At 38.5% G+C, this 125,568-nt stretch overlaps 1 protein-coding gene across 2 annotated transcripts; it reads left to right on the top strand.

Annotated features, from left to right (window-relative positions):
• The first annotated feature begins 50,212 nt into the window (after positions 1–50,212).
• FAM102B (family with sequence similarity 102 member B) lies at positions 50,213–125,213 on the top strand. Of its 2 annotated transcripts, none has more exons than XM_037826489.1 (11): positions 50,213–50,750; positions 71,374–71,494; positions 78,906–78,935; positions 88,925–89,041; positions 91,714–91,760; positions 101,197–101,300; positions 105,130–105,225; positions 105,360–105,549; positions 105,656–105,783; positions 106,588–106,657; positions 108,028–110,344. In XM_037826489.1, the coding sequence occupies exons 1-11, from the start codon at positions 50,611–50,613 to the stop codon at positions 108,182–108,184; spliced, it is 1,200 nt and encodes a 399-aa protein (XP_037682417.1). In that variant the 5' UTR covers positions 50,213–50,610; the 3' UTR covers positions 108,185–110,344. The 2 variants fall into 2 exon arrangements, with proteins under 2 accessions (XP_037682417.1, XP_037682418.1); XM_037826490.1 differs by lacking the exon at positions 108,028–110,344 and adding an exon at positions 121,160–125,213 and having other exon boundaries at positions 50,217–50,750.
• Positions 125,214–125,568: the final 355 nt, after the last annotated feature.

Here is a 125,568-nt window from a genome sequence, read left to right as displayed (position 1 = left end):
ATCACTACCTTGCATATCCTTTTACTTCCTTGCTCTCTCTTTCTTTGCCTTATTCATTTGGCAAAATGACAAACTTGAATAAATCCAACTTTCCATCTTCTCTGCAATGTCCCCCCTGTGTCTGACTGCGGTTATATATGCTCTTCTACCACTGCAACTGAAAACAACTGTGAATTCTGTTGAGCTTATGAATATGAAGTGGAAAGATGAAGGGGCTGACCCAACAGCTTCCATTTCTTCAGTGAAGAATGAGTCACTGTGGTGAAAACAAGGATGTGAAAATGTGAGGAAGAGGAGCTCAGAAAGAGAGGATATGAGAATCAGAATTTTGAGGAGATTGGAGAAGGCATGGAGTAGTTATTGTGGAGAGGAGTAAGGCTTTGTTACAAGAGAATGCTAGTAAAGTTTGGGGGCAATTTTCAGTACCAACTTTTGGTCATGAATGTTGTGTTGGTTTGGCTATATTATGTCCCGCAGATAGAGCCATGTTCTTTGATGCAGTCTTGTGAGGGCAGACATATTAGTGCTGATTAGGTTGGAACCTTTGGATTAGGTTGTTTCCATGGAGATGTGACCCACCCAACTGTGAGTGACACCTTTGGTTAGTGTGTGACCTCTGATTGAATGTTTCCATGGAAGTGTGGCCCCACCCATTCAGCATGGGCCTTGATTAGTTCACTGAAGCCTTATAAAAGCTCAGACAGAAAGAGCTTAGCTAGCTACAGTTGAGAGACACATTTTGAAGACAGCCATTGGAAGCCAACTCAGACACTTTGGAGAATGCCATTTTGAAATGCAACCTGGGAGCAAGCAGACACCAGCCATGTGCCTGCTCAGCTAACAAAGGTTTTCTGGATGCCAATGGCCTTTCTCCAGTGAAGTTATCCTATTGTTGATGCCTTACCTTGGACACTTTATGGCCTTAAGACTGTAACTTTGTAACCAAATAAACCCCCTTTATAAAAGCCAATCCATTTCTGGTATTTTGCATAATGTCATTTCTGGTATATAGCATAATGGCAGCATTAGCAAACCAGCACAAATATATAGACTATCAATTTGTGAAAACTACTGTACCACATGTAACCTAGAATTGGGCACACCAAACTCATATAATTGTAATTGGCCCAAACTAGTACCTGGCACCTTCTATCAGAACTACAATAGAACAGCCTCCACTCTGCTAATGGAGCTTATTCAAGTCTACTCTCCCAAAGGCTTTGAACATAAATAGTCTACTTAGTAAAGACAGCTTATGCATGATGGAGCAACAAGACAGAAGGACCCAGGACCCTGATGACTGTGAAGACTTCATGTTGACTCTCCGTGTTTATGTGAGAGAAAAACTTGAGCCTTAAGTCACCATTATTTCAGGTTGTTGTCACACACAGATGAACCTAATTCTAACTAATATAAATCCCCTATACCAGTTTGCTAATGCTGCCATTATGCAAAATACCAGTAATGGATTGGCTTTTATAAAGGGGGGTTGTTTGGTTACAAATTTACAGTCCAAAGGCCATAAAAGTATCGAAATTAAGGCATCAACGCAAGTATACCTTCACTGGAGAAAGGCCATTGGCATCCGGAAAACCTCTGTTAGCTGGGAAGGCACGTGGCTGGCTTCTGCTTGCTCTCAGGTTGCGTTTCAAAACGGCATTTTCCAAAATGTCTCTGGGCTTAGCTTCTCGGGGCAAACTCTGGGCTAGTATCTCCAAAGCATCAGCAAGTCTTCTTTTGACAACAGTCTCCAAAATGCCTCTCTCAGTTGCAGCAAGTGTCTGGGCCTGTGTGGCTCTTTTTTAAGTACTCCAGTAAACTAATCAAGACCCACTAATGGGCGGGGCCATACCTCCATGGAAATAAGCTAATCAAAGGTGTAACCCACAGCTGGGTGGGTCACGTCTCCAGGAAAACAAACTAATCCAAAGATTCCACAAGATTGGATTAAAAGATCCTGGCTTTTTCTTCCAATTAATAACACACAACTCACCAGAATGACAAAAAAAAAAAAAAAAGTCCATGTTAAAAACACTATCAAAATGACAGTGAGAGTAGGGTTTTCAACTGTTAATTATGTTGAAAGCAATATAACTTTAGCATTTTATACAAAAGTGCTACGTTGGAAATAGCTATTTTATTTATTTTATATAAACCCACACAGTAATGAAAGTTATGAAATAATTTTATAACATATGGATAAGTTAATACCACAATAATTGTACAAATTGTGTCAACATTTCATTTATCTAATATTTACTGAGTGTATATACTATGCTAAGCAGTTCACTGGCTGCTAGGGATATGAAGACAAACCAAAGTCTCCAACTTCCATTGAGGAATTCTGTACTCTGTACTAATGATACAAAGAGACATAAACAGATAAACTTCCAATCTTCTTATTTTCAATATTATTTTTATTCATAAATAGATTTTGCAAATTTAGCAAATGAACAAAAAATATTATTTTAGTCTTTTGAAAAGGCAAATGTAATTAGCCTCCCCCTTTGGGGGAGGGAAGCTAAATGTAATTTGGCTCACTGATCAGTAGAGGGTGTTAGAACATCAGAATGACAACAAGAATGCCTTTGAGGACCATGTTTTAGGTATTTTCTATAAGTATAACTCATTTGAATTAATATTTTTCCCCAAACACATTGATATATTTAGCTATGGATATGCAATTTATGTAAACCTATTCTGAATAAAATACATTCATGATTTGGACAAGTATAATGAAAATATAATTTTTCACACTTTCCTCTTTTTTCATTCTTTTTTACATTTTTTTCCTCCATGTCCAACAATATCATGAAAGTTGATCAACAAAGGAAATTCATTGCATCAGGTTTTTTTCTCATAAGTATTACAGATATGATGTCTCTGTCCTATCAGCATCTTTCCAACAGCAGTCAACTTAACGAAACCCAATGTGATGGGCACACTGAGAAGAAGAATGATAAAATCTTTACAGTATCCATGGGGAACAACTCTTTGAAACATGCAATTTGATCCCCCTTGTTTATATCAGTTTCTTGGCTATAATTCATAGATGTAATCAACACATGCAAGAAAGCCACCTAACACAATTGCAGACAGGATTGTGGGGAGATAGAATAAAATGCTCCAGGATTCAGTCCTTCCACCAGAACAACTATTAAACAGGCAAGATCTGTCTGAAACAACTATGCACAGCATCCAGGGAAGAGCAGGAGGAAGAGGCTAATAAATTATGGAAAAGACTAGTAAATTGCTCTCTCTGGGCAGCAGGTACTGGCACCCATCCCCTATCCTCATAGCATGCCACCTTGACATATAGCCCCTGGAGAGCTCATTGGTGACAGAAAGGAATGAAAAAATCCTGCTCCCTAAGGCTAGGCATAGGCACAGGCAATCACTGATCATGGCTTTTGATTAGCCACTTCAGATCGCTGGGGACTGGGCTCTGAGGAGGCCATTGTTCCGGCCCATCTGGACAACACAGCAGCAGAGGAAGCATAAAGATGTCATATTCCCTCAGGACTTCAGGGAGCAGTCAGATGAAGGGCTGCATTTCCTGGGCAGGTCAAGAAAGCCCAGCTTTGGGGAGCATGGAAGAAGCTCCTGGCACCATTCCCTATCCCCTCCCCAAGGCAATTTGGAACTGGTCTGCACTCCCTTCATGGGCCCCTGGCTCTGTTTTGGCTGTGAAAGACTGACTTGGGAAATTCCTCTCTTGCATCCTGCTTCCTCCAAAACCTGCTCTTTAGATGAACACAGCTTGAGACAATAAAAGGAATATAAGAAACTGCATATGCTGAGAGCCTGGGGCAAAGATGTGACTGCTTTAAACAATCTGGAGAGGGAGGTCAGTCTCCAGGGAAATAGGGCTTTCAAACTCTTGTAAACAGGGGAACTCAAAAACAACTAACAAGCACAAGCACAGGACAAGACACAGTCCCAGAAAAGACAGAGTCCTGCACTCTGCGTTCACCTCGGGCAGACCTTTTTGAGAGGAGGACTGTGCTGGTTTGGAGGTATTATGTCCCCTAAAATGCCAGGTTCTTTAATGCAATCTTGTGGGGGCAGACGTATTAGTGTTGATTAGGGTGGAATCCTTTGATTGAGTGTTTCCATGAAGATGTGACTCAATCAACTGTGGGCGAGCCCCTTGATTGGATAATTTCAATGGAGGTGTTACCCCACCCATTCAGGGTGGGTTTCAATTGAGTCACAGGAGTCCTATAAAAGTGTTCACAGACAGAAGGAGATGCTACAGCCAAGAAGAAAATTTTGAAGAATGCACAGGAGCTGAGAGTGGAGCTGGAACACAACCCAGGATTAGCAGATGCCAGCCATGTGCCTGCCCAACTAACAGAGGTTTCTGGATGCCAATGGCCTTTCTCCAGTGAAGGTACCATATTGTTGTTGCCTTACCTTGCACACTTTATGGTCTTAAGACTGTAACTTTATAACCCAATAATCCCCCTTTATAGAAGCCAATCCATTTCTGGTGTTTTGCCAAACAGCAGCATTAGCAAACCAGAACAAGGACTAACACTCAAGAAAATCTCTGTCTTATCACCAGCTGTTTACAAAATCAAGAAACAGACATCTGAAGGAATAAATCCCAGAGTTAACATTTGTTAATATTAAAATGTACAGTGTGGATGGAGATCTAAGATGGAGGCATAGAGAGGAGTGGAAGCTAGTTAGTCTCCCTGGAGCAACTAATAAACAACCAGGAACAACTAGTAAATACTCTGGAATAACTGCGGGGGGACAAATGTGACCATCCATTCATCATACACCAACCTGAATTGGGAGGAATGCCCAAGATTGCAGCATAAAATCTGTAAGTAAAAACTGTGGAACCAAGCCGGGAGCCTCCTCCCCCCATGGCCCAAGCTGCAAAGCCTCATGGAGCTGGAGAGCAGCTCTCTCCAAGAAAGTGAATATAGCTCAGCTGAGCTCCAACAGGGGTTTTAATTAACAAGTGTGGACTGCTCCAAGCATGAACTGCTTGATGCAAGCTATGAATCCCCAACAAGCAGACAGAGGCTTTGGGTGAAGACTGACCTTGGAGAGCTGGAGGGTGGCCATGGACTGGCCCTGAAGGGGGCTTTCTGTTCCTGTTTCAGCTCAGTGGAGAAAGCCTCAGCCATTTTCAGTTCCCATTGCTGAAACTGACCCTTGACCCAGACAAGGGTGGAGATAGCACAGGCAAAGAGAGCCCATTCAAATGCTAATGACCTCTCCCTAGGGCGTCTATCTTCCCTAAGAGAAAAGGGGTGGGGCCCAGCTCTACTACCCACCTTCCATTCAGAACCAAGCCCCAGAGCCTGGAGGAAAACAGCCATGGGGCACACCTCCTTACACCAGTCTGGAGTTACAGGCTGACAGGCACCACCTGCTGGGAAGAAAAGCACAGTGACCTGAGGCCTCATAGGTTGTTCCAATTTTCTAAGACACACCCTCAGGGAAACCAGATACTGAATAGTTCTTCCTTCTGGGACCAGAGCCTATTTTGGTCTGGGAAAACCTGATTGGGGTAACCAAGGAAACGAGCCTAGACAACAGGAAACTACAACCTACACTAAGAAAAATGAAGTTATGGCCCAGTCAAAGGAACAAACTTACACTTCAACTGAGATACAGGAATTTAAACAACTAATACTAAGTCAACTCAAAAAGTTTAGGGAAGATATGGTGAAAGAGATGAACCATATAATGAAAACACTGGGCGTACATAAAATAGAAATTGGAAGTTCAAAAAACCAACTGACAGAATCTATGGAAATGAAAGGCACAACACAAAGATGAAAGACACAATGGAATCATACAACAGCAGATCTCAAGAGGCAGAAGAAAACACTCAGGAACTGGAGAACAAGGCACCTGAAAGCCTACACACAAAAGAACAGATAGAGAAAAGAATGGAAAAATATGAGCAACATCTCCGGGAACTTAAGAACAAAATGAAATGCAGGAATGTACATGTCATTGGTGTCCAAGAAGAAGAGAAGGGAAAAGGGGCAGAAGCAATAATAGAGGAAATAACCAATGAAAATTTCCCATCTCTTAGGAAAGATATAAAATTATGGATCCAAGAAGCACAGCATACCCCAAACAGAATAGATCTGAATAGGCCTACGCCAAGACACTTAATAATCAGATTATCAAACATCAAAGACAAAGAGAGAATCCTGAAAGCAGCAAGAGAAAAGCAATCCATCACATATAAAGGAAGCTTGATAAGACTATGTATGGATTTCTCAATAGAAACCATGGAGGCAAGAAGGAAGTGGGGTGATATATTTAAGATACTGAAAGAGAAAAACCACCAACCAAGAATCCTATATCCGGCAAAACTGTCCTTGAAATATGAAGGAGAGCTTAAAATATTCTCTGACAAACAGAAATGACAGCCTTTTCATTTCTGATTTTCATTATCTGTATTCTCCCTCTTTTTTTGTCAGTCTAGTTAAGGGCTTGCCAATTTTATTGATCTTTTCAAAGAACAAAATTTTACTTTTGTTGATTCTCTGTATTGTTTTTGTTTCTTATTCCATTTATCTCCACTCTAATCTTTGTTATTTCCTTCATTCTGTTTTCTTTGAGTTTAGTTTGCTCTTCTTTGTCTATGTCTTCCAGTTTGGAAATTAGTTCTCTGATTTGAAATCTTTCTTCCTTTATAATGTAAGTATTTCCCTTACAGCACTGCCTTCACTGCATCCCTTAAGTTTTGGTAGGTTGTGCCTTCATTTTCATTCTATTCAAGATATTTCCTAATTTGACTTCAATTTCCTCTTTAACCCATTGGTTGTTAAAGAGTATGTTGTTTAATTTCCATGTATTTGTGAATTTTCCATTTTCCCCTCTGTTACTGATTTCTAGCTTCATTCAGTTTCGGTCAGAGAATATACACTGTATGATTTCAATATTTTTTAATTTATTGAAACTTGTTTTGTGACCCAACATATGGTCTATCCTGGGGAATGATCCATGTGCACTTGAGAAGAAGGTGTATTCTGGTTTTGTTGGGTGCAGTGTTCTGTATATGTCTGTTAGGTCTAGTTGGTTTAGTGCCTCATTCACATCCTGTATTTCCTTATTGATCTACTCACTAGATGTGCTATCCTTTATTGAGAATGGTGCATTAAAGTCTCCTTCTATTAGTGTAGAGCTAATATAGAGCTGTCAATTTCTCCTTTCAAATCTGTCAGTATTTCTTCATATATTTTGGGGCTCTGTTGTTAGATGCATACATATTTATAATTGTCAGCCATTCCAACATGTTTGGTATTGGCAAACCCAGCAGCATCCCACTTCTCTGGTACCAAAATCTGTTCCAGTTTGCTAATGCTGTCAGAATGCAAAATACCAGAAATAGATTGCCTGTTATAAAGGGGTTTTATTGGTTACACAGTTACAGTCTTAAGGCCATAAACTGTCCCAGGTAAGGCACCTACAATTAGGGTACCTTCACTGGAGAAAAGCCATTGGCATCTGTTAGCTGGGAAGGCACATGGCTGGTGTCTGCTTGCTCCCAGGTTGCATTTCAAAATGGTGTTCTCCAAAATGTTTCTCTTGGGGTGTTTTGTCCCCTCTTATATGCAGCTCCTCTTCTAAATGTCACTGTCAGTTGCCCTCTGTATTCCTCGTCAGCTCATTTATATGGCTCTGGCGATTTAATTCAGACCCACCCTGAATGGGTGGGGTAACACCTCCATGGAAATTATCCAATCAAAGTCTTGCCCACAGTTGATGGAGTCACATCTCCATGGAAACACTCAATCAAGAGGTTCCAACCTAATCAACACTAATAAGGTCTGCCTCCACAAGATTGCATCAAAGATAATGGTGTTTTGGGGGCCATAATACATCCAAACCGGCAAAAGCCTCATCAAAGTATATCCAGAATGAGACTACGTCTCACCACCTCCCTTCCACCAATGCCTTCCTGCAGGTATTCTCAACATGCAAGCTAGACAAGTCCTTCTAAATACAAGATAGACCATGTCACTCCTCTGCTCAAAATCTTACCATTTACACATTGCATCCAGAGTAAAAGCAAAAGTCTTTATATTGGTCCCTAAGGCTCTACATCATTTATTCCTCATTATCTCTCTGACCTCATCAGCCACCACTTTGCTCTTTGCTCACTCCGTTTTAGCCATATTGGCCTCCTTGCCAGTCCTTGAAGGTGCCAAGCACACTCCTGCCTTGAGCTCTTTCACCAGCTGTCCTCTATGTCTAGAATTCACTTCCCTCAGATACATACTTGGGTAACTCTCTCCTTGCCTTTAAGTCTTTGCTCAAATGTCACCTTCTCAATGAGGCCAAATCTGATCACCCTATTTAAAATCATTACACCAACTTCTCTGACTCCTGATTTCTCTTACTCTGTTTTACTTTTTATTTTTCCATTGAACTTATCAAAGTCTACTAGATAATTGATTTGTCTAAATACCCCTCCTTCCACTAGAATGGAAGTGACAAGGAGGCTGGGACCATTGTTTTTTCATCAACACTTGTAATAGGGTCTATCACCATAGTAGATGCTCAATAAATAACAGTTGAATGAATAAATATGCTTAAGAGTTGAATATTTCATAAAGCCAATGGGACAAAACCTAGAAATTTAAGTGTATTATTTAGAACTATAAAAGTAACCAAGAACAACAGTATAATAATTATCAAAAACTGGGAGAGGGTAGCAAAATCCTTATTTTTATTGTAGGCAGTGAATAAGTGATATCTTTTAAATTGAGAAATCAAGAAATGGCAGCAAAAGCATATAATTGAAAGTTTGGGAGGTAATCACTATTATACTCAAAAGGAAGAGCTATTAAAAAGTGCTGCTGTCTCTATGAATTGGTATACATTTGTTGTAAGCATAGAAACAAAGTCTGTTCTAAGGAATAAAGAAGTAAAAATCAGTAATTATAGAAAACGATTTTAAGTGGACTGGAAAGTCAGGCAGAGAGCCATCATTTTTTTTTTTCAGTATAAACTCTTCAGTACTATTGTATATTTGCTATGTACAGGTAGGTATCAGTTTGATGAAAACTAAAAGACCAAAATTAATTTTAAAGGAGAAAAAGAGAAAACAGTTCTAGATTCAGTCTAGTGCATAGACAAATATCCAAAACAGTCCCCAAAGTACCATCCCATCATGACCAACATGATGTTGGCCTAGGAAGTTTTTAAAACTGGTGCTACCAATTGACCAACATGCATATAAAAATTAAAATGAGATGAAGAGAGGCGGGGCAAGATGGCGGCATAGAGAGGAGTGGAAGCTAAGTAGTCCCCCTGGAACAACTACAAAAAAACAGAAACAACTAGTAAATATCCAGAATAACTGCGGGGGGACAAACGAGACCATCCACTCATCATACACCAACCTGAATTGGGAGGAATGCCCGAGAACACAGCATAAAATCTGTAAGTAAAACCTGAGGATCCAAGTCGTGAGACCCCCTCCCCCATAGCCCGAGCTGGAAAGCCTCGGAGTGCCAGAGAGAAGCTCTCTCCCAGCAAGTGAACATAGCTCAGCTGAGCTACAACTGGGGTTTTAAGTAGCGAGTGTGAACTGCTCACTACAGGTACACATCCCCAAAAAACAGATGGAGGCTTTGGGTGACGACTGACCTTGGAGAGCCGGAGGGTCACCTTGGACTGGGTCTGAAGGGGACTATCTGTTACATTTTCGGCTCAGTGGAGAAAGCCCGAGTCATATTCAGTTTCCAGGGCTGTGACTTGGGGAAGGGTGGAGACAGCACAAGCAGAGAGGGAGACCATTGAAATGCTAATGACCTCCACCTGAGGGGTCTGTCTCCTCTAGGAGGAAAGGGGTGGGGCCCTTTCTATTCAGAACCAGACCCCAGAGCCTGGGGGAACATGGCCATACCTCCTCACACCAGTCAAGAATTATAGGCTAACAGGCATCACCTGCTGGGCAGAAAAGCACAGTGACCTGAGGCATCACAGGGTGGAGCAATTTTCTAAGACACACCCACAGGGAAACCAGATACTGAATATTTCTTCCTTCTGGGACCTGAGCCTGTTCTGGTCTGGGAAAACCTGATTTGGATAACCAAGGAAACCACGCCTAGACAACAGAAAATTACAACCTACACTGAGAAAAACAAAGTTATGGCCCAGTCAAAGGAACAAACGTACACTTCAACTGAGACACAGGAATTTAAACAACTAATGCTAAATCAAATCAAAAAGTTTAGAGAAGATATTGCAAAAGAGATAGAGGTTATAAAGGAAACACTGGGCATATATATGGCAGAAATCAAAAGTTCAAAAAACCTACTAGTAGAATCTATGGAAATGAAAGGCACAACACAAGAGATGAAAGACACAATGGAAACGTACAACAGCAGATCTCAAGAGGCAGAAGAAAACACTCAGGAACTGGAGAACAAAACACCTGAAAGCCTACACACAAAGGAGAAAAGAATGAAAAAATATGAGCAACATCTCCGGGAACTCAAGGATGAAACAAAGTACAATATTGTACGTATCATTGGTGTCCCAGAAGGAGAAGAGAAGGGAAAAGGGGCAGAAGCAATAATAGAGGAAATAACCAATGAAAATTTCCCATCTCTTATGAAAGACATAAAATTACAGATCCAAGAAGCGCAGCATACTCCAAACAGAAGAGATCTGAATAGGCCTATGCCAAGACACTTAATAATCAGATTATCAAATGTCAAAGACAAAGAGAGAATCCTGAAAGCAGCAAGAGAAAAGCAATCCATTACATACAAAGGAAGCTTAATAAGACTATGTGCGGATCTCTCAGCAGAAACCAGGGAGGCAAGAAGGAAGTGGTGTGATATATTTAAGATACTGAAAGAGAAAAACTGCCAACCAAGAATCCTATATCCAGCAAAGCTGTCCTTCAAATATGAGGGAGAGCTCAAAATATCTTCTGACAAACAGACAATGAAAGACTTTGTGAACAAGACACCTGCCCTACAGGAAATACTAAAGGGAGCACTACAGGGTGATAGAAGAAAGGAGTGCGTGGTTTGGAACATAATTTTGGGAGATGGTAGCACAACAATGTAAGTATACTGAACAAAGGTAACTGTGAATACGGTTGAGAGAGGAAGATGGGGAGCATGTGAGACACCAGAAGAAAGGAGGAAAGATAAAGAATGGGAACGTGAAATCTAGATTGTTCAACAATTGTGATAAAATGTACAAATATGTTCTTTTACGAGGGAGAACAAGCAAATGTCAACCTTGCAAGGTGTTAAAAATGGGGAGGCATTGGGGGAGGGATGCAATCAGCATAAACTAGAGACTGTAACTAATAGAATCATTGTATTATGCTTCCTTTAATGTAACAAAGGTGATATACCAAGGTAAATGCAGATAAGAGGGGGGAATAGGGGAGGCATGTTAGACACTTGGCATTGGTGGTATTGTCTGATTCCTTATTCTACTTTGATTTAAGGTTATTTTTCCTTTTGCTGCTTCCTAGCTGTCATTTTTTTTTCCTCTTTCTTTTGCCTCTCTACCTTCTTTGACTCTCCCTCCTGCCTTGTGGAAGAAATGTAGATGCCCTTATATAGATAGTGGTGAAGGTGGTGAACACATAAATGTATGACCATGCAGAGAACCATCGATTATTTACTTGGGATGGAATGTATGGTGAGTGAACAAAACCATATTAAAAAAAAATGGGTTGATGACAAAACCTCGAGGGCAATATACTGAGTGAAATAAGCCAGACACATAAGGATAGTTATTGCAGGGTCTCACTGATAGGAATTAATTATGATATGTAAACTCATAGACATGAAATATAAGGTACCAAGATATAGGACGAGGCTTAAGAATGGGGAGTGGTTGCTTAGTATGAGCAGAATGTTCAATTAGGATGAACTTAAATGTTTGGAAATGAACAGGGGTGTTGGTAGCCAGATGTGAGAATAACTAACAGCGCCAAATGGTGTGTGAATGAGGTGGAAAGGGGAAGCTCAGAGTCATATATGTCACCAGAAGGAAAGTTGGAGGCCAAAAGATGGGAATGTATAAAACTGAATCCTATGGTGGGCAATGTCCATGATCAACTTTACAAATACTAGAAATCGCTTCCATGAACCAGAACAAATGTATGACAATACAAGTAGAAGTTAATAAGAGAGGGGCATATAGGGAAGAACTATATACCTATTACAAACTATATACTACAGTTAGTAGTATTTCAACATTTTTTCATAAACAGTAACAAATGTACTATATCAATACTACGAGTCAACAATTGAGGGGGGTTGTTAGGGATACGGGAGGATTAGAGTTTCCTTTTCTTTTTTTGTTTTTTCATCTTTCACTTTATTTCTTGTCTGGAGTAATGAAAAATTTCTAAAAATTGAACAAAAATTAAGTGTGATGGATGCACAGCTGTATGAGGGTACCCAGGGGCAAGTGATTGTACACTTTGGATCTTTGGATAATTGTATGGTATCTGAACAATCTCAATAAAAATGAAAAAAAAAATGAGATGAAATGACATTAAACATTGGATTTTGAGTTCTTTGCTTCCTGATATGTACCTGTACGGCTTTCAAAATATTCCTCTATTCTCTAAAAGAGTCTCTATTCGAAAGCAAAGGCCTCCTCTCCTATCTACATGTGAGCTGCTTGGGAATTAGCCCAGTATTTTAGCATTTGACTTTATTTTCTCCTTTCTGAATCATGTGGGTTGGCTTTGCCGCTTTATGAATTTGCCAAAAGCAAATGCCAAACTAAATATCTGTCACTTAAACAGTGGGAGATTTATTACTTTTACTTAAAAGAGTTTGTTGCAACAGGAATACCATTGTATTAGGACAAGATGAGGCCCCAGTCTTGGTGGATGGTATACATCAAAGCTCGCCCCAGTCTCTAGCAAAAGGTCAGAAGGCAACAACCTTGTTTTATATGACTTTAAACTTCAGAAAACCATTCCTGTGATGTCCAAATCTTTCAATGCCATTAAATTACAAAAGCTTTTTATAGCAACAATTACCAGGAATCTCTATTAAGCCTATATACAATTCCTGTCCTTCTCATTCTCAATAATCTTCTATCCAGATGTGCAATATGAGTGATTCTTGCCTTCTCCCTCTACTTCATTCTCCACACCCAATAATTTCCTACAAAGTCCTATTGACTGATTCCAAAATACACTATGAATCTGTTCACACTCTCTAGTTGAAGATAACCAGAGTCACTGCTATCTCTAACTTGGACTGCTACAATAATGTAAAAATAAAATGTAACTAACAACTCAATGCTTACTATGGGCCAGGCACTTCTCTAAGTGCTTTACATGTATTAGCTCATTTATTCCTCTCAAAAGCATTCTAGCACATTGCCACTTTAAGTTGAGGAAAATGATGCACAGAGAAGGTAAGTGACTTGCCCCAAATCACACAACTAGTAAGCAGAGGAGCCAGCAATCGCCTTCTAACTCACCTCTGCAATCCACACAGTAGTCAGCATGATGGTCTAAAACAAGAAACTGTAACACTAAACAGGAACTCTCTTAAGGTGAGGACAGAAAGCAACATCATTCTTTTCTTCCCAACAACCTGATCAAACCAGCTCGGCATGGCAAGTTCTTTCCTAGCACCTAGGACAAGTCCCTTGACTTCTTTTTGTTTAATTAAATTTGACAATTGTTCCTGTTTGCTAATGCTGCCATTTTGCAAAACACCAGAAATGGATTGGCTTTAATAAAGAGGTTTATTTGCTTACAAAGTTACAGTCTTAAGGCCATAAAGTGTCTATTTAAGGAGGCATCAACAATAGGGTGCCTTCACTGGAGAAAGGCCTTTGGCATCCGGAAAACCTCTGTTAGTTGGGAAGGCACATGGCTGGCATCTGCTTGCTCCCAGTTTGCATTTCAAAATGGTGTTCTCCAAAATGTCAGCTCAGCTTTCAATGGCCGTCTTCAAAATGTCTCTCTCAGCTGCAGCACTGAGTTCCTTCTGTCTGAGCTCTTATAGGGCTCCAGTAAACTAATCAAGACCCACACTGAATGGGCAGAGCCACACCTCCATGGATAAAATCTAATCAAAGGTCTTACCCACAATTAGGTGGGTCACATCTCCATGGAAACAACCTAATCCAAAGATTCCAACCTAATCAACACTAATACATCTGCCCCCACAAGATTGCATTAAAGAACATGGCATTTGGGGGGACATAATACATCCAAAATAGCACAACAAATAATAAAATTTCTCCCTTTTAGACACAGACGGCTCCTATTTCAATAGTAGAAATGCCCTGTCCAGCGTGTTCAAAACTTGAAACTTCAATGAAGTCAACCCTTCCACCCCATCACCCACCCAAACCTGCTGGGGCCTAGAGGCCTTTGCAGAGGGGCTCCTCTCTTCTACCCCTCCTCCTCACTCTCTCAGCTGACCTTGGCCAGATAGTATTGAAGGGGCCAGAGAAGGAGGAGAGATAAGGGGCAGGAAACTCTTTGTTTGACAGACACATGGCAGGTGTTGAGAATTAACTCTTGCTCTCATGGTGGCTTTTAAGCACATCTTGGAAATTCCCCCATTGGTTCCTCTGACTTCAGCAACCTTGAAGCGGGCAAAGCCCCACCTACAGCTTCTGAATCTGATGGCACATCTCCAGCCTCTTTCTACTAAGGTTTTCTGGGTTAGGCAGAAAGGCCTCCTGGGTATGGTCCGCCCCCCCCCCCTTTTTTTTCTTTTTCCTTTTTAGTTTTTATTGGGATTGTTCAGATACCATACAATTATCCAAAGATCCAAAGTGTACAATCAGTTGCCCCTGGTACCCTCATACAGCTGTACATCCATCACCATACTTAATTTTTGTTCAATTTTTAGAATCTTTTCATTACTCCAGACAAGAAATAAAGTGAAAGATGAAAAAAGAAAAAAAAAAAAAGAAAAGGAAACTCGAATCCTCCCATATTCCTAACCAACCCCCCTCAATTGTTGACTCGTAGTTTTGGTATAGTACATTTGTTACTGTTTATGAAAGAATGTTGAAATACTACTAATTGTAGTATATAGTTTGCAATAGGTATATATTTCTTCCCTATATACCCCTCTATTATTAACTTCTAGTTGTATTGTCATACATTTGTTCTGGTTCATGGAAGAGATTTCTAATATTTGTACAGTTAATCATGGACATTGCTCATCATAGGATTCAGTTTTATATATTCCCATCTTTTGACCTCCAGCTTTCCTTCTGGTGACATATATGACTCTGAGCTTCCCCTTTCCACCTCATTCACGTGCCATTCGGCACTGTTCATTATTCTCACATCTTGCTACTGACACCTCCGTTCATTTCCAAACAATTAAGTTCATCCTAGTTGAACATTCTGCTCATACTAAGCAACCACTCCCCACTCTTAAGTCTCGTCCCATATCTTGGTACCTTATATTTCATGTCTATGAGTTTACATATTATAATTAGTTCTTATCAATGAGACCCTGCAATATTTGCCCTTATGTGACTGGCTTATTTCACTCAGTATATTGCCCTCGAGGTTTTGTCATCAACCCCTCTTTTTTTTTAAGATGGTTTTTTTCACACACCATACATTCCATCCTAAGTAAACAATCGATGGTTCTCTGTATGATCACATATTTATGTGTTCACCACCTTCACCACTGTCTATATAAGGGCATCTATATTTCTTCCACAAGGCAGGAGGGAGCATCAAAGAAGGTAGAGAGGCAAAAGAAAGAGGAAAAAAAATGACAGCTAGGAAGTACCAAAAGGAAAAATAACTTTAAATCAAAGTCAGGCAACACCACCAATGTCAAGTGTCTAACATGCCTCCCCTAACCCCCTCTTATCTGCATTTACCTTGGTTTACTGCCTTTGTTACATTAAAGGAAGCATAATACAATGATTCTGTTAGTTACAGTCTCTAGTTTATGTTCATTGCATCCCTCCCCCAATGCCTCCCCATTTTTAATACCTTGCAAGGTTGACATTTGCTTGTTCTCCCTCGTAAAAGAACGTATTTGTACATTTTATCACAATTGTTGAACACTCTAGACTTCACCAAGTTACACAGTCCCATTCTTTAGCTTTCCTCCTTTCTTCTGGTGTCTCACATGCTCCCAACCTTCCTCTCTCAACCATATTCATAGTTATCTTTGTTCAGTGTACTTACATTGCTGTGCTACCATCTCCCAAAATTGTGTTTCAAACCATGCATTCCTGTCTTCTCCTATTACTCTCTAGTGCTCCCTTTAGTATTTCCTGCAGGGTGCGTGTCTTGTTCGCAAAGTCTCTCATTGTCTGTCGGAAAATATTTTGAGCTCTCCCTCATATTTGAAGGAGAGCTTTGCTGGATATAGGATTCTTGGTTCGCAGTTTTTCTCTTTCAGTATCTTAAATATCTCACACCACTTCCTTCTCGCCTCCATGGTTTCTGCTGAGAGATCTGCACATAGTCTTATTAAGCTTCCTTTGTATGTCATGGATTGATTTCTCTTGCTGCTTTAAGGATTCTGCTTTGTCTTTGACATTTGATAATCTGATTATTAAGTATCTTGGTGTAGGCCTATTCAGGTCAATTCTGTTTGGGGTACACTGCACTTCTTGGATCTGTAATTTTATGTCTTTCATAAGAGATGGAAATTTTCATTGATTATTTCCTCTATTATTGCCTCTGCCCCTTTTCCGTTCTCTTCTCTTTCTGGGACACCAATGATATGTATATTCTTGTACTTTGTTTCATCCTTAAGCTCCTGGAGACATTGCTCATATTTTCTCATTCTTTTCTCCATCTGCTCCTTTGCGTGTAGGCTTTCAGGTGTTTTGTTCTCCAGTTCTTGAGTGTTTTCTTCTGCCTCTAGAGATATGCTGTTGTATGTTGTGTCTTTCATCTCTTGTGTTGTGCCTTTCATTTCCGTAGATTCTACTAGCTGTTTTTTTGAACTTTCAATTTCTGCCTTATATATGCCCAATGTTTTCTTTACAGCCTCTATCTCTTTTGTGAAATCTTCTCTAAACTTTTTGAATTGATTTACCATTAGTTGTTTAAATTCCTGTATCTCAGTTGAAGTGTGTGTTTGTTCCTTTGACAGGGACATAACTTCATTTTTCTTAGTGTAGGTTGTAGTTTTCTATTGTCTAGGCATCTGACCTCCTAGGCCACCCCAATCAGGTTTTCCCAGACAAGAACAGGCTCAGGTCACAGAAGGAGGAAATATTCAGTATCTGGTTTCCCTGATGGTTTTTCTTAGAGGATTGATACACCTGTGCTTTTCTGCCTGGCAGGTGTACCTGTCAGCCTGTCACCAGCTGTTGTAAAAGGGTGTGGCCTGTGGCTGTCCTCCCCCAGGCTTTGGGGTCTGGTTCTGGTAAGGCGGGCAGTAGAGCTGGGCCCTCCCTTTCCTCTTGGGAAGCTACCCCCCCTCCAGAGAGGTCATCTGGGTATCAATAAGTTCTTTGTTTCCCTGACTCTGCTGATCAAAGTGCTTTGATTTTAAAATGGCTGACGCTGTCTTTACTACAAAGCACTGCAGGCTGAAAAATGGCTGAGACTTTCTCTACAGAGAGAGAAAGGGACAGAAAGCTCCCAGATTCACCCGTCAGCCAGAGATAGCACCTGATCCTCTGGGCTCCCCATCCTGAGACAGATATGTCCCCCGACTCTTCCAAGGTCAGTTGTCACCAAAAGCCTCTGTCTGCTTGTTGAGGATTCACTGTCTGTATTGAGCAGTTAACATTAAAACCCCATTTGGGTTTTTTTTCAGGGGCAAGATGGCAGCATAGAGAGGACTGGAAGCTAAGTAGTCCCCCTGGAACAACTACAAAAAACCAGAAACAACTAGTAAATAATCCAGAATAACTGCAGGGGGATAAACGAGACCATCCACTCATCATACACCAACCTGAATTGGGAGGAATGCCCGAAAACAAAGCATAAAATCTGTAAGTGAAACCTGAGGATCCAACCCCCATAGCCCGAGCTGCAAAGCCTCGTGGTGCCAGAGAGAAGCTCTCTCCCAGCAAGTGAACATAGCTCAGCTGAGCTCCAACTGGGGTTTTAAGTAGCGAGTGTGAACTGCTCACTACAGGTACGCATCCCCAAAAAACAGACAGAGGCTTTGGGTGACGACTGACCTTGGAGAGCCAGAGGGGTGCCTTGGACTGGGTCTGAAGGGGACTGTCTGTTTCTTTTTCGGCTCAGTGGAGAAAACCCCAGTCATATTCAGTTTCCAGGGCTGTGACTCTGGGAAGGGTGGAGACAGCACAAGCAGAGAGGGAGACCATTGAAATGCTAATGACCTCCACCTGGGGGGTCTGTCTTCTCTAGGAGGAAAGGGGTGGGGTCCTTTCCATTCAGAACCAGACCCCAGAGCCTGGGGGAACATGGCCATACCTCCTCACACCAGTCAAGAATTATAGGCTAACAGGCATCACCTGCTGGGCAGAAAAGCACAGTGACCCGAGGCATCAAAGGGTGGAGCAATTTTCTAAGACACACCCACAGGGAAACCAGATACTGAATATTCCTTCCCTCTGGGACCTGAGCCTGTTCTGGTCTGGGAAAACCTGATTTGGATAACCAAGGAAACCATGCCTAGACAACAGAAAATTACAACCTACACTGAGAAAAACAAAGTTATGGCCCAGTCAAAGGAACAAACGTACACTTCAACTGAGACACAGGAATTTAAGCAACTAATGCTAAATCAATTCAAAAAGTTTAGAGAAGATATTGCAAAAGAGATAGAGGCTGTAAAGGAAACACTGGGCATATACACGGCAGAAAACAAAAGTTCAAAAAAACAACTAGTAGAATCTATGAAAATGAAAGGCACAACACAAGAGACGAAACACACAATGGAAACATACAACAGCAGATCTCAGGAGGCAGAAGAAAACACTCAGGAACTGGAGAACAAAACACCTGAAAGCCTACACGCAAAGGAGCAGATGGAGAAAAGAATGAAAAAATATGAGCAACGTCTCCGGGAACTCAAGGATGAAACAAAGTACAATAATGTACGTATCATTGGTGTCCCAGAAGGAGAAGAGAAGGGAAAGGGGGCAGAAGCAATAATAGAGGAATTAATTAATGAAAATTTCCCATCTCTTACGAAAGACATAAAATTACAGATCCAAGAAGCGCAGCGTACTCCGAACAGAAGAGATCTGAATAGGCTTACGCCAAGACACTTAATAATCAGAATATCAAATGTCAAAGACAAAGAGAGAATCCTGAAAGCAGCAAGAAAAAAGCAATCCATTACATACAAAGGAAGCTTAATAAGACTATATGCGGATCTCTCAGCAGAAACCATGGAGGCAAGAAGGAAGTGGTGTGATATATTTAAGATACTGAAAGAGAAAAACCTCCAACCAAGAATCCTATATCCAGCAAAGCTGTCCTTCAAATATGAGGGAGAGCTCAAAATATTTTCTGACAAACAGACAATGAGAGACTTTGTGAACAAGACACCTGCCCTACAGGAAATACTAAAGGGAGCACTACAGGATGATAGAAGACAGGAGTGCATGGTTTGGAACACAATTTTGGGAGATGGTAGCACAACAATATAAGTACACTGAACAAAGGGAACTATGAATACGGTTGAGAGAGGAAGGTGGGGAGCATGTGAGACACCACAAGAAAGGAGGAAAGATAAAGACTGAGACTGTGTAACTTGGTGAAATCTAGAGTATTCAATAATTGTGATAAAATGTACAAATATGTTCTTTTACGAGGGAGAACAAGCAAATGTCAACCTTGCAAGGTGTTAAAAATGGGGAGGCTTTGGGGGAGGGATGCAATGAGCGTAAACTAGAGACTGTAACTAATAGAATCACTGTATTGTACTTCCTTTAATGTAACAAAGGTGATATACCAAGGTAAATGCAGATAAGAGGGGGGATAGGGGAGGCATGTTAGACACTTGACATTGGTGGTATTGTCTGATTCTTTATTCTACTTTGATTTAAGGTTATTTTTCCTTTTGCTACTTCCTAGCTGTCATTTTGTTTCTTCTTTCTTTTGCCTCTCTACCTTCTTTGACTCTCCCTCCTGCCTTGTGGAAGAAATGCAGATGCCCTTATATAGATAGTGGTGAAGGTGGTGAATACATAAATGTATGACCATGCAGAGAACCATCGATTATTTACTTGCAATGGAATGTATGGTGAGTGAACAAAACCATATTAAAAAAAAAAATGGGTTGATGACAAAACCTCGAGGGCAAATATACTGGGTGAAATAAGCCATACACATGGGGACAGTTATTGCAGGGTCTCACTGGTAGGAACTGGTTATGGTGTGTGGACTCATGGACATGAAATATGAGGTACCAAGATATGGGATGAGGCTTAAGAATGGGGAGTGGTTGCTTGGTATGGGCGGAATGTTCAATTAGGATGAACTTAGATGTTTGGAAATGAACAGGGGTGTTGGTAGCAAGATGTGAGAATAACTAACAGCGCCGAATGGTGTGTAAGTGAGGTGGAGGGGGGAAGCTCAGAGTCATATATGTCACCAGAAGGAAAGTTGGAGGTCAAAAGATGGGAATGTATAAAACTGAATCCTATGGTGGGCAATGTCCATGATCAACTGTACAAATACTAGAAATCACTTCCATGAACCAGAACAAATGTATGACAATACAATTACGGGTTAATAATAGAGGGGCATATAGGGAAGAACTATATACCTGTTGCAAACTATATACTACAGTTAGTATATTTCAACATTTTTTCATAAACAGTAACAAATGTACTATACCAATACTATGAGTCAACAATTGAGGGGGGTTGGTTGGGGATAGGGGAGGATTAGAGTTTCCTTTTCTTTTTTTCCTTTTTTCATCTTTCACTTTGTTTCTTGTCTGAAGTAGTGAAGAGTTTCTAAAAATTGAACAAAAAATAAGTGTGATGGATGCACAGCTGTATGAGGGTACCCAGGGGCAAGTGATTGTACACTTTGGATCTTTGGATAATTGTATGGTATCTGAACAATCTCAATAAAAATGGAAAACAAACAAACAAACAAACAAACAAAAAAACCCCATTTGGAACTGGGCTGAGAGAGTGCTGTTCTCTAGCACCATGAGGCTTCTGTGAGGGAGGGGCTCTTGGCTCTTGGTTCTCAGTGCGGGTCCGCGTTTTTACTTACAGATTTTATGCTGCGATCTCAGGCATTCCTCCCAATTCAAGTTGGTGGATGATGAGTGGACAGTCACGTTTGTCTCCCCACAGTTATTCCAGCTTATTTACTAGTTTTTTGGTCATTTATGAATTGTTCTGGGGGGTACTAACAGTCTTCCACTCCTCTCTGTGCCGCCATCTTAGCTCCTCTGGTATGGTCCCTTTTCAAATGACCCTAGGCATATATTCCTACCAAGGGTTTGATACCTTGAGTGGCCAGTGAAAAGATTACAATTGTTTGCAAGTGCAATTTCTTACTCATGCCAGTAAACTTTTTTCCAAGTATATCTGTGCCCCATGGAATCCAGAGGACACACGTCAAATGCTCCATATGGTGGTCTCAACACCTCCCTCATTGGGAGGTGAAAGCACCTGTCCCACCTGTGTCCCATGGGGTGGCAGGGAAGACTCACAAAGCAGGGAGGATTTTCTCAAGGGAATTCAATCTCAAGTAGCTTCTCAGCCTCTTCAATTTCAACACTTATATAGCCTTGAAATGAGTGTGTGCAGGGGGGTGGGTGGGTATAAGGATCCACAGAATTGGTTTTTAGCACCTCTTTTTTAATTTTGCCATTGATGATCTGACTCTAATGCTTCACTTTAAAATGTGGGGTTATGGGGCCCTCAGTTGAACTGAGCAAGAAAGAGTTCCATTTTAACCTCCTATCAGAAACATTAACTATATTATGTCTTTTCATTGCTATTAGGATTGAATCCAAACTCCTTAACATGCTACATAGAGTACTAAATGATGTGACCCTTGCCTACTTCTTCAGACTCGTCTCATGCCACTGTTTCCTGGGCTGAGTCACACTGGTCTTTTGCAGGTCCTTGGATACTCTAAGCTCTTTCCTACCTCAGGATAATATTTAAGATTTTATCCCAAAGGTGTCACTGGTCAAAATACAAAAGGACATGTGATGATAGGCTCATGTGTCAACTTGGCCGGGTAATGTTGCACCAGTGTCTGGTCAAGCAAGCACTGGCCTAACTGTTACTGTGAGGATGTTTTGTGGATTTAAATCATCAGTAAGTTGATTGTATTTATGGCTGATTATATCTAGAATCAACTAAGGAGAGTGTCTTCAGCAATGAGAGATGTTTAATCTAATCAGTTGAAGGCTTTAAAGGGAGAAGTGATGACTTCAGCAGTCAGAAGAGAGAATTTTTATCTCTACTTCAGCCAGTCAGCTTCTCCTAGGGAATTCATTGAAAACATTCATTGGAGTTACCAGCTTGCCGCCTGCCCTATGGAGTCTGGACTCGTGCATCCCCACAGTTGCATGAGACACTTTTATAAAACTTCATACTTACAGATATTTCCTGTTGGTTCTGTTTCCCTAGAGAACCCTGACTAATACAGGACATATGAGAAAAACTACTCATTGCAACACAGTTTATAATAGCAAAAGACTGGATCAATCCAAATGCCCATCAATAATGGACTTGAATGAATAAAACATAATAAATTAACTCAATGGAGTATTATATAGTTGTAAAAATGAATGAGGAATATCTCTTTATATTGCTAAGAAAAGATCTCTATGATACACTATTAAGTAAAAGAAAAAAAAACCAAGATGGAGAAATATGTATACAATATGCTACCATTTAAGAAAGAGTACAAAGTACAAAGATATATACATATTTGTTTATATTTTTTAAACAGAAGGATAGATTATCACGTTGAAAAAAATGTTACTTATAAGGGGGTTGAGGGTACAAGGAGAAGAGACAAATAATATTCTCAGATTGTTCCTTGTACTGTAGATTTGACTTTGAAACCTTGTAAATATTTTGCATAATTAAGAGTAATACTGAAATATCAAAAACAAAATTCAACAACTAAACTTAATTAGCTATTAAGTTGACAGCGTATCTACACAAAGAGAAAATATTTCAAATGACTTTAAACTCAGAACTTTGACTATACCGCTATCAGGATATAACCTAAAGACAAAAAGAACAGCAAAAAGAGTTTTTTTAGCAACTATATTTTTGGGGGAAGTGTTAGTATTGTTGTGAGACTATAGTATATGTATTATGGGATAAAGTAAATAAGGAATTATATTGGTGTCATTGAGAATTCCAATTCTCGACATGGGAGAAAAATTATTCAGATGTCAGATTGAGGGGGTTAAGAATAAATCATGTGGTCTTTGATTCAGATTAAAGTAACATTATAACTCATGAATTATTTTCTATTTAAAAATATATATTTCTTAGTGCTGTCTACTGAAAAGTACTGCAAACACCCCCCAGGAGCAGTAAGTATTCCTGGAGCCCAGATCTCTAAATACCATTCCTCTCTAAAAGAAAACAGCCTCTTTAGTGAGATGGCTGAGTCCATGTCTAGAGCAGGAAATGTACAAGAGCCTGGGACAACTGGTTATTCCACATGGCAAGAAAGTAATTAAAAACTACTGGGCTCATGTCAAAAGGACACAAGGGCCCATGTGAAGGGGTTCTCCCTGGCCAAAGATGGCACAATTTGAGTTCAATAAGAATAATAACATCAAATATCTTTAAATCCATAATATAATAATAAATGGTAATTACTGATATAATATACACATATATACACTTTATTGTTTATATTTTGGAGGATACTAGAGGATGAGCTTAGTATTTTAGAAAATTGATAAATAAATGAAAAGTATCAAGCATTTATTTTTCCTTTCCTATATGGTTAGCCTATACCTCAGGGTAATCAGAGAGCTGACTAGTGGAAATTTCTCTTTGTAGAAGGAATGACAGAATTAGATTATCACCATTTTAAGTGCTAATGAACTAATCAATCTAGGCAATGATCATCAATGTTATTTGTGAAGTGAAGAGGAGACTTTGAAAATATGCATGGAATACTAAGTTGTATTAGTATCAAAACAGGTGTAAGAGATGAGTCCCCTGGTACATTCCTTACCCCTTCTTCCTGCTTCGAACACAGACCTAACACCTGGAGGTGTAAGCCACCACCATACAAACATGCATATGATGGGGATAAGGATAGCAGAGTAGATCAATAGAAAAAAACCTGGTTCATCAATGACATTCTTGTGTGCTGCCAGAACCCACCATGAGACCACCTACCTCTGGAATTTTTGTTAAACAAAGTTTAAAAAAAAACTTCATCGAGTTCTATACTCTCTTCTCTAATTACATTCACCTCCAGATGATCACATCCAGTCCCAGGGTTTTTAATGCATCTATATATTGCTGATCTGAGAGAGTTGCTTAATGTTCATCTATAAATTGAGAAGAATAGCATCTACTTCACTGAGTGGTGAGGTTTAAATAAATGAATATATGGACATACTTGAACAATGTCTAGTACATGGGAAGTGCTCAGTAAACTTTTGCTGCTAATATAGAAATCCAGATATAAAAGGCTTAAATTGAGAAAGCAGAGGAAAGGGCCATTTTTTATTTTACATTATAAAGGAATTTAAAAATCTTAACCATAAATGTGTAAGATTTATAAGGAGGCCTTAACTACATGAAGGCTAAGAAGTAGTTCAGAATTAAAATCTTAGAAGCCTTTGCCAATTAAAGATTACTTGTAAATGAAGATAAATTCTGATAATATAATGTAGCCATTTGATTAACATTAGATTTAATGAACAACAAAATCAGTTTATATACAACATTTCAGGAAAGTGTCTACAGTATAAGTCAAAGCACATCTGTGTTCTTCAGTGCCAAAAGCCACTCCAATCAGCAGAGACAGGTGGGCCCCCTTCGTTCTGCTCTTGCCCCTTCTGTACTCTATAACCATCTCTATCCCTCTTTTCCTAACAGCCTCTATCTTTGAGGCAGCATATCACTCTTGCTCTAGGCTTATCATATTAGTGTGAGGCCAATATATTTGGCCCAGAAAGAGGGTTCCACAGTGAAGCTACTTGATTAGCTAAGATATAAGTTAAACAAGAAATCATCTGCACTAAAAATAATGCCAAAATATTGAAGCAAAACACCAGGTAATGTTTATAAAACTTGTTTCTAACTCAGTTGTTTGTGCATTTACCTCAGTTTCTTTTCTTATATGTCATTGGAAATTTTCCTCCTTTTTTTTTTTCCATCTATATTGTTGTTCTGGGTTTTTGTTTTGTTTTTTGTTTTTTGTTTTTTTCCTTCATATTAAAACCATTAGTGTGAGAGTCAGTTACAATCTCCTTTGGCCAAAATAAAGCATGTAGCAGTCTTCCTGTTCCCACACAGCAACCTCTAATCTTTCCTTGGGTGGTATTGTTAGACCCACCAAAGAAAGGAAATGCTATTGGGTGTCTCAACATACTTTAAGTCTTAGTCCTCCTGCTCCTGAAACAAAATGAATAGCTTTTTATAATGATAGCTGTTAAGATTAAGAGAATTAAAAGTGAGTAAAGTTAAGTACGGCATTTTAAACTTTTAAAGTATCAGGCTAAACAGGCCTACTGCATATTCCTACTACAATTCTTTTCAGATTGAAGATGAAAAATCATAGATACAGAGTAAGGTACTGCTTAAGATATTTTCTGTTATAAATGGACATGGTTTCAATAATAGATATTCCCTAGCCACCTATTTAGAAAGTGCTCTAATAAAAAAAATTTAAAACCCTTTAAAATTTCCTTTATCTTAACCAATTTTACTGAAATCTGAATCTTCCTTCTTAGAAAGATTGTGTAAATAAAAAGTACACTTTTCAACCGGAAAATTATGTTTGCATTGATCATAATAGTGACAGTAATTATCAATGGGCTGTTTATTTTAAATACATTAATCATATATGATTTAACCTAGAAAGCCCCTCAACTTAAATGTTCAGAAAACATGTAAGCTAAAAAATTTGTCAAGTCCATCCACAGATAGGCACTTTTTTGTTAAAGATCTTTTGTGCTATTTTAAGACTCCCCTTGGCTAAAGGTTTTGAGCAAATAAGAAATCTGTATACCTCAGACACTTGGCTAACCAAGAAGGTCAAGTTAAGGTTGCTAAAGGCATTTCTACAATTCATCAATCTGAGAAAATAAATACACCTAACTACTAAAGGAAACAATATTGAATATAAGTAATCTGGACACAGATTATAACTACAGTGCAAAAATTTAAGATGCCTTCTAGTGCACTTCACATTTTCATTGCTTAATTTGTTTCTCCTCCTGCATTCCTTAAATTTGCTTGAAATGCCACCATTATCTCTGTCATGGAGGTTTATAATCTGGGAGTCGTTTTTGGGCTCTTTCTTTCCCTTATTCCATCATCATATGCAATAGGTTGCCTGGTCTTATTGATTCTAGTTTCACAGTAACTTCTCATCAGCCATCTCTTCCCTAATCCATCCCTGCTAGGAACCTAATTCAGGCCTGCATTAACTATTGCCTATGTTACAGTAATAACTAGCCTTCTAACTGGCCCCTGCATTTAGCTTCTTCCTAGCCCAACGTACCTTAACACCCTTGCCAGATTAATTTTTCTAAAGAACAACTCTGATTTTGTCATTCCTTTGCTCAAATACCTCACAATCTACAATATAAAGTCCACAATCCACAGTCTAGTATTTAAAAGTAGGAAGGATCTTGCCACAATCTAGATTTCCAGCCTGGTTTTCCTCTACTGTTTGCACAGCTATGTTTGCCTTTGTTTCAATTCAGACTCTTCTCTAATTTTATGCTTTCCTGCCACTATGTCTTTGCTCAAGTAGGAAATGGCCTTTCCTTCCTTCTCTGCATTTACAGATCCTACACTTCCTTCAGGGCTTGAAGCCTAGCTCAATACCACAACCTCCACAAAGCCTTCTCTTAAGATCCCATCTGGAAGTAATTGCTTCCTCCTCTGAAGTACCCTGGCAGTTTTGTAAATACTCTTTCTCAACTTTCTTCTTACCCTACCATCAACTCCTTGAGAAGAAGATCCAACTCTTATTTGCTTTTGTATCCTCTAATTGAATAGCACAGTGTTATTGGCACTGGTCAACCAAATAAATAATACTGGAAGAAATAAACATGTTCATATCCAATAAATAGGCAACATCATATCAGTTTTATGTGACAGAAGAAATCTAGCACATAGAAAAATACTGGACTTGATACTGTAGTTGGCTAGACACCAGCAAAAAAAAAAGAAAAAAGTACATTGAGAAGGAGAAACTTATTTATATCTCAAAAACAATATTAAAGAACCTTTTCAAAGAAATATATCTTTAAAGCACTTATTCTGATATATTCCAATGTGAAGTTGATGAGAAGTTCTTAACGGACAAATATGCCTAATTCTTTCATTTCCACTTTATTATTAATACTAGTCAACACTGCTAATTTGGTGTTAGGTAGCTGAAATACCATCAATTCTAAATATGACCAAAGTGAATCCATCACCTAGTAATCCAGTTCCTGAAAAATAAAGTCAAAGTCTGTTTTTGTTTCACAATGAACTTTTGCGATCACTTTTGAAACATCAAGTTCATTTTTTTTTATGTGTAGCAAAGTGCTTGATATATAGAGAAACACTAAATACTGAGTAAATGAACAGATGACTGAATGAATGAATCTACAAAAGGAGAGTGCTAATAGTACCTGCCAGCTACTATGTGTGAGTGATAATGCTGTACTAAAAAAACAGCTGATAATGAGCTGGACAGAGAATAGGTGCTCAGTAAATATTTTTGCTTAATCATGTAATTTTAAAGGAGGAGAGGACCTTAGAGATAACATGACCTTCTTTCCAGTAATTGCTCTTTCCCCTATGTGCACATGGCCCTTTATACGTATGTTTATTGAAACATGTAAATTGTACTAGAAAATATTTATTTAGTTTTCTCCATGTTAATTCCTTGAAGGCAAAGACAGGGTGATGACCCTGTCTTCCCCAGTTAGTCTACTTGGCTAATTGTGGATGCTTGAATGTTCTCTGAGTAAGTGAGAATGAGTCTAGACCTGTGCTGTCCAGTATGGTCACTATTAGTCACATGTGGCGATTTGAATTTAAATTGTTAAAATTAAATTTATTATTCATTTAAAATTTAGTTCCTCAGTCACACTAGCCACATTCCAAGTGGTCACTAACCACATGTGGCTAGTGACTGCTACACCAGACAGAACAGAGAACATTTCCATCACTGCAGAAAGCTCTGATGTACAGCACTGGTCTAGACTACTGCCCTCATTTTGCAGAATAGACTGAACTCAGGGAAGTTGCCACTCGCTCAAAATCAAACCATCTGAAGCAGAACTGGGATTAAGACCTGGAACTCCTCCAACAACGTTCACTATTATTAAGTCATATCTCTGATTCATTTCAGAATTACAATGATCTGCAGATCTAACTCAGAGCTCTAGTGTCATTAGGAGAGGCATGGTCTTTGTCTTAAGATTGTCCCAGAAGCTATTTTATATTTTTATATTTTAGTTGATCAATTTGAGTGTTTTATAAACAAAAAAAATTACAATAGGCAAAAAATGTAACTGGAAATTCTACCCTCAAGAAGACAATGCTAATTTTGAAAAATGTTTTCCAGGTGCCTAGCTAAACAAAATATTATAGAAATCTGGACTTGTGCCAATTCAATTAGAAAATGTGTAGAATAGGTTTTGGTTTTATGAGTAGTTTTGGTTTGGTTTTCTTTTTTTTCTTTTTTTTTTTTAATTAAATTCAGTTTTATTGAAATACATTCACACACCATACAATCATCCATGATATACAATCCACTGTCCACAGTATGATAACATAGTTATGCGTTCATCACCACAATCTATCTCTGAACATCTTCCTTACTTCAGAAAGAACCAGAACAAGATAAAAAATAAAAGTGAAAAAAGAACACCCAAATCATCCCCCCATCCCACCCCATTTGTCCTTTGGTTTTTATCCCCATTCCTCCACTCATCCATACACTAGATAAAGGGGGTGTGATCCACAAGGTCTTCACAATCACACTGTCACCCCTTGTAATCTACATTATTATATAATTGTCTTCAGGAGTCCAGACTGCTGGGTTGGAGTTTGGTAGTTTCAGATATTTACTTCTAGCTATTCCAATACATTAAAGCCTAAGAGGTGTTATCTATATAGTGCATAAGAATGTCCACCAGAGTGACCTCTCGACTCCATTTGGAATGTCTCAGCCACTGAAACTATTTTGTCTCATTTTGCATCCCCCTTTTGGTCAAGAAGATACTCTCAGTCCCACGATGCTGGGTCCACATTCATCCCCGGGAGTCATACTCTGCGTTGCCAGGGAGATTTACACCCCTGGGAGTCGGGTCCCACGTAGGGGGGAGGGCAGCGAGTTCACCTGTTAAGATGGCTCAGTTAGAGAGAGGGCCACATCTGAGCAACAAAGAGGTACTCAGGGGGAGACTCTTAGGCACCATTACATACAAGTTTAGACTCTCCTTTGTGGTAATGAGCTTCATGAGGGCAAGTCCCATGCTCGAGGGCTCAGCACATCAAACCGCCAGTCCCAATGTTCGTGACAACATCAACACCAGTCCAGGTGAGGATGTCCAACACATCCGCACCTTCCCCCAGATCCTCGGGGCTGGGGAGGGGGAGGCTATAAATATATTTTTTATTATCTGCCCAAATTACTCTAGGATGTGTCACTATTTCACTCCAGCCTATACTAACCTACCGTATCTCACTTCCTATTCAAAGTTCCATGCAATTGTGGTGTTTGAACAAATCGACTGTAGAGTTGTACCGTTTAGAAAATTTAGATCCTGTACCAAATAGATATCTATTCCCTTGGTCTCATATGAAAGTTGAAGTTTTAAAACACAATCAGTTTCAACCTTTACCCTTTGGCCTGGCTTGCCCTGGTCTTAACCAGACCTGCTTCATTCATATCACTAATTGAAGTCTGGGCTCTTTTTCAGCTTTTTTTTTTTTTTTTTTTTTTTTTTTGACAGTGGCTGTATGCACTAATACTGACATTCATATCTGCTGAGCTCTGGCTCTGAGTTTCAGGTGTCTCAGAGATATGCATTGTTCCAGACACCAATCAGGTTATACGCTAGGGGATCAGCATCTCAAAGTTTAGAGATAGGCCTTACAATTCAGGGATAGAGTTAAGTGCTGTAAGAGCTTACAATCTAGGGACTATTACAATTATTGTGTCCAAGTTAGGCTATGTTCTAAGATTCAATTCTGAGTTTACACATTGTAGTTAGTCCATATTGGTGAGGCATCATCCCTCTCACCATGTTTTCTCCAACACTTTTACTCTTATATATATATATTTTCCTACAATTTTATAGAGTTATATTCACATACCATACTTTTATCCACAGTGTACAATCAGTTGTTCATGGTATCATCATAAAGTTGTACATTTATCACCACAATCAGCACTTGAACATACTGATTACTACAAGAAAAATTGTTTGCTTTTTTTTTTTAGCAATAAGAAAAAATGGTAAAAAGAAAAATAACATGTCATACAATACAATATACTACTAAGGACAGCAAATAACACCACTACCAAGAATCCCATATTACTCCCCTATATCCCCCTCTCATATACATTTAGCATTGGCATATTGCCTTTGTTACATTTAATGGAGGTATATTACAATGTTACTGTTGACCATAGACTCCAGTTTGCTTTGATTATGTTTTTTCCTGAATACCATCCCTTTTTCAAATTTCTACATGGTTGACAAATTCATTTGCTTTCCCACATGCAAAAACATTTTTATATTTGTATATTTAGTAACAGTCATTGGCCACTCCAGGTTTTGCCACGTTATACAGTCCCAGTCTTTATCATCTATCTTTACCTCTGGTGTCATACATTCTCCTATCCCACCTCTTTCAGCTTTACCCACAGACATCTTTGTTCAGTGTACTTACAATACCGTGCTAACATCACACAGTATTATGCTATCTATTTCTGGATCTATGCAATCAATCCTAAACATTCTGTAGTCCTTCAGCATCAAATGGCTGATCTCTGCCTTCTTTCTATCTCCTGGTCACCTGTGTTGTCAGCTTTTAACTCCCAAAGTTTGTTCATTAATGTCTGTTCATATTAGTGAGACTATACAGAATCTGTCCTTTTGTTTCTGGCTAACTTCACTCAACATAATGTCCTCAAGGTTCATCCACATTATTACATGATCCATGTCTTTGTTCTGTCTTACAGCTGCATAATATTCCATCATGTGTATATACCACAGTTTGTTTATCCACTCGTCCTTTGATGGGCATTTGGGCTGTTTCCATCTCTTGGCAATTGTGAATAATGCTGCAATAAACATTGGTTTACAAATGTCTGTTTGTGTCTTAACTTTCAGTTCCTCTGAGTATATACCCAGCAATGGAATAGCTGGGTCATATGGCAAATCTATATTTAGCTTCCTGAGGAACCTCCATACTGTCTTCCAGAGTGGTTGCACCATTCTACATTCCCACCAACAATGAATAAGTGTGCCTCTTTCTCCACATCCTCTCCAGCACTTGTCATTTTCTGTTTTTTGGATAATGGCCATTCTGGTAGGTGTGAGATGATATCTCATTGTGGTTTTGATTTGCATTTCCTTAATAGCCAGTGAAGTTGAGCATTTTTTCATATGCTTTTGAGCCATTTGTATTTCCTCTTCAGAAAAATGTCTGTTCAAGTCTTTTGCCCATTTTTTAATTGGATTGTTTGTCTTTCTGTTATTGAGATGCAGGATTCCTTTATATATTCGGGATATTAAACCCTTATCTGATATGTGGTTTCCAAATATCATCTCCCATTGTGTAGGTTGCCTTTTTACTTTTCTGACAAAGTCCTTTGATGTACAAAAGTGTTTAATTTTGAGGAGATCCCATGTGTCTATTTGTTCTTTGGTTGCTCATGCCTTGGGTGTGAGGTCTAAGAAACCACCTCCTTTCACAAGATCTTTAAGATATTGCCCTACATTTTATTCTAAGAGTTTTATGGTCTTGGTGCTAATGTTTAGGTCTTTGATCCACTTTGAGTTAATTTTGGTATAAGGTGTGAGATGGACATCCTCTTTCATTCTTTTGGAAATGGATATCCAGTTCTCCAAACACCATTTATTGAACAGGCTGCTCTTTCCCAGTTGCTTCAGCTTCACTGCCTTATCAAAGATCAGTTGTCCATAGATGTGAGGGTCTACTTCTGAACACTCAATTCGATTCCATTGATCAGTATATCTGTCCTTATGCCAGTACCATGCTGTTTTGAGCACTGTAGCTTTGTAATACGCTTCAAAGTCAGGTAGTGTGAGACCTCCCACTTCACTCCTCTTTCTCAAGACATTTTTGGCTATTCGGGGCACCTTACCCTTCCAAATAAATTTAGTTATTGGTTTTTCTATTTCTGTAAAGTAAGTTGTTGGGATTTGAATTGGTATTGCATTGAATCTGTAGATCAGTTTAGGTAAAATTGCCATCTTAACTATATTTAGTCTTCCAATCCATGAACATGGTATGTTCTTCCATTTTTTCAGGTCTTGTTCAATTTCTTTTAGCAGTCTCTTATAGTTTTCTATGTAAAGGTCTTTTGTGTCCTTGGTTAAGTTTATTCCTAAATACTTGATTCTTTTGGTTGCTATTGTAAATGGGATTTTTTTCTTGATTTCCTCCTCTTGTTGCACATTACTTGTGTATAGGAACACTACAGATTTTTGTGTGTTGATCTTGTAGCCTGCTACTTTGCTGTATTCATTGACTAGTTCTAGTAGCTTTGCTGTAGATTTTTCTGGATTTCCTACATATAAATCATGTCATCTGCAAATAGTGAAAGTTTTACTTCTTCCTCTCCAATTTGGATGCCTTTTATTTCTTTTTCTTGCCTAATTGCTCTAGCTAGAACTTCCAGCACAATGTTGAATAACAATGGTGATAGTGGGCATCCCTATCTTGTTCCTGATCTTAGAAGAAAAGCTTTCAGTCTCTCCCCATTGAGTACGATGTTAGCTGTGGGTTTTTCATATATTGCCTTTATCATATTGAAAAAGTTCCCTTCTATTCCTATCCTTTGAAGTGTTTTCATCAGGAAAGGATGTTGAATTTTGTCAAATGCCTTTTCTGCATCAATCGAGATGATCATGTGGTTCTTCTGCTTTGATTTATTGATGTGGTGTATTACATTAATTGATTTTCTTGTGTTGAACCAGCCTTGCATACCTGGAATAAATCTCACCTGGTCATGGTGTATAATTCTTTTAATGTGCTGCTGGATTCGATTTGGGAGTATTTTGTTGAGGATTTTTGTGTCTATATGCATTAAAGAAATTGGTCTATAGTTTTCTTTTTTTGTAGTATCTTTGCCTGGTTTTGGTATTAGGGTGATGATGGCTTCATAGAAAGAGTTAGGTAGCTTTCCCTCTTCTTCAATTTTTTTGAAGAGATTGAGCAGGATTGGTACTAATTCGTTCTTGAATGCTTGGTAGAATTCACATGTGAAACCATCTGGTCCTGGGCTTTTCCTTTTTGGGAGCTTTTTGATGACTGACTCAATCTCTTTACTTGTGATTGATTTGTTGAGGTCATCTATTTCTTCTTGAGTTAATATTGGTTGTTTATGCTTTTCTAGGAAGTTGTCCATTTCATCTAAGTTGTCTAGTTTATTAGCATATAGTTGCTGATAGTATCGTCTCATTATCTCCTTAATTTCTGCAGGGTCAGTAGTTATATTTCCTTTCCCATTTCTGATTGCATTTATTTGCATCTGCTCTCTCTTTTTTTTTTTGTTAGCCTAGCCAGTGGTCCACCAATTTTACTGATTTTCTCAAAGAACCAACTTCTGGTTTTGTTGATTCTCTCTATTGTTTTCCTGTTCTCAATTGCATTTATTTCTGCTCTAATCTTTGTTATTTCTTCCCTTCTGCTTGCTTTGGGGTTAGTTTGCTGTTCTTTCTCTAATTCCTCCAGGTGAGCAGTTAACTCTTCAATTTTTGCTCTCTTCTCTTTTAATATAAGCATTTAGGGCAATAAATTTCCCTCTCATCACCACCTTTGCGGCATCCCATAAGTTTTGATAAGTTGTGTTTTCATTGTCATTTGCCTCGAGGTATTTACTAATTTCTCTTGTAATTTCTTCCTTTACCCACTGGTTTTCTAAGAGGGTGTTTTTTAGCCTCCATATGTTTGTGAATTTCATGACCTTCTGCTTTTTGTTTATTTTCAACTTCATTCCATTGTGGTCTGAGAAAGTGTTTTGTATAATATCAATATTTTTAAATTTGTTGAGACTTGCTTGGTGACCCAACATGTGGTCTATCCTAGAGAATGTTCCATGAGCACTTGAGAAAAAAGTGTATCCTGCTGTTATTGGATGTAGTGTTCTATAAATGTCTGTCAAGTCTAGTTCATTTATCATACAATTCAACATCTCTGTTTCTTTAGTGATCCTCTGTCTAGATGTTCTATCCATTGATGAGAGTGGTGTATTGAAGTCTCCAAGTATTATTGTAGAGGTATCTATTTCTCCTTTCAGTGATCGCAGTGTTTGCCTCATGAATTTTGGGGCATTCTGGCTTGGTGCATAAATATTTATGACTGTTATGTTTTCTTGATGAATTGACCCTTTTATTAATATATAGTGTCCTTCTTTGTCTCTTTTAATTGTTTCGCTTTTGAAGTCTAACTTGTCTGATCTTAATATAGCTACTCCTGCTTTTTTCTGGTTGTTGTTTGCATGAAATATCTTTTTCCAACCTTTCACTTTCAGTCTATGTTTGTCCTTGTGTCTAAAGTGAGTTTCTTGTAGACAGCATATAGATGGGTCCTGTTTTTTAATCCATTCTGCCAGTCTGTGTCTTTTTATTGGGGAGTTTAATCCATTTACATTTAGTGTTATTACTGTTAGGGCAGTACTTTCTACTACCATTTTGTTTTTTGGAATTTATATGTCATATCTTATTTTTTCCTCTCCTTTTACCTTTCCTGATAATCTTCATTTCTGCACTCTTCTCCAACTCTCTCTCTCCTGTCTTTTCCTATCAGCCTGTAGCACTCCCTTTAGTATTTCTTGTAGTTCCGGTCTCTTATTCACAAACTCTCTCAGTGTCTGTTTGTCTGAAAATGTTTTAATCTTTCCCTCATTTTTGAAGGAAAGTTTTGCTGGATATAGAATTCTTGGTTGGCAGTTTTTCTCTTTCAGTATCTTAAATATATCATGCCACTGTCTTCTTGCCTCCATGGTTTCTGCAGAGAAATCTGTACATAATCTTATTGACCTTCCCTTGTATGTGATGGATTGCTTTTCTCTTGCTGCTTTCAGAATCCTCTCTTTGTCTTTGACATTGGACAATCTGACCAGTAAGTGTCTTGGAGTAGGTCTATTGGGATCTATTCTATTTGGGGTACGTTGTACTTCTTGAATCTCTAATTTTCTGTCTTTTATAAGAGTTGGGAAATTTTCAGTGAATATGTCTTCTATTACTCTTTCTGCCCCTTTTCCCCTCTCTTCTCCTTCTGGGATACCCATAACATGTATATTTGTGCGTTTCATGTTGTCACTCAGCTCCCTAAGACCCTGCTCATACTTTTCCATTTTTTTCACCATCTGTTCTTTTGTGTGTATGAATTCGAATGACCTGTCTTCCAGTTCACTGATCCTTTCTTCTGCCTGTTCAAATCTACTGTTGTGTTCCCCCATTGTGTTTTTCATCTCCTCCATTGTGGCCTTCATTCCCATGAGTTCTGCCATTTGTTTTTTTAAGTTTATGAATTCTTCTTTATGGTAAGCCAGTGTCTTCTTTATATCCTTCAGCTCTTTTGCTATATCTTCCTTCATTTCATCAAATTTATTTAGCATTAGTTGCCTCCACTCCTGTGCCTCAGCTGAGCTATTAGTTTGTTCCTTTGGCTGGTCCATGTTTTCGTGTTTCCTGGTATGGCTTGTTATCTTAAGTTGTCTAGGCATCTGATTTTCTTGATTAGTTTAGTTTGGAGCTTGTTTTCTGTCTTTTACCTAGTGGTTTTCTTGTTGGTTGGCTTTGTTCTCTGGCCTCTGTTATTCAGTTCAACTTATTCTAGACCTCTAACTGAGGTTCTATTTAGTTGATCAGAATTTTTCCCCTCTTGTTTTTTCTGTTTCTTGCTCTGCCTCTATGTAACCTTTTTGTGAGTGGGTCTCCTCAGATATGGTTGACCCTGGTCAGATTTTCCCAGTCTAGTGAGGCCCAGGTATCATTGGAAGGGTATGGAGTTTTCCTGAGAATGAGACCCTCCTATGAGGCCTTTAGAATTGATGCTTTTCCTCTCCTGTCCAGCAGGTGGTGCTTGCCAGCCCAAAGCTCCCCAACCAGTGTAGGGAGGTATGTAGACTTTAGTTCTCCTGGTGACTCTGATCCTGTCAGGGGCATGGCTGACTGAAGCCGGAATCTGAATTCCAGACCCTGGGGTCTGAATTTCCAGAAGGAGGACTGCCAGTTGAGCTGGACCTCCCTCCACTCTCCCAATCCTCAGAACTCTAGTTGTCTCTCAGGGGCACTATTCGCTTCTCCCCTCTCCTCTTTGGGGCCTCTTCAGGTAGATTCCTTGGTCAGCCTGAGTTGCCAATTAAAGGGGTGGAGGCCTTCAGTAGCGAATACGGAATTCAAAGACACTGTGGGTACTCTGTCTCCCCCAAGCCCAGCCTAGTCCCTCAACCTGGGCTTTCTGATGGAAAATAACCACATATATTACTTTAAGATTTAAAAATAAAAAAAATAGAAAAGAAATCAAGAAAAAGAAAAAAGGAAAAAAAAAAAAAAAAAGGAGTCTCTTTTAAAAGTCTTTCCCCAGCCTGGAAGTTTTGTCAGTGTCAGAACAGAGCATTTAAAGATATGCTTTGGGCTATTGTCTGATAATTACTCTCCAACCGCTTCAGTTCCACCCCTGCCGGGGGCTACTGAAATGCAAAAAGATAAGGGATCAGTGAGAAGCCAGAAGGGACAAAATGTAGGGGGAAAAAATGACTTTTTTGGAGTCTGGGAATGGGTGCCCGCTTTTACGTGCTCCCACTTCTCGAAGCCCAGCCCTTCTTTAGCACCCCAGCTCCCAAAGTTAGTTAATTAATTTGTTAATTAATTCTGCAGTTGAGGCTGGGTTGAGCCTCCCTTCTTGCCCTCAGCAGATTGCTGTTTTTTGTCGTCCCCCCCCCCTTTCAGGGAGCCGGCAGCAAGACAGTCTGTGAGGTCTGGGTGGGGAGGGGCGCCAGACCCCTGGTCCGGGGAACTTACAATGTTCGCTGCGATCTCAGCTTTTCCTCCAATTCCAAACTTGTGTCCAATGTGTGACTGGTTACTGGAGACCCCGAAAACACTGTTTCATATAGTTCTTGGGTAACTGCCAGCTGCTCTAGGGGAGAGACAAAATTCTGCTCCTCACCACTCTGCCATCTTGCCCCGCCTCCTCGGTTTGGTTTTCTTTTAAGTATTCCTGTTTGGTTTACTAATTTGCAAAAATTATTTGGATCTAAATGAACAAATTAATAAGGTTTCTTCAGATTGGGGATTCAAGGTTTGGTTGGGTTTGAATTCTTAAAAGATTTCTCATCAGTATTTTCTGAAATGCTCTTAGAAAAAGAGACTTATTTTTACAAAGCCCATTATGTACTTGTTTATGAAATTAGTATTTAGTGTTCTCTGGAGAGAGAAGGCCAGCCAGTTCTGCATGACAGGACAGAAATAAAGAGGTGAGGAAGTGATCATTCTCATAGCTACCCTAATATTGGAATATGAAGGAGGCAAGGAAAAGGATGGGTCAAATTGGAATTTAAGGGTCCTCCAAATGCTATCAGTCTAGAGTACTTACAGCTCAACTAAACAACCCTTCTTGATCCACTCTAGTTATGTCCTCAGTGAAAAGAAGTTGTTGAATAAACATTGTGGTTTCTGATAGAAAAGTGTACTCACATATTTCCATAGAAATTTGAAAATCGGTAAAAAGAACTAGCGATAAGAAATCAAATTTCAGAAATAAAGGAGGTACTTCAGATGGTAATCTGGTTCTTTCCTTTCCTTGAACACCTTTATTCTTCCATCAGACAGACCAGCATTCAAGAAGAGTAAATGTCAGTACTTCAATTACCAGTAATGTCCCTTTAACCACAGGACCAAAGAAAGACGATGTGATTTTACTACCATATTTCCTTTGAAGTGAAATAAAAAAGCTTTTACTTGAGTGAGAATGTTATTACTCAAACTCCTAAGTCATTCTCCTATAATCATTCCTTGATAACTCTAGTCTAGTTTGGTGTTAGGCAACAGAAAATTAAGGCAAGTATATGATTTAATTTTCTTAGAATATATGCTTTTCCAAACAACCCACCCCAATAGGGGTGTTTCCCAAAATTGAATCATGTATAGAAAAAAAAATGTCATGGCCTCCTGATGTTGATTTAAATTACTGTAATTATAACATTTCCTAAATGAATATTAAACATAAAATTAGATATCTTGTAACTTTAATATAAGTATAAAACATTATAAATTTACAAATTAAATACAACATAAAGTCACGAACAAATGCTTTGAATTAGCGACAACTGAATGTTCATTTATTCAGCAAATATTGAGGACCTACTTTGTTCCAGGAACATAGCTGGTATAACAAACACACCGCAAATTTCAATGGCTTAAAAAAATAAATGCTAAATTTCTCACTCACCCCCAAATGTCCTTCCTCGTCAGTGGGTTGGGAGAGTAAGTGAGGGAGTTCTGCTATAAGCTGCTAATAAGCGACCCAGACTAACAGAGGCTTTACTATCTTCAACACCTGACTCCCACGATATCAGCATCCAGGGAGGAGTGACAGGATCATGCACAGAAGGTTTTTATGGACCAGGCCTGGAAGTGACACACATTCTACTGGCTGTAACTCAACCTTGCAGCAACACCTAATTCCAAGGGGGGCTGGAAAATTTAGTTCGTGTGCCTAAGAAAAAGAGAAAACAGATTTGGTGATCACCTAGCATTCTGTGCCATAGTTCATCCATTTTCTCCCCAAATACCCATTTCACCTTCCTTCCAAAACAAATAGTAAACGCATACTTCCTCAAAGGAAATCACCTAAAGTCCCACCCAGTGACTGCATCAAGTTCAAAGTCCAGGATCTACATAATACATAGGCTTCTTCATCAGTTCTGGATATATCTCGTCATCCCGTGACCAGTGATTCTAAACTCGAAGGAATTTTGTCCCCCATAGGACTTTTGACAATGTCTGGAGATGTTTTTGATCATCATAACTGAGGGAGTGCTACTGGCACTTAATAGGTAGAGGCTAGGGGTGCTGCTAAACATCTTACAAAGCAAAGGATATTCCCCACAACCAAGAATTGTATGGTCCAAAATGTCAATAATACTGAGGTTGAGATACCCTATTGTGACCTATTAACTGATAAGGTATCTTCCCCCACTCATACCCAATACATAAGGATGGAGCAAATGTATTGCTGCAAATATTTCCACAAGGGAAAGGTGAGAAAGGGAGACATTGGTTGACAACAAAGATGAAATTCTGCCTTGAGGTTTTGTGATGGCCCTAAGCTGGCAGTGAGGGAAGTTCCTTGGCAAGACCTGTTTCCACTCTCTGGAAGAAAACCCCTTGTCTGTTGTCCTCTGTGGTCAGTGGTTATGTGCCCTGGAAGTTATTTTCTCCAAGCCCAACATTTGAAGTTAGTATTGAGGAGACTGACCTCTTTAAGGAGAATACAATTTTTAAAACAGGGTCTTGATTTCTTTAGCAATACAGTCCCTCAAAAACTGAAAAGTCTTCCAATCAGTCTAGTAACACTAAAGTTCTTTCCTGGAAATAATTCTCAATTCTGATATTTTATTTTATTTTATTATTTTATTTTATTTTAATTTATTTATATTTATACTTATTTATTTATTTATTTATTTACTTCATCACCCCATACCTCTCCTCCTCTCAATTTAAGTTAACCTTATTGTGAAGGCCACACCCAAAATCTGATCTTTGCCGCAAGGCTTTTTCTTAATGGGCCCTTGTTGCTCAAAAGTTTTTTCAATTTTATTCCCCATTCTTTGAAGTATAGAGCAGTCAGTTTTTCTAACCCCTTGACGTTCCAAATTTCTGGACCATCTATATTCCTTTCTAGTTATGCTTGCAAATCTGACAATTATTGTATGAGCTCAATACTGCTCTTCTAATATCTTGCTAAACACAACAATTAACAACTAAACATACCCTACTAACATTTCCAACCTCTATGGGCTTTGTAGGCATCTTATTTCTCTTCCAGATTGTCACAAGCAACTCTTCCCAAATATTTCACCATGAAGCTCCATTTTCCAACTTCTGGTAACAGTTTCCTTGTTGCCCACTTCCTGACTAGTTTTAGATTTTTACAATAACACCCTACTTCTGTTCTGATTTCTGCATTAGTTAGGCTAATGCTAGCTGTTATAAAAAAAATACCTCAAAAGGTCAGTGAGTTAACACAGTAACAGGTCATTTTTTGCTCACATAACAGTCCGATGTAGATGTTCCTGGTCAGGAGTGAAGAAGTGAGGGGATCACCCTTTGCTACAGTCACCTGGTCACCCAGGTTTATGGAGGCTCTGTCATCCTCAATATGTTACCTTCAAGGTTTTGACATCAAAATCCAAATAGCAGATGCTGGAAGAGAGGAAGGATCACATGTGGGAGGTTTCTGTGGGCCAGGCCTGCAATTGACGCATATTTCTGTTCACATTCCATTGGCCAATTGGATTTAAATAAAAGTCCAGCGTGTATCTTCTAGGAAATGTTTCTGAAGGGAAGGATCACGTCTTTCTTCCTTCCATCTTCCTGCTGGCTGAATTGTGAAATGGTGGCTAGAGCTTGTGAAACCATGTGAAAACCACATGTTAAGGGTGATGGAGCACAAAAGTCTCTGGTGATCATAAAGTTCCCATATCAGCCCTGGACTGCTTACCTCCTGACTTTGTTTGATTAAGAGATAAACAAACTTCTGTCACATTTAAGCCACTGTTGTTATGAGTTTTCTTTGCAGGTGAACCTAACTTTAACTTACATAGCTATTCTTTGTTTTGTATGTGTTACTTTTACTACCCCTGCCCCTTCTCATTAGAGACCTCTAATACTCTCTCCTAATAGTAGAAGATACTATAATAATTGTCAGATCTCTGGTAGCAAGTAGTCTTAGCACATGTCTAGAAGCACACTTAGGTTTGGATAGATTCAGATCATTTCAGGAAATATTTGTGAACTAGCCACTAATGCTAAGTATGGTGCTAGATACAAGACATACAAAAATGATTAGCAAAACGAATTCCTGCCTTTGAGGAACTTTCTTTATAGGTATTGAGATAAGATGTTTCTATCTGGTACCTCAACTTCTGTCCCACCATTGTATTCAAAGAAGTTGGAAAACTAAAAATTATATTTCTCAGACTCCCTTGCCACTCAAGTCCTAGGTGCAAATTAGGTTCTGCCAAACAGATGTACTTATGGGGGAGAAAAAGATACAAGTTAATGAAGCCATCATCTTGATGCTATGGCAAGCAAGGTTCAATGATATGTTTGTGGCATTCAGACTCCTCATATTGGCTTCAAGGATGTGAGAGCCAGTTTTGATCACAGCAGCAAGAAAAGTGTTCCATTGTCAGCTTCCCAACCCAGCTACATTGTCTTAATATGATAGAAGTTTCTTTATCACTAACAAAAAGTTCACTGCATGCCCCCTTGAGGAGCCTGTGGAGAATGCAGGGGTATTCGCCTACCCCACCTCCATGGTTGCTAACATGACCACAGACATAGGGGACTGGTGGTTTGATGGGTTGAGCCCTCTACCACAGGTTTTACCCTTGGGAAGACGGTTGCTGCAAAGGAGAGGCTAGGCCTCCCTATGGTTGTGCCTAAGAGCCTCCTCCCGAATGCCTCTTTGTTGCTCAGATGTGGCCCTGTCTCTCTAGCTAAGCCAACTTGAAAGGTGAAATCACTGCCCTCCCCCCTACGTGGGATCAGACACCCAGGGGAGTGAATCTCCCTGGCAACGTGGAATATGACTCCCAGGGAGGAATGTAGACCTGGCATCATGGGACAGAGAACATCTTCTTGACCAAAAGGGGGATGTGAAAGGAAATGAAATAAGCTTCAGTGGCAGAGAGAATCCAAAAGGAGCCGAGAGGTCACTCTGGTGGGCACTCTTACGCACACTTTAGACAACCCTTTTTAGGTTCTAAAGAATTGGGGTAGCGGGTGGTGGATACCTGAAACTATCAAACTACAACCCAGAACCCATGAATCTCGAAGACAGTTGTATAAAAATGTAGCTTATGAGGGGTGACAATGGGATTGGGAAAGCCATAAGGACCATACTCCACTTTGTCTAGTTTATGGATGGATGAGTAGAAAAATAGGGGAAGGAAACAAACAGACAAAGGTACCCAGTGTTCTTTTTTACTTCAATTGCTCTTTTTCACTCTAATTATTATTCTTGTTATTCTTGTGTGTGTGCTAATGAAGGTGTCAGGGATTGATTTGGGTGATGAATGTACAACTATGTAATGGTACTGTAAACAATCGAAAGTACGATTTGTTTCGTATGACTGCATGGTATATGAATATATCTCAATAAAATGAAGATTAAAAAAAAAAAAGACATAATGCTGAGCAAAATAAGCCAGGCACAAAAAGAGAGATATTGTATGTTACCACTAATGTGAATTCTGTGAAAAATGTACAATGTTTTATACTGTAGAATGTAGGGGACCTAGAGATACCAATTAGTGGAGGGGGAATGATAATCTAATAAGAACAGATAAACTATGGAGGGTAATCTCAATGTTATGGGAATGCTCAGGAATGATTATGGTTTGTAAACTTTCTTGGATATAGTAAGATCATGTTGGAAGCAATAGAGTTATTTTAGGTTTTTTTTTTCTCTTATTCCTTTGTTTTCTTAGGGGTTGTTAATTTTCTTGGGGTATGGTAGGAACATGTTGGAAGCAATGTAGTTATTTTAGATTATTTGTTTTTCTTACTCCTCTGTTTGGACATGGTTTATTAATTTTCTTGGGGTATGGTAGGAACATATTGGAAGCAAAGTAATTATTTTAGGTTATTTGTTTTCCTTAATCCATTGCTTTGTTTGAAATGTTGTGGGGTTTTTTTGGTTGTTGTTTGCCTGTTTGTTTTTAATTTTTTGATAAACAAAGTTAAAAAATTGAAAAAAAATCAGTAGAAAAATGGGAGTAAAAACTAAATGACAAATAGGGTGGGATGGGGGGATGGTTTGGGTATTCTCTTTTCACTTTTATTTTTTATTCTTATTCTGATTCTTTCTGATGTAAGGAAAATGTTCAGAAATAGATTGTGGTGATGAACGCATAACTATATGATCATACTGTGAACAGTTGATTGTATACCACGGATGACTGTATGGTTTGTGAATATATTTCAATAAAACTGAATAAAAAAAAAAAAAAAGTTCACTGCAGGTGTGGACAGTTGCTCTCCGTGTGCTGACTCAGAGATCTGGGCTGCCTCAATATCGTGGCCACTATATCTTAAACCAAATCCTCCTGAGGAGTGAAGGGAAGAGATAGACTAGAGAACTGTTCAAAGACTTCTCATTGTCTCATTGTGGAAGTGACATGTCACTTCTCCTCTCACATTTCATTGGCTAGATCTAGTCACTTGGCCCCACCTTACTGCAAGGGGAGTGGGAAATACAAATTCCCAGAGGCCCAGGAATGAAAGGAGGATGAGATATTAGTGAGCTCTAGCTATGTTTATTACAGTTGATATGACTTTGAATTCAATAGTCCAGTGGCAGCCTGCTGACTGATTTCCACTCCTCCAGCCCTTCCACTCCTCAAAGATTTCAGAAGTACTATATTGTCTGAATGAAATTTTTGAATTTTTTTAAATATCTAAAGTGATTTCTCTATAAACAGTGAACTGTGACTGAATCAGGTATGTGCTGGTGGCTTCTTGTCCCCCTACCTCCATCCATTCTTCACCCTTCTCTGCCCTACCCCAAGCCTCAGGACACTGTCCTCTATGAACTATGTCCTCCAGTCTCCTGTATTCCCCGGCTTTTATTGGTTTGGGTTCATGGGAGTCATCAGCAGATCAGAAGGTAGGAGGAGAGAGAGATCAGGATATTTTATCCCCTCCTTTTTCCCTCTCCCCACCAGATGGTGGATCTTTTACTCTGGCCTCTGCGCTGTAAAGAGACCTTTCATTAAACTTTCCTCATTTAAATACTTTGAGTGACATCTGTTTCCTGCCTGGACTCTGACTTATACGAGGTGTTTAATAATCAAACCATGAGTCTAAGAAAGAGTAACAGGATGCCTCAATCAGGATGGCAGAGTGATATACTTCAGGGCTCTATCACCCCACAGAAGCTTTGAACAATCAGCAATAATTGGCAGAAACATCTTTCTCAGGGCTCCAGAAAACAGCTAAAGGACTGCAGTAACAGGGTCAGCGCCAAATCAAGAAAAAGGCTTCTTAAAAGCAGTAGGATCTCCTGGTGCCCTGGCTGGCACATCCCTCACCCTAATGGGCTTGGCACGGAACCAGCCCAAGCTTCCAGTGTGGATCTCTGGGCTTGGTTCCAGAGGGAGCAGAGTGGCCTTTGTGCACATGCTGGGAGCATGTACGTCTGGCCCAATCTGTCTGCTGGTAACAGGAGGGACTCACTATCCCAGAACTTGCCCTGACTGTAGAAAGCAGTTCACAGAACCCTCCTAAAATGCTATGGGAGAGCAGTCAAGCTGTGCTGCCTAGGGCAACGGATTGCTGGCTGTAGGACTTATAGTATAGTTAGTACAGTGTCTGGGACCATGAGGAAATTTGCTTAGGGAAGATGGGAAATTCGTAACTGTGTAAACAGGGGGATTCCTAGGGCCATGAGCACATACCCAAGACAAGAGGCTGCACAGAAAGGATCAGGGAGGCCCCTACGCTTTGACCTGGGGCTAATCTCATACAATCCATTGTATGGCTAAACCCTGAAGGAGAGTACTTGCACAGGTCAGTCTGCAAAGACTGGAAAAATATTTTCTTTCCTATTCTTTTTTTTTTTTGTTAGCTCCTGGCACTCAAGGAAAATTTGGTCATAAAACTGGCTGGATAGAATCTTAAGGAATAGATGCCTCAGGATATAAATTTCAGCGATAACACATTAAAATATCAAAATGTCCAGATTTCAAAACATACAACAAAAGGATACAAAATATATTTTTTAAAAAAATATGAGGTGATGTCCCAGGCATTAGAAACCATTGACAAGGAGGACCAGACCTGGGACATACCAGACAAAGACTTCTAAGAAATGGTCCTAAATATGCTTAAATAGCTAAAGGAAAACACAGAAAAGGAATTGAAGGAAATCAGGAAATGAGTAGATGGACACAAAAACAATATCAATAGAGAGACAGAAATTATGGAAAGGAACCAAACAGAGCTGAAGACCACAGTAACAGAAATTTAAAATTCTCTAGAGGGATTCAACAGCAGATAAGAGCTAGAAGAAGGAAGAATCAGCGAACTTGAAGATGACAATTGAAATCATTCAGTCTGAGGAGCAAAAAGAAAAAAGAAAAATAAAAAGCATCTGAGGAACCTGTGGGACAGCATCCAGGGTACCAATATGCACATTATGGGAGTCCTAGGAGGAGAAGAAAAAGAGAAAGGGGCAGAGAGAATATTTAAGGAAATAATGACTGAAAACTTCCCAAATTTAATGAAAGATGTGAATATATATATCCAAGATGCTCAACAAACTCCAAACAGGATTAAACCAAATAGACCCAAGCTAAGGCATATTATAATCACTGTCAAATGCCAAAGATAAAGTGAGAATTCTGAAAGCTGCAAGAGAGAAGCAACATGTCATGTACAAGGGAGCCTCAATAAGACATAATTCCAATTTCTTGTTGGAAACCATGGAGGTAAGATGGCAGTGGGATGACATATTTAAAGTGTTAAAAGCAAAAAAATTGTCACCCAAGAATTCTATACGCAGCAAGACTGTCTTTCAAAACTGAAGAAGAGACTAAGACATTCCCCAAAAAACAAAAGCTGAGGGGCTCCTTCACCATTAGACTGGTCATACAAGAGATGCTAAAGAGAGTTCTGCAAGTTGAAAAGAAAGGACAATAGACAACAGATCAAAGTTGCATTTAGAAATAAAGATCTCCAGTGAGGGCGATGACATGGGTAAATATAAATGCTGGTACTATTGTATTTTTGGTCTGTAAGTCTGCTTTTTACTTTCTACAAAATCTAAAAGGCAAATGCATTAAATGTAATAATAAATCAGTGGGTTTGGACTTATGATATATAAACATGTAATTTTTTACATGTTTTTACATAAAGGTGGGGGGATGGAGGGGTATAGGAGCATAGCTTGTATATACTATTGAAGTTAGATTTAAGCTTCATTGTAAATACAAAGAAAACAGAGAATACACAAGTTCATAGAGACAGAAATTAGAATGTAAGTTGCCAGGGGCTTGGGTGGGGCAAGGGAAATGAGTTAATGCATAATGTTTGTGGAGTTTCAGTTTGGGAAGATGGTAAAGTTTAATAATGGAAGGTGGTGAGGACACTGCAACATTGTGAATGTGATTAACCCCACTGAATGGTGTGTTTGGCAGTGGTGGAAATGGGAAAGTTTATGTTGCATATATGTTCCCACAATAAAAAGAGGAAGAAAGAGCAACTAAAGAGACAATGACAATTAAGTGCAATACATGATCCTGAATGGGATCTAACAAGGGAGGAGAAAAGGCTCAAAAGGACAGTACTGGGACATATGAAAAATAGATAAATATGTAAATACATTGTAAACTTTATTTCAATGTTAAATTTCTTGAGTTTGATAACTGCCCTTGAATTTGATAACTAAGTGAATATCCATGTTCTTAGGAAATGTACATGACAGATTAAATTGTTTAAGGAGTATGATGTACACAACCTACACTCAAGTGTTCAGAAAATGGTTGGATGGATAGATAGAATGATACAGCAGATGTGGCAAAAAGTTAAAATTAGTGGATCTGGGTATCTGGGGGGAGTAGGGATATGTTAGAATTCTCTATATGGGTTTTGTATTCTTTTTGAAACTATCTTGAAAGTGTGAATGTATTTCAAAATAAACAGTTAAAAAAAAGAGAGAGAAACAGACTGTCTTTCTTCCTCCAGTTTTACTGTAGACAGAGATTTTTATAAAAAGCAAATCTGATGTGGTGGTTTGAAGCTGTATGTACCCCAGAAAAACATATTCTTAAACCCAATCCATTCCTGTGGGTATGTAAATAGGACCCTTCAATGAGGTTACTTCAGTTAATGTGTGACCCACCTCAATCAGAAGGGGTCTTAATCCTATTGCTGTAGTCCTTTATAAGCAGAATGAATTTCATACATAGGGAAAGAAAGCCACAAAGGGAGCAGCCAGAAGCTGAACATCAGTGGAACCAGAAGAGAAAGGAGAGACTAGGAGATGCCGCCATGTACCTTGACATGAGACAAGCTAAGGACCAAGGATTGTGGCAGTTAGCCCCAGAACACCAGTCTTTGGGAAGAAAGCATCATCTTGATGATGCCTTGATTTAGACTTTTAGCCTCAAAACTGTGAGCTATTAAATTCCCATTGTTTGACGTGACCCATTTCATAGTATTTGCTTATCTGAATACATCATTTCTGTGCTTTAAACCTTCAAAGGCTCCCTGTTGCACCCCTATCATCACTCCATACTGTAAGTTGCAGCCAGACTGAGCTACTTTCAGTTCCCTCTGCAGCAAGGTCCCTCTTCCTCTGAGCCTTTGCACATGGTACCTTCTTCCTGGAAATTGCTCCCCACCCCCACTCACATCAGTCAAGCCTCAGCTCAAATGTCACTTACTCCAGAAAACCTTTCATAACCTATTAATGCTGGTTTGATGTTCTTCTATGCTCCAACAGCAGCCTCTATTAGCCTTCATATATAGATAGCACTCAACATTACATTGTATTTCAATTGCCTGTTTACTCATGTGTGCCCTCCAATTGACTGTAAGATCTAGGAGGACAGAGACTGCATCTCTGATCTACAGTACCTAGGGAAGGTGCTTGGCCCATAATGGGTACTCAATAAATATTGGTTAGTTCCTTAATGTTACTGAAAAAGCCTGAACCCTCCTCCTCTAACTACTATTCTCTCTCTTTTCATTCACTAACAAAAATCAGAAAAAAATGATTTTCAGTCACCCACTCCTCTTCACCATCTTCTATTCACTTCCCAGACCATTTTAGTCTTAACTTTGCCATCACCTTCTGTGGAGACTTCTCTTGGCAAGATTACCAACGGTCTCCTAGTTCCTCAGTTCAGTCACTTCTTTTCCATTCAAATCCTCTGGATCTCTCTGTAGCACTTTCTTGAAACTCCCTCCTCTGCACCCCATGGATCCTGGATCTCTCTCTAACATTTTTAATTTATCTGATTGCATATCCACAATTTCTTCCATTCATTTAAAACCCCTGTGTGTCTTATTCACTTGTATCTCTAATCCACAGCACAATGCTTATCAAATAGTAGGTCTTAATAACTATTGATGTTAAATAATTAAAACTCTTTCTTGGCTTCCAGGCTTTTTCTCTTTTTTGACCTCCTCTTTCTTTGACTATTCATTGTCAGTCTCCTTTACAAACATCTCTTCCTCAGTCTATCCATTAAATGTTCCCCACAACATTCGTATTCATCTTTCCGGTTTCAGCCATCTGGGAATACTCTAATTCCCAGGTGCATATTTCCCATCTTAACTTTTCAACTGAGCTTCCAGCTGCCTGTTGGACCCCTCTCTCTGGATGTCCTGTGGGCAGTTCACATAAAGACTGATTATCTCTTCCATTCCTAATCTGCCCTCCTCCTGCCTTCTAATGCTCCTTCAATGTAATTAACATCTATCCAGTTGTCCAAGCTATAAACCTCAAAGTCCCCTGAACTCTTCTCCCTGCCTTGTCCTGCTGGACAACAAGTTTCATCCACTACCAACACCCGCCTCGCCCCCAAACTCCTAAACACTGCCTCTGGGTCTTTACTTCCCCCCTTTTTTCCACCTGGAACACCCCCTCCACTTTGTCCTAAATCCTACTCATTCAGCACACAGGTTAACTTCAATGAATAATTTTCTCCTCTGAGTTCTAGACAAACTGCCCCTTTCTCTGAATTCCCAGGCATTCTGAACTTACCTTTGTGCTAGCTCTTACTTTTTGATGGCTGATTGACATGTCTCCCTCACCAGATTATAAAATTCTTGAGGGCAGGCATTGTTTCTTGATCATGGACCAGACTGACATTTTAGGCACTTAAAAAACTTTTATATGAATTAATGCACGAATAAATGAGTGAACTGCAAAAGAGAGAGTCTCTTGGACTACAACCCTTCAGAGATTACCGTTAGCGAATCTTTGAATTAGAAGAACACTGTTAACCAAGTAGACATCTTACATTGCGACTTTGTACCAGGGAGATTTTTTTTAAAAGCCTGACCTGCAGAATCTGATTTTTAGCCTTTTTTTCAGCTCTCAGTACGACAGCCAAATTTTAAAAGGGCAAATAGTTGAAACCCTTCTGAACCCTTTTATCCTAGGTGACAGGAATTAGATAAGGTATGAACATGAGACAACCCCAGCAGAAGTACAGTGCCTGGGCAGTTGGTTGGTTTTCAACACACTTTGATCTCTCCTCTTTCCTACCTCATGCTCATTTTATATTTGAAGGCTCGTTTATTTAGAGTATCTAAAGAAAATTTTAGTTTTACGGTTTCAGTTTGACGAAACAACAGAATCGTAGAGATTCTGGTTCCCCCAGAACTCATGACTCTCAAATCCAGGGAGGAAAAAAATCTCTGGAGGGGGAGGGGGTGAAAGGAGGCGGTGCAAAAATTGAAAAGAAAGGCAGAGAGGAAGCGCTGAAGGGAAGCTCATTTTTAGTTGGGTTTGTCTTTTTTTAACTTCGGAGAGGCGTGACTCCTCAACTGCCGCCGCGGATTAGCTTCACGGCGAAGCGCCCGCCCGCCCTGAATTTCCCCTCCTGCCCTCCCGTTTCCGCCCCCCGGTGCGCTGCTGGCTGCGGCCGCTGGGGGCGCCCCGGGCCCCGAGGCGCTGAGGAGGCGGCGGCCGCTGTTCTCCGCGCTTCGCCTCTGCCGGCTTTCAGACGGGCGGCGGCGGCGGCGAGCTGAGCACCAAAGGGGTGCCCACCCCCCGGACGAACTGCAGCACCACCGCTCCCCGCGGCCGAGCGGGATCCGCGCTGCGGCCGCCGCCGCGCCCCGACCCGAGCTGCCGCGAGAAGCGGCGGCGGCGGCGGCGTCCCCGGCCGGCCCGCGGCGACCCCCAGCCGCGTATCCGCGCGCGGCTCGCGGCCCCGGCCATGGAGCTGGGCGGGCCCGGAGCTCCGCAGAGCTGAGGCGGCGGCGCCCGCCCGCTTGCCCCTTGGGTCCACCCCCGCACCCGGCTCGGCGGCGTCTGGCCCTCATGATGATGAAGAAAAAGAAGTTTAAGTTTAAGGTGGACTTCGAGCTCGAGGAGCTCTCCTCGGTGCCGTTCGTCAATGGGGTCCTCTTCTGCAAGATGCGGCTGCTGGACGGCGGCAGCTTCACCGCGGAGTCCTCCAGGTAACGCTCCCTCCGCGCCCTCCGCGCCTTCCGCTTCTCCGGAACCGCTTCGCCCTTGCTTTCCCCGCAGGGGCTTCTTTGATGGGCAGCTTCTCCTTCCTTGGCCCATTTGCTCCTGGAGCTCGGCCCGCATCGTGAGCTCCCCTTTCTCTAGGGGCCAGTCTGAAATCAGTCAGAAATTTATTGATCTCTACAAAGTGCTTCGCAAATGGCTTCATCTAGGCTGGGCTTGGCGCCTGTGTTCCTGACTCTAGATGGTTCCTCGTTATCTGTCCTTCCCTCCTGAATTCTCTAGGAATGGGAGGGAAGGGCAGCAGGGAGAGCATGCTTCTGGTTTCTTCTAAATCGTTTCTGTGTTCGCAAAATGCAAAGTGGAACTTGAGCTGCTGTTAAAACAAAATAAAAATAACCGAAACTGCTGGAGTTCCATTCCAAGAGCGCAAGCTTAGAACAGGAGCTTGTGCTTAGCATAACTCCTTCTCCCTTGAGATGAGGTGGGGACTCGGCGCCCGGGATGCGGCCGGGATAGGCCTGGCCAGGCTTTACTGGAGTCAAGTGTTGCCTTCTCATAGAGCTGCGTCTGCGATTACGCGCTAGTAGTCATTGAATTACTCATACTGAAGTGGCCATTAGTGGGTTTCAGTGCGAAGGGCTTAGGACCAGAAGGGGAGTCCAGGCCCCCCTTTTGAAATGAGCCGCTCTTGCTTGCGGGTACTCCAGGGAGAGTTCGTGTCCGGTTACAAAATGAAGCCAGGTGTGGCAGTGTTCGTTCTGTAATTTCAAGGCCATTAGCAGGTTGACAATTTTAACCTCAGGTTAATGTTTTTCTTTTTAAGAAAAAAGAAAACTTGAAGAATTTTTTTAATGATCCTTTGAGTTCACGAGATTAAGGAGGATTAACACTTGGGGTTTATTTTGCCTAAATTTACTGGTTGTAGACTTTATTTTTTACCGTGAAAATCTTCCGCTTTCCTTTTATCTGTCACCCCTATGAATAATGTAAAGGAAATAATATCAGTGGGTTGTGGAATTGGATCCAGAAAATTGTTCACTGTGGCAATATTGAAGCCTGTGGAAGTCAAAAAATGTAAATATCTAATTGGCCAAACTAAAGGCTGTATGAAGCACCACTGAGTCTCAAAATTTGAAGACTGAGGATAGTTTTAAAAATTAAACTGATGACAAATCTTCTTTGGCTATTCAGCTAATTAATTATACCATAATCATTTTTAACACTTCCTGTAAAAGAACAATGCAGCATAGAATGTGAAACTAATATTGTACCAGCTCTGAAAATGCTGAAAAGCCAATTTGGAAATGTCTTGTTAAGTGTAAATGCAATCTCACCCTGAAGTCTAGACTGTTTTGCTGCAGGATCCCACCCCAAATCCAGGCAGTTAGATCTCCTCTTCTGTTCCAGTGGTGACACCTGGTGGTGAGGGCACTTGCCTGTTTTGGCTTGCTTCTTACAAGTCATTTACTCCCATAGTGGGCAGTCATTTATTCAGCAAACATGTATGGACTGGGCCTTTTAAATATCTGATTTAATTCTCACAGCAAGCCTATGAAGTAGGGCTTCCCATTTTATGGATGAATAAACTGAGGTTCAGAGAGCATAACTAACTTCCCCCAAGGTCCCTGTAGCTGGTACGTGCACTGCCAAGGTTCTGATACGATTCTAATTTCAATCGGGGGAAGCCAGATGAAGAAGAATATTGTGTGCCATGCTCAAGAGTTTAGGAACAGGGAGCTTCCTACTGGTTTTATGAAGCAAGGGGCATAATGTTATTTGTACTTTGCCAAGAGTTGAAAAGGGAAAAGCAGAGTATCCTAGGTAAAACCTACCCCTTTCTCTTTAGATTCTTTAACCAAGACCAATAAGGTTGAGAATAGTGCTCTGTATAAACAAACAAAAAAGCATATAGTTTGGAGAGAAATGATGCATAGCCTTTGAAGTTAGGAGGTAGTCAGTGTGAAGGTAAAGGCAAGGGTTTGGAATGAGGCGGGTCTGAGCCTGAATCTCAGCTCCACCATGGTAAACCTGGATGGGTTACTCAACCTCTCAAAACTTCTCCTGTAAAATAGAGATGGTCACTGCCATACGAGGTTGTTGTGAGGATTTAGTAGGATAATGGACCCAAGACACCTAGCATTGTGCTTTGGACCCAGCTGGCATTTAAAGAGAAGACAAGGAACTTGTCCAAGACAGTCCATTTCTATTAGATATTATACTCAATTTCTTTATCCTGACAACTACACAAGTGTTGCTTTGAGAAAGATACCTCATTTTTCTCCTTAAAACTATCATATTTTAGAAGAGAAAAAAAAAAGACCTTGAATACCTGAAGTACCTAAAGGATGTGAATTATTTCAAAATTGTCTGGTTCTTAACTAGTGGGTGCAGTCTAAGCAGCGGATCTACAGTTAAATTCTAGATTTTAATTTTAATTTTAAAAAATCACTTTATGTGCCTCTTATAAATCAGGTATAGTTAACACTGTAACATTTCTCCCATAAATATAGGAAATGAACTGTGCAGAAAAGAATTGACATAGGCCTGAAACTGCTGTCCTTAGAAAGGCCTGCTTGCAAGGTTGGCCCTTGCCTGACATCTGGGAACTTGAGTGGTAAACAGTTCCCTACACTGATATAAAACTTTCCCTAAACGATAAGAGTGGCTTACTGGACCTAGACTTTCATAAAAGTGTGGTTTATGCTGACACCTGCTTTCCTTCTGGGAGTCCTGAATTTTGGGCCACACTAGGTAGAGGGTGCCTACATGACCAGCCCCTAACATTGGGCACTGAGTCTCTAATGAGCTTCCCTGATAGACTCCCTTGGGAGAGGACTCTTGGAAGCCTGGTTTCCACAAGACTTCGCCCCATGTGTCTTTTTCCTTTGCTGCTTTTTTTGTATGCTTTTGCTTTAATAAATCTTAGTGATGAGTATTATATTCTGAGTCCTGTGAGTCTTCCTAACAAATCATCAAACTTGGGGGTGATTTTTGGGACTCTCATATATGAACAAAATAATATTCATTTTTTAGAGAAAAGCCTTAGAGGTACATCACTATATCTATCTACCTATCTATATCTATTTGGCCTTATACAAATACTAAAGATGAATATCATTCATGGTTCACCATATATTAATTGAACATTTACCAGGATTTCTAGCTGTCTGTTAGGGGCTATGAAACATACAACAAATATAAGGGCCCATAGAGGAATTACCCCCTACTTAATGAAATTAGATCATAGCTGTATAACTCTTGACAGTAGGAGACAGTATATGATTTAGTGCCTAATCAATGGGTCAGACAATATTTCAGTATTATTGATATTTTGAAGGAAAAGAGTAGTTACAGCTGTAATTGTTACTGAAAACCAAGTTAGCATTTGAACTGAGAATGAATTTGCATCGACAAGGAAGTGGAGGTTGGAGAATGGCTTGAGCAACTTATTAATAGGAGTTGGTGATAGATTAGCCTGATTGCAGGGAGGAATCATGTTGAACAGAAGCAGAAGATTAGAAAAAAAGGCCTTGAGTGCTATTGTAAAGAGTTTGCTTTGCACTGCTCGTAGGATTAAATTCAATCTACAATTTTTGAACCCAGATATAATGTGGTTAAAATGGTATTTAAGCTGGCTGACTGGCTAATACTCTTTGGATTCAGGTGCAGATGGATTAGAGATGGAGAGACAAATTAGGAGGCTATTAAAACAACCCAGGCAGGAGCTGATGAGAACCTGAACTCTGAGGTTTCTGATGTAAGTGACAGATGAAATGATAATGCTATGATGGAAATGCTTTGATGCCATGATAGAAGTAAGGAAGAAGGATCTTTGTTTCATTTTGTTTTGCTTTTTCACATGGGACTGTTGTTTGTGGTGGTGGGCGATACAAAGTGGTGGATTGTATGTTTGATGTATTACATTTGAGGTGACTGGCCTGAGATAAGCAAATGGAGACTTATTTATGGTGGAATTCTTTGTCTCTGGTTTACTGAAGCCATACAAGCCTGGTTATTGAATTCATTTAGAATTTCCTTACACTGTTTTGCCCTTTTAAAGATTATTAATGAAAAATAATTTTAGAAGATTTAAGTTTCTCCTGGGAATATTTGTCCAGTGTAGAGGTTAGTATAAATATAAACACTAAAAGGTGTTTTTTGTAATAAATGTCATTAAAATGACCAGTTTAAATGACCAGATTTTAAATACCATAGTTATTAAATATTCAGAAAATGCGTTATTCAATTGTAATGATCTGATAAACCAAAGCCAAATTATTGTCTAACAAAATATTTTTGAAGCTCTTTCAAAAAACCATATTACATTAATTACATCTTTGCAGAGACATCCCTTTGTAACATGAATGTAAATAAATTTTGAGGTTGATTAAGGCTGTCAGAACAGGTCAACTTTAATAAAGGAATAATAGGAAGAAATTATTCCTATATTTTTTAGGATCTCTCGGTTTCTCTTATTTTGTTTATCCCTTTTGTGCTAATAGCTAAAATACTTTTCTAAATTTCACATGAGCTCATAGCCAAAAAACCCATGTGGATTCAAGGAGTGTCCAGGAAGCAATGAGCACATCTGTGTATTGGATCTTTTACTTTGTAAACAAGCTGAGATTTCTTCTGTTTGGCCAGAGTATGTCTTTATGCTTTGAAGATTTTAATTCACTGCATATTGTGTACTTCTTTTTTTTTTTAAGAAACTACTCAGTTTTTATTATTAGATCCAACATATGTGAAATTACATTTTTTTTACTTCAACCTTTTTCCCTTTTATTAGAGAAGTTATGGGTTTACAGAACAAGCATGCATAAAATGCAGTATTCCAATATACCACCCTACCACCACCACCTTGTACTGGTGTGGAACATTTGTTACAGTTGATGATAGCACATTTTTATAATTATACTAGTTCTCAGAGTCCATGGTTTAACTTACGGTTCACTGTGTAGTGTAGTTCTGTGGACTTTTTAAAAAAAACTTTTATTCTGTTACCATATATACAATCTAACACTTCCCCTTTTAATCATATTCAAATATATATTTCAGGGCTGTTAATTGCATTTGCATTATTGTGCTACATCACTACCATACCAAAATATTTCCGTCATTCCAAATAGGAACACTGTACATTTTAAACCACAATTTCCCATTCTCTATCCCCACTTCATCCCCTGGTAACCTATATTCTAGATTCTGACTCTGTGTTTGCTTATTCAAATTGTTTCAAATCAGTGAGCTCATCCAATATTTGTCCTTTTGTATCTGGCTTATTTCATTCAGTATGATGTCTTTAAGGTACATCCATGTTATCGCATGAATCAGGACTTCATTTTATGGCTGAATAACATTCCATTGTATGTATATACCACATTATATTTATCTGTTTATTGGTTGATGGAAACTTGGGTTGTTTCCATCTTTTGGCAATTGTGAATACTGCTGCTATGAACATTGGTGTGCAAATATCTGTTCAAGCCCCTGCTTTCAATTCTTTGGGGTATATACCTAGTAGTGGGATTGCCGAGTCATATGGTCATTGTATATTAACTTTCTGAGGAACCGCGGCACTGTCTTGCACAATGGCTGCACCATTTTACATTGCCACCAACAACGAATGAGTGTTCTCTGCATCTCCTCCAACACGTTATTTTCTGTTTTTTTCTCACAGCAGCCATTATAATGGGTGTGAAATGGTATCTCATTGTGGTTTTGATTTGCATTTCCCTGATGGCTAATGATGTTGAGAATCTTTTCATGTACTTTTTGGCCATTTGTGTATCTTCTTTGGAGAGATGTCTGCCCAAGTCTTTGCCCATTTTTAAATTGGGTTTGTCTTTTTGTTGTTAAGTTGAAGGATTTCTTTATGTATACTAGATATTAATTCTTTATTGGATATGTGGTTTCCAAATATTTTCTTCTTTTGTGAAAAAGAAGGCCTTTGAAGGCCTTTGAGGAACAAAAGTTTTTGATTTTTATGAGGTCCTTTTTATCTATTTTTTTTCTTTTGTTGCTTGTGCTTTGGATGTAAAGCCTAAGAAACAGTTGCCAGACACAAAATTCTGAAGATGCTCCCTTACATTTTCTTCTAGGAATTTGATAGTTCTAGCTCTTAAATTTAAGTTTTTGATCCATTTTGAGTTGATTTTTTATATATGGTGTGAGGTGGGGGGAGTCCTTTTTTTTTTTTTTTGCAGGTCCAGTTTTCCCAGCACAATTTGTTCAAGAGACTTTTCTTTTCCAGTTGAATAGTTTTTGCCTAAGGGGAAGATTTTATTATTACACTCTTAGTATTACCATTATCATTACTGTCATTACTCTCATTGTGTACCCAAGGAAATAGAAGTACAGAGATGCTGAAAACTACACAGCTTGTAAGTGGCAGAGCTAGGAGGCAGTTTGACTCCAGGATCTGTTCTCTTAGTCACTAAACTCTACTGTTTCAGCTTTCATGTTGTATGTTCTCTCATTTTTATGTTTTAACTATTGTAGATAAAAATAGTATGATTTTCCTGAATGCCAGTTTTATAAAACTGTCTCCAATAAGTGTCACTACTAAACAGATCACCAGACCTGGCCTCTTTGGATTTGCCCTCAGGAAATTGTGTATGAAGTTAAGAAGCATAGTACTCACAGATATATTTCTTTTTTCAAGGTGTGACTTTCCGGGAGTAAGTCTACAAAATTCTGTCTCAATTCTGAATAGTGTAGTATATAAAAATATTATTAATGCCATTTTATACCAGTAAGTAAATAGTCATCCTTAATAAATATCTGTTATAGGTAGAATGAATGAAATCTTTCCTCACTATCCCACTATGATTTCACCTCTCATTCACTTCCTACATTTCTTGTTTTTCCCAATCATTTTATACCAAATTTGTTCTTTTAATTATCTTCATTAAAGATTACTGTAAAGCATTGAGACTGATTTCTGGTCTGCCCCCACAAGATTGCATTAAAGAGCATGGCGTTTGGGAGGACATAATACATACAAACAGGCACAAAATGTAAGGAATCAGAAACAGGGAGAGTGACTTATGCAAAGGTAGATTGGCTTTTTGCATAAATTACTCTGCAGCAATTGGTAGGGAAGCAGTGGAATCAGTTAGAAAACTGGTCTAGGAGAAAGATGATAGAGATTTGAACTAAGGCATCGGCAATGAAGTTGAAGATACAGGTATTGGTTCTGGAGATGTTTAGGAGATTAAAATCAACAAGAAGTTGTGATTGATTGGACATAGTGAGTGAAGAAGAGTGAAATATTAAAGGTGATTCCCAGGTTTCTGGTTTGGGTGACTAGATAAAGTTAGTAATACCACCAGCTGAAAAACAAGTTGGTTTGATGGTGATATAAATAATTCAATTTTAGATGTGTAGTGAAAACTTAAGGACTAATTCTTTGTACAACATCCCTTAGTCTGGGAACCATGCTATGTTGATTTGGATGTATTATGTCCCCCAAAACGCCATGTTCTTTAATGCAGTCTTGTAGGGGCAGACGTATTAGTGTTGATTAGGTTGGAATCTTTGGATTAGGTTGTTTCCATTGAGATGTGACCCACCCAACTTTGGGTAATACCTTTGATTAGTATATTTCAATGGAGGTGTGGCCCCGCCCATTCAGTGTGGGTCTTGATTAGTTTGCTGGAGCCCTATAAGAGCTCAGACAGAAGAAGCTCAATGCTGCAGCCAAGAGAGACATTTTGGAGATGGCCATTGAAGGCAGACTTTTGCTAGCCCAGAGTTTGCCTGGGAGAAACTAAGAGAACACCTCCAGACCCCTAGAGAAGACGCCCTGGGAGAAAGCCATTTTGAAACCAGAACCCTGGAGCAGACCCCAGCCACATGCCTGTGCCTTCCCAGCTAACAGAGGTTTTCTGGATGCCAATGACCTTTCTCCAGTGAAGGTAGCCTATTATTGATACCTTAATTTGGACATTTTCATGGTCTTCAGAGCTGTAAATTTGTAACTTAATAAATCCCCTTTATAAAAGTCAATCCATTTCTGGTATTTTGCATAATGGCCACATTGACAAACCAGAACACATAGCTAGCCCCACCTCCCAATCTAAATGGTTGTCACAGGCACAGTTATTTTGTATGATGTGATACTTCCCCTGGTCCATAGTTTATTGCTCTGTGGGTAAGCACATAATCCCACCTATAATCCTGAGAGTAAGGTCAGGTGTTTTTTTTTTTGTCATTGTGTTAATAGCAGTGTTTTCTGCCATGTGGGGAAAGCCAGTCTTCAACAAAAGGATAATGAAGTTAATGGAAAGAGAAAAAAGACAGAGTAGTCTTGACAACTCTCAAGTCCTTGGTTCCAGATGTTCTGAAGGCCCTGATGAATTTATATCCTTACCATGGCTTCATTATTTAACTCTTCCTGGATTCTCTGAGTCACTGTTTGCTTAAGCTACTTCAAGATGGGTTGCAGTCAAGAGAGTCCTAACCAATACAGGAGACCCTGAGCTTGACTTGTGTATAGGACATCAGAATAAACAGGATTCATTTATAGAACTTACTTTGATCCAAAGATCTTGAGAGGTCTTAGAAATGAGATGTGAATTATTATCCTGTACAATGTAGTGAAAGTTATAGAAACTGATTGAGTGAGGACAACAGCTAGAAGGGACTGTAAGCTTGAAGAAGATAATGTAAAGGATAGGAAAGTCCTAATCCAGCTTTCTGGGAGAAAATGCCTGTAGAAAGTGGGAAGGGCAGTTGAAGATAGGGGAGAGATTGGGTTGACTTAACAGAGCAAGGTCCTGGAGATGGAATTAAGAGCAGAAAGTAGAACAATTGGTCTTCATCCTCTGAGAAAATCTTCATACTGACACTGGAAGGAAGGAAGGAAGGTAAGTTAGTAGCTTGGTTTTGGACTGGAATTTAAGAGATTTCTTGTCTTATGTCCTTAGCTTTCTCCATAGCAACCAAGAAAGGAGGAAAGAGGGACATAAAGATATTGTTAAGAGATTGGAAAAGCTTCTGCAAGGAATGGGGGAGGAAGAAGTCCAAAAGTCCCAACTAAAATTGAAAACCATTAATTTTAATTTCAGACATTGTGTTTGTTCATGCAGTTATCTCTAGCCATGCTCATAGATTAGGTAAAGGAGAAAATGGAGTGGTAGGATTGATTCAGGTTTAGGGATCTGTACATGTATGGGAAGACCAAGGGAGTAAGGGAATTAGAGTGTTGGTGAGAAACAAATTTAAGGGATCAGTCATGGGGTCCAGATTCCAGGCCAGGAAGATAAATCAGGAACCAATAAAGATGGGAGGCCGAAGGTTTTCAGTGATGTCAAAGGAAAGTACATGTGGAAGGGATGAGGCTGTGACAGAGTTGGGGGGTAGGAGTTTGTACCCAAAGAGTGGAATGTTAAAGCTTGAGATGCCCTCAGTAGAGCAGTCTAGAGAGATGAAAAGATCGAGAGTGTTGGTTGCTGAAGTGGTATGAAGACTGGTATAAGGCAAAGAACTCTGAATCTAGACTGTTAGGTCATTTTCATGCTGTTACAATAGCCAGTTTGATTGCAAGTGTTGAGGTTAAAGAGAGATTGCAAAACAGGTACTTCAGTATGACATCATCTAGGAGAGGAAGAATGTGACTTAGTCAAGTATTATGTGCCTGGAGCTTGAGGGTAGAAGATTTACAGCCTGTAAGTGGCATTGAGAAGTTAGCAAAATGCTAGGGCTGCTTCTTGATTTGTGGAAGATGAGGGTGGAGAATAAACATCATCTATCCTACAGGGTTTCAGTACAAGTAATGTCCTCATGAGATAGCCAAGTTTGAGTTAGGCAATATGAAGAGTTTAAGAATGTAAGAGTTTGTTTAACCTCAGAACAAAGGGTTTCAGGTGGCATGGTGTAATGAATTGGGAAAGAGCAGCTGCACGAGAATGAAACAGAGAGAGGAAAAAGATAAATAGAACACTCTTTTAAGCAGAACAGGTAACTAGGACTTGCATTTTTATCTTTTCCAGTGGATTACAGGGATGAGAGGTGTAGACAGAACTGTCTGACCTTCAGAATTCCAATACTGATATAAAATAATTTAATGTCACATCTAGGGCCTAGGTGATGCAAGATGGCTTCTCAAGTTCTACTTACAGGAGTACAAGAATGAGGTCACATTAAGTCTTGCCTTGTCTTCCATATCCTAGGAGGCCTTGCCTCCTTTTGTTATATGTGCCTCTGTCTTTCTCTCTCACATCCCCTACATACAAACTTAATTTTGTCCTCACCAGTCTTTTAATTCTCTTTTCGGAGGGTGAGATAATCCTTCTATTCATTGCCAACCCATTTCCCTGTATCGTATGATCCCACATCCTTGTAACTTTTCTTACTCCTGATCTTCAGTTTCTCAATATGGGCATCTACCTCAGTGTGAAAACCTGTTCAAGTTTTTCCTGTCCTACAGAATCCATCCCCCTCTGACTACCATCAATTGTACAATTCTTATCCAAACTTCATGAAAAAAATTATCTAAATTTGCCATCTTCTAAGCATTCTTCCCCTGCTCCCTGACCCTCACTTCTACCCCACCAACTGCCTGAAATTGTCCTTTCTAATGTCGTCAGTGATCTCCAATAGACTAGATCTCCAAAGATCTAGTCGGTATTTTCTCATTTGTAACTCTCTGCTGTTTGAAACTCTGTGATTATCTATTTCTTGAAATTTGATTGTCTTGGCTTCTGTGAACCTTATTCGTCAGTTTACCTTCCCACTCCTCTGAACCGTTTTCTGAATTCTCTGAGGGTACTTCTTCCTCTGCCCACCCTTTCAAAGGCTGATTTCCCACAAGCACAGAGGGCAATTATTACTATTCTCCTTTGCAGATAAATTAAGATGAGGAAGATTAAATGATTTACTCAAGGTTACATTAGTAATACGTGGTAGAGCAAATCCAAAATTCAGAACTCCTGCCTACTAGTCCAAGACTCTTTCACCATTTTATGTGGCTGACCCATTACATGATAGAGAAATAGGGTTTTGATTTCTAATCCAGGGGTTCATGCCTAAAACTGCTACACAGCCCTTAAACTACAGTAACCTCGTTTGCGGCTTGAACGAAGGGAAAGGGCATAGGCTGGGAGGGTAACTACAAGCTGCATTAGGGCCTATAATGGTGATGAGGCTATTAGAGTATTCAGTAAATCTAAGAATTTTGTTTGTATTTTAAAATGTATCAGGCCAAGACAATATTTGTATATTAGTGTATTCAAGTAAAGTAGAATAGTATTAAAAAGAAAGTTTTCCTCTTTTTGTACTTCATAATTTAGGGATATTCTGCCATGAATTTTATACAATAGCATTGAGAAGTCTATTCAGTCATTCTGCCAACAAAAATATTATTTAGGAAAATATAGAGAGATTTATAGGGTTATTAATTTTTTAACAGTTTCAGGAAAGTCCCTCTTTTTTTCCAACATGTGTTTCTACTTATCTAAGCCATTGTTTTTGCTTGTTATGTAAGTCTTGAGATATAATATCTTTTTTGTTGCTTATCAACAAATATCAACATCCTGATAATCTTATTTCTGCTTTGCCTTTTATTAAATATATTCTCTTACGAGCAAGTTTGTTCTGTGTAAATATTATCCGTGATGTTTAATTTCATCTTTTGTATGAGCCCTTTTCGTTATCTCAAACAACATATTCCTTATAGTAATCATTACTGTAAACATAGTTATAAAACATGATTTCTACCCTCAAGGACCTAACAGTCTAGTGGGAGGTACTGACATATACATTGTTTCGTTTTGTTTTGTTTTGTTTTTTAAATCTTCATTTTATTGAGATATATTCACATACCACGCAGTTATACAAAACAAATCGTACATTCGATTGTTCACAGTACCATTACATAGCTGTACATTCATCACCTAAATCAATCCCTGACACCTTCATTAGCACACACACAAAAATAACAAGAATAATAATTAAAGTGAAAAAGAGCAATTAAAGTAAAAAAGAACACTGGGTGCCTTTGTCTGACATATACATTGTTAAATGTAATACAGGTCAGAGTGACAGAGGCTACAGTAAATGTACAAATAAAATTGTATGGAAGGTCAAAGAAGGAAGGGAGCTATTAATTCTGGTTCAGAAATTAGGGAAGACTCCTTAGAGAAGGTGGCATGTGAGCTAAGCCTTGAAGGATTAGTATTTAGCCAGTGGGATGTGGAGTGGGGAGTGAGGGTAATGGGATGATAGAATATCAGACATTTTGACTTATAATAACATTTGACTTGTGTTAAATGTGTAAAAAAAAACATTTAAATCTTCCTCAAGAAAGCATTTTCTGGTGCAGTTGCTTTGGAAATATTTGGCAATTCCTCATATGTTAAACAGAGTTACCATATAGCCCAGCCATTCCATTCCTAGTTATATAACTAAGAGAAATGAAAACTTAAGCCCACACAAAAGTTATACATGAATTTTCATAGCAGCATTATTCATAATAGCCTAAAAGTGGAAATCACCCAAATGTCCATCAAATGATGAATGGATAAATAAAATGTAGTACATGTATACCATATAACGGAATATTGTGCGGCCATAAAAAGAAATGAAGTCCAATATGGATGAACCTTGAAAACATCGTGTATAATGACAGAGACCAGTCACAGAAGACCACATACTATATGATTCCAATTACGGTAAATGTCCAGAATAGGCAAATCCATAGAGACAGAATAGATGCCTAGGACTGGGGGTTGGAAAGAATGAGGAGTGGCTGCTAATAGGTGTGAATTTTCTTTTGGGGGTGATGAAACTGTTCTAATTTGATTGTGGTAATGTTTTTTTTTTTATTAAGTCCAATTTTGGGGGGTAAGATTTTACATATATAAATTCTGTTAAGAATTCTTAATTTTTGTGGCAGTTTATAGGCAAGAGCAAACTTTATCATGTTAGTTTAGCCAGTGAGTTTTATTTTATGCTTATTGTTGCTACCAATACTATTCATTATGGATTGGCTAAAAGATTTGTAGAATTTCTTTCTTTTTTAGGTAGCCCAAGAGAAAATTTTGAGCATTGCCCTCCAGCTCTGCCTTAGAGCTTTGGGGGCAAAGATCCTCAGGATCAAAATGTCTGGCTCTGGCACAGGAGGGAAACAGATTTTATAAGCATAAGCACAGAGCTGTAAAAGTGTATAGTGTTGAGAACATGGTGTCTGGGTAGCAGAGTGGAGCAGAGAATGGTTGGGGATTGTAGTGAAGAATGAGACTGGAAAGATGTGTTGGGGGCCAGATTTTGGCAGGCCTTGAATGCCACGATATGAAGGTTGGATTTTATTCTATAGACAAGATGACCTTGAACCCTTTTTTTCTAATTATAACTTTAATACTGTATCAGTGTAGAAGATTTAGAAAATTACAAGGAAGAAATTGTTACCCATCAAACATAATAACTGTTAACATTTTTGGAATACATCTTTCTAGTTTTTACACAGTCGAAACCAAATTACATGTTCAATTTTTTCCTGATTTTTTGTGAGTGTTATAATGTAAGCATTGTCCATTTGATTAAAAACTTAGTAAATGTCATTTTAATTGTTCCATATATAAAATTCTTTCATGGATGCACTGTAAATTAAGCAATAATTCTTTTTTAGATATTCCTGTTGTTTCCAATTTATTCCTTTATTGCTGACACTGAGCTCTTTCTCTTGAACATTTGAACAATTCTCTAGTGCTGGTGTCTAAACATAAAGTTATTAACATTTTATCTTTTCCTGTTACTTTTTTTGAGGCCAGTTCAGGTCTTGTATGGTTTTATTTAAAAGTATTAATTCTGTGTACCATCCTGGGCATGAAGGGCTCCCACTTTAGTCATTCCTTGTGGTTATGGGATGACTTCCAAAAAATATCAGCACTTGCCATTTCCTCATTTGAGAGACTGCTAATTAGTACTATACAGTAGTCATACTCAAAAATGAATTTGAAAGCTATTTTTGCTAAGATAACCCATGTAAAGTCTAGCTGCCACATGACTTTTTGCTGGTACTATATGTGAACAGCACCAGTCCAGCATTTAAAATAATTTAGATGGCACTTTAAATATTTATTCTCATTTCTCTAACTCTCCTACCCTGCTCATTCTGGGGTTTCCTTCCTCATGAGGAATGGTATTAGACAGGTAATGTAATGCATAATCATGAAGTTTATTTCACTGACTGTTATCAAAGTCAGCAGGAGATACCACAGCAGGTCTGTCCCACTCAAGAAATATCCCAACATGTATGCTCAGTACAGTCCTTTATTATACAGCTGACCCCCTTTGCTGCTCATCCTTTGCTGCTTGCAGAATCTTTCTAAGCTCCTCCCCAGACCTTCCTTCTAAGAGCTAGCTAGACTATGTTGCTGTGCCTTTGATTATATTTTATTTCAATTAGCATGAGTTTTTTCTCATTATAATATAAGGAAAACCAAGATAGCCAGAGTAGAACCTTCACAGTACAGTTTGTAATATCCTTTTGCTATTTTGTCAAACTCCAACTCTGTTATCACCTCATTTCACTCCAGATCTCCAGAATGTAAACATTCCTCAATCTTCTCCTTATCTGTATCTCCAGGTATGTCTTGGTGACCTGTACATGTTGTTTTGAATTCACTGCTTAATATCACTGTAGCAGAAAAACCCAGTACATTTTCTTCCTCTTATATTATAGATTTCCCTTTTGATAATTACACTTGTGAAAATACTAAAGGAAGAAAACTTTCATAACACATTGCAAAACTTTGTTAAAATCCTTGTTAAAATTGCTCTCAGTATCTTTCATTTGCAAGGCAAGCTACTCCACAGTGGATATATAGAGTACCCCAGGAATTTATAGTAATGAGTTTAATTTTACCCAGGACTCAGGAAATGCATCATAGCAAAAGTTTTTGAGTGAAGTCTTAATGATAAATAACTCTTTGTGGTTTTAAAGTGCTTTATATGTGTATTATATCATTTAATTCTCAAACTACCCTTTGAAGTAAGTTTTTAGAACCATTTTATAGGTTCAGGTATCATGTTACCAATTTATAGCCATTTAAAAAACATTTCATTAAGGTGGAAACTTATGCAGAGGAAAGTATTTTGTTCAACATCATTTAGTGTTGAAATTAGACTCGAGTCCAGGTTTTCTGAGTCAAAAATTAGTTCCCTTTCCTTTATACCATGTGGATGAGGTTGCATGATAGGTTGCATAGTTCTCCCCATCTGGCACAAAGAAAGGCATATCAGTACATGGTGCTTAGATAAAGAAATAGTGGATAATTCAGTGTGAGTGAAGAGTAATTAAAGGTAAATAATAGGGGATCAAATTTGAGAGATTGAAAGCAGAGCATGGAGGGTTGAATACTTGGTGGAAATGTTTAGCCTTTAGTCTACAGACAATGAGGAACCATAATTTCTTGATTTGGAAACTGGCTGATTGTATCTGTGATTGAAGAAATTGTTTACAGCTGTTACTTTCACATGTGTTTTTAGAATATTCATAACGGAAAGGCTGATCCCTTTAGGACAAAAGTCAAGTACATTTGAAAGTACAAGTAACCTATTCATTTGATTTCTTGCTTTATCTTGATTCTTAATTTCTAGCTAGCTTTTTATTCATTTTTCATGTCCTTGTTCAGTTCTTCAAGTGTCTTATTCAGAAAGGGTACTTGGGTGATTGTTTTGTTTTAGTCCTTCCATATCTGAGAGAATTTTCCTATTTTCTTAATATACAATGCATAGTTTGGGCTGGGTAGAGAGCGTCCTGATTTTACACCAGCATCTGAGTTCTGTAAAGTTGTTTCCTTGTCCCTTGTTTTTAAGAATTGTGGAGAACATATTTTCATTTCTATGTGTATAACCTAATTTTAATTCCCTATATACTTGCAGGATTTTTAACTTTCTGAAATTTGGAAATTTTGCATGGTTTTCCTTTACTTTTCCTAGACCATGGTGTGTATTCTCAAATTTTCAGTATGAAGTCTTTCCTAAGATTAATCTAAGAATGGTTTATTCTCTTATTTCCTTTTTCATTGTGTCTTCTTCATCTGTCATGGTCTTTCTGGAAAGTGGGGAACTAGAATTTGTACACTTATATATAAATAAATCAACTTTCCTGGATAGTAAAATGTTATTTTTTATCAAAAAATTCATACATGGAATCATGAAATTTTTATGCTAGTTAGCATCTAGTTCAACATTTCTGTTTCTAGATGAGGAAATTGAGGCACCAGTAGGTTTGGTGACAGTCCAAAGTCGCTTATATAGTTTTGTAATAAAAGACTTCCTTATTCTCTATCCTTTGCTCTTTATATGATACCAACTTGCTTTTCTCTCACAGACTGTTAAGCTGGAAAGTTCTGAATATGAAACTATATGTTAATTGACATGTGATACTAATCACCTGGATGCTAGTCTTTCTTTTTAATATTATTCTAATTGTAATAATGTTTAGAAATTTGATCAAAAAGTATATAGAAAGAATGATATAGATATAAGAGAACTTAAAGAATACATGTCTCTTTATGTGAACATAAACAGATTTTGGGTTTAAGCTTTTTTTTTACTCATAAAAACCAAATTATTAACTAGTCAATTGTCATTCAGAAATAGGCACACTTTTTTTTTAAGTGAAATTTCTCATTAGGACATGTGCCAGATGCTGAGTACAAGTCTTTTCTCATACAAAGCTACAAAGACTTTGTGTTGTAAGTAGATTATAAACGTGCAAGTATTCAGCAAACATTTATTTGAGGATCTACTGTGTACCAAGTAGTGCTGTGTTGCTGTGTTTTTTATATGAAATTTGTCATTGGAACAGTTCCAGGCAATTAGCAATGGTCAGTTGACAAACTTTCCTGCATTAGAACAAATTCTTTCCTCTTTCCCTCCTCATGATGGAAGAGGAGCCGCTTCTGTCTAGTAGTGTCCACAGCTATTGTCTAGATCCCATCCCCTCTGACATTCTCAGGGAGAGATCCCTTCTGGTGCCATCATTCATACCCTCTCAGATCTTCAACTTTTTCTCTTACTGGCTTTTTCCCATCAGTACTTAAGTATGCTTAATTCTCTTGTATTTCTACCCTATATCACATCTGATTCCTGCCCTAATTTTTTCTACTTTATTATTAATATACTTGAAATAAGTTGTCTGTGTTCTCTGTCTCCACTTCCCAACGTAGTCTGGCTTTCACCCTCACCATTCTACTGAAATTACAGTAGTCAAATTTAACAGTTGCTAAATCCAGTGAATTCTTTTTAGTCTTTATTTTACCTGATGTCTCTGCCACATTTGATACTGTTGAGCAATTCCTTCTTGAAAAAATTTTCTTGGCTTTGGTGACAACATAATCCACTTTTGCTTCTCTGTCTGTTAACACTTCAGTCTCCTTTGCCTTCCTCCTTTCTCTCCTGTACCCTACGTATCCATGTTCCCTGGAGTTCTAGGCTCAGCTCTCTTCCCTTCCTCCCCTATCCACTCCCCCTGAATGGCCTCATCCACTCTCATGACTTCACTTATCACTTACATGCTGAGAACTTTTGCATTTGTATTTTCAGCCCTGACCTCTCTGTTGAGTTCTAGGTCTATATATCTATCTGCCTACTGGACATTTCCAAATGAAGGACCCACAGGCTTTCCTACGTATAATGTCCCATACTGATTGCCATTTCCCCTCATTCGGTACCCCACCAGCAAAATGAATGAGTCAGTGAATGAATGAATGAGTAGATAAATACACAAGAAAAACAAAGTCTTCTTGTGCCCTCCCCCCTTTTTTTCGATGAATGATATTACTGTCTACCCAACTGCCCAAATCAAAAAATCCTCTGGAGTATGAGAGAGTCATTTATCCTTACTGTTGTAATTAGAAGTCACAATTCTATAGATCTGATTTATACTTGGGGTATTAAAATATTTGTTTTTGTTTTGGTTCTCAAAGGTTCCTTTTTTTTTTTTTTTAGTAATCTACATCTTTTATAAAATAGAAAATTTCATAAGTGTTATAGAAAATGTTCTAAACTTGTAAATTTAACAATTTTTTCCATCTGGAGGGCAAATTTAAGCAGACTTGGAGCTGTATATATCCTGGATAATAACAGCTTCTAACATATATTATTGAGATAAACTAGAAGCTAGGCACTGTTGTAAATGCTATGTATTATTTCCCCAAATTCCTATAAGGTATAAGTACTGTCACCATGCCTGTTGTATGGAGGAGGAAACTGAAACACAGAGAGGTTAGGGAACATGTCCAGTATGGCTGCTGCAAGTAGCAGAAGCAGAATTTGAATTCAAGCTGACTCGCTCATAAGTGCTTAACCTCCATGCAATGCTGACTGGCAAAACAGCTTGCATTCCTCATGGCAGTTTCTTACCATTGTTTCTAAAAATTTTTAAATACTTTGAATTACCAAGACATGGCATAATTTTAAATATTTGCCTAGAGTTACCAAGACATGGCATAATTTTAAATATATGCCTAGAGTATATATACACTTGCAGATTATTCCAAGAGTATTAAGTATTGCAGTTTGCTGGTTTAGTACCTAAGTTGTCCTAAAAAATGGATCCATAATTTTCATTTTATTTTTCATTACTTTTATTTTTAAAGACTTTCTGGATTTTCTGTAACTCTTTTGAAGCAAAAACAATGCCGAAAGCAACATTTATCTTCTCTTAGGTTCTCTGCTTGTTTTATTTCACATTCAGCAGCTTTATCATTTTATCTTAGAGATATTTGGCTTTCTACTGTATCAGTGCAAATCATTTTTTGTTGCTTTGCTTCTTAAAGTGGTTAAGCAACTGTTTAAAATCATAGGAAATTCATGACTCATACGGAAAGCATTTGCTAATGTGACTTTTGTCTCAGTTGCCAAGTAGACTGAGTTGTTTCCATGGTAATACATCATTATAACAAATTGTCACAAACTAACTGTTCCACTTTGTTTGTTTATTGTCTAATTTGGACTTTTTTATGGCAGCTGTCAAACACACAGGTACGCATTCAAATTATCACCAAAAAAATGCGTAATTGCCTTAGGCATGCACAAACCCATTTTTTTATTTAGAGATTGTTTTTATTTAGAGAGATTGGTTTAAACAATCCAGGGCTATTATTTTGATATTAAAGACTAAAAATTATTGACATTACTATATCTCCTTCTACTTCAGTTCATATTAAGAAAGGGCAGGAGGTGATTTTTTAAGCTTATAGATTTTAAAAATTCCTTTACAATATTGGTCCATTTGAAATATGCATAATCATAGGAGAATCTGTCAGAAATAAGGCAGGAAAGAAGGAAGTTAGGATTCCATCCTGTGGACGAGGGCTGAATGGAATGACTGAGAAAGGCAACTCAGCTGGTTCTTCCCGGTCCCACCCCTGGTGACAGTGCTTTAGAATAGGGAATGGAGGACCACCGGGACACCAGTTGAAGCCTGCATTGGGGAAAGCTGAAATGAGTTAGAATTACATTGGTGAAAGTAGAAAGGTAGAAGGGAGAGTAGATGACAGACAGGGAAAAGAAAACAGCTTGAACAAGGCATACAAATGAGAAGTCATCTGAAGTAAAAATGGGGAACAACAAGCAATATGAGACAAGGCTAATCATGGAGATGCCATATCTTATCCCATAAGATATGGGGAAGTAGTGAAGGATTTTAAGGAGAGGAATTGTATTATCAAATTTGTATTTTAGAAGGAGCTCTCTGGTAGCAGTAAAGAAGTTAGATTCAGGGGGGACCATTTAGGAGGTTATTGCCATATTTCAGGGAAGAGATATCAAAGGTCTGAATTAGGGTAAAGGTACTAGGTACAGCAAAGTGATCGATTTAGAAATCATGAAGAAGTAACATAGAAAAGAACTGGAAGCTAGAACTGATCATTTGTGGCCCATGCATGACTTCATTTATTCGTTTGGTCTACAAGTAATTATCAAGTACTCTCTGTGGTTGGCAGAGTATTACTAGTATTGTCCAGGGTGTTATGTTAGACTTATTTTCTGCTTTCATCATTTCTGGGTTTTTCCCATCTTGAGATCATTCATAGACACTTTTCAGAGCTCTGGTTCATCCCAGCCTAGTCTCTTGGCTCATTAGACTGTCTTACTGTCACATAAGAGCCTGTTCCAGAGTCCTAGCAAATATGTCAGTCTATTACTCGAGAGACAGTATTATTCATGTGTCTTCTTAATCCCCAATAAGCTGTAGTTGTGTTTTCCACATCTAGTACTAACTATAAACTATAAGCCCTGCAAGGTTAGGAACTATGTCCTTCTCACCTTTGTATTTTAAACACCTAGCACATACCCAATACACATAAAATAATATTTATATTGTTTGTTGAATGAATGAATGAATAGTAAACTCTCAGTTTATATTGATCGAATTGGTAAGTAAATTCACTTTTTTCCAGTTTCCTGTGGTTAATTAAAACCCTCCAAAGATTTTCAGATAACATTGTTAGGGATTTGTTTTCATCCTCCTTCACTATTTCTAAATACTGGCTTTAATATGTCATTTTTACTTACAGACATGAATGAAAGTATGTGTGTGCTTTTAACATATCATCAATAATAGTTAATTAACTGGCCTCTTTTTCCCCCTTTCAGGGAGGTCGTGCAAGCAAACTGTGTTCGCTGGAGAAAGAAGTTCTCATTTATGTGCAAAATGAGTGCAAGTGCCACCACAGGCATCCTAGATCCCTGTATCTACAGAGTATCTGTGAGAAAGGTATAAAAATAGCCTATTACTTCTCCTCTTTTAGAAGCCATAATTAGTTCCATAGTCACTGACTCACTCCATTTAGCTTTGCTTTATCTTTGTCGTTGGAACTGTTATAATGTATGTAATTTCACTTTACACTTCCAGCAATAATTTTAAGTACTATGGCAAATACGAAGAAGAATCTGAAGTTATAAATTAAAGCATTATTCAAGAACCTCTTCATTTCACTGTCACTATACATAAAAGTATTAACTTTATTTGTATTAGTCTGAGGACAATATGTGTTTATAGTCTATCATTCATTGAATTCCTGTTCTTTGTTTGGCATTGCACTAGGGGCTTTACATATATTATTTCTATCAACAGTGCTGAAATCAGTTGTTGTTTTCTCCATTTTCAGGAAAACTAAAACCAAGGCTCAGAGAGGTTAAGTTACTTGTTCAAATTCACAAAGCCAATAAATGGCAAGTAGGGATTTGTTTTGGTACGCAAAAGCTGCCAGAATGCAATATACTGGAAATGGGTTGGCTTTTACAATGAGATTTATTAGCCTGCAAGTCTACCGTTCTAAGGCCATGAAAATGTCCCGAATAAGGCATCAACAGGATGATACCTTCTCTGAAGACAGGCTGCTGGCATCTGGGGTTCATCTGTCAGCTAGCAAGGCATGTGGCAAGCATCTGCTGGTCCTTCACTCCCAAGTTTCATTGCTTTCATCTCCTGGTTCTAGTGGCCTCCTCTCTGAACTTCTGTGGGTCCTCTCTTAGCATCTCTGGGGCTTTTCTCTCTAAGTTCTGTTGGCTTTTCTCTTCTTATAAAGGATTAAGAACCACCTGAAATGGGGTGGGTCACATCTCAGTTGAAATGACCTAACAAAAAGGCCCCACCCACAACAGGTCTGTACCCACAGGAATGGATTAAAAGAACATGGCCTTTTCTGGGGTACATAACAACTCCAAACCACCACAGGACTCAAACCCAAATCTTTCTAATTCTAAGTCTGTGTTCTGTCTTAGATATTTCCTTTTAACATATTAGTTTGATCTTTCTTATTCTGCATTTTGAATGAACTGATAGCACTATGATAATAGGTAACTATATTTTGAATTCTCTTATATTGCCTAATCTACTCTGTTAAAATGTAACATATGTACATGTATATATAAAATTATTTTTACATGTTTTAAACCTTTAATGAAAATAGACCTCTAAAAGAGTCATATTTGGAGCAGCGGTAATTGAGTGGAGGCTTCCTTAAAGGAAGTATGGTGTACTGAAAGCACATGTTGTGTCATATGGACTTGAGTTTGGATCCCAGATATGCCACTTACTAACTGTAAGACATTGGAAAATAATTTTCCTGACTTTTCTGAATTTGTTTCCTTACCTAAATAAGGGTATTAAAATTTCTTCTCCTTGAGTTATAAGTATTCACTGTTATATATATGTATATAAAGTAACCTACCTTCTTCCCTTTCCCCCTTAACTTCTGTTCTTTCATTGAAACCTTTTATAAGTGGAGTTCTAATCGTGATTTTTTAAACGTGATTCTGTCAGTCTTTGAATTTTAAGGAATAGAAAACATATAACTCAGTTTGAAAAAAAAGCAAACTACAAATTAAAGGAACCCAAAGTGCATTAAAGAAAAACAAAATTAATAGTTCTTTTCAAGTAGGACTTGTTCATCAAAAATAAACCAGGTCCTCAGATTATGAGGATTTGTTGTCCTAGTTAGATATAGGATAAATTGCTGAACAGACCCAAACATACAGTTACTAAAACAGGTTAGAAGTTTATGTCTCTCTCAGGTAATAGCCAAAGAATCCAGGGCTAGTAGAGCACCTCTACTGTCTTCACCACATGGTGTTCATGTCTAGATCCAAGAGGGCTACTCCAGTCTTGTCATCTCTGAACCAGCAAGAAGAGAGAAAAGGGCAGGAGAGAACAAATACATGGCTCTGAAGTGCTGTGCATGACTTGCTACGCATCCCAATGGCCAGAACCTAGCCACATGGCCACACCAAACCTGGAAAGAAACCTGTGAATGCAGTCTCTAGCTAGGTGGCCAACAGATTCTGTCATTAAAGAAGGGAGAGTGGATATTGGTGAACAGCTGATAGTTTCTACCATGCTTGGTTAGATAGAGATATTTACTAAGCTTATACTACCTGGACTGCTTAGCCCAAATTAGACTTAATATTTATGTTGCTTTCAAAATGTATTGTAATGTCCATTAATTTAAAGATGTCTAGATTATTCTCTGTATCTAGTGTACCAGTATGTACTAATGGGCCTGTTTCTACAGGTAAACTGTAACTATACATAATTATAACCTTGATTAATAAGAATGGTGAAGCCTTCCCAAGTATTATATTAAAGTCAGAAGCCATGAATGAAAAATCTGTAAACTCAACTCTTTAAACATTTTCCACATAGCAAAAAAAAATACCATAAACAAAGTCAGATCAATACAAACAAGATTGACAACCCTTTAGAAAAATAAGCAAAGAATGGAATATGTATTTCACAGAAAAGAAAATATAGGTCGCATTTAAACATATTAAAAAGCTACCTCAGTATCACACATGCAAATTAAAACTATAAAAGATACTCTTTTTTTACCTATCAGAACAAAATCAAAAGTTTGCTAATACACTATGTATTCTAGATACATGGAAGCAATTAAGTAATCAGTCAACAAATATGATATGTGAATGCATGTAATGTGCCAAGTACTGTTCTAGCCACTGGGAATACATTGGTGAACCAGAATGAGTTCCTGCTCTCAAGGATTTTACATCCGGTTGGAGTTGGAGGAGAGGTAGAAGAGACAAACAGTAAACATGTAAACAAATTGAATTATTTCAGATAGTGATGTGTTATGCATAAAATACAGTAGGGTAATAGAGAATACCTTGGGAAAAGAATAGTACTTTAGAAAATTGTAAAGATCTAGGGAAAGACCATTCTAAGGAGTAGGATATAAAACTGAAAAAGGCCCTAATATTATATTTTAAAAACCTGGAGATTTATGCTTTTGAAATCAGTGGACTGGTTTGTTGCAGAACACCAATCCCTCAGAACAACCAAAAAAGCTAGAAGAAATACTAAAAGCATCTGTTTGAAGGCCTCAGAAGTTGCCAGGGCAGTAAGGACTGGAGGGACTTAGAATCAATATAGAGAAATGAGCCTGACATTCTGCATTGCTTTTACTCCTGGTGCATTTGCTAATTGCAAGCATTGGGTAACAAAATGAGCAGAAAACAGTGGTCTAGTGGCTGAGAAGTTAAACTGGGATTCCAACAATCTTAAAGGATTAAGGGGAAAACAAACAAGTCCAGGGCCCTCCAAGGATGAGGGGCCCTAGTAAACACTCCAGGCTTCTAAAGTTCAAGCTAGGAAGAAGAATGTGATGAACATCAAGTCACCCATATAAAGACTGAAACCCAACTTCCAATCAGCTGAATCCCTGTTTGGATGAAGGTGATCTGTTCCTACCTTACTAATTGCCAGAAGCAAATCTTCTCTGGAAGAAGGTAACCAAACCATTCTTTGAATCTCAAATTACTTCAAGTTTTCATACACAAAAATTACCAAGAATACCAAGAGATGTTATGACTACATAACCAAAAATCAAAAGGAAAAATAGATTGTAGAATGGAAGATCAGATTTTGGAGTGATCGGAGACCAACTTTTACTATAACTGTAACTAATGAGCAAGATGGGTAATTTCAGCAGAGAATCAGAAACCATATTTTTAAAAAGGAGCAAACTGAAAGTCTAGAGCTGAAAAAGACAACTAAAATTTCAACTTAAATACATGAAAAACACCTCAACAGAGAATTGTTAACTGAAAAATAAACCAGAAGAAAATATCCAGACTAAAGCACAAGCAACAAAAAGGATGGAATATACAGAAAAAAAGTATAAGATGTGGGAAACAATGTATATTTGGAACCCTAGAAGGAGAGGAGAGAGAGATGGCTGAGAATCTTCTAAAATTGTTGAAAATTGTTGAAAGTTATCAAGCCACAGATTCAGAAGTGCTTTGAACCCCATTCAGGATAAACAATAAACCTGGCATGTTTAAATGTAGAAGATGAGTCTGGCTGGAGCATGAGAAATATGGAGAGGGAGAGTGCTTGGTGATGAGGTTGGAGACATTAGATCAGGTGGGGCCTTGGTAAGGAGTTTAGATTTTTTTCTAATTATAAATGGAATCTACTAGAGGATTTTAATAAGGAGAAGACGATCTTATATAAGATCACTTCTGCTGCTATGTGAAGGATAAATTACAGAGAGACCACATAGTTCAGGTGAGAAATGCTTATGTCTTCACATAGAATTACAACAAGAGAGATGGTAAGATTCAAGATATATATTGGAGTTAGACCTCACTAATGGGTTGAATGTAGGGTATGAGGGAAGTATTAGTTTCCTAGAGCTGCTATAATAAAATACCACAAACTGGGTGGCTTAAAACTACGGAAATTCGTTTTCTTATAGTTCTGGAAGCTAGAAGTCTGAAATCAAGGGATCAATAGGGCCATGCTCCATCCAAAGGCTCTCAGGAGGAATCCTTTCTTCTCCCTTCTAGCTTCTGTGGTTTTCAGCAATCTTTGGTGTTCCTCAGCTTCTAGCTGCATAACTCTAATCTCCATGTTCCTCTTCACATGGCCTTCTTCCCTACGTGTCCAAATTTCCCTCTTCTTTTAAGGATGCCAGTTATTGGATTAGGGTCTACCTTAATCCGATATAACCTCATTTTAATGTGCTTACATCACCAATGACCTTATTTCCCAATAAGGTCACTGTGCTGGTTTGGATGTATTATGTCCCCCAAAACACCATGTTCTTTGATGCAATATTATGGGAGCAGACATATTAGTGTTGATTAGATTGGAACCTATTGATTGTTTCCATGGAGATGTGGCTCAATCAACTGTGGGCAAGACCTTCGATTGGATAATTTCTATGGAGATGTTACCCCCACCCATTAAGGGTGGGTCTTTATTAAATAACTGGAGCCATGTAAAAGAGCTGACAATCAGAAGGAACTCAGCAGCTGCAACTTAGAGAGCCATTTTGAAGACGGACATTGAAAGCTGACACTGACATTTTGAGACTCAACCTGGGAGCAAGCAGACACCAGCCACTGTACTTTCCCAGCTAACAGAGGTTTTCCGGATGCCAGTGGCCTTTCTCCAGTGAAGGTACCCTGTTGTTGATGCCTTACCTTGGACACTTTATAACCAAATATACCCTCTTTATAAAAGCCAATCCATTCCTGGTATTTTGCATAACAGCAGCGTTAGAAAATCAAAACAGTCATGTTCACAGTTACTGGGGTTTAGGAATTGAACATATCTTTTCGGGGGACCAATTCAACTCACAACAAGGGGAAAAGAAGAGTTGGGGATAACTGAGCATCTGGGTAAATGGTGGTGCTATTTATTGAAATGGCAAAGACTTAGAGGGGAACAATTTTGGGGGCAGATAGAGAACAGTGGACCTATTTCAGCCATACTAAATTTGAGATGTCTGTGAGACATCCAAGTGGAAATGATAAGTAGGCATTTAAAAATATTAGTCTGGAATTCAGGAGAGACGTTCAGACTAGAAATTTGAGAGTCATCACCATATGCTTGTTTAAAGTCATGGGCCTAAATGGGATCACTCAAGGAGAAAGTGTAGTAGATAAAAGAGGCCCTAGACAAGACCTGGGTCATTCTAACACTTATCAGTTAGTGTTGGCACGTACAAGAAAGGAGCAAGAATTTATGCCTATCGCTTCTTTTATACTATTGGCCAGATCTTAGTCACACTGCCACAGCTCAAAAGAAAGGTAGAAAATGTAGTGTTGTTTTATTTTGGGTGGCCAGATGCCCAATTAAAAATAGGGGATTTTATTACTATGGAGAGGGGGAAATGGATAATTGAGGTACAACTAGCATTCTTTCTACAGAAGTTGAATAAAGGAATAGAATCCAGCAAAGGAAAGTAAGAAGGAATAAAACCAGGCAACTGTAGCACTATGGAAGTTTAGAGAAGAAAATGATGGAAGAAAGGAGGTGGAGTGGCTAAGCCTGTCAAATTCTGCTAAGAGGTTAAATAAGATGTGGATAGAGAGTTAGCCTTTGACTTTAACAAAAATGAAGATCATTGGTAATCTTAAGAGCCATTGCAGAGGGAAAATGAAGACAAAAGCCCACTTGGAGGGGGTTAATTAGAGTGGGATACAGATATAGATATGTCTTTTGAAGAGCTGGATTGAAGAGCAGAGCAAAGAAATGAACTACATAATGAGACAAGGATCATATGGAGAGTTTTTTAAATGAAGGGCACTATTAAGGCATATGGCAATGATCTAATAAAAAAGAAAAAAGGTGGTAATTCATAATGGAGTACGTCTAGTGGCATAGCCAACCAAAGGAGCAGGGGGGGTGGGGGGAGGCAGCAAATATTTCTGAATAAAAGAGTTGACCCCAGATTGCTTCTCATCTTGTTTAAGTTCATGACTTTAAAGATGGAAGTGATAGATGATGCATCATGAATCTGATTTATGCAAGAAAGTGACAACTCCATTCAACAAACACATTTTTAAATGTGGGTTAGGGGAGGGGTTTTGGCCCTAATAATAATAACAAACCTGTATACAGAGTATACTGTGTGCTTGGCATTGTTCTAAGTATTTTGCACACAGCTGTGTGAAGTCATAAGTCAAAGGTTTACAAATTAATGTACAATTGTATGTTTTAAGTTAAAATGTTAAGATGTCTATATATTATTTTATTATTCTTCACTTTTGCCAGTCTTGTTCATGTTAGATAAGAGGGTTTCTACTCTACTAACAAGGAATAATCCCCAATATATATTGGGGTATCCCCCAATATATATTTAAAGTAAGGTGTAGAATAGTGTATTTAGTATGCTATAATTTGGATAAAAGGGAAAAAATATATAACATATATGCTGTTATTTGCATAGAGCATCTTTTAAATGATTCATAAAAACTAATTACAGTGGTTGTGTTGAGGTAGGGTTTTCAGCTCTTGTTGAAATCTTTCTAAAGTTATATTAATATGCTTAACTAAATAAGTTAATTTAACCTTTCTTTGATGTTACAGGCTCTTGCAATGAGCCCAGGACACTTTTTGGCACCTTTTTTTGGAATAAGTAAATTAAATTTTATCTTTTATTCTCACCATTTGTTTCTTTCAGATTAAAATTCAATGCTAAATAAAAATTCTAGTCATTTGGGGAATGCAGGGTCCAAATAGTTGGGGTAAAAATTATCAGAATTTTACTGTCTGTGGTATTTGCCAGCATGTAAATGTCCTTCAGAATGATTTGACATATTTAAATTTTAAATCTTTAATCAGCTGATATCTATATACTGTTTTCTATCTTTGGCAGGAATTAAAAGGTGGAAAAGCCTATGCAAAGGTAAGTAGTTGTTCTAACTGTTTTGGAATCTGTAATATTTATTGTACCTTGCTGTTTTTAAGCTTAAAATTTAAATGGTTTACTGTTCTAAAAATTAAATGGTTTACCCTTCTACTGTAAAAATTAAATGGTTTACTTTTCAAGCTTGGCTATTTTTAAATAAAGCAACTTGGAGGTTGAACAGTTGGAGCCAACAATAAATTATAGGTAGATTCTTTCTAAATGCTAATTATGGGCTGTTATCGTTAAGTTTTAGCTTTTCTCCTAAGGGACAAGCTCTGGTTTGCATTAAGCCATAGCAACTATTAGTTCAAACAGTCTCCCCTGGGAAGTATTCTCAGGCCCATCTCCCCTCAGAGAAGACTAAGATCTCTACTCTGTGTTCTCTAAGCACTCTGTATATATATGATCACTAACATCCTTTGTTACATTCACTAGCTGAATGGAATTACTGATGATTATGTTCACCCTTTTGCTAAATAGAAGGAATTAGTAATACTACCAGAAACCCACACAGTCCTGTTTTATTTCCAATCTCTATAAATGGTATTGCCATCAAGCCAGTCATTTGAGCCAAGAACCTGGGCATTAGTGGGGGTTTTTTTTGTTTGTTTTTTTGTTTGTTTGTGTTTTTTTTTGGTTTTATTGAGATATATTCACATCTGTGGTGCACAATCAATTGTTCAGAGTACCACAATAGAGTTGTGCATTGATCCAACCAAATTTATTTTTTGAATATTTTCCTTGTACCAGAAAAAGCAAAAGTAAAAATAAAAAAAGTAAAAAGGAACACCCAAACCATGACCCCCTTCCCACCCTATTTTCCATTTAGTTTCTGTCCCCATTTTTCTACTCATCCATCCATACACTGGGTAAAGGGAGTGTGATCCACAAGGCTTTCACAATCACAATGTCACCACTTGTAAGCTACATTGCTGTGCAATCATCTTCAAGAGTCAAGGCTACTGGGCTGCAGTTTGATAGTTTCAGGTATTTACTTCTAGGTATTCCACTACATTAAAACCTAAAAAGGGTTATCTATATAGTGCGTAAGAGCGCCCACCCGAGTGACCTCTCAACTCCATTTGGAGTCTCTCAGCCACTGAGACTTTATTTTGTTTCATTTCACATCCCCCTTTTGGTCAAGAAGATATTCTCAATCCCACGATGTCGGGTCCGGATTCATCCTCGGGAGTCTCACTCTTTGTTGCCAGGGAGATTTATACCCCTGGGAGTCAGGTCCCACGTAGGGGGGAGGGCAGTGAGTTCACCCGTCAAGTTGGGTTAGCTGGAGAGAGAGGGCCACATCTGAGCAACAAAGAGGTACTCAGGGGAGACTCTTAGGCACAATTATAAGCTGGTTAAGCCTCTCCTTTGCAGTAATGAGCTCCATAAGGGCAAGCCCCAAGATAGAGGGCTCAGTATACCAGATCACCAGTTTGTGAGAACATCAGCAACAATCCAGGTGAGGAAGTCCAACACTTCCACATTTTCCCCTGGCTCCTCAGGAGGGCCCTGCATATATATTTTTATTCTCCTGGGCATTAGTTTTAACCACTAAATCTTCCTAACCCCATAAATTCAGTTGGTTGCAGTGTCAGTTAGGATGTTCTTTGCTACAAGTAACAGAAAAGTCTCCTCATCTGAAGTTTTGTTTAATCTCATAGAACTGGTAGACATAAAATAGAGCTGCTCTATTTTACAGGGACAGAGGGATCAGAGACAGTACTGACAACTCTTAAATGATTGGCTAATCCACTAACTTAACAACATCATCAGAACCCATATTCCCTTCTTTTTCTGTTCCTCCATTCTCTGTATTGACTTTGTCCTTGGTTAGCTTCCCTCACGGTTACCAGGTACTTAACTTCTTGAGGTTTAGTCAACACATTCACATATGACAAAATCTAGGTACCTTTCCGATCCATGTGTGACTTTCTTTGAGTGAGAAAACTTTTTCTTCTTGGCCCTCAGAGGATTTCCCCATTCCATTCATTGGCTAGACTTCATTAAAAGCCCACTTCTAAACAAGTCAGGGCAATGGGAATGGATTACCATGGTTAACTTAGACTAATCACAGTTTAACCCTGAGCTAGGGGTTTGATCACCTTCCTTGCACACATGGATGAACTGAGAAGAGTGGAAATTTGAATAAAATCGGGGCCCTTCTAGCAGGCAATATCAGGGCATAAAGTGTTGGGTAGACATCCACAGGGTCTACTGTGGCTCACACACCATCTTATTCTTCCCTTCTAAAAAGCTCTTGAAACTATCCCTTCCCTCCGTTCCGAGGTCACTACCTTTGACCATTCCATCTTTATTTCTTATTGAAAACCTGCATTATCCTCCTATCAGGTCTCCCTGCCTCTGTTGTTGTCTCCCTTCTGTCAATCCTCCATATTACTGCCAGTGATCTTTCTAAAATTAAAGCATGATCATATTATTTGCTCACTTTTAGTCCTTCAGTAGCTAGCCATTGCCTGTAAAAGAACATTTAAATTCCTTAACCTAGTATATAAGACCTATTTTGATCTGTAAATCGTATATACTACCTCATCTCTTCCACACACAGATACACACACACACTTGTCTTTATATTTCAGGTATACTGCCCTCATAAATTTCCTGGAGTATCCCATCCAGTTTTAACCTTTTTTCCTTCGTGACTTAATGTTCTTGATGTATCATTAAAGATCCAGCTTAATCATCCATCCCCACTACAAATTTTCTTTTCCACTCTTTCTTGTAATTGTGCCTTCCTCTGTCACAGCAGTTACCAACTGTATTATAGGAATGTGTTTTCTGTCTTCTCTTTCAAACTGTAAGCTCCTTGAGAGTAGGATGGTTTATTTGACTTGTTCATTCCCAGAGCTTAACATTACCTGGAATGTAGATGCTCAAAATTGTTTGCTGAGTGAAGTAGTGTCTACTACAGGTATGTCGGGTATTCATGTTTATGTGCCATTTTCATTGTATCAGTAAAGCCAAAGAAAAAAAACCATAACAAAATGTGGACTCTCTAGTAACTCAGTAAATTGTAAACTTTTTGAAGGCAGGATCCTTATCTGTCCTGTTCATCACTTTTCCAGTGTTTAAACAGGCCTGGCACATAAAAGGGGCTTGATAAATTTTGAACCTGTTAATCTGAAGACTTCAGATTAAGATTACATTGAATTATCCCACCTTTTGATATGCTTTCTTAATGAGGACTGTCCGTGTTCTTTTTATTTTTTTACTTGCATTATGCTTGGTGACACTGTAGTACAGGTATTCCATCAGTGGCTGGTGAGCCAGTGTGCTGCTTTTTATTCAACAACTATGTATTAAGTGCCTACCATGTGCCAGCATTGTTCCTGGCACTCTTCTAAGCTCTGGAGATGCAGCATTCATCAAAACAGTCAAAAACCCCTGCCTTTCTGGAGATTACATTCTAATAGGAGGTAGCTGGGAACAGAAAAGAAACAAAATAAATATGAAATATGTTTGTGTGTCATGTGATAATTTTACTAAGGAGAAAAATAAAACAGGTAAGGGGTTATTGAGTAACAACTGCAGAGGAGGGGAGGGAGGAGATGGGCATATTTTAGGGTGGTCAGGGAAGGCTCCTTTAGAGAGATGACATTTGAACAGAGACCTGAGATGAGGGAGAAAGCTAGAAGATCTAAGAGAGAATGTTTCAAGCATAATAACAAAGTGTTAAAAGCCTTGAGATGATCTTCGCATTTTCAAGCAACAAGACATTGTGGCTATTGGGATTCAGAGGAGGAGAGTGGGGGAGAATGAAGTTGGCGAGGTACACAGGGACAGAGGGATCAGCTATAGTCAAGTCAGTACCAACAGCTCTTTATAGGATTTTCTCTGTAGAGGTGGGGGGTGAGGGGTGGCAGAAAGATGATCCAGTAACCTGGAGGCGATTGTGGGATAATAGAAGTTTTGTTTTCTTTTATTCTTTAAGAAGGGAAAAAAATCCAGCATGTTTGTGTGCTGTTGGGAATAATCCAGTACAGAGGGGAACTTTATGAAAGCAAAGGGGAGGGAAGAAAAAAATAAAATAAAAAACAGATAATTTAAATAAATAAACAAAACAAAGGGGAGAGAAGAATTGCAGAAGCAATGCACCAGAGAGTGGGTGGCCACAGATAGGAGTACAGCCAGTTTGTCTGTAGTACTGCAAATGGGAAGGCAAAAATACATGGCCATAAATGCCAGTACGTGACGGAATGTGTCACAAGAGCTTGTGTAGGTTAAATGCTCTTTTTATAATAGTGATAAAATATACATAATGTAAAAGTCATTTTAACATTTTAAGTGAACACTTTAAAATTATGTTGTTTGTCTTTTTGTTGTTGGGTTGTAGGATTTATTTTTATATTCTGGATATTAAACCCTCATTGAATATGTGGTTTCCAAATATTTTCTCCCATTCCTGGGTTCTCTTTTTATGTTCATCATGAAGTTCTTTGATGGACAGAAGTTTTTAATTTTGATGAGGTCCCATTTATCTGTTTTTTCTTTGGCTGCTTGTGCTCTAGGTATGAAGTATAAGAAACCACTGCCTAACAAAAGGTCCCAGAAGATGCTTCCCTAGGTTTTCTTCTAGGAATTTTATACTTCTTTTCTCTTTTTTTCTCATGAATGGGCAAAACTATCCTATTTCTTTGTGTGCTTTGTGATTTTTTTGTTGAGAATTGAACGTTATGAGTATTGTGTTGTCACAACTCTGGAAATCTAGTTCTCCCCCTCCTCTGGACTTGCCAAGTTCTTGTCATTCTTGTTGAGGACTAAAGCCATCAATTTGTGACTCCTACAAGCTATTTTTGCTTGCAAATGGGAAATTGAAAGAGCAAAGGCGGGGAGGGGGTGAAGTACTGCCTCTTGAAGACTCCTTGGCTGCTTTTGCCTGTGGAGGGATGGAACAATGGCTGCCCTCGGAGTTGGCCCTCCAGCTGTCTGAAGTAGCTGATCAAAGGCCGTGATCGGGGGCAAGATGACGGCATAGAGAGGAGTGGAAGCAAAGTAGTCCCCCTGGAACAACTACAAAAAACCAGAAACAACTAGTAAATAATCCAGAATAACTGCGGGGGACAAACGAGACCATCCACTCATCATACACCAACCTGAATTGGGAGGAATGCCTGAGAACACAGCATAAAATCTGTAAGTAAAACCTGCGGATCCAAGTCACGAGACCCCCTCCCCCATAGCCCGAGCTGCAAAGCTTCCTGGTGCCAGAGAGAAGCTCTCTCCCAGCAAGCGAATATAGCTCAGCTGAGCTCCAGCTGGGGTTTTAAGTAGCGAGTGTGAACTGCTCACTACAGGTACACATCCCCAAAAAACAGACAGAGGCTTTGGGTGACGACTGACCTTGGAGAGCTGGAGGGTCGCCTTGGACTGGGTCTGAAGGGGACTATCTGTTTCTTTTTCGGCTCAGTGGAGAAAACCCCAGTCATTTTCAGTTTCCAGGGAAGGGTGGAGACAGCACAAGCAGAGAGAGAGACCACTGAAATGCTAATGACCTCCACCTGAGGGGTCTGTCTTCTCTAGGAGGAAAGGGGTGGGGCCCTTTCCATTCAGAACCAGACCCCAGAGCCTGGGGGAACACGGCCACACCTCCTCACACCAGTCAAGAATTATAGGCTAACAGGCATCACCTGCTGGGCAGAAAAGCACAGTGACCTGAGGCATCAAAGGGTGGAGCAATTTTCTAAGACACACCCACAGGGAAACCAGATACTGAATATTTCTTCCCTCTGGGACCTGAGCCTGTTTTGGTCTGGGAAAACCTGATTTGGATAACCAAGGAAACCATACCTAGACAGCAGAAAATTACAACCTACACTAAGAAAAACAAAGTTATGGCCCAGTCAAAGGAACAAACGTACACTTCAACTGAGATACAGGAATTTAAACAACTAATGCTAAATCAAATCAAAAAGTTTAGAGAAGATATTGCAAAAGAGATAGAGGCTGTAAAGGAAACACTGGGCATATATACGGCAGAAATCAAAAGTTCAAAAAAACAACTAGTAGAATCTATGGAAATGAAAGGCACAACACAAGAGATGAAAGACACAATGGAAACATACAACAGCAGATCTCAAGAGGCAGAAGAAAACACTCAGGAACTGGAGAACAAATCACCTGAAAGCCTACAGCAAAAGAGCAGATGGAGAAAAGAATGAAAAAATATGAGCAATGTCTCCGGGAACTCAAGGATGAAACAAAGTACAATATTGTACGTATCATTGGTGTCCCAGAAGGAGAAGAGAAGGGAAAGGGGGCAGAAGCAATAATAGAGGAAATAATTAATGAAAATTTCCCATCTCTTATGAAAGACATAAAATTACAGATCCAAGAAGCGCAGCTTACTCCAAACAGAAGAGATCTGAATAGGCCTACGCCAAGACACTTATTAATCAGATTATCAAATGTCAGAGACAAAGAGAGAATCCTGAAAGCAGCAAGAGAAAAGCGATCCATTACATACAAAGGAAGCTTCATAAGACTATGTGCGGATCTCTCAGCAGAAACCATGGAGGCAAGAAGGAAGTGGTGTGATATATTTAAGATACTGAAAGAGAAAAACCGCCAACCAAGAATCCTATATCCAGCAAAGCTGTCCTTCAAATATGAGGGAGAGCTCAAAATATTTTCTGACAAACAGACAATGAGAGACTTTGTGAACAAGACACCTGCCCTACAGGAAATACTAAAGGGAGCACTACAGGGTGATAGAAGACAGGAGTGCATGGTTTGGAACACAATTTTGGGAGATGGTAGCACAACAATATAAGTACACTGAACAAAGGGAACTATGAATACGGTTGAGAGAGGAAGGTGGGGAGCATGTGAGACACCAGAAGAAAGGAGGAAAGATAAAGACTGGGACTGTGTAACTTGGTGAAATCTAGAGTATTCAACAATTGTGATAAAATGTACAAATATGTTCTTTTACGAGGGAGAAATGTCAACCTTGCAAGGTGTTAAAAATGGGGAGGCATTGGGGGAGGAATGCAATCAGGATAAACTAGAGACTGTAACTAATAGAATCATTGTATTATGCTTCCTTTAATGTAACAAAGGTGATATACCAAGGTGAATGCAGATAAGAGGGGGGGATAGGGGAGGCATGTTAGACACTTGACATTGGTGATATTGTCTGATTCTTTATTCTACTTTGATTTAAGGTTATTTTTCCTTTTGCTGCTTCCTAGCTGTCATTTTTTTTTCCTCTTTCTTTTGCCTCTCTACCTTCTTTGACTCTCCCTCCTGCCTTGTGGAGGAGATGTAGATGCCCTTATATAGATAGTGGTGAAGGTGGTGAACACATAAATGTATGACCATGCAGAAAACCATCGATTATTTACTTGGGATGGAATGTATGGTGAGTGAACAAAACCATATTAAAAAAAAAAAAACTGGTTGATGACAAAACCTCGAGGGCAATGTACTTAGTGAAATAAGCCAGACACATAAGGACAATTATTGCAGGGTCTCACTGATAGGAACTAATTATAATATGTAACTCCTAGACATGAAATATAAGGTACCAAGATATAGGACGAGGCTTAAGAATGGGGAGTGGTTGCTTAGTATGAGCAGAATGTTCAATTAGAATGAACTTAAATGTTTGGAAATGAACAGGGGTGTTGGTAGCCAGATGTGAGAATAACTAACAGCGCCAAATGGTGTGTGAATGAGGTGAAAGGGGAAGCTCAGAGTCATATATGTCACCAGAAGGAAAGTTGGAGGTCAAAAAATGGGAATGTATAAAACTGAATCCTATGGTGGGCAATGTCCATGATCAACTGTACAAATACTAGAAATCGCTTCCATGAACCAGAACAAATGTATGACAATACAATTAGAAGTTAATAATAGAGGGGCATATAAGGAAGAACTATATACCTGTTACAAACTATATACTACAGTTAGTAATATTTCAACATTTTTTCATAAACAGTAACAAATGTACTATATCAATACTACGAGTCAATAATTGAGGGGGGTTGGTTAAGGATAGGGGAGGATTAGAGTTTCCTTTTCTTTTTTTTCTTTTTTCATCTTTCACTTTATTTCTTGTCTGGAGTAATGAAAAGTTTCTAAAAATTGAACAAAAATTAAGTGTTACGGATGCACAGCTTTATGAGGGTACCCAGGGGCAAGTGATTGTACACTTTGGATCTCTGGATAATTGTATGGTATCTGAACAATCTCAGTAAAAATGAAAAAAAAAAAAAAAAAAAAAAAGCCGTGATGAGTGATCAGACCCACACTTCTGGATGCTGGAGGTCTAGGTCCTTAAAACCCACCCTGGCACCAGCAAGCTGCACCAGGAACCAGGACTGCAGTACCCCCTGCTGCCTGACACACAGCTTGGGAGTGGGTGATGGTAACCAGGGCATGGAGGGTGAAATTTACTAATATTTGCCACAGTTTACCAGCACCTTACTCCAGCTTTTCCCTGGAGAAACTCCTGCACCATTTGAAAATGGTTGATTCCAGTAGTTCCTGCCAGTTCATTCCTGGTTCTTCTTTCTTTGCCATATTCCAAAAGTCCTCCTTAGCTCTAAGTGTTCTTTTGATTGCTTTTATTTTCTGAATGAAATAGGAAAAAAAGTTAACAGAGAGTGGTGATGGGAAAGGAGGGTTTGGAGGTTCAAAGAGGGAGGATTAGGTATGAAATAGGCTATGTTGATAATGTGTAATCAAATAATCACATGAGTCTTTCACAAAATGCTCAGCTGGGAGTGGCTTTGCGTCAGACACATCCAGGCTTTTCTGCTGATCTGCAGGACCCCTAAAAGAGTCAATGAGGCCAGAGCAACCAAACAAAAATTAGGTAGATGTTACTTGTGACTTGATGTGTTGCCTGAATTGTTGTTGTATATAGTGCCCACGGCCTTGCAACTGGTCTCTTAAGTTCTTATTCTTCATTCATTTATACCAATAAAAGCTACTAAATAATGTTCCAGCCTGCAATTAAAAGCTTCTTTTTTAATTCCATTTATATGTGCCCACTGTGTGTTTTAAAACTTTACTTAAAATCACAGCAGTCTTTGAAATGTATAATACCTTTTATTATATACTCAGGGAGATGTGCTTAATTAATTGCAAGCTAAATGAACTTTTTTCTTGTTAATATAAGATTATATACACTTAGTCATATAGAGTAGAATTGGTTAGTTCAAAAAATAATGATATAATCGAGCTGATTTGTTATATCATTTAGAAACAAGAAATAGGGTTGAGCAGCGTCAGAGGAAAGACTGTAGGATAACTTTTAGTAGCTGCAGAATATGGGGACCAAACTTGGGTGGTAATAAGAGAGAGGAACAGGTTTGAGCTGAGCTTCTGGTAGCAGTGGAGAAGGGGCTGATGTAGGGCAGAGATGTTGGAGAAGGGGGGAGTAGGTTCCATGAAGAGAGATTCAGCTCAAGGATGTTCAGCAAGGCAAATGTGGAAGTAATGAAAGAGAAAGAGCTTGTACCAAAGAAAGCATCGGATTTATTTAATTTATCTTAGTTCTTGTGTGGAGAATGATAACTTTATAACTTGCCAGTATCTGCAGGTGTCAGTGGTTAAAGCTAGAACCAGAAGAGGGAAAGAGAGTCTGATTAGTTTTCTATATTTGTATGCAAATGATTAGTGGTACTTGCAATGATTTTAGTGTTTAATATGTTTTTAACAGTTACATTTTTATTGTAATGTGTATAGAAATAATATATTTAGCACATCAAATCTGTGATTTCAAAGATCCTATTGCTTAAGGTAAGAATAGAATAGATAATAAATTGTATAAAAAGTGAGGCAGTTTAACAACAAACATTAAACAAATAATAGAACTGGCATTGTTAAGATGGCAAAAATTGCAAATGACTAAAATTTGAGAAAACTGGGCTAGGGCAGGGGTTGAATGTTTATTTTAAGGAGAATATGATAGAAGCCTAGTAGATATTCTATTAATATAATTCTCTTTCTTTTCATAGCTGGGCTTTGCAGATCTAAACCTGGCAGAGTTTGCTGGATCTGGAAATACCACTCGTCGCTGTTTACTGGAAGGCTATGATACCAAAAATACAAGACAGGATAATTCCATTCTTAAAGTAAGCATGTTAAGGTTTATATGTCAAAAAAAAATGAGATTCTTTGCCTTTAAATAAGCATAGATGTGTCAAGGCTAAGATGTGACTCAATACTGAGATCATAAGCTGACCACACCACTGAAATATTCACTACCTAGGGCAAAAACCTATCCAAATGACAGAACAGTGAAAAGTAGCACATGTTGACTCTTGTATCCTAAGGTGTTTCCCTTTGGTGCTATGAATATACAGGGAAGAATACACAAAGCACTAGAACACTTTGAAATGTTTATAGCTCCCCAGAATTTCCAAAGCACCTGTAATAGGTACATAGAAGGCACTGGGTTCTCTTATAACTAGTGAAGTAACAAGTGAAACTCACTTCTGGAAATCTGCCCTGTTGTTACCAAGTACCATCAAGAGCCATGTATTCTGGTGACCACAGAGATGATAATGTATACGTCAGAGGGTTGGTGGGAATATGAAATGATAAAATGTTTTTAAAGTACCTGGCATATAGTAAAACTCACTGGATGAATCTTTTTTCTGTATTTTAGTTGTTACCCCATGATGGTAAATTATCTAAGAAGAAGAAAGGAAAATAATTATGAATTAAAACTGGATGGTCAAAAGTTAATGGAATAAAGAATTACCCTTTACCTACAGTTTTTCTCTGTATGTTCTCTTTCTAGCTCATCTTATATGTGCCTAATGATTCTCAATTCCTTAAATCTCTACTTTGAGCAAACTTTTCTTCTTCATCTCAGCTCCTGTTTCCACAGTCACATCCCAGACTTTCTTACCACTAGAAACTCTGCCACCTTCAAAATTCCTATTTAATGTATTCGTCTCTCCTATCACTTTCTCTTACACTTCCAGCCAGCTTGTTCTACTACACATGCTAAATTTAACCTCACCACTTTATCACTTTAGTTTTTCACTATCAGTCCCCACCTGTCTTCACTTCCGTCTTTGTCTAGTTTAGATTCCATGGTCAGAGATGATCACATCCTTAAAAATACTCCTTTGTCCTTTGCTTTTGTCTTTTTCCATTGCTTTCCCCTGAATAATCCCCAGCATAATTGAACTCAATTATCTATCTTCTTTAGGTCTGTATCTTAGTTACTGAACATTGCCGAAGAAGGTCACACAACCAAACAGCTGGTTTTACTGAAGCCATGCTTCTCACCATCCAGCAATCATACTGTGCTCGATCGTAAGCTTCCTTTCCAAGTTTCCTAGACATTCTATTTCATACCTTCTTTTTCCTCATATCTCCATTCACCACTCCTGCTCTCAGCTAATGGCCTTACCTCATCCTTTATTTAGAAAGTAGAAGCCATTAAACTCAAAATCCCTCATCTCCCTATCCCAGAGTTCACAATCCTGTCTGCCTCCTCAGCTGTATTTTCCTTTTTGCTTCTTGTTACAATGGATGAAGTATCCTTCTTCCTGTCAGAAATCAATCCTTTTTCTTGGGTTCTAAAATCCAAAGCTCAGTTAATCAAGATCTATGCCTCTTGCATTATCTCTTCTCCTAATCATCTCTTCCTCTAATGAACTATCATCATAAACATTTAAACAGACAGTTCTGGTATCTCCCATACTTAAAACAAAAATAAAACAACTTCTCATCCCCTCCACCCACTGTCTCCACGTCAATACAAAATTTCTTAAAAGCTGCTCATGCATCTCCACGTCCTTCCTAAAACATTCAAAAGTTCTGTTTTGATGGAGTTGGAAACTAGATTGTAGGGTTCTCTGAAAGGTGTTAAGGAAACCAGCGTAGTAAGTATAGGTCACACATTTGATGAGCTTGGCAGTTAAAGAAAAAAGAGAAAAGGAACCATAGTGGAGGCAGTGGAGAGAAGAGATAAAAATGAAATAAGGTTATGTAAGAATAAATGTCAGCCGTTAGGTAAAACACATGTATTAATATAAATATACTATTATTCATCAAGACCATGAGTTTGGTATTCAGTCCTGGATTCAGATCCCAATTCTCCCTTCACTAGTTATCCAACCTCAGAATTACCGCTTAATCTCGCTGTGCTTAAAATGAAGGGACCTCTATCTCATAGGTGTATTAAAGATTAAATGAAATAATGCATATAAAACACTTTTCTCATGCTTGGCACAGTTGTTAATGTGTTATTATTACCATTATCATTCCCATAGGAATAGATAAGCTTCCATGGCTGACTCTTAAAAAGTAGTGAGCAACTAAAGAATAGCAGCATTTCAGAAAGCATTAGAAAATCTTTAAATCCTGATCTTAAGCTGGAGCAAAGGCCAGAAGCTTTCTGCTGTTAGAGACCAGCAGCAAGCATCCCTTGAGGTTGGAGGGAAGTCTTTCCAGGCACGTAACACCATGGGAATCTGGGAGTAAAAACAGATAAACTAGCTCAGCACAGCCACACCCACAGGATTACAAAAAGCACTTGCTTTGTGCTTCCATTTTTTCTATTCTGACTTTTCCACTTAAAAGGTTTTGAACATTAAAAATGATTTTATGTCTATATGAAGTAGTAATTTAATATTGGATGTAACCCAACTCAATAATCATTTTAATTAATGCTTTCTAAATATAAAATATTGGACAAGGTACTGTGAAGGATGCATAGATTAACAGAACATGATTTCTTCTCTCAAGAGATTCTTTGTAGTCATGGTATTTGTTTTTCTGTGTTCAGGTTTTGATCAGTATGCAACTGATGTCTGGTGACCCATGCTTTAAAACGTAAGTTGATGCCCAGTAAATGGGTTATTTCTTTGAAAGTAGAAAGTGATTTATTTGTTTAAAATTTTTACATTAATATTTTATAGTGTTTACAGTCTGATACCAGTGAAGGGATGGTTCCTTTCCTGAGAGACTGACTTTCATAGAAATTTCTGTCCAGTTACCGAATGAGCTCTCCATCTTCTGAATTATTTAAGCCATAGGACTTTTGTTTTCTTCAGGTTTTAGGTGAAATTATACAAACTCAAGTTTTCACTTTGACCTCTGTGAACTTACTCATTTCTTCAACGAATACTTATTAAATGCCTTACCATGTCTGAGTCCCATTCTAAACACCGGAGAAACAGCATTGAACAAATAGACTAAGTCCCTGCCATCTTGAAGCTTATATTCTAACAGGAAAACAAACAAACAAGTAAATATAAATATGAAAGATTGTGATGAGTGCTTTGTAGAAAAGTAAAGCAGGATAGGAGGGCCATGGTGGGGTGAAGGATTGCTATTTTATATAGCCAAGGAAGGCATCCCTGGAAAAGATATTTGAATAGAGACTTGAAGGAGATTGGAAACAAGCTTTGCAAATATCTGGAGAAAGAGCAACTCAAGGTAGAGTGAACTAGGACAAAGGCATTAAGGAAGGAGTGTGCTTGGCATATTCAAGGAGAACAGTGTGTTTAGAACACCGTGAATGAGGAGGAGGGTGGTAGGAGATAAGGTCAGATGATAAAGAGTCTTGTAGACCATTATAATAATGACTTCTGCTAATACTCTAAGATAGAAAGCTACTGGGGGGGTTTGAGCAGAAGAGTCAAGTTATCCACCTTGTGGCTGGTAGGTAGGGAATAGACAACCAAGAGCAGTGACGGATAAGGACAGAAATAGGGAGATGTGTTAGGAGGCTGTTTCAATTACCCAAGCAAGAGAGGGTGATGGCTTAGACCAGAATGGTAGGAGCACAGGATGATATAAAGGTTTTTGGCCCTAGTTACTAGAAGAATGGTATTTGTTTATTGAGATGAAAAAGACTGCAAGAGGAAGATGTTGGGAGCTTAAGTGGTGGGCATGTTAAGTTTAAGATCCCTTTAAACATCTGACTGGACATGTCAAGTAGGCAGTCAAATAAATCACTATTGTGGTTCAGTGGGGATGTCCAGGCTAGAGATATAAATTTGGAAATCATAGCATCATCAGCATATATATAGTAATTAAAACCATGAGACTTGATGAAATGACATAGAGGTAGTGTATATAGGTAGAGAAAAAGAAAGAACTACATACTAAGATGTGGGCATCCTAGCATGTTTGTGATTGGGGAGACAAGGAAGAAACATTAAAAGAGCAAACACTTGAGATCGGAGGAGGAAACCAAAGGACAGTACTGTCCTGAAAACCAAGTGAAGAAAGTATTTCAAAAAGGAGGAAGTAATGAGCTATGCCATATACTAATGAGATAGGTAAAGGAAGATTAGAACTGAGAATTGAACTTTCGATTTTGTAGTTTTGAGACCATTGGTGATTTTGACAAGCATTTTGATAGAATGCTTTTAGACTAAACCCTTAATGGAGTGGATAAAAGAGAATTTTGCAGAAGAATGGAGACAGTGAGTATAAACAGTTCTAATGAGGACTTTTGCTGCAAAAAGGAACAGAAAAATGGGGTCATAGATAAAAAGGATGGCAGTCAAGGGAAAGGTCTTTTTTTAAAGATGGAAAATAGTATATATAGCATATTTGTATATTAATGGGAATGGTCCAGTAGAGAGGGAGAAATTGATGATGCAGAACAGAAAAGGGACAATTGCTAGAATACTGTCCTTGGATTGTCAAGAAATATGGGGTCAGGTGTCCAGGTGGAGGATCTGGCCTTTGCAAAGAGGATGGACAGTTCATCTTTTGTAATAGGATGAAAGCTTAGAACATGGCAATGGACGCAGATAGCTTGGTACATGAGAAGTGGGAGCATATAGAAGTTCTCTTCTAATTGCTTCTGATTTTTTAGTGAAACAGGAACTAAGATGGTGATTCAAGACCAAGAATGGGAAAGATGACAGGTGGGAGTTTGAGAAGAGAGGAAAAGTTGTGTGAAAGACTTCTTAGACAGTGGGAGAGTGAACTGAACAGGGAAATGGAATAGGATTGCCAACAACCTTGAAGACACTTAATAATTAAAAGTGAAAGTTCACTAGATGTTATTCAAATATCAGAGAAAAAATATATTTAGAAAAGTAAAAAAGTTATGTTATAGCTCTTATAACTTAGAAAGCACTGTCCATATGTTATGTATGTCCATATATATATTTCTCTACTTACATACTGTTTTGTAAAGACAAAAATATATTATTAATACAAATCAACTCTTGATTAGAACTGTGCATTTTTCTGTCACTTAACCTTCCTGCACTGTCTTCTCACAGACCATAATTTCCTTGCTGTTTTCTTTATTTGCTGTGCTCTTGGGACTAAACAATTTTTGCCCTACTATTTTTGGTCTCTCGGGTAACACTTATTTTGTTTTTCTGGTAGAATCAGTATAGGATAAAATGAGAAAATGAGCAGCACAATCTAGTAGAAGAAAATTAATTCATGATTCTTTCCCTTGGACTTTTTATGGTTTCTTCCTTTCTGGCCCCTTCTCTTACCATTTTATCTCTAAACTTGTGAAACTCAGATACTGATGATAAAGGAACTTGAAATCAATCATTTAATGTTTTATATTATCTCCACAAATCTAATTCTGGCAATCTAGCATTGATATTTATAAAGACTTTTATAACTCAAGAATAAACAAAGCTTACCTAATCCCAAGATACATAAAAGTATTTCCCAGGAAAATCAAACCCTCAATAGTTTATATTTTCTCTTTTCTTTGAATATCTAAAATTGTGCAACTGTTAGTAGAAAAAGAGAGGCTTTAACACATCCATGCCCTTGCAGATATTAAGTGTGTATTGACTAGAAAAATGTTTGAACTATTGAGGTAAAAAGTAAATTATTTTTATCATGTTATATTTGAACATATATCAAATATATAAAACCTTACTATTTTAGAGCCAAAAGAATGTTCAAAGTTGCCTAGTCCAATGATTTTTTTTTTTTCAGAATATTTAGCCACAAAACCCTTTGCTCATATGTACTATGAATCCCAGTATATAAAATCACCTTTTGAGGGGTGAGACGGGAGAGCACACTGCCCTACCTACTCCCAGAAGTCCCTAAAAGAGCTTCATGAAGTCAGTTTAAAAAGTACTGGTGTGATCCAAGTTCTCATTTTATAGATGAGGAAACATATCTGCACAGAGCAGTTAAGTTACTTGACTTAGTATCCCCGTGTGGCACAGATATGTAAATAACTCCTGGAGGAAATCATTCTACTATTCTCTCTGCTTTTGTCTGTCTTTGAATTTTTCATGATATAAAGTTTTTAAAGTTTACTAGAGAAAAACACAAGTGCAGCAGATCTTTAGTGTTCTCAGATTTAAATTCTATTTTGATATTTTGTGAGCAGATCTGTGACATATATTGTATAATTTTTCTGAAACACAAATTTTACTATAAGGCCAGTATTTATGAAGATTACAGCTGGTAAGTCAACTTAACCACCTACCCTCAAAACTTTAAGTATGCACCAACTCTTATAAAGGAATGAAAATAACTGAAAAGAAAGCCAACTACTAGTGCTGGTGAATAAAAAGGTTATTTGGGAGAGAAATTATATAATACTGGCATTTGATAATTTGCTGGTAAAGCAGATCTAAGGATGATGTAACCCTTTTGAATAGCAAGGCTCTGAAGCATTTGTATTCTAAAAGGAAGGCAATTACCGTTGTCAAAATGATTTCGTCGTGACTGCTACTGTATTCCAAGTTAGTTCTTGAAACAATTATGTATTATCCATTTTAAGTGAGGACATTGAGGCTCATCGATTCAATACATATGAATTGATTGTCTATCACACACCAGCACTTAGCAAGCTAAATGACATCTAACCCCTTCTCTGAAGAGATTCAGTTATTTAAGTGGAACACAGACACAGAACATACAGTGTCTTTGGGGGTATTGACAATTAAGACTGCCATTGAACCCATTTAATTTAGACTATTTCTAAACTACTAGTGCTGGTGAATAAAAAGGTTATTTGGGAGAGAAATTATGTAATACTGGCATTTGATAATTTTCTGGCAAAGGAGATCTAAGGGTAATGTAACCCTCTTGAATAGCAAGGCTCTGAAGCATTCGTATTCTAAAAGGCAGGAAATTACTGTTGTGAAAAATGATTTCGTGAATGCATAGAGGATAGGATCCCTAACAACTATTCCTTGAATGTCAGGTAAGTCTTCACTGGGGGTGGGGTGGTGGTGGTGATACTGAAATTTACCAAGCAGAGGAGGCATTCCAAGAAGAAAAAATGGTTTGTACAAGTCTATGGCATTGTGATAGGACATGGAATATTTACAGAATGCCAAGTAAATAGTAGTATTGTCATTCTTTGGGGTCATTCTTCATGTATTCTTAACATTACTATGAAGTTAAAGTAAAATCATCCCATCTCTTTCTATAATCAAACTTTATTAAGCCATTTCTGATGAGAGATGTAAAAACATTTTCAGAACAAACGGGTAATTGAATAAAAACTGGCACATGACAGGCACTCAGTGGTTATTTATCCCTAGACAGCTCAGTCATATTGAACAAATAATTTGGGAGTTCTGAAGGGTTGGAAAGCAAGTAAAGAGGTAGGAGGATGGAGACACTGCAATCAGGCCACCTCTGGTATTAAAAGGATAAGAATTTAGATATGCAGACATGAATTATCCATCAGTGATTTACAAATGTGACTATAGAGTCCATTCTTTGTAAGTGTATTTCTTTTAAATATTAGTTTTTCTCATGGAATGTTGATTACATTTTTTTTTTAAACAAGCTGTTTTTTCATTGCTGTTGGTACTTGAAGAAGTAAGTCTAGGCCAGACTGTGAAGGAACTTTTATGCCATTCTAAGGAGTTTGAGCTTTATCCCAGAGGAGCTATTGAAGGCTTTTAAATCAGAGTGTAGCATATTCAGATGCACATTTCAGAATGACCACAGTGATAGTAGCATGAACCAATTAGAAGACTTGCAGTCTTCCAGGAGAAAGTATAACGGCCAAAAGTAAAGTAGTTAGTGGAGGTGGAGAAGATATGATGAATAGAAAAGATGTTAAGAGAGACAATCTGTGGGATTTGGAAATTGATTTAATATTAGGAAATGTGAGTAAGAAGGAGATAGAGGTAATATCCAGGATTCTAGTTTGGGTGACTTTTGTGGATTATACTGGCATCCACAGAAATAAGGAATAAAAGAAGAAAACAAGTTTGAAGAAAGAAGATGAGTTTAGTTGGGAATTTATTGAGTTTGATATACTGGTAGGACAAATCTTGGAAATGTTTCTGTAGGATATACAAGTCTGGAATTTAGGAGCTACTGAGCTAGAAACAGTCTAAATTAAATGGGTTTAATGGCAGTCTTAATTGTCAATACCCCCACAGACCTAAAGAGCCTGATGATACCATTGAGATATCCTAAAAAGAATTAAAGAATTATCACATAGATGAATACACAAATATGTGATGATACTGAACCATTGATTGTATACTTTGGAAGGATTGTATGGTATGTGAATGTATCGCAATAAAATTACGTTAAAAATAAATAAATTATATGTGTGTTTGTGTGTATATGTATATATGAAGAATTACCACATAATTGGTCAACTGTATGATCCCTTCGACCACTGTATTAGTTAGGGTTCTCTAGGGAAACAGAATCAATGAGAGATATCTATGAATATAAGATTTATAAAAGTGACTCACGCAACTGTGGGTATGCACGAGTCCAAATCCCATTGGGCAGTCAGCAAACTGGCAACTCCAATGAAGATGTTCAACGAACTCCTCAGGAAACGAACTGGCAACTTTGACGAATTCCTCAGGAAGTGAACTGGAATCTTCGACGAACGTGTTCGATGAACTCAGGAAATGAACTGGCAACTTCAACGAACTCCTCAGGAAATGCTTCGCTGGTCAGCCGAAGAAGTGAAGGTCCTCTGTCTGTCTTGCTTAAAAGTCTTCAGCTTGGATATAGTAGGAGCAAGTTCACAGAAATGTTGCTATATTAGGTAACTTTCTTGGGGTAAAGTAGGAACATGTTGGAAGTTAAGCAGTTATCTTAGGTTAGTTGTCTTTTTCTTACTCCCTTATTATGGTCTCTTTGAAATGTTCTTTTATTGTATGTTTGTTTTCTTTTTAACTTTTTTTCATACAGTTGATTTAAAAAAGAAGGGAAAGTTAAAAAAAGAAAAAAGAAAAACAAGGAAAAAAAAAAAGATGTAGTGCCCCCTTGAGGAGCCTGTGGAGAATGCAGGGGTATTCGCCTACCCCACCTCCATGGTTGCTAACATGACCACAGACATAGGGGACTGGTGGTTTGATGGGTTGAGCCCTCTACCACAGGTTTTACCCTTGGGAAGATGGTTGCTGCAAAGGAGAGGCTAGGCCTCCCTATGGTTGTGCCTAAGAGCCTCCTCCTGAATGCCTCTTTGTTGCTCAGATGTGGCCCTGTCTCTCTAGCTAAGCCAACTTGAAAGGTGAAATCACTGCCCTCCCCCCTACATGGGATCAGACACCCAGGGGAGTGAATCTCCCTGGCAACGTGGAATATGACTCCCGGGGAAGAATGTAGACCTGGCATCGTGGGACGGAGAACATCTTCTTGACCAAAAGGGGGATGTGAAAGGAAATGAAATAAGCTTCAGTGGCAGAGAGAATCCAAAAGGAGCCGAGAGGTCACTCTGGTGGGCACTCTTACGCACACTTTAGACAACCCTTTTTAGGTTCTAAAGAATTGGGGTAGCTGGTGGTGGATACCTGAAACTATCAAACTACAACCCAGAACCCATGAATCTCGAAGACAGTTGTATAAAAATGTAGCTTATGAGGGGTGACAATGGGATTGGGAAAGCCATAAGGACCACACTCCACTTTGTCTAGTTTATGGATGGATGAGTAGAAAAATAGGGGAAGGAAACAAACAGACAAAGGTACCCAGTGTTCTTTTTTACTTCAATTGCTCTTTTTCACTCTAATTATTATTCTTGTTATTTTTGTGTGTGTGCTAATGAAGGTGTCAGGGATTGATTTGGGTGATGAATGTACAACTATGTAATGGTACTGTAAACAATCGAAAGTATGATTTGTTTTGGTTGACTGCGTGGTATGTGAATATATCTCAATAAAATGAATTTAAAAAAAAAAAAAGTCTTCAGCTGATTGATTGGATTAAATCCAGCCAACTGCATTCTCTCTTTTTTTTTTTTTTTTAATCATCATTTTATTGAGATATATTCACATACCACGCAGTCATACAAAACAAATTGTACTTTCGATTGTTTACAGTACCATTACATAGTTGTACATTCATCACCTAAATCAATCCCTGACACCTTCATTAGCACACACACAAAAATAACAAGAATAATAATTAGAGTGAAAAAGAGCAATTGAAGTAAAAAAGAACACTGGGTACCTTTGTCTGTTTGTTTGCTTCCCCTACTTTTCTACACATCCATCCATAAACTAGACAAAGTGGAGTTTGGTCCTTATGGCATTCCCAATCCCACTGTCACCCCTCATAAGCTACATTTTTATACAACTGTCTTCGAGATTCATGGGTTCTGGGTTGTAGTTTAATAGTTTCAGGTATCCACCACCAGCTACCCCAATTCTTTAGAACCTAAAAAAGGTTGTCTAAAGTGTGCGTAAGAGTGCCCACCAGAGTGATCTCTCGGCTCGTTTTGGAATCTCTCTGCCACTGAAGCTTATTTCATTTCCTTTCACATCCCCCTTTTGGTCAAGAAGATGTTCTCCATCCCACGATGCCGGGTCTACATTCCTCCCCGGGAGTCATATTCCACGTTGCCAGGGAGATTCACTTCCCTGGGTGTCTGATCCCACGTAGGGGGGAGGGCAGTGATTTCACCTTTCAAGTTGGCTTAGGCAGAGAGAGAGGGCCACATCTGAGCAACAAAGAGGCATTCAGGAGGAGACTCTTAGGCACAAATACAGGGAGGCCTAGCCTCTCCTTTGCAGCAACCGTCTTCCCAAGGGTAAAACTTATGGTAGAGGGCTCAACCCATCAAACCACCAGTCCCCTATGTCTGTGGTCATGTTAGCAACCATGAAGGTGGGGTAGGCAAATACCCCTGCATTCTCCACAGGCTCCTCAAGGGGGCACTACATCTTTTTTTTTTTTTTTTTTCCTTGTTTGTCTTTTTTCTTTTCTTTTTTTTTTTTTTAACTTTCCCTTCTTTTTTAAATCAACTGTATGAAAAAAAAAGTTAAAAAGAAAACAAACATACAATAAAAGAACATTTCAAAGAGACCATAACAAGGGAGTAAGAAAAAGACAACTAACCTAAGATAACTGCTTAACTTCCAACATGTTCCTACTTTACCCCAAGAAAGTTACATAATATAGCAACATTTCTGTGAACTTGTTCCTACTATATCCATCAGAAATTAACAGACCATAGTCATTTCTGGGCATCCCCAGAACGTTAAATAGCTTATCTGTTCTTCTTGGATTCTCTCTTTGTGGAAGATACGCCCTTCGCTGAGTCATCAGTCACAGCTGCAGCCAATTCCTATTTTATCTCAGGTCACCAAGGGATAATTTTTAGAAGGATATGGTTTTCCTCTGGAATATTAACCTCCCATGGTTGAGGATGTTTTAAAATAAAAATTCCTATGTTAAAGAAAAAACAAAACTTATTAGGACTCAAACTTGTCCACACCTCCCTGGTTCACAGCTCCCACATTGGCACAGGAGCCTTGAATTAAGCAATAAAATATATCCATCACCTACTCCCAGAGAATCCAGTCCGAAAAACAAACCTAAATAACTGGGCCTCTGTATAGACTCTCCTGCTATGTGAACTGTTTAAAGGAGAATGTTGAAGATAAAACCATGGATGCTATTTAAGAAATAAGTGGAGCCAGCAGGAGAGCTTGGGCATTGAAGCAGGAGGTGTGAGTTATTCTCCTTCATCAGATAAAAAGAGGCTTGATGCCTCCATGTCCACCACAGAGATACCTCCCTGCCTGGTCTGGGGAGTTGAATTGATAAGTGAAGCTTCCACTGATCAGTGCTGGGAACACACTGACGGATTCCTTCTCTCTTTTCAGGACTCCATGGAGACCCTTTCTGGTCTTACATTTTATGTTATGTAAAAAACTTTTTTCTAATTGAAATTTATTCAGGTTTTGAGATTGTTGATTTTTTAAATTACTTTCATCCTCAAAGGATAACATTATCAGGCACCTTATTAATTACTGTGTACTGACTGCCAATCTCAGGCTCACACATAAATCAGGTTCTGATCCTTAGAGATGTTTATTTGTAGGCCTCCTTCTACATCGATGTCTATACCAGTTGCTGGTGAATCTGAATCTCTGGAAGAAGATAGAAAAGGTGGAGAGACTCTCAAAGTCCATCTTGGAATAGCAGGTATGAATGTGTAAGCATAGTAGTTTTTTAATTTGTAAGGAAAGTACTACTTAGTGTTCTAAAAGATGCCTGAGTCCCTTCCAGATTTAAAATTGTATGGATATATGGCTTGAAATGGGCCAGTAAGTATCATCAGAGATTTAAATTATATAATTCATGGTGAAGCCGATGTTCATTTTGTCTAAAGTATTGTGCTCTGACAAATTAAAAGCCTCTTTGTGATGACACACAGCCCCTCTTTTGCATCTACACACTCCCCAAAATTACAACAGTGAATTCTACGGGATTTTCCCCATTCCATATGCCCAGAACGTCTGCAGTCACCTCCCAGGTGTTACTTCTCTCCCTTGAGTCATCTTCCCTCTGTCAGTGAGTCTTAAATGTTAGTGTGCATCAGAATCACCTGGTATGCTTATTAAAACAAAATCAGAGTTTTCCCTTCAGCATTTAAATATTCTGGATTCTTTCTTATCTAAAAAGCAAACAAACAAAACCTCATTAACTTACTACCTTCTCTGTCTGCTTCTCTTTCTCTCCCTCCTCCTCACACATACATTTTTCTCTCTCTTCTCTGTCCATGTATGTATGGTGTGTATGTGTGTGTGTGTGTGTGTGTGTGTTGGTTTCCATTCAGATATCTGGAGTAGGGCTTGAGAATTTGTATTTCTAACAAGTTACCAGGTGATGCTAATACTGCTGGTCCCTGGCCCACACATTGAGATCCTCTTGTCCTTGCAAACTCCCAGCTATAGTTAGAATCTACTCTGGGAGTTAAAAGAAGGGTGGGGGAAAATGGCAAGTTGGTTGGAGAAAAAAAGACTAGCCTTAAGAGCTTCTTGTCATCTCCCATGTTATGTGAGGAGGGTGTGTTGTTTGAAAGAATGGAAAAGAAGGTGAAGTGATATGATTAACATTTTAACCACCTTTTCATATATACAAATACAATTTCTTACAGATAATGGGACTACTAAATTTCCTGAGTATGATTTAGGATCAACATATCCTTTAGGTACTTTTAGCCCTTCCTTTAGCTCTTTCCCTTCAGCATTTAAATATTCTAGATTCTTTCTTATCTAAAAAGCAAACAAACAAAACCTCATTAACTTCTCTGTCTGCTTCTCTTTCTCTCCCTCCCCCTCACACATACATTTTTCTCTCTCTTCTCTGTCCATGTATGTATGGTGTGTGTGTGTGTGTGTGTGTGTGTGTATCACACTTCTAGAAAAAATATACCTCCCATTGATTCTGGTTTCTTCTGTCTTCTACCATTTCTTGATACTATCTCCAGTAAATTACAATTGCTAAATCCTGTGGACATTTTTTCTGTTCTTATCTGACTTTGCCACTTACTCTTTCTTGAAGCGTCGTCTTTCTTGGACATCAACACTCTGACCTTTCCTTTTCTAGCTTGGAGGCTGCTGCTTCTTTCGCTGTCCTCTTAAACATTGATGTCCCACAGGATTTGGTCCCCTCTACTTACTCTGCCTGGGCCTTTAACTATCCTTAGATTTAACTGTCACATAAATGTCAATATGATCATGTAAACGTAAGCTAAATACTTTTAATTCACAAATTCGTATTAACTGCAGGCCTCTCCCATGAACGCCAAGTACATATTTCCCAATGTTTTCTGGAAACGTCCACCTCGTGCCACCTTTTGTATTGAAATCCATCTGTTTACCTTTCTCTCTAGCTAGACTTTTAAGTTCCCTATGATCAGGTCTTATTTATCTTTGTATCTTCAACATAATGCCGGGGATATAATAGGCACTCAATGAACATTTGTTGAATGGGCATCCTCAGGTGTCTCAAATTCCATATATGCAACACAACTCCACTGACCCTTCCTCATGTATTTTCTATCTCAGTTAATGATGTTACCGTCCACCCAGATACCCAAACTAGAAACTTACCCTGTCTCAAATTATATTTAGTAATTGAGTCCTGTCATTTGTGCTTCCTAAACATTTCTCACTCTCAGCTGGAAAGGCACATGGCTGGCGTCTGCTCCAAAGTTCTGGTTTCAAAATGGCTTCCTCCTGGGATGTTCCTCTCTAGGCTTCAGTTCCTCAAAAATGTCACTTTTAGTTGAACGTGGGGTATTTGTCCTCTCTTAGCTTCTCTGGAGCAAGAGTCTGCTTTCAATGGCCGTCTTCAAACTGTCTCTCATCTGCAGCTCCTGTGCTTTCCCTCCATCTGCCTCCCACCCCCCCACACACACACCCAATCCCCACCCCCTCACCCCCCAGTTCATCCTGTTGCCAAAGCAGTCATCCCAAAATGTAGATCTGGTCATGTCACGCCCTTGCTTAAAGCCACTGAATTATTTTCTTATTTAAACTCTGTAGCATTACATAAAGGGCCTTCTTCAGTAGGCCTCTGCTTATCTCTCCAGCCTCTTTGGCCTCAGTCATGTATATTCCTACCCTGTGTGCTAACTTTACCAAACTATTTCCTTTTCCACGAATAAGGCATTCTTTTCCCTCTGCCTTTCCCCAACTCCTCTACTTAGGAATTCCCATATTTAACTTGCATGGTTAACCTCCTCTATGAGGTCTTTCCCCCATTACCAGGTTGTGTTAAATGCACTGCCCCTCTGAGCTCCCATTACCTTCTTTCAATGTGTAAATTTTAGAACTTACCACATTGTATTATATCTGTTTGCTTCTGCCTCTAAACTCTGTGCATGTATTCTGTCTTATTTATTTTTGTACCCCCTATATCTTGTGTAGTGCTGAGCACATGGCTTGATAAGAATTTAATAAATGTTTATTAAATAAATGCATCTTGAAAACTATTAGATAAATGGATGAATTAAGATCTGAGCCAACCCCAGGAATAAAGAGTTAGCCTTATATCATTCTTAATATGAACCAACTCTGAGCTCAGATTTTGTATGTGTTAACCTTTGGATGAGGACCACTGTAGACCAGAACTAGGGATGCTTGTTTAGACTTGCATCTTACGTCTGTCCAAAAATGAGAAGCCTTTGCTGAAGGGCCAGGTTGCTCCAGTAGCTTGCTTTTTGACAGCATTTGTTGGTCCAATTGCATCCAATATCATTTATAGAACTGATGCTATAACTGCTGTATTAGTCAATGGTTTCCTTCCGCCTCTAAGCAAAAAACAGTTCTTGTTTCCAAATAATTCATTTTAGTGAAAATGGTCACAGTTCTGCATTCTGTGAAAGAAGCCTGGTTCTGGAAATACAAAATCGATAGCTGGAATATGCGTATAATCTGGGAACTGCTAGAGATATTGTATAGCTTTGACACTGCTTTTTGGACATTTACTTTGAAGCTGAATGCTATAATTAAGTTCTTAAGAAGTCTTATTCTCAGTGCTACATTCTGTGCTGTTGATTTTAAGCCACAGATATTGCCCAAATTATAGCCTAGCACTAGCAGTGTTAACATTAAAGTAATAAAGTGCTCTTCAGTTTACTGCTGTGATAAATTTTTGAGGAAACAAAATTTCCTCAAAAGCCACATTAACACCTGAAAATTTTGTAGAATTTATAAGAACACATCTGACCTATTTTTATTAGAGAAATGCTGAAAACAAAAACTGAAGATAGTTTTATTTTATTCAAGATAGTGTCTTTAAATCTAATGAAAAATATGATTCTAAAAATTAAGGTATTTAAGTGTTTTATATTTCTTGCAACAGTGTTTTCATTGTTCTGATTTAAAGGGATTTCTGTCACTTTGAAAATTACTTTTTGTTGATAATGAACTTGACAGAGCTCATAAAATCTGCATATTAGAATATAAATTGACCATCAACTTGTTGGCAGGAAATAATAACATCATATTATGACATATTGTAGATCTTTCAGCAAAGAGTGCCTCTGTTCCCGATGAACTTGGTGCCTGTGGACATTCCCGAACATCGAGCCATGCCAGCCAGCAGTCAAAAGTATCAGGTAGAGGGTAACAGTGAAGTCGGATTCCTTAGACATTCTAAAGTGACTTGAAGCTGCTTTAGTGTGGAGAAGAATGTTAGATTACAGTCAATTTTTTATATTAATACTATAACCAAAGTGATTTTCTCTGACAGGCTATAGCACATGTCACTCCCGGTCATCCAGTTTCTCTGAGTTCTGCCACAGGAGAAATACCTCAGTGGGTAGTACATCAACAGGAATTGAAAGTATTCTAGAGCCGTGTGATGAAATTGAGCAAAAAATAGTTGACCCAAATCTTGATTCAACCGATAAAGAAGATACAGCATCAGAAAACTTCAACAGGTATCCTTTTGGGTTTCAGTTTAAACAAACAAACAAACAAACAAAATACGCTTTGTTTCAATACATAATGAAAAGGAAATAAATTTAATTCTTTAAATTTTCGAAGATACCCAGTGAAACAAGATTCTGTGGAATCTCAACTGAAGCGAGTTGATGCCACCAGAGTGGATGCAGATGATATTGTGGAGAAAATATTACAAAGTCAAGACTTCAGCCTAGATTCCAGTGCAGAAGGTATGTGGGTAACTGTTAAAGATAAATTTGTGCAATCCACGTTTGTGTAATCCATGCGGTCAGCATCAAAGAGTCAGTGCATCATGATGCTAACTGTTGCATATTTGTGAAATAAATTTCATGTCCTAACAATCTCAAGATAATTTTGTAGCTCATATCTTTCTAAGAATGGGTATTGAATTTGGTAAAGAATGGACTTTAGTTAACAGGAATTAATTTTAAAGAAAGCTTTATTTATTGTATTTTTTAATTACGCATCAGTGTTCATGTGTACCTTACGGTAGATGTTAGCATCTGCTTCTATCAAACCTGGATATAAATGCTTCCAGTCACTGTTGTAATATGGAGGATTGGGTGGTGCTCTTAAAATGATAGTGAATAACAGAAGCCTTCATTCCCTTCTTAGCCTTTCACTGAAACTGGAAATTTATATGCCACCAGTTTGAAAGGTGTAATTATTCATGCTTGTGTGAACAGAGAGCACTTAACAGTCGGCTTGGTTTCATTATGTGACTGGTTAAAGAGAAAGAAATAAACATTACTTGTGGAGATTTGTAGGAAGAGCTGTCCTCATTACTCAGTCAAAAGAAAAAGAGCTTTAGGAAAGTTGGTGAGAAATAACTATTAAGATATCTTTTAAATTGCCTGTTTTAAAACATGCATGTAATTTTGATTTTTTTAAGTTTTAAATTTCTTCAATAAGCAAAAACTGAAATGTAAAATGTGAATTGTTAAAACATGAATATTATTTGGCAATAGTCTAATAATTGTACAAATAACAAACATCTTAAATGTATATTGCAGAAGAAGGACTGAGGTTATTTGTCGGGCCTGGAGGAAGTACAACCTTTGGCAGTCATCATCTCCCAAATAGGTATGTAGTCCAAGTAATATCTTATTAAAACAAAGGATAGACTAACCCATCCCCAGCACCAAAGGTGGCAGGGACAGCCAGGGCCATGCCACACGTATTGTGCCAGCTGCCACGGAACGAACCTAGGGCTTGGCAATAATAACTTTTCTGAAGTATGTAAAGATGTTGAACTTTGGCCCCTAAAACCATACAGTGGAATCAGTCAACAAGAGGCCCTTCCATATTTGAAAGTGCTTATCAAAGGAAAATAAAAAGGCACAAGCAATGATTTTGGGGGGTGCTTCAGTGAAGACACGGACCAATGTGTATAATCATGGAATCTCCTTGCTAACCATGACCACCTGCTCTCCTTGATAAGCGAGAGATTAGGTAAGGGAAGAAAAAAAAGAGGTCAACATGAAGCTAAAGCAACGAGTTCTGCTGTTAGTGATTCTCCTTGTCATCTTTATCTTTACCAAAATTTTCCTGATTGATAACTTAGATACCTCAGCTGCCAACTGAGAGGACAGAAGGCTTTTCACAAAATGATAGCTGGTCTCTGGGTAAGCTGGAGCCGAAACTGCATCTCCCTATTCTAGGAGATTGCAGCCTAGTGGTAGGAAGAGTACTCAGGAACAGAACCCTGAAGGGGCATCAGAGCTCGAGGCAATCAGGTATGCCATGGCCACCAAGAAAATCACTAAAGCTGATGTGGATTTTAAAGGGACACAACTGAAAGCCTTACTGATACTTGAAGGAGGTCAGAACATTGTCTTCCAACCTAAATGGTATAGCTGAGACTATGTGGTAGGTAGGGAACAATATGCTGATCGTGATAGACACAACACAGAGGTAGCAGCCTTTCACTGGGACAGGATTCTGGGTTTCTGCCAGCCCTCTTGGTTATTGGAAGATATGTTAATCTAGGGCAGAGATCAAAGCTTCTGTTACCAGGCAGAAGCTATTGAGCACCTTCCTATTTGTAAGAAACAATACTTGCTTCTATGGGAAGTGTTATAACTGCTGAGAAGCAGAGCCAGCTTGTGCTGATCTGCCACACTCTGGCTCCCAGATGCGTGGCCTCTGCCAAAACACCAATAGCCATGGGGCAGGGCTTACTGAGAAGGCAGATTGGCCCAGGCAGGAGTATGAGGACAGCTGCCTTTTGACTCTGGCCCACATCTCCTAGACATTATTGACACAGCTGCCTTTGATGACCTGATTGGCAATGCTGAGCACCATCACTAAAAGAGCTTTCAAAATGGTGAAGGCACTTGTATGGTCCTCCTTCTCAATAATGCCAAAAGTTTTGGGAACCCCTCACTGGATGAGAGAAGCATTCTTGACCCTCTCTATCAGTATGGCATCATTCGAGTTTCTATTTGGAACAGATTGAACTACCTAAAGAATGATATGCTGAAGACTGCCTTAAATTCTGCCATGGACCCACAGTTCCGGAGCATCCTGGACACCATGAAGCAGTGTGCTGACCAGTTTGGGGCAGACTCTGTGCTGGTGGAAGACAAGATGTCTCTCTCCCACTTGTAATTCTCAACACAAAATACATGAAACCTTTTTACAAAGATAGAAAATCATCACAATCAATTCTAAATGGTATCAGATTTATGAATCAAAAATGGTCCGCATCAAGTTCTGGTGACAGGGGACAGGGTGGCCTTAGATGTCTTTAGTGCTTTCTGTAACAGAAGCTGAAGCAAAGACTACAAGTTTCAGATCGCAGAGCTGTTCTACTGAATCACTGTTTGACTTCCTTGACATTATTTGCCCCTTCTGGCAATGGATATCATAGTTAGTCTTAATTTCTTATGCCAAAGGACAAATAGAGGAGTGACACTGGATAGGTTAATGCTGGGATTGGTTCTGGAGTGTGTGTTTTGAGTTAAACCTTACAATCCTTTCTCTGCACCTGTGAATTTTCTGAAAACACTTTGCAATCTCTGTGTCCCCTTTTCAGGAGGACTAGTCAAATTGGAAAGCTTACTGCCTCCTAAGGAGTGATGGCAAATAAAACCTTGCATTCTATTTTAAAAAAAGTTCATAAGTAGAGCATGTAGATTGCAAATTTCTTATTAAATGGAGGCTAGGAAACTTAAAAATTAGTAGTTACTTAAGGTATGTAGCTCTTGGTTTTCCTTGTTCTGGGGATGTTTGAAATTATATTTTATAGGTCAATTTAACTTCCTTAGATGTATTTTTAGAATATATTAGTAAAGAACCTGTAGAGCATTGTGCAAGATACAATATAAAAAGAATCTTTAGAAAAGAGTTCTTAGTCTGATGTTTTATAAAGAGCAAAGCAAAATTATTTTTTCAGTCTGCGTTCTTATCTGTTTATGAGCAATTATACAACTACTCAGCAACATAAGCTATTATTAGCCTTTCTTGTACTCTTTTCCTCCACCTCACAAGAGTCTAATATACATACAAAAAAAATTTTCTAAGGGCCAAACATTATTTTTGTTGTTATTCAAATGAACTTGATTCCTGGTACTGCAGCAGATAGTAGTGTACACTGATAATCGAGGGCACTTTAGGAATCCCAGCTGCTCCCGCTGCCTGCCTACAGCCTGATCCCTGCCCTTCTCTGCATCCCTGATACTCAGATTTCCTTGTAATATTTCTTTCACTTTCTGTCACATAACTACAGAGTGAGTCAGAGATGCAGGGGGAAGAAGCCCCTTGGATCAAGAATATTATTTAATTCTCTCATGTTTAAAACCTGAACTCATTTTTAATTCATGTCTCCTACCTATACTCATTTTATTGAGTTCTTCTATGGGTCCAGAACATTACAGGGCACAAGGGGTACAAAAATAAGAGTTCAACAGGAAGGCCCTCCATCATCAATTTGATGTGATAGGTAGGTAAGAGAGGGACATACAAAGATGCTGTGAAGAAGTTAATTTGAGGAAGGATTTATTGAGGATGTAACACAATCTAGACTTGTTATTAACTTTCATTTGCTTATCTGTGCATTGAATTCAGTAACTTTGGGGGACCAAATTATGGGTAAAGATGCAAAGAGAAAAGAGCCAGCTTTTACGCACTGCTCTTATTTGTGAATAAAGTTTTACTGGAACACAACCATGCCTATTTGTGTGCATGTTGTCTATGGATGCTTTGATACTACAATGGCAGAGTTCATAGTTGCAACAGAAACCATATGGCTCATAAAGCCTAAAATATTTACTTTCTGGCTCTTTCTAGCAAGTGAGACAGGCAAGTCAACCAAAAGTTGTAATATCATAATAATGCTACATTCCAGAGAAGTAGAAGGAACTCTGAGAGAAGAGAGATGGCCCTCACTCAGACAGAGAAAACTTCCTAGAAGAGTTGACATTTGAAGAGAGTCTCTGGGAAAGTAAAAAATAAGAGAGAGGTTATCTGGCAAATATGGGAAGGCAAATATTACTGTTAGTAGAAACAAATAGAATGAACTTGTAGGTGTAATAATTATAATATATAATAAATAATAATATAGTAATTATTGCTAACATTTATTCAGCATCTGTTATGTACCTGGTACATATGTTTGTTTCATTTAATTCTTACATTATCTCTTTCAATGCTTATGACATTATTAGTTTTAAAAAAGGAAAACAAAGGTACAGACAGGTTGAATAATTTGCCTAAAGCCTTAAAACTAGTAAGTGAAAGAATTAAGATTCAAACTCATGTCTCCCTGTTCTAGTTTGCTAATGCTGCAGAATGCAAAACACCAGAGATGGATTGGCTTTTATAAAAAGGGGGTTTATTTGGCTACACAGTTGCAGTCTTAAAGCCATAAAGTGTGCAAAGGTAACACATCAGTAATCGGGTACCTTCACTGGAGGATGGCCAATGGTGTCCGGAAAACCTCTGTTAGCTGGGAAGGCACGTGGCTGGCGTCTGCTCCAAAGTTCTGGTTTCAAGATGGCTTTCTCCCAGGATGTTCCTCCCTAGCAAGCTTGCTCCTCTTCAAAACGTCACTCACAGCTGCACTGAGTTCCTTCTCTTTGAGTCAGCTCATTTATATGGCTCCACTGATCAAGGCCCACCCTGAATGGGTGGGGCGATGCCTCCATGGGAACATCTCATCAGAGTCATCACCCACAGCTGGGTGGGGCACATTCCAAGCAAATCTAATCAGCACCAAAACGTCTGCCCCACAAGACTACGTCAAAGATAATGGCATTTGGGGGACACAATACATTCAAACTGGCACACTCCCAAAGCCCATTATACTTAACCACTGTACTTTACTGACTTCTATGAATAATAAAATCTATTTAAAGAATTGCTAATAAACAGTTTTTCTAAAGAGAGGGGCATGAGGAAGGGAGTTGGAGGGCATGAGTTGACAAAGACCTTGAAGCCAAATAGAAGAGGGCATTAGACACCATGATAGCAAGTTTATCCTTTATCCTGTGTACAGTGGGGAGCCATTGGTCATTCTTAGACAGGGAAGTGACCTAACAAATTGGCATTTTGGCAAAGTAGCTAACCATAATTTTGAGGGTAGATTGGAGCAAGGAGAGACAAATATCAGGGAACCAGGCAGAAAAGTAGTATTTTGAGGACAGTGTCTGGAGAGAACATGTGTTTGGTTTTTTGTTTGTTTTTCTGTTTTGGTTTGTTTTTTTTTTTTTAGTTAAAGAGACTTGGGTTCTTAGTAAATCACTCTTCTAACCTGGGTAAATCATTTAACCTCAGTGGAACCTTAGTTACCACTATTGAAAAATGGGGATAATCATACCTACCTGAAGGGATTGTTTTAAAGGGTAAATGAGAGAATATGTTCAGTAAATCCTAGCTGTTACTAATTTAGGTACTGGTGAACAACAAGAGATTTTAAAAAATGAAGTTAAATAGTAAATGCTCAAGACCATAGGCTGTGGCTTCAAACTGCCTGAGATCAAGTCCTAGTTCTTCCGCTATTGACTTTACTCAGGTTACTTAATGTCTATAAACTTCAGTTTCCTCACCTATAAAATGGGAGTGATAATTATGTTACCTATCTCACAGGATTTTTTGCAAGAATTAAATTTTAGATAATTTATGTAAAGTACCTAAATTGCTTGGCAGTAATTAACAGTACTAGCTGTTAATGTTTGTGTATTTCAGAAGAAAGAAAGATAATTTCTAATTGAGGATTAATATAAAACCTGGGATATAAAGGCATTCATATGGTAAAGAAAATAATTGTGGCTCTCACTCCCTTCCCAAATAAATGTTACAGTGATCAGTGAATACATGAAAGCCTGAAGTAGGAATTGGGAATTGAAGTAGATAATTCATATTATATGCTACAGAAAGGCTGAGCAGTTAGAGACAATGTGTAATGGTGAAAAGAAAATGGGCCCTGAAGTCAGGCAGACTTAGATTTCATTCTGGCCTAGCCACAATGACTTAGCTCAGCCATGACCTTGGCAAAATACTTTACATCTCTCACTTTCTACCAAAAAGATAGCTGCAGAGTAGCATTCAGGGGCAAGATGGCCGCATAGAGAGGAGTGGAAGCTAAGTAGTCCCCCTGGAACAACTACAAAAAACCAGAAACAACTAGTAAATAATCCAGAATAACTGGGGGGGGACAAACGAGACCATCCATTCATCATACACCAACCGGAATTGGGAGGAATGCCCGAGAACACAGCAGAAAATCTGTAAGTAAAACCTGCGGAACCAAGTCGTGAAACCCCCTCCCCCATAGCCCGAGCTGCAAAGCCTCGTGGTGCCACAGAGAAGCTCTCTCCCAGTAAGCGAATACAGCTCAGCTGAGCTCCAACTGGGGTTTTAGGTAGCGAATGTGAACTGCTCACTACAGGTACGCATCCCCAAAAAACAGACAGAGGCTTTGGGTGAAGACTGACCCGGGAGAGCCGGAGGGTTCCCTTGGACTGGGTCTGAAGGGGACTATCTGTTTCTTTTTTGGCTCAGTGGAGAAAGCCCCAGTCATTTTCAGTTTCCAGGGCTGTGACTCTGGGAAGGGTGGAGACATCACAAGCAGAGAGCGAGACAATTGAAATGCTAATGACCTCCACCTGGGGGGTCTGTCTTCTCTAGGAGGAAAGGGGTGGGGCCCTTTCCATTCAGAACCAGACCCCAGAGCCTGGGGGAACACGGCCATACCTCCTCACACCAGTCAAGAATTATAGGCTAACAGGCATCACCTGCTGGGCAGAAAAGCACAGTGACCTGAGGCATCAAAGGGTGGAGCAATTTTCTAAGACACACCCACAGGGAAACCAGATACTGAATATTTCTTCCCTCTGGGACCTGAACCTGTTTTGGTCTGGGAAAACCTGATTTGGATAACCAAGGAAACCATGCCTAGACAACAGAAAATTACAACCTACACTAAGAAAAACAAAGTTATGGCCCAGTCAAAGGAACAAACGTACACTTCAACTGAGATACAGGAATTTAAACAACTAATGCTAAATCAATTCAAAAAGTTTAGAGAAGATATTGCAAAAGAGATAGAGGCTGTAAAGGAAGAACTGGACATGTATACGGCAGAAATCAAAAGTTCAAAAAACCTACTAGTAGAATCTATGGAAATGAAAGGCACAACACAAGAGATGAAAGACACAATGGAAACATACAACAGCAGATCTCAAGAGGTAGAAGAAAACACTCAGGAACTGGAGAACAAAACACCTGAAAGCCTACACGCAAAGGAGCAGATGGAGAAAAGAATGAAAAAATATGAGCAACATCTCCGGGAACTAAAGGATGAAACAAAGTACAATAATGTACGTATCATTGGTGTCCCAGAAGGAGAAGAGAAGAGAAGGGAAAGGGGGCAGAAGCAATAATAGAGGAAATAATTAATGAAAATTTCCCATCTCTTATAAAAGACATAAAATTACAGATCCAAGAAGTGCAGCATACTCCAAACAGAAGAGATATGAATAGGCCTATGCCAAGACACTTAATAATCAGATTATCAAATGTCAAAGACAAAGAGAGAATCCTGAAAGCAGCAAGAGAAAAGCAATCCATTACATACAAAGGAAGCTTAATAAGACTATGTGCGGATCTCTCAGCAGAAACCATGGAGGCAAGAAGGAAGTGGTGTGATATATTTAAGATACTGAAAGAGAAAAACCACCAACCAAGAATCCTATATCCAGCAAAGCTGTCCTTCAAATATGAGGGAGAGCTCAAAATATTTTCTGACAAACAAACAATGAGAGACTTTGTGAACAAGACACCTGCCCTACAGGAAATACTAAAGGGAGCACTACAGGGTGATAGAAGACAGGAGTGTGTGGTTTGGAACACAATTTTGAGAGATGGTAGCACAACAATGTAAGTACACTGAACAAAGGGAACTATGAATATGGTTGAGAGAGAAAGATGGGGAGCATGTGAGACACCACAAGAAAGGAGGAAAGATAACGACTGGGACTGTGTAACTTGGTGAAATCTAGAGTATTCAACAATTGTGATAAAATGTACAAATATGTTCTTTTACGAGGGAGAACAAGCAAATGTCAACCTTGCAAGATGTTAAAAATGGGGAGGCATTGGGGGAGGGATGCAATCAGGATAAACTAGAGACTGTAACTAATAGAATCATTGTATTATGCTTCCTTTAATGTAACAAAGGTGATATACCAAGGTGAATGCAGATAAGAGGGGGGGATAGGGGAGGCATATTAGACACTTGACATTGATGGTATTGTCTGATTCTTTATTCTACTTTGATTTAAGGTTATTTTTCCTTTTGCTGCTTCCTAGCTGTCATTTTTTTTTTTTGTTTCCTCTTTCTTTTGCCTCTCTACCTTCTATGACTCTCCCTCCTGCCTTGTGGAAGAAATGTAGATGCTCTTGCTTAGTATGAGCAGAATGTTCAATTAGGATGAACTTAAATGTTTGGAAATGAACAGGGGTGTTGGTAGCAAGATGTGAGAATAACTAACAGCGCCGAATGGTGTGTGAATGAGGTGGAAAGGGGAAGCTCAGAGTCATATATGTCACCAGAAGGAAAGTTGGAGGTCAAAAGATGGAAATGTATAAAACTGAATCCTATGGTGGGCAATGTCCATGATCAACTGTACAAATACTAGAAATCACTTCATGAACCAGAACAAATGTATGACGATACAATTAGAAGTTAATAATAGAGGGGCATATAGGGAAGAACTATATACCTATCACAAACTATATACTACAGTTAGTAGTATTTCAACATTTTTTCATAAACAGTAACAAACGTACTATATCAATACTAGGAGTCAACAATTGAGGGGGATTGGTTAGGGATAGGGGAGGTTTAGAGTTTCCGTTTCTTTTTTTCTTTTTTCATCTTTCACTTTATTTCTTGTCTGGAGTAATGAAAAGTTTCTAAAAATTGAACAAAAATTAAGTGTGATGGTATGAGGGTACCCAGGGGCAAGTGATTGTACACTTTGGATCTTTGGATAATTGTATGGTATCTGAACAATCTCAATAAAAATGGGGGAAAAAAAATACATACCAGTAGGAATCGTACAGAAAAAAAAAAAAAAAAAAGCTGCATCACAGAGGTTAAAAATATAGACTCTGTCTAGAGTTATGGCAAGTGGGTTCAGTGTCAAGCTCCCCCCACTTATTAGCTGTGTGTCTTTGTCAGTTACTTCGCTTCTCTCTGCCTCAGTTTCCTTATCTGTAAAATTGCAATGATAATAGAACCCACCTCATAAAGGTTATGTGGTTTAAATTAGAGAAGACATTAAATGCTTAAAACAGCATCTGACTTGCAGTAAGCACCCAATTACTCTACGCTAATTAAAGGCCCTTCTTGCAGGTAGAGATTAATCTATTTGAAGTTCTCAGAACAATGTTGTTTACACAGGCTCTCAATAACTAGTGGGTGGGAGAAACTAAGATGGCAGCTAGGTGAGACAGGGCAAAAAAACACCTCCATGAAAAACACTAGATAAAAACCAGAAAGTGACCCAGAATACCAGTTACAGCGATGCACCAGCTGGATGAGGTATGCTAGTTCCACAGAGGCCATATACTTGCTGAAACCAGGAGTCTGCATTCTGAAATGAGTGAGTAAGCTGGCTGGAAGACCCGCAGCCGTGCGGCGGTCTGGGGAAGCCTGGGTTTGGTGTTTGGAGACCAACGGGCTCTTTTAAAAAAAAAAAAAAAAAAAGGAAAAACCCAGGGGCAGCTGCAGCTGCGATAGTGGGAACCATGCAGTAAAACACAGCAAGAAGGGGCTGGGCAGACCTCTCAGTGTCTGGCCTGGAAGACAGACTGCTGCAGATACCCTTGGGGCCGGGGGAACGGAGGGGAGAGCCAGAAGCAGAAAGAAACCCCGCAGCTCACAGCTGGCTCCCCGGAGGGCTGGATAAACTCCTGCCTGGGGCCATGCCCACAGCCCAGAGCCCCGCCAGTTGTCCCAGAGCTGGGAAGGAGGAACTGTGTGAGGAAGGGGGTGTGGAGACACCCCGTTTGGCCATCTTTGCATCAGGCTGAAAGCGCCTCAGCACGGCCCGGTGGCCCAGGGCTTCCCTTGAGGGATGGCGCGCACTGGTGACGTAGCACGGCATTCCCTCGGCAGAGGTCCTGCAGGATTGCGGCTGAGCAGGGGGACCCGCTCGGAGAACCCAGGGACACTACGCCAAGTCCGGCGGTTTGTGGGACAGCGAGAGAGAGGGTCTGGGGCTGAAATGAACTGAAGGCTTAGACTGTTGCGGTGGCCTTGAATCTCCAGGAACCCTGGGGGATTTGAATATTAAAGCTGTTCTTCCTCCCTGGCCACCTGTACACATGCCCCACATTCAGGGCAGACGGCTCCAGCAACACACCCAAACTGAGTTCTCCAACTGACCCCCACAAAAATCATTTCCCCACACATCGCAGGGACAAGGTGGAGAACTGACTTGAGGGGTATAGGTGACTCACAGACGCCATCTGCTGGTTAGTTAGAGAAAGTGTACGCCACCAAACTGTGTTTCTGAAAAATTAGATAGGTATTTTTTTTTACAACTTGAAAGAACCCTATCAAGCAAAGCAAATGCCAAGAGGCCAAAAACAACAGAAAATCTTAATGCATATGATAAAACCAGACAATATGGAGAATCCAACTCCAAACACATAAATCAAGATACCAGAAGAGACACAGTACCTCACACAATTAATCAAAGAACTACAATCGAGGAACAAAAACATGGCAAAGGATTTAAAGGACATCAAGAAGACCATGGCCCAGGATGTAAGCAACATAAAGAAGACCCTAGAAGAGCATAAAGAAGACATTACAAGGGGAAGCTGAACAACGTCTCAGTGTCCTAGAAGTCCACAGAACAGAAAATGAAAGAACAAAAGAAAGAATGGAGGAAAAAATCGAAAAAGTCGAAATGGATCTCAGGGATACGATAGATAAAATAAAACGTCCAAACTTAAGACTCATTGGTGTCCCAGAAGGGGAAGAGAAGGGTAAAGGTCTAGAAAGAGTATTCAAAGGAATTGTTGGGGAAAACTTCCCCAACCTTCTACACAATATAAATACACAAAGCATAAATGCCCAGCGAACTCCAAATGGAATAAATCCAAATAAACCCACTCTGAGACATATTCTGATCAGACAAAGGAAACAACATAAGACTAAGTTGTGACTACTCAGCGGCCACCATGGAGGCAAGAAGGCAGTGGCATGACATACTTAAAATTCTGAGAGAAAAATTTCCAACCAAGAATACTTTATCCAGCAAAACTCTCCTTCAAATTTGAGGGAGAGCTTAAATTTTTCACAAACAAATGCTGAGAGAGTTTGCCAATAAAAGACCTGCCCTACTTCAGATACTAAAGGGAGCCCTACCAACCGAGAAACAAAGAAAGGAGAAAGAGATATAGAGAATTTTAACAGACATATATAGTACTTTACATCCCAGATCACCAGGACACTCATTTTTCTCTAGTGATCACGGATCTTTCTCCAGAAGGAACCATAAGCTGGGGCATAAAACAAGCCTCAAGAAATTTAAAAAAAAAAAAAATTGAATATACTCTAAGCACATTCTCCAACCACAATGGAATACAAATAGAAGTCAATAATTTTTGAACTGTAATTCCACTAGTTACTTCCTACATGATATAAAATACACAAACTCTAATGACAAATCAGTGGTTTTGAACTCAATGTAAAATATGTCATTTTAGACAACTATATAAAGGTGGGGGGATGGAGGAGAATAGGAACATAATTTATGTGTCCTATTGAAGTGAAGGTGGTATCAAAGAAAAACAAGATTGATATGGATTTAAGAGGTTAATTTTAAGCCCCACAGTAAACACAAAGAAATTATCAGAGAATATAACCATAGAGATGAAAAGTAGAGTATGGGTTAAGAGAAATGGGGGAAGGGGCAATGGGGAGTTAAGAAATGAGTGTAGGGTTGCTGTTTGAAGTGAAGGGAAATTTCTAGTAATGGATGGTGGGAAGGAGCATTACAACATTCTAAATGTGATTAATCCCACTAATGGAAGGCTAGGGAGGGGGTGGAATGGGAAGATTTAGGCTGTATATATGTTTCCACAATTGGGGAAAAAAAAAAAAAAGACAGTCTAAATAGATGACAATTGAATGCCAAGGATGAACTTGGATGGGATTGGAGGATAGAGGACAGGTGGCTCAAAGGGACACAGTTGAGACATAAAGAAAAGGAAATATAGAATGTAAGCTTCGTATCATGGTTGAATCTCTTGTACTTCTTAGCTGCGCTTAATTGGATTGCATAAAAGAATGTTCTTGTTCATGGGAAGTGTATATGTGAATTATAGTGTTTGTTCAAGGATGTGTGCAGCTAGCTCTCATATGTTCAGAAGACAGAGCAATAGATGATGGATGATAGATAGGGAGGGAGGAAGGGAGGGAAAGAAATAGCGATGTGACAGCAGGTTAAAGTTGGTGGATTGAGCTATCGGTGGAGGGGGATCAGGGTATGATGGAATTCTGTGTATGGGGCTAGTATTGTTTTTGCAACTGTTCCTATAACTTTGAATTTATTTCAAAATTAAAAAAAATTAAATAACTAGTGGGTATTTATCAGAGAAGCTCTGTGTTAGCATTAGATCTATTCTGTGAGATAAACTGTGATGGCACAGGATGAAAGCAGAATCATTTACCTAGAACAGAGAAGAGGTATAAATCATAGTTCAGAAAGTGAACCTAAAAGAATGAAGAAAAGAGTGGCAAGAGATTGAGACCCAGGGAGGAATATCTGCAGTAATCTATCTTAATTCTAGAGGAAACAGCCTGGCCAGCTCAGGGTTACTTACAGGACTGTGCATGTACGTGCTTGCTGGCCTTTGGAAACATTTAATTTTTTCTAACAAGAAGCCTACTTTCATTCTTATTTTTGTTCCTCTGTAAGTGATTGGTCTTTCATCTCTGGCTGCTGTCAAGACTTTCTCTTTATCATTGGTTTTCAGCAGTTTGGTTATGATGTGCCTTAGTGTATTTTTCTTTTGCTTATTCTGCTTGGGGTTCATTGAGCATCTTAGATATGTGGGTTTACAGTTTTCATTAAATTTGGAAATTCTCCAACCATTATTTCTTCAAATAATTCTCCTGCCCCATGCCTTTCCCTCCTTCCATTATTCTACCCTGTAAGTTCTAGCCCGCAGCGTCCCCAGCTCCAGTCTCTGAATCCTCCACTCAGAGACATCCTGGCTGTGTTTGGTCCCCTCTCCCTGCACTGCAGCCTGGAAACTGTCTGCAGGCAGCAAGCTGGAGCACTTGTAGGGCTTTCTTTATCTACATCCCTTCTCTCAGGGACCACAGTCCTACACTGCCTGTTGTCCAATGTGTGAAAACTGTCAATTCATATATTCTCTCTAGTTTTCTAGTTATTTCGGGCAGAAGGGCAAATCTGGTCCCTGTTACTCCATTATGACTGGAAGCAGAACAGTTTTAGGGCATCTAAAAGCCAATGCACAGTGGTACTCAGCAGAGTTTCTTAAGATTCTGATTATCTGTAGCTATGAATGGGCTCCCTTTCGCAGATGTTAATTGAGGGTGTTCCGTTTTCTTCTGTGCAATGAATCTGTAAGAGCAGGAGATGAGAAGCCGAATTCCATCCACGTTCTGCTAGTATCCACTAACTAACTTCCTTCTTTTAGAATTTCCTCTTAAAATGCCGCTAAGGGAGAGGGACCAGTCATGGGGGTTGCTTCTGGTCTGACTGATCTCTGGCACACTCGGAGTGAAATGTCAGGAGGTGGGGTAGCCCTTCGTATCTTGTCAAACAAGGAGATACGTACCTGGTGATATCTAAGCAATAATACACTCCCTCCATGCATCACAGCCACTTCAACTCTCTTCCTGATCACTCAGGAGGTTTCACGGAAAGGGTAGAGTGGTCTTCTCACCTAAAAATATAAAGCCAGATGCCATCAAAAAGACACTGTGTGTGTATTTTACATTATATAATTATTAAATAGAGTATCTCTGAGTACCTTATTCACAAGACTTAAAAATTTTAAGTCTTTTAGTAATCTCCTTACTTTCATTAATAGAGATCAATTTATACCTGGTGTATTAGGGTAAAAGTTAAGCTATTATAAAAGAGACTTAAAAATACAATGACCAGGCTGGTGGGACAGCTTTGCCCCAGAGGTGATTCACTGAACAAGGTACTCTCCATTTTGTTGCTTTACTGTCCTTTTCACTGGCATTGCCAACATGGGATTGCTGCCACATCTGTGTTACAACCTGCAGGAAAGGATAGGAGTCCAGGGCAAGCAACTTCCCTCTAACAAAGTGAGGCAGAAGTTGGACACGTGTTCTGTTCACATTCCATGGGGGGAACGTAATCACGTAACACATTATCTACAAGGGAGGTTAGGGAATGAGCAGCCCTGTACCCAGTTAAAATATGAAGAAGGGGAGACTATATTTGGGGCGACAACAAGCAGTCTGCCATACCAAAGTAGTGGAAGAAATAAATCCCTCTTCAATATCTTCCCTTTAAGTCTACATTATGCAGGTATAATTTGCAATACTGGCCATGCGTAAAGATATTTGCATATTGACTAAAAGAATTCCCACACCTTCCAGGAAGGTACATTAAGATACAACACTACTGTTACAACTAAAGACCATCATTTATTTACTCAGTGCACTGATAAAGTCAGTATATCCTCTTGGATGGGACTGATTTTAGGATTTATATATAAACATGTTTGAAGAAAATATTTCTTGCAGCAGTGTGTTGATAGGAATTGGAAAAGATTGCTAGATTATTGTGGGTATAAGTGTAAGAGGGTCAGATCTACACTAAGATTTGGAAATTCAATATCTTGATATATAGTCAATGTATTAATTATACATTAAGATGTTAATTATAAACATTTAATATTTCAAGTATTTTCTATCTGTGATACCTTTAAAACTTGTAGAAATCAAAGACAGTAGAAAAATACCTAACGTACTAGCTTCTCTGGGGGCAAGGTTACTTAGAACAGCTTCAAACACTACAGTTCAAAATTTTGAAGTGTTTTTCCCCCTTGCTGTTTTAGGGTGGGGTCTGGAGCTTATGAACAAGTTGTGATCAAACGCTAAAAGTCAAACTGGTGAACTGAAGCTTCCCTGTGGATTTAAGATGTGGGCAATTGAACTCTCAAGGCACTTTATTCAAGCACTTATGAGAAAATGAACCTATTAAGAAAATGAAGCATGTTCATCTATCAAGAGGAAAACCAACGCTGATTTCTTCTCTGAAAGCGCTCACCACCATCTCTTTGCTACCAACCAAAAGGGAACATTTGAATGGTAGTATAAAGGCACTGTGCCCAGTGTGTGCTGTGGTGGCTGCACAAGAAAATGAGAAGCCTGATTTTTCTTTCAGAACATCCCAGTGGAGAAAACAGCACTATACATGTAATAAAGTTTTAGTATTAAAGTGTAAAATTTGTGATGGAGATGCTCAATGGATTTGAGTTCTAATTATCATTTTTTTAAAAACTATGTTTGAGAGTCAGTAAGTGAATATAATTTAAACCATATAAATTCTATCAAATTGTTGTAATTCCTGTTAAGGAAATCTTCCTTTACAACCTACAGTATTGTAGGGTGTTCCTGCTTTGGGAAAGTATTTTACCACAAGTTAAACATGTAAAATGCTTAGCAGTAATTCCAAATGTATCAATCATGAATCAAATAAGTGTAGGGAATGGTTGTAATGTTATTATTATGCAATATGTTTTGTTACTTGTAGTTTATATTAGATGAGCTGCAGAACCTCCGCTAGCACTAGGTAAGAGATTCAAAATAAGTTTGATATTCAATATGTTAGGCTACCATAATGTAAGAATAGTTTTAACTAAAAATTAAGAACCACAAGAAGAAAATTGTCATCTAATCAAAACAAGGCAGACTTTTCTATGTAAATTCAGACTTTTCTGAAACTGAAAATTATTCTGAGGTGGTATTGGAGAGAAGACAGGAAGACAGTTTGGCATTACTGACATGTGGTGGTGGTTTTCTATTTTAGCCCCCTGTGATCAAATATTATGCTTTCTTCTTTACTGTCCCAGAAGTTCATTGTTTTAAGGCAAGAACACAATATAAAATACTTCAAATATAGTTTTTAGAATAAGAATAGCTGATCTAGACCAGCACAGCAGATAAACTGTAGAGTTGTTCTGATCTTATGTAACCGTTTCCATGCAGAAAGAGCTCATCTTTCTTGGAATCAGTCACTGAAGAAAAATGTAGATTCTACATAACCAATAATTCTCAGTCCTTACTTTCACCATGTCCAAGACATGAAATATGTCAGAATAGCATTACTTTGGTCTTGGTATTTTCATGTTGGCAGGATAAGGGGAAAATTGTATTGTTTTTAAGAAAATATTATTTTAATATCCAAATTTAAAGGTTTGGAAAAATGTGAATAGTTATGTCATGGGTTTTGTGTGTGTGTTTTTTTACTGTTTCAAGGATTGGGTATTCCACATTGATCCAGTACTGTTTTTACAAATAGATTCTGAGATTTTAGAATATTTTGAATGTCAAGAGATAGGGTTTCTGGGCCATTAATTATATAGTTTCCTCTTACTTTTATTATTTGTTTTGAAGGAAAAAATCACTGACCTGAACAGATTAGTCTAACCAAGAAAAATGTTGTCTTAAGTGGTGTAAAGACTTGCTATCTGGCAATAAACAAGAAGTAGACTGATCCATTCATTATGTACTATGGGAAAAAATCAGCGAAAGTTTTTAATAGAGATATGAAGATACTGTTTAAAGAGATATTATGACATTTTAAAAAACATATTTTTCTATTTTACAAATATTATTTCTACGGTATATATTTTATTGGTGATTCTGCAAATAATTTTGCAGTTTTGAAAATGATAATAAAATCTAGATTGTAAGCAAGGTTCAATAAGGATATTCATCAAACATGTAAAAGGTGCTATAATCAGGGCAGGGCCCCTGCCTTACTTATCCTTGGCTGCCCTTAGCCCAATACCTTTGTGAAAGATGACTGTCAGTATTTAGAATGGTTTCAGAATTATTTTTTAAAAACAAAATATGGAGAGATTTTGAAAAGAGTAAAAATTATGCCTTCATAAATCATTTTAGCAGTCACCAGATAACATCTTGATTTATGTAGTAGTAAGTATAAAAAATATTTCAATAAATAAAAACATTGATTAGAAAGAATAAAGAATCAATGGCTGTGCCCTCCATAGTTAGTGAAAGTCTGTAGATTCATTTTATTCTGTTTTGTGTTCCATCAGCATACTTTGCAATCAAATTTCATTGCAGTCCTCCATGAAAATATTTGTGTTAAAGATTACCTGAGTGTCTGCCTTACTTTCTAGTTTTTCTTAGAGCATGTACCCTTAATATCTTAACCATGTAGTTATTGAAAAAAAAATGCTTATTAAAAACCAACTCTACTTTTGATTTGATTTCACTTTGAGTTTAGAAAATCAGATTTGAAAAATTAGATCTTAATAAATTGATTTTTAAATATTGAAGTCAAATTTCAAATCACCCAGTCTTGAAGAATTTGCAGATGTGTCCTACTTTCTTTTTCTAATTCTATCCTAGAGAAAAAATGATAAATGACATTTTAAAGCTATATATTTGTGATCAGATAAAGAAGAGTCTTAAACACCACGTTTGGAATAATGTGGAGGCTAGGCAGGAGAGCCACTTGGTGTCACTTGAGCTGGTGTAACTTGACTGAGACCAGAGAGGATGTGAAGGGTAGCCAAGAACAGAGAACAGTCTCTCATGTTTGTATTCTCTGGGCTATCAGTCTACACTCTGACAGTTGATGTCCCTTTTGGGGTGTTTTTGAAGACTTCTGTATGCAAACAACGAATGTGGATCATTTTTTGTGATCTGAAAAAGTTGACCAAGAATCCTGAAGTCCACCGTCCCATTCCAGCAAAATACCACCAGAGTAATGATATCCAAACTGGGTTCTTCTGTATGTTCTTTTTTTTTGCATGAAAACTGTGAACCACAGAGGTCCACCACTTAGCCCATATGTTGCTAAAAGGAAAAACAAAACAAAAAAAAAACCTCCAACCAGTCTGCAGTCAAAACATGTTTAAGTTCAGGCAGCAATGAGTCTTTATTAAAACATTGAAAAATAATTTTAGACTTTCAGATTTCCATGCTAATGAGACCACTTTGCAAGCTTACGCTGACAGTATTATTAAATATTTCACTGAAGTACCCTAAAGTTCAGGCTTCCAGTATATATGACAATGCTCTGAGAAACACACTGGGCTCATATGACAGGGCTGCATTTTATTTTCCTTACAAGTCTGTAACTTGGGAAATTCAGAAATTATGTTTGGTCAGTTCTCTTAGATGGTACGTCAAGTGAACATAATCAAGTACTGTAGTTGAAATTGTGTTTTGCTGCTACTCATGTTGGCTTAGGTACTATACGTAATTTTAATAGCTGAGATGTTAAAGAATATGAAGTCTAATATGAATAAAGTATGAAATATGCCTATATTAAGTTGTTATAATACTGCTCTGGAAGTAAAGGACCTATATATGTGACTTTATCATAAGGTAATATATACACAGTATATTTTAAATGGTCATGTGCTCTGTAGCTACTTCCTGTATGACAAAGCTGGCAAGTTTTTTAAGTTACATTGACAACACACTCTGCATTTGCAAATGTTTATGTTTATCTTATGTATATAACCAAGAAAGTTTTCTTGCTGATATTCATTGACCAAATCCCACCTAGAGGAAGACATTTAGGCTATATTCAGTTTGATTGTTTTTTGGAAACACATCTTGTATGGGGGATCTTCATCTTATATTTGATCCCAGATATTGATACAGTATATGGATAATCATACAACTGTATATGAAGAATGTTATTGAAGTGATTCCATTAGTATTATGTTCTAATACTTGGAGAATGACCTTCATTTTTATGTATTTCATTGTTTCAACTATATAATGATAAATCCAGGAAATGTTTTGTTTTTTGTTTTGTTACCAAAACTAATTTTTTATTGTAAAGTGTTTGTACTAATGTAAAGGTAAAACCTATATATGTTCAATAAAAATCGTATCTTAAAATTTAGATGTTTACATTTTAAAATATCCGTTCAGATTCTTTGTCAGAAAATTATACCAAGGTGAGAAAACAAAAAATGAAAGGACCAATATGCTCCTTTTCCCTGAGGGTTTCTTTTTATTTATTACCCAGTAGTATCGCACGGATTTGAATGTCTTCAGTGTCAGGTGTATCTTCGAACTCTGAGGCAGTGTTGTGCAGTGGTGTGAACATGGGCTTCAGAGTGAGACACACCTGAGTCTGAATTCAGACTCCCCTCTGAACCTCTTTTCTAATCTAGTGTGGAGGGAACACTACCCACTCTATTGGGTTGTGATGAAGAATATGTGAGCTAACATTAAGAGTATGCCATTTAGT

The sequence above is a fragment of the Choloepus didactylus genome, chromosome 2 (assembly GCF_015220235.1).
Source record: "Choloepus didactylus isolate mChoDid1 chromosome 2, mChoDid1.pri, whole genome shotgun sequence".
Lineage (NCBI taxonomy): Eukaryota > Metazoa > Chordata > Mammalia > Pilosa > Megalonychidae > Choloepus > Choloepus didactylus.
Note: the sequence above shows the minus strand (reverse complement) of the source record. Positions and strands in the feature narration are given on the sequence as shown.

What these genes read in the sequence shown, in the direction of transcription:
- FAM102B (XM_037826489.1), top strand. Translation starts at nt 50,611, where the DNA reads ATGATGATGAAGAAAAAGAAGTTTAAGTTTAAGGTGGACTTCGAGCTC. An exon ending in GCATCAGAAAACTTCAACAG is followed by an intron (nt 105,550 to 105,655) that starts GTATCCTTTTGG and finishes AAATTTTCGAAG; the next exon opens with ATACCCAGTGAAACAAGATT. An exon ending in CCTAGATTCCAGTGCAGAAG is followed by an intron (nt 105,784 to 106,587) that starts GTATGTGGGTAA and finishes TGTATATTGCAG; the next exon opens with AAGAAGGACTGAGGTTATTT.